We start from the raw sequence: 144,179 nt of genomic DNA on the forward strand, positions 1-144,179 counted from the left end.
ATCACAAAACTAGAGGGTGTCTGCTTTCCAAAATGGGTGTTTTCATCTCAATAGCACAAAGGGTTGGGATACAGCAACCATTTCAATTTGGAGAGGCGTTTTCAGGCTTTTTTCAGGCAAATCTGTCGGAATGCGAAGGGGTTCTCTGTGCAGCCGAGTCCTGCTTTACGACATTTGCCAGCTGCTGTATGTATTATTTTCAGGAGTGTTGGCAACAATGTTATCTGATCGAGGCACACATTCCTCTCATTGAATAACTAGGCAGAAGCAATTTTCCATGCCAACTGTTATGGTGACACTGTGGCCGTCAGACGCCCCATAGGCTACATACAATTTTTAACAACTTTTCTTACTGATGTTTAAATGGGCTACATTTGCCTTGTGCTTTAGAAATTCAGTGCCTTTGGGAAATTCCTGGGAAATCTGAAGCCATAACATATTTAAACCCAAGTCTGGCATGTCAAGCAGCTGGTTGTACAAAAAATACAAACCCTCCTATTCATATAAAAGGTCCTGAGTTATCCACAATGTTTGCTCTTTGCCTTAGGCAACGTTTTCCTGATTGCCATGGTTATGCCAACAGTGACAAACAAATAAAGAAACAAATGCCTCTGGAATATTCTTATCCATCTCAATGGTAAAATTATTTTAATTAAAATATAGGCAACTTTATTGGCAGTATTTTCAAATATTGAACTGCATTTAGCCATGAACCGCACAACGCTGGCGAGTCGAACGTTCGCCACCCCTGATAAGGATCTATGATACACTATATTGGCAAAAGTATTGGGTCACCTGCCTTGACCCCATATGAACTTCAGTCACATCCTATTCTTAATCCATTGGGCTTAATATGACATTGGTCCAATCTTTGCAGCTACAACAGCTTCAACTCTTCTGGGAAGGCTGGTATGGACCTTGCTTAGTGCACTGGTAGTCATGTTGGAACAGGAAGTGGCCATCCCCAAACTGTTCCCACAAAGTTGGGAGCATGGAATTGTCCAAAATCTCATGGTTAATGCTGCAACATTCAGAGTTCTTTTCATTGGAACTAAGAGGCCAAGGCCAGCTTGGGGGATGGCCCCTTCCTGTCCCAACATGACTGTGCACCAGTGCACAAAGCAAGGTCCATAAAGACATGGATGATAGAGTTTGGTGTGGATGAACTTGACTGGCCTGCACAGAGTCCTGACCTCAACCCAACAGAACACCTTTGAGATGAATTAGAGCACAAACTGAGTGCCAGTCACGAGTCACCTGTCCAACATCAGTGTGTGACTTCACAAATGCGCTTCTGCAAAAATGGTCAAAAATTCCCATAAACACACTCCCAAACCATGTGGAAAGCCTTCACAGAAGAGTTGAAGCTGTTATAGCTACAAAGAGTGCACCGACATCATATTAAGCCCTATGGATTACAGTTTTTGCCCGTTGCTTGAACACTATAGACCCATGCTTAGACTAAAGTAACACAACTTTAAGTTTTGTTGCCATATCTCAAACACCTATACCTATACCTTAAACAAAAGTGCTGCTTTGCACTCTAGTTGCAATTCTGCAACACACTTACTCCTTTATGCAACACACTTGGTCCTGCATACTACTCTCTATGTCATACATAGACACTTCGTTCAAAAATGAAATCTCAGAGTACCATTTGTTAAACACATGTATCCAAAATACAAAACACATCGGGTAATTGCAACCACTCAAATACACACCTGAACACACTTACTTGCAAAACTGAACACCAATCAGCCATCTACAAAAAGCCCATTCGTTTAGCCATTGGAAATGGTGATGTGAACGGTATATTTCCCAGTGTTGTGTCATTGTTTCCTTGTGTGTAGAATTTTGGCACAATGAGTGAAGTTTTTCTAAATGTATTCAAGCAAATATGTTTTATATAAAGTAGACTAGTGCATTCCTCCTGATTTGCAAGTATATGCATATGATGCAAGTGTGTTTTATTTTGTCACCAGAGTTACATTTTGACAAAGGATTGTTGGGTTTTGATTGCAGAGTTTAGGTACTGATAGAAGAGTTTCAATTTGGCATACATGTGAAAGGTTTATTTCCTAGTGTTGTGTTATGTTTACTTGTGTGTAGAGTTTTGGTATGGTGAGCGAAGTGTTGCAAAATGTGTTCAAGCAACGGGCAAAAACTGTAAGAATATGACTGAAGTTCATATGGAGGTCAAGGCAGGTGACCCAATACTTTTGGCAATATATGACTGCTATGTGGTCCAAGGTAACCATCTGACAGGACAACCTTTGCCACTTACAGTATATAATGGGTGGTGCACTATGTTTTCATAAAATCACAGGTGCTTTTCTGCCTGTAGTTTAACTTTTTTCAATTCGAGGCGCTCAGGGCACCTCTGTAAAAACACGAGGCGCAGCAGGCGCAAAAACCATAAAGCGGAATGTTAAGATTATCCTGTTAGGTTACAATGAAACGAGTGCTTGCCACCTGATTCAGCCACCACACGCCTAATCCCCTTATGGTTAAAATTCATCCCTCCCATCACTGTTTTTCAAAGTGGTAATGTCTTTCGTGCCCATATGCTTTGAACAGAATATCGTCATTAAGGACAAGTAATGTTAGGCCACTCACTCACATTCCAAGTTGGTTATGATTCTTCATGTATGCGTTTTGCTTAAAGGGATATTCCGCCATTTTTGGAAATACGCTCATTTTCCACCTCCCCTCGAGCAAAACAATCGATATTTACCTTGTTCCCGTTCATCCAGCCATTCTGTGAGTCTGGCGATACAACTTTTAGCTTCAGCCTAGCATAGATCATTGAATCGGATTAGACCATTAGCATCTCGCCTGCTAGCTTCATGTTTAAAAGTGACTAAGATTTCTGGTAATTTTCCCATTTAAAACGTGTCTCCTCTCAAGTTAGAAAGTGCAATAAGACCAACTGAAAATGAAACCTGGCGTTTTTCTAGGCTGATTTGACATGGAACTACACTCTCATCTGGCGTAATAATCAAGGCAACTTGCAGCTACTGGCACTACTACTGCTTGTTGTCTATGGGGACTATTTTCAGATGCTGCTTAAGATATCACTGCGCCTATGGTATGTTTGCAAGTTGCCTTGATTATTACGCCAGATGAGAGTGTAGTTCCCTGTCAAATCAGCCTAGAAAAACGCCAGGTTTCATTTTCAGTTGGTCTTATTGCACTTTCTAACTTGAGAGGAGACACGTTTTAAATGGGAAAATTACCAGAAATCTTAGTCACTTTTAAACATGAAGCTAGCAGGCGAGATGCTAATGGTCTAATCCGATTCAATGATCTATGCTAGGCTGAAGCTAAAAGTTGTATCGCCAGACTCACAGAATGGCTGGATGAACGGGAACAAGGTAAATATCGATTGTTTTGCTCGAGGGGAGGTGGAAAATGAGCGTATTTCCAAAAATGGCGGAATATCCCTTTAATACTTGGAGTTACTGAAGCTGAATATGGATGAAACAGGAAAGAAAATGACCAAACAAATACATTTTAGGCAAGGATACAGTTTCTATGTGTGGTCCACCATGCTGGCCAGCACAATATTTCAGACTGCCAACATGGTTTTTATTGTTATTTGGTGTGCCCTTGAGACATCTGAATGGGTGGCTTGCTTTCATCAAAAAAATCCCACGGGACTTTATTTCGGTGAAAATGCTCCCTGACTACATAGTCTACAATGGAAATCTTTCATGGAGACAGACGCGGTGTGCACGGAGGGAGAGCAGGGGAAGGAAATGCAGCTTTACGAAAACGATGCGTGTTTTAAATTGCGTTAAAAAAAAATAATGAATAACAAAACGCGTATGTGGCAGCCGTGTCGAATCTGTGGTGCACTGCCACAAATTAATCTGTGTGTGGGAAACACTGTACAGGCGGCACATGTCATTGCAACATTGCTCTGGAAATGCCCTCGGAATTCATTGAAACGTCAACTTTATTGTACTCAGGCCAGAAAATAAATAGTGACATAATCGATTATGGCATGTTGCCGCATCGATGCTGAATCGTGCGTGCCCCGCATTGCGATGCATCGCCTAATCGATTATTGTTGACACCCCTAGTAATTATGGAGGGAATATATTTCTTGGCGGAAGAAAGATTGTGTAAGGTATAATGTATAGAACGCTGGTTATTATTGGGAAAATAAGGACCGACAGGGCCAACCGGACTTGTTTCACCCTGAAGGTCCTTATTTTCCCGATAATGACCTGCATTCTATACATTATCCCGCTTATTATACGGCTACTTGCCAAAACGAGAAGAAACGTACCACAATGTGTCTTTAGCAATGACTTAGCTACCGTTTCGTGGCTTCCGCTTACAAAACTAGATGTACCGCAAAGCGATACACAATATGACTGCCGCTCAGTCCTGCACATTCAATCACGCTTTTGTTTCCATCGCCTACTCCATCCCCTACTGCAACTTTTATGTATGTAAATGAGTGTGCGCATGTGTTCGCTTGTTTTTGTGTATGAGTGCTTCTCTGTCTATGAGTGTGTGTCTGTGTGTGTGTTTTATGTGTCTCTGTGTATATGTTCACTGTGTTCTCTGCCGTCACTGTCACTCCAATATCAGATAACACACACACACACACACACACACACATACAGGGTGCATCAAACTTGAATGGGAAATTTTAATTTCAAAATATCAATTTGGCTGGCATTGCATTTTGTTCTACTCAAGAAAAAAATGACTTTTGCAAAGTTTTAAGGAATTTCATTGATATTTAGGGGTGCCTAGCCTGATTACCATCGACTTTCAAAGGCTCTGCGAGACTTTAGTCTGACCAACAGCCTGTGCTAACACGGTTTCTCCAAGCGCTGGTTGACCCGCCTCCTTTAAGTGCCTCGATTTGCTACTGGTCGATGTCAGAAAGCGGTTGGCCGAGTTTAAACCAATAACAACACTCTTTCCGCTGCCTTGAACACGCCTCTACCCAGAGCCGTTGGAGCTGCTCAAAGTTGATTGGTTCTCGACCAAAGGGGGCAGTTCCGCAGATTTCGGGAACTCAGAAATCCTTCCCGATTAGCAGTTGACCAGACAAGCGACAGAAACAGCCTGAAGGCGTTACGTCACTGGGAGGGCGTGCCAGGCTAGGGTGCCACCTAACACATGAACTTTGGCGAAATTTCGAAAAATGCGCAATTTTCGTCTAATTGGCAAGAGGTTGACCTGGAAATGTTGAATAGAGTGAACTTCTGTAATGTTCTGTAGGGTTATCAAAGTAAAAGTTGTCTGCTTTTACAACTTGATATAGCCTAATGTGGTAGCTGACACTGCCATTTAGCCTACCTCTGGGCATCAGCTCCATTCCTGGTTCCGTAATTTGCCTGTTTGTCGTCATGCATAATAAACTTATTGTTGAAATGTATGTATTTTGTATCCAATGTAACTATATAGGCCTACCACACACACAGCCTTCACAATTTGAAAAGTAAGCCATAAACATCTAGCAAATAATATAAAGGGCAACCAGTAACATCTTATACATAAAAAGTTAGATCAATGCAGTCAATCTGTTAATTAGTGTATTTTACTAACCATTTTAAGGAATAGCCTAAATATGGCCACCACACAGCCTTAATATTTTAAGACTAAGCCATAAAAAATATAAAAATGCATAAACAAAGAACAATAAATAACAGCTAAAATGTTAAAAGTGTGTATGTTCAAAATTAAGTTTGTTCAACAGTTTGTTCAGGACACCCACTGTTTCGATAACATTGTAACTCAATAAGCAATCAACTGTTTCAAGAAAGCACTTAAAACAGCATAAAAAGGATGACCGATACATTTTGAGTTTTCAATACATTTGTTTATTACATTTTCAATGTGTGGAACAAGTGTGTTTTAACAACAACAAGAACAGGAATACACAGAGAAAAGGCGGAAGGGAGATATGGTGAGACTGCAATATAAAAAGGAGGGTTAACACCCATTTATATTTTTAAAGACATTCTGAAAAACATTTCAGATTCCCAAATCTGAACAACTGTGTGTGAACAACCAAAGACACAATGTGCAAAGGATGCTGGACCTACACTATGCACACCTACAAGAAGGTTAACTGAGGAAGATGTAGCACATTTGGCTGGAGGTGTGACAGGAGGTGTTAGAGATGCTGAGGTTGGAAGGGTCCCTCTGTTTGGACCTAAACCATAAAAAATGACCTTTACTAATAATTTCAGTCAATACTACACACCCGTCTTGTCCTCTGTGTCCTTGGTCCTAGGCAAGAACAGGCACAGTGGAAAATGGAGAGCAGGTAAAAGTCAGTGTATACTTGGTACAATACATTCACAGATGCCACATCAAGGTATTAGCATAAACAAAAGCAAAAGGCCAGCAAGAGTTTTACATACCCATAAACGGCCGAGTCGCCGACCCCTTCAACTTTTATAACACCACTGATTCCCAACAATATACAGTATCTTTCATAGTTATATTGAGAATAAAAAGCTGACAGGCTATAAGAAATCACAGAACTTTAGCCATTGCATTCATCAACACAAGAAGACTTTTCTTATTGTAATAAGAAAAACTAGATGTACCGCAAAGCGATACACAATATGACCGCCGCTCAGTCCTGCACATTCTCTCCGCAAATATCAATCACGCTTGTGTTTCCATCGCCTACTCCATCCCTACTGCAACTTTTATGTATGTAAATGAGTGTGTGCATGTGTGCGCTTGCTTTTGTGTATGAGTGCTTCTCTGTCTAGTGTGAGTGTGTGTCTGCTTGTGTGTGTGTTTAATGTGTCTCTGAGTATATGTTCACTGTGTTCTCTGCCGTCACTGTCACTCCAATATCAGATAACACACACACACACACATACACACACACACACACGCACATGCGCACGTGTGCACACACACACAAACACACATACACAGGCACACACTCACACACGCACACAAACACACACTCGCGCACACACACACACACACACACACACACACACAAACACACACACACAGGCACACCCAGAGAGAGAGAGAGAGAAAGAGAGAACACACACAGAATACACACAGATAACACAGACACAGAGAGAGAGAGAGAGAGAGAGAGAGAGAGAAAGAAAGAGAACACAAACAGAACATGCACATACACACATACACACATGCAAACACACAGATGGGCACACAGAAACGCACCCACACACACAGGCTATAGTACATCACACACACATTCACTTCTCAGCTCCGGTGGTCTCACAAAATGTACTCAAAGATGTGTGTGTGCATGTGTGTGTGTGTGTGTGTGTGTGTGTGTAGGTGTGTGTGTGTAAGGGTGTATGTGTGCATGCGTGTGGGCGTGTTTGTGCATGTGTTTGTATAATGTTTTATGTACATGTGTGTATGTAGTGGTGCGTGTGTGTGTAGGTATGCGTGTGTGTGTGTGTATTTATGTGTGTGTGTGTGTGTTCCTGCATGTTTGTTGCACCCAGAGCAACCATTCTCTTTTAAAACATATTTGGAAACTAGTTGATTAAAGGTTTCTAATGGTGTCACTTATATGTTTCTAGGACAAAAACTAGCAGCGATTGAGATGTTTGGAACAGTTTTTGAAATCCCCAGGGGGGGATTTAGACTCCAGATAATACCACCATCTACTGGCCGATGGGTATACAGTCCTGAATGTACACATAAATCCATTTATTTTATAGCCCCCCATGGATGAAATTCCACAAAACTTGGCATACTCCCAGAGGGTGTCAGGTTAATCATACACATGAAATTTGGTGCAGTTCATAACATCTCATCTGAAGATAGGGGCAATTAAAGCAATATTACATTGCGTTTTCAATTTTTACGATGGGGGGGCAAATCACAAATGACTGGTTATAAGCTAAGTTGATGCAAGCTCTAGAGAACAACATACCATAAACATTTTGTCATCCTCGGTGCCACGGTTCAGGTAGTTATGTAGGAAAAACTGTCATTTTTGGGCTTCGGGCGGGGGCAGCGCGGGGGTGGAGTGACCCCCGGGGACGAAACGAAAATTTTCCATAGAACTCTACTGGGGCTACATGCCCACCAAGTTTCATGCGCTCCGGTGTTACGGTGCCCCGGGAATCGTTGACGAAAAATGACGGGAAAAAAGAAAGAAAAAAAAAAAAAAAAAAAAAAAAAACTTTGACAACAACTATATGACCGCTTCGCTAGCTACGCTAGCGGCGGTCATAATAATAATCTGTAATCAGTAACTGACTTTGTGAGGCATGCCTGCATGCTGTACAGACAATAGCAATGACTGTGCTAACAGCAAATGTAGTGTACTGCTACAACTGAAGGAATTTAAGAGGGGTACCCTTTACTGTCCATTGCAAGAGGCCTTCAATATCATCAGTAAAGTGGAGCAGTTGTTCCGGGCAAGGACGACCGAATCCCTTATGGTGTGTCAACCAGTGCAGTGGCACTGCTACAGAGAGAGATAAGCTCTAACTTTGTCTCATCTGACCAAAGCACACGGTCCCAGTTGAAGGCCCAGTACCACTCCAGATGTTTGTGCTTATGATTTTGAGTGAGAAAGGTTTTTTTCTCTGCATGCTTCTCAAACAACTTGTTGGCATGTAGATAGCGCCTGATGGTTGTTTTGGAGACTTTGTGACCCCAAGATGCAACCATTTGATGCAATTCTGTAACAGTGAGTTTTGGAGATTTTTTTATTTCTCTTACCATCCTCCTCACTATGCGTGGTGGCAAAATAAACTTGCGTCCTCTTCCAGGCTTGTTTACCACTGCTCCAGTTTTTTTAAACTTCTTAACGATTCCTCTGACCATATGGGCAGGTGTGCCGATTCTTGTAGCCATTGCCTTACTTGTGAAGGTTGACACACATCTGCCTTACTTGAACAGTGTGTTCCTTTGTCTTTCCCATGTTGAAGAGAAATGGCCTCTGTGTCACGTCATATTTATAGCCCAGGGAAACAGGATGTTAAGAATTACTAAATAACTGTAGAAATTACAGAAATTACAGAAATACTACATTTATTTCCTAGGAATTGTTAGGGGTGCCAATAATTGTGGAACAGGTGATTTTATGAAGAATAATTATTTCTCAGTCAGGGATTTTTTTTCCCACCTTAAAATTCACTTGAGTTGAAGGTTACATTTTCCTACAATTTTCAGTGTGAGAGTATGCTTCTACAATAAAAAAATTATTTATTTTAAGGCTTTTAACACTAGAAGCGCCGGTCATTTGACCGCTGACGCGTATTCCTAGAAGCGCCGTGTGGGTTTGACCTAGATATACCTAGAACTGCCGGGCTGCGGTCATTTGACCGCAGCGATTACAAAAAAAAAAAATATTTTCACTCGATTAAATTCCAGGACCCTACGTTCACGACTAAATACGCGTGTTTTGTCACCCAGAATTTTTACATGATCGAAAGCACACCGGTACAAGCTAGTTTAGAGCTATTTTGCGCTCATTATGTGACAACACTATGTTGTCTCGTGTTCGGCCATGTTTGTCCAGGCTGCTATTCTCTTTTCTCACAGCAGATGTCGCAAGGGTTTCCTGACAGTCGGGCATGAGAATAATATTTTACCATAAAACATATAGTTTATATATGTGCAATATGTATTATATGTGATTTATTTTAATAACTATTTTTCATTTACATGGCATAGTCTATGGAGGCGATTTACAGTGGTAAAATGCGAGTTTGTTTTGAAAACGTTGCGACGTTCTATTAGGCAGGCCTACATGTGTAAAACATATTTTCAGCTGAAATTCGTCCGTCGTAGCCTATTTATGTACGTAGGGCGCGTATGCCTACGTACATTCATAGTTGTATATCTTATCTTCTATTTGTATGGAGTGAGATAGCTGTCAATATATTCGTGTCATAGATTTGATGCACGTTCGTATTTGTCTGTAGTCGTGCATAAAATAAATATTTGTGAGTTCTCAAATGAGTCCAGTCGTGCATAAAATATATTGTGTGTATTTTATCCATCAGAATACGGATGGGAAAAAAATACGAATTCAAAAATTACAAGTACGAAATCAAACTTTACAGGTAGGCTTTCATTTCTGAGTAGCCTACGACTTTGCACAAGTGACTGAACAGTCAAAATCGCCACACAACCACTCTCATTGTCGTTGGTGGATGTAAAGAGCAAAACCAGCACGGCCCTCTATTCCAGAATCTGTTTCGACCTCACTCTGACCGTCACTACGGTCTAAAAAGGAATGATCACCTTCGTTCTGCCTATCACCGAGACCATATGTCAAAATAGTCATGTCCATGACCTCCGGAAGCAGAACGACTTGCGTTAATAAATAGCAGAGAATGCTCCCGGGTCAGTCTCTTTCTCCTTCTCGCCTCAGAGACCTTGTGAGTATTGAAGAGACTTCGAGACTTCTGTAAGGTAAGGCATCACTTACGTAATTCGCTACCTGCGTGGTACGGGTGCATATTATTTGCCCCCGAGGATTGGAGTGGTGTTTTTCTTTCAGCTAAGCTAGCTTTTTTGTTTAGCTTACTGTGCTGTTTTGAGCGCTAGTTTCCGGGCTATTTTGTGTTGTTTACTGTGCCTAGACGCCTGTTCGCAGCCGTGGGCTTTGTGCGAGCCCACTAGGTGCGTGCGCGCACTGGTGTGGGCCGCCGTGCTTCTGTGCTTTGTTGTCGTTGCAGCCGAACTTTTTCGTAAGTCTGCCTGTTATCTTTTGTGTGTTACTGCGTTGTGCAGCCGGATTTTGTGTTGGCCTGTCAGTTTGCTGCAGGCCACCTAGCGCTAGTGTATTGTTTATTCTTACACGGTAAGTGATTACGTTATTTTGATATTGTGTGGTACTCTAGCCTGCTTGTGCAGTGAGAGGTTTAATGTTTATATTGTTGCACGGTTAGTAATACTGTTGCTGTAATATTTTCTGTTGCTCTAGCCTGCTTGTGCAGTGAGGAGTTTATTATTTATTGTAGCACGGTAAGTAATCACGTTGCTGTAATTTTCTGTTCCTCTAGCCTGCTTGTGCAGTGAGGAGTTTATTATTTATTGTAGCACGGTAAGTAATCACGTTGCTGTGATATTTCTGTTACTGTAGCCTGCTTGTGTAGTGGTTTATTGTTTGAGTGTACCTGGATTTATTTCTGGGGTGTTCTCTGTTGTTGTATAGCCTGTTTTTTGGCTTTATTTGTGCTGTTATTGTGTGCTTCTTGTTTGATCGCTGCAGTGCTCCTCTGTGTCGCCTCCCCTGCCACGCCCTATACCCCTCTTCGCAGACGGTGGGGCTAGTGTGCGCCTGCTAGGTGCATTCGTGCGCTGGTGCGGGCCACCTCTCTGGTTCTGTGGCACCCTAGACCGCTGTTCGCAGCTGGTGGGGCTAGTGTGCGCCTGCTAGGTGCATTCGTGCGCTGGTGCGGGCCACCGGAATACCCTGGTGGACTGATCGAGGAGGGCTCCAGTCATCGACACCGCCTGGGCTTCTTGGGCCTGCGATGGCGTCACACTGCTGCAGGATCTGCAGCGCCTCCATGAGTGCCAGCGATGGGCACAGGGAGTGCCCCATGTGTCTTGGGGCCGCACACGTCCTGGAGGACGTCGACCACCCCTGCAGCGCCGCCTGCGACCTCTCCAGGGGTGAGAGACAACGCCGGGCCGCCCTGATATGCGGCCACGTGCATGAGGGCCGACAGGAGAGGCGACTTTCCCCTGTCCAGCCACTCCCTTTCAGCGGGCATGGCCGAAAGCACACTCACAAGCGGGACCGACGGCGTGGGTCCCCCCACAGGCCGTCCCAGGGAGCTGCACCCACTCCAGCTAAGCGTCCGGCTGAGCGACCGGCTGAGCGTCCGGCTGAGCGTCCTGCTGAGCGTCTGGCGACAGCTGCAGCGACCGAGGGTGGTAGCGCGGAGTCGCTCCAGATCCTCTCTGCTCTCCAGGCTCTGGCACAGAAGATGGACCGGCTGGTAGATCGCCAGGCCTCTTCTCAAGACACCCTGCCCCCTGGCCAGGAGGGCACCCTCTCGTCCAGGCCTGAGAGCCATGGTGAGGAGGAGGAACGGGACGATGCGGATGTGCTATCCCTCTATGCTCCCCGAACAGAGTCAGACCACACAGGTGACGACCTCATGGGCGATCTGCAGACGGGCTCTGCAGTGCTGGGTGACAGCTCCGTGGGCGCGGGAGAGGTCCCCGTCAGCTCCCTGATGGCGCGGGTGCTGAGCGCTGCCAACATCCTGGGCCTTGAAGCGCCCACACCTGCTCCGGCTCCCATGGGAGGTATCTGGGAGGGCATCCCTTGTGCTACCCCACCACCCCCCGTGCCGGTGCCGCCTGACTACACGGCAATGCTGTGGTCGTCATGGGGTAAGTTGACGCAGCGCCCGCAGTTCAATGCAGGCTGCCGCCAGCTAGCAACAGCCACGTACCCCGTGGAGACTGGACTCGGGGACATGCCACCGGTCGAGCCGTCAATGGCCGCATTGACATCTCTGGGCCTCACTGGGGTGTCGCCCAATCCACGCTGCCCCCGTAAAGAGTGCGCGAAGACGGACCGCCTGGCCACTCGTACGTTTAATGCAGCAGCACGAGCGGCCCGGATGGGTAACGCTCTGGCCATTACGCTGGCGTCGCTTCGCAAGACACTGAGTCGAGACGACCAGGACGCCAGGGCCCTGCTGGATGCAGCTCTGTCATCCCACGCCCAGCTGCCCCGTGATGTGGGAGACGCCATGGGTTCCGCGGTGTTGTGCCGCAGGCAGGTTTGGCTGGCACAGACCTCCCTGCCAGAGCCCATCAAGCAGGAGCTGCTGAACCTCCCAGTTGCCCCTGGGCATGTTTTCCACCCAGGATCCCAGGAGGTGCTCGACCGCGTTGAACGTGCTGCAGCGTCAAGGGAAGCTGTCCAGCGTGTGTGCCGTAAGCCTGCCTCAACGGTCAGCAGGGCGCCCGTGGGCGGATATAGGCCGCGGCTGCCGGCCGCGGCCTCCGCCGAGGGGGAACATCCCACAGTCCTCTGGTGACCGACGATTTCGTCCACCCGACCGGAGATCGGCCCCATATCCCCGTTCCAGGGGTAGAGGGGGTCCACAGCGAGGCACAGGTAGGGGTGCGGGCCGCGGTGGTGGTCCCGCATAGCATCCCAGGGGCGCCCGTCGATTGTCCTTCCCAGTTGTCACGGACCTCCTGGGAGGGGATTGTCCCAGACCCTTGGGTCGTAGCCACGGTGGCTCGTGGCTACCGATTGCAATTTCGACGACGGCCCCCTATGTTTTCAGGGGTCAAGGTAACGTCTGTACAAGACCCGGTTTTAATGTCCGCACTTGCCACAGAGGTTCAAGAGCTACTTCTGAAAGGGGCCATGTCAGAAGTACCGCCCAGCGCACAGCTCGCTGGGTTCTACAGCAAGTATTTTATCGTCCCAAAGAAGGATGGCGGTCTTCGGCCCGTTCTCGACCTCAGGCCCTTGAATCAGTATCTCAAGGTGCTGCCCTTCAAGATGGTCCACACAAGGGTGGTGATGCAGTCCATCCGGCAGGGGGAGTGGTTCACATCCTTGGACTTAAAGGACGCCTACTTCCACGTTCCGATTTGCCCGGAACACAGGCCCTTTCTGCGCTTTGCCTTCCAGGGCAGGGCATTCCAGTTCCAGGTCCTACCTTTCGGCCTTTCACTCTCCCCACGAGTTTTTACTCGCGTGGTGTCAGCCGCGCTCTCCCCCCTTCAGGCCCGCGGTCTCAAAATACTGCCGTATTTGGACGACTGGCTCGTCTGCGCCCCCTCCCGAGAACAGGTAGTGCGCGACACGGAGACTGTTCTGGCCCACATTCAATTCCTGGGCTTCAAGGTCAACCACAAAAAGAGCAACCTGCAACCCCGCCAACAGGCAGAGTTCCTCGGTGTCCTCCTCGACTCAGTCGGCATGACGGCGTCTCTCACGCCACGGAGAGCGGACAGCCTGCTCGGCATGCTGGGTCATTTCCACTTGGGTGGTCTCGTGACTGCTCACAGAGTCCAGAAGCTGCTGGGTTCGATGTCCGCAGCTGCAGCGGTAGTTCCTCTTGGCCTGCTGAGGGCACGCCCCCTGCAGTGCTGGTTCAACGCCTTCGGTCTTCACCCGAAGAGCGACAGGCAGGTGAGACTGCGTGTGTCCCGTGCTTGCATCAGATCCCTGCGCCCTTGGAGGGACCGGGAGTTCTTACTCCGAGGTGTCCCACTGGGGGGCCTTCCACACAGGAGACAGGTCCTTTCGACGGACGCGTCCCTGACAGGCTGGGGAGCTGTCTGGGAAGGACGGACGGCGAGGGGCATGTGGCAGCCCCCATGGACGTTGGAGCACATCAACGTCCTCGAACTGAAGGCCATCCATCTTGCCTTGCAGAGATTCCTGCCAGTGTTACAACACCAACACGTTCTCGTGAGGACGGACAGTACTGTGGCGGTGTACTACGTCAATCACCAAGGGAGAACGAGGTCCCAGCGGTGCCTCAAGGTGGCGGAGGCCTTACTGACTTGGGCATGGCCGCGGCTGTCTTCCCTGAGGGCAGTGCACATCCCGAGTGTGGAGAACAGAGCAGCCGACATTCTCTCCAGGACGGGGCCACTCCCGGGAGAATGGAGATTGAGCGCGGAGGTCGTAAGCCGGATCTGGATGCGGTACGGGATCGCACAAGTGGATCTCTTTGCGTCGGCGGAGACGACACACTGCCCGGAGTGGTACTCCCTCACAGGGCAGGGGGGCAGTTTGGGCCTGGATGCTCTGTCACAAGAATGGCCGACAGGCTTGTTGTATGCTTTTCCTCCACTCCCGCTCATAGCGCAGGTTCTCCGGAGGATCCAGGAGGGTCATCACTCAGTCCTGCTGGTGGCTCCACGGTGGCCGGCGAGGCCTTGGTTCCCGGACCTGCTCCAGCTGTTGCAGGGTCATCCATGGCAGTTGCCATGCAGAGCGGATCTTTTGTCACAGGCAGACGGGCGGATCTGGCATCCGAACCCAGGGACCCTCTGTCTGTGGGTCTGGCCCCTGCAGGGCCCGTCGTTGAGCAGGTAGATGTGTCTGTTCAGGACACACTAAATAACGCCAGGGCTCCATCCACTAGAGCTTGCTACGCACTCAGGTGGGGAATCTTTTCAGATTGGTGTGTTGGCATGGGCCTCGAGCCAGCGACTTGCCCCGTGCCACAGGTTTTACGTTTCTTGCAGTCCGAAATGGATCAAGGCAAGGCGGCCAGTACCGTGAAGGTATATGCTTCAGCGATTTCGGCCTTTCACCGGGGTGTGGACAATGGTCCCCTTGGTAGGCATCCCTTGGTTTGCCAGTTCTTGAAGGGAGCCCGCCGGTTGCGTCCAGGTCGCACTTTGCGGGCACCGGGCTGGGATCTGCCCACGGTTTTAACGTCACTTACTGTAGGCCCGTATGAGCCTATTTTAGACGCAGATTTGCGTTCCTTGTCGCTTAAGACTGCATTTCTTTTAGCCCTCTGTTCGGCGAAACGTGTCGGTGAGCTGTGTGCTCTCTCCGTTAGTGACGACTGCCTTAGGTGGCAGGCAGGAGGTGCTAGCGTGTCACTTTGGCCGAATCCAGCTTTCCTGCCAAAGGTTCTTAATCCGCAGTCCATTAACCAGGTTCTGGAGGTGACTCAATTCCAGCCTTCTTCCACCTCACAGGCAGAGCAGGACAAGTTGCTGACCCTGTGCCCAGTCAGGGCCTTGAGGGCCTATCTGGCCTGTACGCAGTCCTTGCGGAAGGCGCACTCTCAGCTTTTCATCTGTTACGGTGCAGCAAGGCAGGGGCTTCCACTCTCCAAGCAGAGACTCTCGCATTGGCTGGTGGAGGTTATTTCCCATGCATACAGGGTGCAGGGAATACCGGTTCCTTCTGGTATGAGGGCTCACTCTACCAGGAGTATGGCTACGTCTTGGGCTGCCCTTAGGGGTGTAGCAGCAGACGATATCTGTGCAGCGGCCTCATGGTCGACGCCATGCACTTTTACCCGTTTTTACAGGGTGGATGTCACTCGCCCGCCTCCAGTCGGCGATGCCGCCCTCATGTCCGTGACCGAGCGAGGTTTTAATAATTGATTATGGGTTCCTCGTGACCCTTTTGGTATGTGTCATCCCTTTTTAGACCGTAGTGACGGTCAGAGTGAGGTCGAAACAGATCGTAGGTTACGAATGTAACTATGAATCTGTGACACCGAGGGATGACCGTCACTATCCTTGTCGCTCGGACCATTCTGAGGCGTTCAGGGATAGGAGACTGACCCGGGAGCATTCTCTGCTATTTATTAACGCAAGTCGTTCTGCTTCCGGAGGTCATGGACACGACTATTTTGACATATGGTCTCGGTGATAGGCAGAACGAAGGTGATCATTCCTTTTTAGACCGTAGTGACGGTCATCCCTCGGTCTCACAGATCCATAGTTACATTTGTAACCTACGTTTTGCTGAGAGCATGACTGAGACATTACTTGTTTCCTGGATTGATTGAGTTACGTTGCAGTACAATGAAAACGGCAAGTGGCGCAGCGTTAACTTCCCTGACTGCGACGCTGGAGACCCGTGTTCACATCCTGGCAGGGACGTAATATTATAGTTCATTAACTGAATTCCCTGACCGTTTTTGAACGTCGACGAACAATTATTTTTTGTTAATGTTGTTTAATAACAAGCTCTCTGAAATTTGTTTACCATTAACGAAAAATAATTTCGCCAGCCAATAATTTTCTAAGCCAAATTGAGCCGCCATCTGACAAACTTTGGCTAAGCCAGTTAGACTTTTTGCATCTAAAAATAATTATATCAGAGACACACGCGAAAAATAAACGCGAGCCTATAAACGATTCCCACTGGATACACTATCAGTATTGTGCTCGTTGCTACGATAGGCTACACAGGACTCAGTTGCATGTTCTGTAGACATGAAGTGGCAACTAAAGCCATCATCAGCCATGAAAACTTCAGCCAGCCGTTATTCTCAAAGCAAATGGCTTCGGGGTCTATAGGCTACATAACACACTGTCCATTGCAAACATAGCCTATTTGAAACCGATCATTCCCCCTCCCCCATACACGTCTAACCAGTTCACTGAGGGGGTGGGGGTCGTTTTGCTACGTGTGGACATAGGCTACAGACATCACTGTGGCATTGACAAATGCCTCCCCACCCCCACTGCATGGTAGGCTGGCTGTTTGTTGTTTACATGCAACTCGTGGAAGAATGCGCAATCATGTTTCATCGCGCATTTTAGAATGTTCGAATTCGCCAGCATGCGTGTAGGCCTAGTTGTGTGAAAAGAAAAGAATAGAATATACTTTTCTTTTAGCATATGCCTGCTCAGCATTTCTGCTCTCTCTATCTCCCTCCCTCCGAGGTAGCTAGACCCTAGATGCTTCTCCCTAAATGAATGAACATTGTCTTAGAAAGTAGCCGCGGTAGCCTGTAAAATGCGGCATGAAATCCTGGCTACTGTGTAATTGAAACCAGACTAGGTTAGGCTCTTTGTTCGGTCCGGTCATTTTCGGCGGCGAACATAGCTACCTATTAAATGAATAGAAGTGTATTTGGGGAGTGAATTAGAACTAGCCACCCATTCATTTTAGAGCTTAGATTATCTGCCCAAACCCGAACTGCGGGTTACGGATCTCGAGATCCAACAACACCGGTGTTGGGTCGACATTTTTCATCCTTCCCCTCCCGTCGGGTCAGGCTCCTAATCACAGAACGCGTATGCCTCCGTTTTAAAATAGCCAAGATTTCTAAGTAGGCTAGCATACAAAATGTAAAAACGAAATATAAAAAATGAAATACTATGAAAAAGTTGAAAGTCAAGTTTGCTCAAGGTTTGTTCAAGAACTCCTCCAGAGTTTTTTCCTCAAACAACACAAATCAACACAAATAAATGAACAGATAACTCAAACGTGCTGTAGGCCTATGTCATAATGAAACAACCACAGACAACACAGTCTGACAAATGTATTCAAACGATTTGATTCGTGCACGAAGCGCCATCTAGCTGTCATTATGTGTAAGTAACAGCCTCCCAGTCTAAGGACTCAGCGGTCTTTTGACCGCCTCGCCGCGCTTTAAGTAGTTCACAACAGCACGGCGCTTCTAGTAGGTCATCAAAGCGGTCAAATGACCGGGGCGCGGCGCTTCTAGGTATAAGTGGGTCAGAGGGGCGCGGCGCTTCTAGTGTTAACACATCTTAACCAGGGGTGCCAATAATTGTGGAGGGCGCTGTAGTTTAAATGTAAAATTGTTTAGATTAATAGAACATTAATAGAACCACAACAGACAATGCGTTAGGTGGTACTATAGAGTCCCTGAGCCACACCCTAGGCCAGAGCTCTGTCAATAGGTGGTGCTACCAATTCCACACATAGCTGCCAAATTTCAAGTTTTAGAGCATGCCAAATTAGTGAAAAAAGGCAAAACGTGGCCCGGGGTAAGAACAAAATTACTATAATAAGAATAATCTGAGCAAAAACAATAGGGCCTTGCACCTTCAGTGCAGCCGCTGCTTCAGCGGCCGCACCTCGGTGCTCTGGCCCTATTCATTTTCTATATGTATGTGTGTGTATGTGTTGAATGTTGTGTTTGTATCGCTGCTGAAACACTGTAATTTCCCCTTGGGAATGAATAAAGTATCTATCTATACGTATGCCTCTTGGTATATGACGAATGCTAGTCTCAGTCCTCCTTGTTGAAACACATCCATTTTTCCTGATTGGCCTGTGTTGAAAATGGGACTCATGCATAATGGCTTTTGTGACTTGTGTGATGAATGTTAACCCCACTCCCGCCATGGACTCCATTCGCTGTTTACATCAAACAAACAGAACAAAGAAAGGTCAAACATGATTGGTAGCTTTCACATCAGCTGGTTACCATTCCGGTGGAAGGTCCCAGTAAGGGGACTGCTTTCCCCTCCGTCCCCTCCAGGGGTCTAGCTGTGGTGTATGCTTGATCTCTTTCATTCCTCCTCTTCCTCTCTACCCTTCATCTGTCACCTGCTTGGGATTTAATGAAGCGGCTAGCTCCATCCTCTGACAAGCTACCTAACCTTTAGCGTACACCACCACTCCAGCACTGCTTTATTAGCATTACACTGGAGATTTTCTGGGTTGAGGAACACTGTGCAATCAAGACAGGACACAAGAATAACAGAGGGTATTGAAGGAGGACTAGTCTTGGGCGGTATTTGACAAACCTGGCACTTACCGTGATGAGCAATCTTAACTCAATGCCCAGTGATTATCCCTCATTCCCCTTCCTCTTGCTCTCATTGGGCCTGCCTAAATGGATTTGTTCTTCATTAGTGAGCATGAATCATGTCCAGAATGTTGAATATGAGTCAGTATAAATGCATTGTGATTTGTGTCCTCAGCTGGACCGTGGCATGTTTGGTCTCGAGCAGTGGCCGGTCCTTGGCAGTCCAACAGCGTCATAAATCACTGCTGTCACTTTTACATTTGTATTCGCTTTGCTTTTGCCAACATCTCCGAGTGTCATCCTGTCATATTGGCATCATGAAATACTTTTTATGTTTTATGTTTTTTTCCTTATTCCTCCTGCTACTCTTCTTCTCCTACATGTCATTTGTTTTCATATAAAGTGGCAAGACCGAGGGAGCTGCTTCCACCTCATTTTCTCGTCTGCCTGAGGTTTGTGTTCGATGCTGTGATGTTATCAGGGTAGTTCTACAATAAGAGCATACAGTCTACCTCCTGCAACAACTAAATAAACATGTATCGGTGCATGCCTGTACATGCCTGTGTGTGCGTGTGTGTGTGTGTGCCTGTGCGTATGCGAGTGAGTGTGTGTGTGTGTGAGAGAGAGAGAGAGTGTGTGTTTATGGGTTGGATAGGAGGGATCAGGCTCTAGCTCCAGCTAGGATGATGAATCCCACAGACAAGCAGGATGGATACCAGGAGTCAGGTCACCAAAAGAGGCACCCTACACATGGTCTCTCACACACACACACACACACACACACACAGAGAGAGAGAGAGAGAGAAAGAGAGAGAGACAAAGGCATTCAAAGAGAATGAATAGATTATTCACATGATTATTCACATGAATGGATACACACAGCACTGGTGTATACTGCATAGCAAACACTGCCATGGTAATGTTCACACACATACATATACGCACCTAATCTGTGCTGCCAACACATTTTGAATATGTAATTCACCCAGCACCCAGCATCCAAGCTATGACACACACAAACACACACACACTGTATTGGGCAAGCATACACATATACACAAAGATTAAACATTGCCTCAAACACATGCATGTATTTCCAAGTCAATTAATTGTTTGTCTTCATTGTATGCAGTAAATGACAGACATTATTTGTTCAACATTTTCCACAATAGTCCAAAGACCATTTTGCGTACCACTAGTCCAATGGCATAAGTGTGTTCAATGAAGCGTCTACCGCCCCCTGCTGGTGAAAATGAACAGGACAGACATACAGATTAATGAGCTGGTGCATTCTCAGAGGTTCCTGGCCATGATGGCTAAGCCAGACTGTTTATTCAGACAGACCCCTGAAATACATATAAAGACACATCCATAAAACATATTTTCTAGGCCGAAGGATAAATTACCCAGAGAGTGATGAAAATATGGGTAGTTGCCTGCTAATGCACTCGAGGAGGGCCATCTGAAGTCCATATCTGCACAAATCATGTGTCCCTTTGGTCCAGCATCATCTGGTGGACTCTATGAGTCATGTGGAATCCCGGGCATCTGAATGGATGGATGGAAAAAGACTGTAAGGACCCCTGATATTTTTATGATCTTAGATGAATATGGGCTTTTCTCCATCAGTATGTCTCCCTGAAAGTAGTGGTGAGAAGTCAGTCTGTGAAAGCTGTAGGGTAGACCCACTGGCAACTTACTTGATGTCAGGGATATCAGAGAAGATGTGGGTAATACAAATATATTTCATGGTTTTAGATCAGATTGTGTATAGATTTGAAATGTTTTTGTTGTTGTTTTTAAAACGTGTTGGTAATGATGTGATGAGACTTCTGAAATTAGTCCAAATTTCTGAAAAGGAAAAAGTGAGAAAACGTATGCAATTGAGATTAAACGTATGCAATTCAGATTAAAGTATGCAATTGAGATTAAATTAACGTATGCAATTGAGATTAAAGGTATAATCAATTTGTTCCATACTGTTACATGATTAAATGAGTCATTACCGGTCGAACAATGTTTTTTTCGGCCGCCCTAGTGGTCTGAAGCGGCAGGACCACGCTTGCAATTTCAGGAGCCCTCGGGCACGCACCCATGGTCTACTCCAGGAAGTGTCATGTAAAGTCTCATGAAAAGGCACAGCAGACTGACCGATTGAGGAGTTTTTTAAGATTTACATGCTAAAGCTCTAGGGGAAGCTCTGCAGAGAAATATGCTAGCATAAAACAAGTGAAAAACGAAAGCGAAACTGGCGATGAAATCGCCAATCCTGCATAGTTTTCCTTTAATACACCCACAAAGGGAATTCATTTTATTGAGGTGGGGCTATTTTTTTAGATTCAATTGCCTTCTCTTAGAATGTGTTTGCATTCCCTCACAATAATTTTGCATTCTCTTACAATATAGTGCTTGCGAAGGGTCATGGAATTTCACTTTTATCAAGTTAGAGATTTATTTTTTCGAGCTTCCATTGTTTTCCTAGTGAGGGAGCATACAACTGTTGCAAACACATGAATATTACGAGTGAATGTAAAAGGAGCTGTAAAATAAATGTCCACATGAAAAGTTCCCACCATGACCCTTTGCAACTCCATACAGACTTGATTTTTTTTTTATTTGTTCGTCACATGGTATAGGTTGGAGTTGGTCTAATCTAACTTCTCAGAAATTCTGACCGTAAAATCTGAAAATACACTACCTGCGAAATGTTTTTAGATTAGGTTTAGGTCTGGATATTGTGCTAGCCAATGACACTGCAGAATACTGTGGTAGCCGTTTTGGTCCAGGGTACCTACGGTATAACACAAGTCCCTGACTGGATCCAGCAAAACAGCCCCAGACCATCATGCTTCCTCCTCCATGATTGACAGTTGATGTCACACACTGAGGAACCATCCTTTCGCATACTCTATGGCGTACAAAAATCCTGCATCAGTTTATTCATCGTAACACCTTCTACCAGTCTTCAGTCCATCGGCAGTGTTTAATGGCTCAGGCAAGCCTCTCTTACTCTGATGTTTGCTGCAACTCGACCTGTCAAACCAGCAACTTGAAGTCTTCTCTTCACTGTTGAAACTGCTACACCACTAGGCTGTACTTTAAGCTGTTGTCCTGTGAGCCGCCTATCACAAAGCTGTTGACTCTCAGAAACTTCTGATTTTGTTGTGGCAAGGGTCTACCAGACCTCTTCCTGACATAACAGAGCTCCCTCCAGTTTCTGCCTTTTTGATGGTGCGGAAAACTAGGCCTACTCATAAATTATTTTTCAGTTTTGGGTAACCTTATCCTTTTTAACGTCTGGCAGTTCAGCAATTGCATTTGCAGCATTTCAAGCAATTTATTGGACCACATCTCCTCCTTCTTGCCCACCTCATTTGATCTGCTTCAATTTGCATACCGCTCAAACCGTTCAACTGAAGATGCAATAGCCACTGCACTACATCTGAGCCTGGAACACCTGGAGAAAAGGAATGCGTGGGTCCGGATGCTGTTTGTTGATTTCAGCTCAGCGTTTAACACCATAATCCCCAGCACCTGGTTAACAAACTGGGTCCCCTGGGCATGAACACATCCCTTCAGAACTGGATTCTGGATTTCCTTACTAACAGGCCTCAGTTTGTACGAGTGGGGGCTAACTCTTCATCCACCACCTCACTGAGTACCGGCTCACCCCAGGGGTGCGTCTTGAGCCCTCTGCTCTACACTCTTATGACCCATGACTGTTGTGCCAGATTTGACACCTGTGATGTATGTCGCCTACGGGCACCCGTACAATGTCTTTATAATCACGTGACAAGCTTTCATTAAAGATCTCAGTACGTCTCAACACATGTGTTATGTTTGGTCCTTGATCTCTGGCGTTCATACTTTACATGGTGTCAGAAGTTAACCGGTGTAAGAAAAATGGCACAGTTACAGCCGCCATCTGCGCTTAGTTTTGAAGGCAACATAGCCGAAAACTGGAAGCTGTGGGAGCAGAAGTTCGACTTGTTTCTGATCGCTAGTGGAATAGCAGAAAAATCCAGCAAAGTCCAGTGTGCTACCTTCCTGCATGTCGCTGGGGAGGAAGCAGTTAAAATCTACAACACTTTCTCGTTCGAGGAGGCTGAAAAGGACAAACTGGATGTGCTGAAGAAAAAATTCAAAGACTACTGTGAACCAAGAAAAAACGTAACGTACATTCGTCACTTGTTTTTCACGAGAGCACAAGGCCCCAACGAAAGTATTGATGCATATGTTACTGACTTAAAAAACAAAGCAAAAGACTGTGAATTCCTGGATCTACATGACTCGTTGATACGAGACCGAATTGTTTGTGGCGTGCGCGAAGATCATGTGCGTGCAAGACTGCTTAGAGAAACGGGCTTAACCTTGGTAAAAGCCATTGATATCTGCCGCGCTAATGAAATGACTGTGACCCAAGTAAAAGCGCTCAATGAAGAAGTTGAGGTGAGCAAAATAAGGAGTGTCAGTCATTCCAAGACCGCAGACAGATGCAAGACGTTCGGGAATGATTACAGGGCCAGAACGAATGTGACTGGAAATGAGCAAAAAGTGAGACAATGTTTCAAGTGCGGATATGAACACAGTCCAAGCAAATGCCCGGCGTACGGTCAAACGTGCAGGGTATGCAATAAGCAGAATCATTTCGCTAAAATGTGCAGGCAAGCAAAGCAGCAAGCCAGCGGCTATAATGCAAGGAAGCTGCACGTAGTCGAAGTGGATGATGATGATGATGATGATTTCTTTGTTGGTTCTGTGGAATTGAAACGAGAAGAAAATCCGGTCAAAATAGAAACAATTGCAACTGAGACGAAAAGTGACAAAGCCAGATGGACTGAAAGGCTGAACATAAATGGCCAAAATGTTAGTTTTAAACTTGATACGGGAGCCGAGTGTAATGTTCTAGCTGAGAGAACTTTCAGATCACTCGGATGCAACACGACATTGATGAAAAAATCAGGATGCAAGTTGGTGACGTATTCTGGCCACCAGATGTCGCCACTGGGTAAAGTAACACTTACCTGCAAATACAAAGAAATTAAGCATGAGATTGATTTCCAAATTATTGATCGTGATGCACCAGCAATACTGGGCAGAGAGACATGTGAAGCATTAGGCATGATCAAAAGAGTGCATGAAATTAAATCAGAAGATGAGTTGTTGAACAAATTTGATGATCTGTTCACTGGTCTTGGCTGTCTACCAGGCCAACACCACATCCAGATAAACAAAGACATACCACCAGTCGTGCATGCACCAAGGAGAGTTCCAGTGGCCTTGAAGAGCAAAATAGTGGAGGAACTACAGCGAATGGAGAAGCTAGGTGTGATCACCAGACAGCATGAACCAACCGACTGGGTGAACAGTATGGTAACAGTGGTGAAGCCAAATAAAATAAGAATCTGCATAGACCCAAAAGACCTTAACCAAGCCATTAAGCGCGAACACTACCCACTGCTCACAGTGGAAGAGGTGGTGTCAAGCATGCCGAAAGCAAAAGTTTTTTCAGTGGTAGATGCAAACCATGGGTTTTGGCAGATACAATTAGATGAAGAGAGTTCCAAATTATGCACGTTCAACACGCCTATTGGCAGGTACAGATTTTTGCGCTTACCTTTTGGCGTATCATCAGCTTCTGAAGTGTTCCAGCGTGCTGTCGCACAAATGATTGAAGGCTTGGATGGTGTGGTCAACGTGATCGACGATCTTCTGGTCTGGGGAGAGAACGACGAGGAGCATGACAGACGGCTTGTGCAGCTGCTGAACAGAGCAAGAGAGTGGAATCTCAAGCTTAACAAAAGCAAGTGCAAGATCAGAACACCAGAAATACGGTACATAGGCCACATCCTATCAGCAGAGGGTCTCAAGCCTGATCCTGAAAAAGTGAGAGCTGTGGCGCAAATCCCTACCCCAGAGAACAAACAGGCTCTCATGAGATTCATGGGGATGATCCAGTACCTTGCCAAGTTCATTCCCAACATGGCTGAGGTCAGCGCGCCACTCCGAAAACTGCTGGAAAGTGATGTAGACTGGCACTGGGAAGATGGTCAGGTGAGAAGTTTTGAAAAACTCAAGTCATTACTGACACATGCACCAACATTGAAATTTTATGATGTACAAAAACCTGTGACACTCTCTGTAGACGCCAGTTCTGAAGGCATTGGAGCAGTTTTAATACAGGAAGGAAAACCTGTTGCCTATGGATCGCGTGCACTGTCCGATGCACAGCGCCGTTATGCACAGATAGAAAAAGAGCTGTTAGCCATTGTCTATGGATGTGAAAAATTCCATCAGTATGTATATGGCAAAGACATTCTGGTTGAGAGTGATCACAAGCCCCTGGAGGCTATTTTCAAAAAGGCTCTGTACCAAGCTCCATCAAGGCTGCAGAGGATGCTGCTTAGACTGCAGAGATACAGCCTTAACATAGTGTACAAGCCAGGCAAAGAAATGCACATCGCCGACGCCCTGAGCCGTGCATTCCTGAATGAGCAGACTGAGGACTTGCTTGGAGAGGAACTGGAAGTCAACTGGGTCACTCAACAGCTACCAGTGTCTGAGGAGAAGCTGAACATGTTCCGAGAGGCAACTGCTGCTGATCCCGAAATGCAACTGCTGCACAAAGTAGCAATGAATGGCTGGCCCAAAGACATAAATGCAGTTCCCAAAGACATTCAAGCGTACTGGACATACAGAGAAGAGATCAGCTGTTCATCAGGACTGCTGTTTAAAGCTGCAAAGCTCATCGTGCCGAACCAGCTGCGTGGAGAGATGCTGAGCAAGATCCATGAATCACATCTTGGAGTGGTCAAGTGCAAGGAGAGAGCGAGGGATGTGCTATACTGGCCAGGTATGTCAAAGCAAATTGAAAACCTTGTGCTTAAGTGTACTGTGTGCGATAAAAACAGAAATAGCAACCCCAAAGAACCTCTCATTCCACATGAACTGCCAGATAGACCATGGTCCAAAGTAGGAACTGATTTATTCCACTTTAATGGTAAAGAATACTTGCTCTGCATAGACTATTATTCAAAATTTCCTGAGATTGTAAAACTGACAGACACAACTGTCCGAGGTGTCATTACAGGAATGAAGTCCATATTTTCCAGGCATGGAATCCCAGACCGTCTGGTCTCTGACAACGGCCCGCAGTATTCCTGTGCAGAGTTCAGACGTTTCGCTGGAGACTGGGACTTCAGACACCTTACTTCAAGTCCTGGGCATGCACAGTCCAACGGGCAGGCTGAGCAAACGGTGCAAACCGTCAAAAACCTCCTCAGGAAAGCACAAGATGGGAATGGAGATCCCTACATCGCGCTGCTGGAATACCGCAACACTCCACTAGAGGGCGTCGGGTACTCTCCAGCACAACTCCTAATGGGCCGGCGCTTGAAGTCAAAACTGCCTACAACAACAGCTCTGCTGACTCCTGAAAGTAGCATCCAGGTCAGTGACAAGCTGAAAGAAAAACAACTGAAACAGAAAAGCTACTACGACAGACAGACAAGGTGTCTTCCTGATCTACACAAAGGAGAAAGCGTGAGAGTCCAGCGAAAGGATGGATGGCAGCCTGCTGTTGTCCTTCACAAACATGAGCAACCAAGGTCATTCGTTGTTCAGACTCCAGATGGCAGCACCTATAGGAGAAACAGAAAACATCTACGAAAGACCAGAGAAACAGAGGGTGCAACGCCGATGGCCGATGCAGACATTGACATCAAGCCTGAGGTGAGTCACTCCAACACACAGGTGAAAACTGAAGATGAGGAAACAGCTGACTCCAAACCGCAGCTGGAAGGTGACTACTTCACACGGTCTGGCAGACAAGTAAAGGTACCAGACAGATACAAACCTTAACTGACCTCATTTGCACACATGCACACACAAACAATGTCTCAGAATGCACATATTCTTGCACACAGCACTTATTCCAAGGCTCCTGTGGATTACTAAAAGAAGAGAAGGAAAGAAAGACTTTTAATGGGACTCAAAAAAATAAAAAAAAAATAAAAAAAAAAAATAAAAAAAAAATATTTTAATGAATTTTTCTTTACATTCTGAAGAGAAAAAAAATGCAATGCAATTTGACTACTATTTGTAATGAAATGGGTTTACTGTTTATTGTTTTATATACAGATAATGTGCGGTTTACAGTCATGTTTTCATGTGTTTTTTAAACTTAAAGAAGGGGGATGTGATGTATGTCGCCTACGGGCACCCGTACAATGTCTTTATAATCACGTGACAAGCTTTCATTAAAGATCTCAGTACGTCTCAACACATGTGTTATGTTTGGTCCTTGATCTCTGGCGTTCATACTTTACAACACCAATCACATTATTAAGTATGCTGATGACACAACGGTGGTGGGTCTCATTCAGGGCAGTGATGAGGGCAATTACAGGGAGGAGGTGAAGCTCTTCACGGAATGGTGCCATAACAACCTGCTCCTGAATGTGGAGAAAACCAAAGAGCTGGTGATCGACTTCAGGAGAATCAGCCTACTCATACACCAATCCATAACAGTGCTGCAGTGGAGACTGTGGAGCACATGACGTTTCTAGGAGTTCATACAGTATGTCTGACTGTCTGACTTGGTCCCTGCACACCTCCTCACTTGTCAAAAAAGCCAACCAACGCCTACACTTCCTAAGGAGACTGAAAAAGGCTCATTTTAACCCAACAGTTCTCACCACCTTCTACAGGGGAACCATTGAGAGTGTGCTAACAAGCAACATCTCTCTGGCATGAGAGCAGCAGCACCTTGGAGAAAAAAGGGCCCTGAGGAGGGTGGTGAGGTCAGCTGAGAGGACCATCGGAGTAACGCTGCCACCTGTTGAAAACCTGGCCAAGCAAAGCTGCCTTTCAAGGGCAAATAAAATCACCAGGACTCCACACACCCCTACCATAGCTTGTTCTCCTGCCCTCAGGAAGGCGGTAGCCTAGGGCAGTGTTTTTCAACCTTTTTGAGCCAAGGCACACTTTTTTCATTGAAAAAATCCTGAGGCACACCACCAGCCGAAAATGTTAAATAAAATGAAATTTTATCGAAAATGAAATTAAATAAAACTCTGTAGCCCGTATTAACGATATCAAGTCATTCTTGTCAAAATGTCTTGAATAGGAATCAAATGAACACAAAGAAAATTCTTTCTATTCACTCTTTTTTAGACCAATTAGGTGAAATTGGATAATTTCCCACGGCACACCTAACAATGTGTCACGGCACACTAGTGTGCCGCGGCACAGTGGTTGAAAAACACTGGCCTAGGGTGTAGGTCTGCACGGTTTTTTCACAACTGCAATTAGACTGTTGAACAGCACCACACTGTAAACTGTGAATGGATGTGGGTGTACAGTAGGCCTATGTGTATGTGTATGGATGGATGGATGGATATGTGTATGTGTGCCTATGTATATGGACATGTGAGTATGTGTGGGTCATCAATATCTCTCATCCTAAATTGCTAGCTATCTTATTTATAATATAGGCCTATATATTTTTACAACATCATAGATTATTTATTTATTTTAAAACTTTTATTCTTCTAGCTGCTGATGGTGTTTTATGGTTGTTTTTATGGTGGTCCTATGCAACGCAATTTCGTTCCAACTGCACTTCTTGAGTGGTTCTTTGGAATATAACACTAACTATAACACGTTTTACCAGTAGGCTAGTGTATTTCCCATGATTCAATACACTTATTAAAACAAAGCTGAGATGAAAACAATCCCATGCTGTCTTAACTTTCATGTTCCTTTTCTTAGTTTGTTTTGCCATGGAAACCGTATTTATCAAAGATCATAGAGCGCTCCGCTCTAGAATCTTTGGTATTTATCTATGTGCGCATTATCGATTGGTTGTGGAGAATTCGACCGGTCCTAGAATAATTCCGTGCTGAAACTAATACTCAATAGCAATAAGGTAATCTACATTGTAGGCTATACTGGTTGGTTGTACATCGAATTTTAAAATAAACAGGGCTTAAATGTAATGCATTTTAATATTAGGGAAACACATTTCCTCTATTTCCAATGTTTTGTGGTTATGATCGGAACTATTGAACGAGTGTATTTCACTTCCAATGAAGTCGGAAGAAGTACATTCAAACACAACTTCTTAAATATGGCGGCGGGTAGCAGCAAAATAACGCCCATTTACATCTACAGTACAAGAATCATCAACAGAATGGGCTGTCGGTGTTTTTTTAGGGCGTTCTGTCTGTTTTGGTTGCTTCAGTTTCCAACAGTCCACTCAGATATTACAGACGGTAATGCTGAACACCTCAAACGGGAACATTCACTCGTGAAACCTTATCAGGGTAAGTATCAGCTAGCTTGTTGGCGAACCCATGAAACACACCATTGCTAACGTTAGGCATTTTGACAGCTAGCCATCCATTGACACTAGGTCACCTGATTAAAAGTAAAACAAATATCTAACTGTTAGATGATTTAGCTGATAGCTGTGACTCGATATCAGTATTCGATTTCAGTTAGTCGATCTGACATGAATATCCTCCAGAAGCTAGCTAACGTCAGTAAACATGATCCTTAAGTTGCTGAAGAAGTTTAAAAGGAAGACACTATTAAAGATTTATACAAATAATGTATTTTTGCTGACAGAGCACGAAACTGTTTCTCAATTCTGTAGTTTGTATGGAGTAAATGTTGTACCAAAGATACTTAAATACCCAAGATGAAGCAGCTCAGGTTTTTACAATGGGATGGAATTGTACACACTTCCTGTCTCCTAAATATGCGTGTCATAATGCTTCGACAGAACATTCCATTTGTTTAAATGGGCTACTTGATGCCCTTGTGGCACAGAAAAGGTTATTGTATGGTTATGCTACATCATAATATATAGGCCTATATGCTACAGAGATACATTATATCCACCATTGTATTCAATAGAAAGAGCCTGTTAACATGGTATAGCATATAATTTATAAGGTTGAGGAGAACACATACATTTAAAAAAAAAAAAAAATGTAACCCTTAAAAACTAAACAAATACCAATTAATCAAGATTAATCTAATTTTCCTCCAATATCTGTTGTAAATACAGAACAACCTAGAGTGTATTTGAGACTCACAATGTTGTCATCTACTCAGTGAAAAAAAAAACAATCAATTCATCACCTTTGTTTCAGAAGTTATAATCAATTTACTCATAACTGAAGTTGCAGTAACAACTACATTTTTTAAAGGGTAGAATGTTTTCATTCCCCGATTTGACATTTGCCCCAAAAATACAGATAATGGTCCTGTAACAAAAAATAAGCAAGATACAACACTAAATATGGGGGCTAAATCAAATGTGTGGAAGAAAGGCAAAAGCTGATGTACAGAATAGCTGATGGTGACTGCTTCTCTGTGTGCTACATTCTACTATGAAAACAAGAACAAAGACACTGGCACAGTTGTTAGGTTTGCAAAAGGAAAACAATGTTTTTCATTTTATTTAGAAATGTCTCAAACAACTTCATATTTGCTGTCGGTTGCAGTCGGTTGCTTCCACCCAGTTGCACGTACTTGTCTCCAGCCATCTGGAGAAAAAAAAAAGTCTGAGAGTGAATAGGTTGTTTAGCTTTATTATACATCACTTCCACATACTCTTAATCGCAACCAACCATAACTCTTTTCACTAAGTATTGTAGGCTACTTGGAGGACTCACAGCTTGGAGAGGTAATATCAGCTCTCACTACCCTTGACTAAACTTCAGGTTTCAAGCAAACATTGATTCATGAACATGTAATATAAGTAAGGAGATATGAACACATCTAAACAGCATACACACACATAAATACGTGGATTTTACTGCAGTTGAGTAAAGACACTTGGAAAGAATTGTGTCAAGGAGTGGACTAGGCTAAATGTAGTCTGGCTAAGATATACCACCTCCAGACAAATAGCCGAATTCCCACCCAGCACCCTTCCACTGTCCCCATCATCCAAGAAGGCAATCTGACTGCCTCAAAGCTAAACAATACTTAAACACATTTATCACGTATCACGAATCGTGCATTCATGAAAACAGAAGTCAATAAATAAATTCATTAAGTTAGGCTACACCATCAGTGATCAAGACTGAGTCTTCAGGTAATATGTTGTTGTCAGCCAAGCTAACTTAGCTGCAAACAAACAACAGTATATTGTGCTACATCTTCCAACGGAATAACAGGTTTACTTCACAATAAAATACCTTTTACTTGTACTTGACATAAAGTTGGGTCATTCCGTGTCAAATCACCCAGTGCCGGAAAGTGACCCTCTCCGAAAAAATCTGAAATAAATCACAGGTGTTTGTAGACTAAACCTATGCACAAATCTGAAATAGTATACCTGGATCACTAATGGTTTAAAATCTACAGCCCTTTGAAGCTACAAGTCATTTTAAGCATTATGGTGAACGATCCTTTTTGGTCAACTTGCAACATTATTGACTCTTTTGGTATTTCACACACATCAGTGAAACTATGTGAATGGAAGCAGATTTTCCTGTTGAATTAAGAAATCTAATCAGATGAGACGTGTCTTGTTTAATTTCTCCTCTGCAATGCTCTGAAAATGGCTATAAATTCATTATGTGAAAAGACATCACTTTTGAAGGCTTCTCATTCGAAAGGTATGTGCCACAAATTTAATCAGGTTTTTTTCCCACTCATATATGGACTATAAGGTCATGTCCATGCATCAACTTTGGTTGTAATCGTTGTCATATTGTCAGAGCATTTTGTTTTAATTGGGCTTGATTTTGAGGCTTGATATTTTTTAGATGTTTACCATATATCATTCTGTATGCGGATCATCTGTTTAAAATTTGGGCTTGTTGCTGAGTTTCTTTGTTTGAGATATGATTTTTGGAAAATATTCTCTATAAATCCACTGAACTTGCATTGGATCTGCAGTACCACTTTGCACCACATGGGGTGCTCTTTTAATACAATGGAAGTCAATGGAAGAGTAAGAGAGTCACTTGTTTGCTGCACATATCCAATCTAAACACACATTTTATGGTTCATAGTTGAATTTCTCCAAGTAATTATTGCAACATGAACAACATACTACTCATAAATAAATCTTATTTAGAGAAAATAAGCGGATCAAGCAAATTATACACACATAAGACTGACATCATACATGCAGCAAGAGGATTTAGCATAATTGCTATCTTTGGCAGTTCCCACTGATATAGATAAAGAATGATGGGGCGGCAATGATGGTTTTGAAAATCAAGCCCAATTTAAACAAAATGCTCTGACAATACGACAACGATTACAACCAAAGTTGATGCATGGACATGGCCTTATAGTCCATATATGAGTGGGAAAAAAACCTGAAATGAAATTTGTAGCACATACTTTACGAATGAGAAACCTTCAAAAGTGATGATGTCTTTTCACATAATGAATTTATAGCCATTTTCAGAGCTTTGCAGAGGGGAAATTACACAAGATACCTCTGATCTGATTAGATTTTTTAATTCAACAGGAAAATATGCTTCCATTCACATAGTTTCACTGATGTGTGTGAAATACCAAAAGAACCAATAACGTCGCAAGTTGACCAAAAAGGATTGTTAACCAGAATGCTTAAAATGACTTGAAGCTTCAAAGGACTGTAGTTTTTAAACAATTAGTGATCCAGATATACTATTTAAGATTTATGCATAGGTTTAGTCTACAAACACCTGTGATTTATTTCAGATTTTTTTGGAGAGGGTCACTTTCCAAATGTAGCTGAAATTGGGTGATTTGACACGGAATGACCCAGTTAGGAGTCATGAAGCACGGGGGTGAATTTTATTTAGTTCCTCCAACATTTATTTACGTGACAAACATCGTTCAAAATAGAAGAAATCTTCTAAGTGCCCGTCCTAGTAGGTCTCTAATCTTGGTTGACATATTAATCCACCAAAAATTACTGAAATTAATGACTTTACTAAAGATTACGGTGTGCTAAATTACCAGCTTTCATGATCAGCTGTGTTTGTTATGGCCATACACACACACGATGTAGGCTAATTACAGGCTGTGATAATGTGTCCGTGCAGATGGAGTGACTCAGGTCGGAATGCAAAGTAGAAGAAAAACTTCCTTTTTTTATTAAGCTACCGGTAGGTTTAAGACATGAGACATAAACAAAAGAAAAACACTGATCAAACGAAAAACAAAACATGGGATAATGCCCACTAAAGCTAGGCCCTTCACGTACCCATACAATGACCGAAACAATGCATCCTCTCACGGCAGAGGCCCATCTCTCGAATGAAGCGCCCAATACTGTTATCCTATTGGCGCGGACCAAACACAGCAAACAATCAATTAGCGCAAGCACATATCCTCATAGGCTAGATACTATGCAAGCGCAATACATTACTTGACAACATTCATGTCTAATCAGAACTACTTCGCTACAGTCCCCCAAAATAACAAATAAAACAAATCAACTGAAACACCCCTGTCTCTATGAGCGCTTCCCTTATGGGAGCGCGCCCCGTCCCTTTAAATGGGTCTCACCTCCGACACTCTTGTTGCACCCCGGAAGACAGGTAGACATCAGGTAAGGTGAACAACACACAATACAAAGACAAACATTGACACAGTTGCAACGGTTTCATTTCAGATGACAATTGTGCGCACACGAAACCCGCCACAACTACCCCGACATTATGCCTTGCATCAGCCGCTAATAGCCATGTTTAGCGCACGGCCTAACCACTATTCCTTCGCATCATACAACGACACAATACATAATTATTCCATACTTTTCAACATATGCATTTCATTTCTTTATCTCCCGTATGTGTGTACTGTATGTAATGTCCGTTCAAGCGCAAACTCCATTCCCATTGTTCTTACTGGCGGGAATGCGCCAGCTTGCGTGACAGAAGCGGTGCCCTCTGTCACACAGGCAAAAATAACTTTTACAAATGATGTTGGTGTAGGCTAATATGGATAGCAAGTAATAGTAAGTAATAATAACGTAAAAATACTTTTTTACCTTAGTTGATCCAGCAGGTTCTCCTTAAGACATGAAGATGTCCCCCCTTTCTCTTTCAGCTGAAGCAAACGTTAGCCTACGTCAACTCTTTATTTTTCTTTCACGTAGTTAAAGAAATTCGTACCATACATTCCTTAACCGATTATATCTAAGCTTATACGTAAAGCTTATGGTGTGGCGTTTATGAGGCAGTTCTGATCAACAAAATCGGATGAAGTATGGCGGAGAAATTAGACTGAACGTCATGGGTGCTGGGGTACAGAAATTAGAATGGGCCGCCGTGCAAGGGCGAACCTGCATCTGATAGCGTGCCTGTGGATTACAGAAACAGCCAGACAAGTGACAAACAAAGTCGTTTTTCTCCTTAATTGCTTATTTAAAAAAATACCTAAACGGTGTCAGAATGTGAAAAACATATGTGATTTACAGAAAATGCATTAACATTATCAATATCAAACTATTTAAATTAGGGCTGGGGCAAAATCCAAGAAAAAAAAGATTTCTTCCATAGGGTTACATTGTAAAGAATCTCCCCCTAGTCTCTTAAAAAGGCGTGGCACGTTCGAACCCTACGTCATAGGGGAACAGGAAGAAGCCTCCTGTGAATCGTCTCGCTTTTTCAACCGTCTCTGGTTGTACGGTGTGGATGACGTTGCCTTGCATAGTTTATTGCCATCATGACAGTGTCGTTGCCAAAGTCAATATTTACGAATATATTATGGGGTGAATAGGGTAAAAATTTAAACTAATAGATATTCCCACAGAAATTCCTTAGATGATTACTCACTGTAACATAATACTTTTTTGTATTGCAAGTTTTCTGAAATACTTTATACATTTATGTAGATGAACCATTATCAAATGAAATATGCACGAATTTGCATACATTTATAGCCTTGGGCTTGGGGGGCTAAGTGCACCTCTATCAACCAAACAAACTTTTGGTGAAAGGTCTGGCTGTGCTGAATATAAAAATGAATGTTATGGGACAATTTTTGGTTACACTAACCTTACATGGGTGTACATTGAGAATCAATGCATTACAATACAATGCAAATACTATAGAGAGATTCATTGTCAAATGTTGTGGAAGAAGGTGAGACTTGTCTCAGCACATGTTAAATCCTATCTACAGGGTGTAAGATCCTAGAAAATATATACTGTAGGTTAGGCTCAGCCTAGGCTGTTTCTTACTGTATTTGCCCATAAGGTACAGGCCAAACTTTTGATAATTAGGCTATTGCGTACATTTAAGTGTATGATGCCTCATTTACATATTTGTACATGATATTTAAAAACAACTTGCAATACAACAAAGTATTGCCTTAATGTAAATAATCATCTGAGGATTTTTTGTGGAGATATCTTGTTAACCTTTTTACCCTATTCACCCCATAATAAATTCGTCCATAGACTTATAATGGGGCATAAAAAGGGTAATAACACACAAACAGCAGCTTATTGACCGGGTTGTCCACCCAGGTTGTGATCCTGGGACATCCTAGATTTTATTTTTGCATGACAACCTTTTACAGCAGCCCATGTCTGTAAAATCCCCTTTGCCCCCTGGGTAACTAGCAGAAAGTTAAGAGCTAGGGATGTTTACTTTTCCTGTTGAAATAATAAAGTAGGAAGTTACGAACGTGGATTTATGTGATGAGCTTGTCTGAAAGAAATGTTAAGTAAGGCAATATCTCGGTCCGTAACAGTAGCAGTAGATATCACGTCCCTCGCCTCATCGGATACCTGAGTGCAGAGTCTGATACTGCTGAAGTAGATTTGGTGGGTGTCACATGAGTCTTTGTAATTGGGTTGCACAGGAGTTGGGACGAGCCCATCCAGTCAGTGGGACTTCTCGGGAAGCACCTTGGTGACCAGTCAGTATGTTCGCCTTACTCCCGATGAGCGTAGCAAGGAGGGTTCCATCTGGAACACAGTGGTAAGGTTATGTTTATCTTTGAATGTCCTTTTACATTTCTCTGAAATGCCATACTTATTTAGGCTCACTGTACTAACATCAACAACTCACACATTTTGTACATAGCCCTGCTTCCTGAAGGATTGGGAGATGCATGTGCATTTCAAAGTCCACGGGTCGGGGAAGAAGAACCTTCATGGAGATGGCATTGCTATTTGGTATACCAAGGAGAGACTGCACCCTGGTAATCTTTGCAGTCACGTAATTTATACTTTGCACATTCAACACATGTTTTGATGTACAACTAGTGCTTTGTCTTCGCTTGCATGCGTTACATTTTGTTTGGATGCTGAAGTCCGCCATGCTGTTCAGGATTTATCTTTCTTTTATGTTTTACTTATGTTTACTCCCTTCCCCTTAACTCTGTATTTAGGGCCCATCTTTGGAAATCAGGATCATTTTGTCGGCTTGGCTATTTTTGTGGATACCTTCCGCAATGACCTCCACGGCATGGATGTAAGTCTGTGCATGTGTGTGTGTGTCTGTATGTGTGTGGACTCACTGAAGACTCTCTTTCTGCAGGGCCTGTGTACGGCAGTATAGCCAACTTCCATGGGTTGGCCATAGTTATAGATACCTACCCTAATGATGAGACTTCTGACGTGAGTCGATGAACAAATCCATGTTTATGATCACCGCCATCATTTGTTATGTCTGTTGCATTCATTTTGGGACACTTTTTTATTAGTAGTATTATCAACATTTTCGTGTTGACATGTTTAGCTTCAGATCCATTTGGCTTATAATTTATTAATTTGGCTTTTTTTTTGCTTCATACACGTGTGCTTCACATCATAATAAACTTTGATAATCAAGGTTAATTTCTATTTTGATGGAAGCCCAAGTTACACCAAAGGCATAAATATAAACGTTGTGGCCTTTATATTAAGATTTAGATACATTACAACCTCAGTTGGAGATGTATTTGCACTGCTTATGCTCGATTGGCAAAGGGCTCCATATGGTTCTGCTTCTCCTTTGTCTAGAGGTACTGTGGATATTCTTCACACATTCTCACATAGCCTACATTGTTTGGTGGAGATGTGAATCATTTTGAGTGGCTTGCTTACAGTCTGCTTCTGTGATGGGGCCATGTAGAGTATGTGCATTGTGTAGTGCCGTTCTGCTTTGTGTTCCATTTGCAGTGTTTTTTGGTTCCATTTGCTGAACTGAAGTGGGAGTGGGAGCAATTGTGATTGTGTGAGATGCTGGGTCCTGGCCAAATTACATTTTATTTTAGACACATCACTCAAGGTTGCAGTTACAGTGGGGAGAAAATGTATTTGATACCATGCTAAATTTGCCTAAAAAGAGGAATATAAAATCATCATTTGACAATTGATCTTAATAAAAAAAATGAGTAAAAATAAAACCGCGAAGTACTCCAATTTTCTTTGTGATTGAAGAATGTATCGTAAATAAATAAATGTTCCCCCTATGTAACCCTATGGGAATTTAATTGAGCTCAATGAGCATCAAACAGGCTAATGGGCCTACTGGAAAAGCACCAATCTCTAGCTATGATGAAGGGTATGTGATGATGTGGGGCTATTTTAATTCCAAAGGCCAAGGGAACTTTATCAGGATGCATAATATCCTGGATCCATGAAATAGCTGGCCTTTAAAAAATAAAAATCTGCCTGCCCCTAACCCTATACGTTAAATTCCCATAGGGTTACATAGGGGGTCAAATACTTCCTTCCCTTAGCATTTAAGGAAAACATTTATTTATTTACGATACATTCTTCAATCACATAAACATCCACCTCCATTTATAATTGATTTTATGACCCGTCATCTGAGCCACAACAAAGAATAAAGCCATACATGTATAGGTTAACACATGCAAAATTGAAATCTTTTTTTTTGTTGGTTTATTTCATGTGGATCAATAGAGTACCTAGAATGCGCTCAACTCACGAAATATTAGGCTAATGACTGGGTGCTTGTGCCCAAAAGGAATAAATCAAATCAAACGCGAGTACAGCACTTCTAGTCATGTAACTTTTTATTGCCTGTGAACAGACAAGAAAAGTTACACGACTAGGAGTACTGTTCTCGCGTTTATTTCATGTGGACAAGATTATTTTTACTTATTTATACTGAGAGGCTTGATTGATGTCTACTTTATCAATGTAACGGTTAAACTTGAAAAATTCAAGTGCAAAATATAAATAAAAGTATACACTAAATGATACAAATGTATTATTTGAACAATTTTAAAGTTTACTACATTTTCTTCCTGAAATCCACGTTGAAATCCTACCTCTTATTGGGATCAGGGTAATCCTGTTTTTTTGGATCAAAGTTATCCAAATCCTGCTGAAAAGTTTTGATCAGCACAAACTGAAGGTTTGATCTATTTCCAAACTAGGATTGGATTACATGATCTGATCTGATTTCGGAATCCTTATTTGCCTTTTGAACAACCCATTCTCCAGATTTGATCCAATCCGATAACCAAAATCTGATTAGATTAATTTTGAATAACTGGCCCATTATGTCCAACTCAGAGCGTTAGATAAAACAGAGTGGCGACACTCCCATAGACCTCCATAGGAAAAAATGGCAGCGCTTTTTCCAGGCTATTTCCTCGTTATGGGGCTTTTGGAACTGTTTACAGCCAATCTCTTGGTCAGTAGTCAATGAGTTAATTGATTACATCCCACCCTCCTGCGATTCAGCCATTCAGCACAGATTTTTTTTGAACTTTTGATCGTGGCGGCAACATCAAAGAGTGTCGCAACTCTCTCTTTCTATGGCTCTGGTCCAACTCTAATCCTCCTTGCTGGATGGTCTTAGGCTCCGTTCGAATCGGAAGGCAGTTGCCTACTGCCTCCCTCCCTAAATAGAGAGCTCTCTAACTAGACATGACTTTAGATTAAACGCGTCGTTTAAAAATGAGCGTAGCACTCTAGAATCTTTGGTTAACACTACGGTATGACGTTAGCAAAAGCCTGATGTTAAACTAAATTAGCCTACGTAAGCTAGCAGGCTAACGGTATAAAATAGTTTCACTGGCAGCTAATATATCAGACCAGGCGTTATTAGTGGGTACAACAATGGTATAACCAGGTAGTAAATCGTTTATTTTCAATCTACTTTCCACAAATCCAAACTAAATAACGTCACACAAATGACATTTCAAGAGATTCGGCAGTCATTTACCGATATCGGCAGCCATGTTTGTTTTGTTTTCACAGAGATTCAGACGTGGTCGCAAAAGATTATGGGTAGAAGGCAGCTTGAAGTCGATGCTGCCTTCAAAATTGACCGTTATTCAGGAATTCTAAGATATCTTAGAAGGCAGCTAAAATCGTTTTTTTCGGTTTCGAATGGCCTTCACTGCCTTGCTCTCTAGTTAGATATCTTAGAAGGCAGCATAAATATTACAACCCCGAAAAAGTTGTGTACGTTGTGTAAAATGCAAAGAAAAGTAGAAAAATCCTTTTTTGAAACTTGCTGTTGGTAGCAAATTAAAAATTAACATAGATTAACCATGAAATTGTCAAATGTTGTCTATTTCTCTTTTGCAGCAAAATATGAGTTTGTAGATTTTCACCATCAGTTTTTGCATTTTACTCAATGTCACATTTTTTTTTATTCGGGGTTGTAGAATAATAATGAATAACACTAAAAAAGCCTTGAAATATTTCAGTTGATGTAATGAACAGGTTATATTAAGTTTCAGTTTTTGAGATAAGTTACGGAAAAAAACTTTTCCATTATATTATTTTTTTTAGATTCACCTGTACAGTGGTGAAATGTATATCAGTTACTGTTTAGTTAGTATTGTTCAGAAAGCATATGTGTTTGTGAGAAAAAGTGGCAGGAGTCTGGTGGCCAGCACCTCTGATGTGAAGTTGGCCAGGCTTGAATCGATTGACTGGACATCCGCTGTGATCTGGGCCACCCTGCTGGTTGACTAGAGATCTTCTGTGATCTGGGCCACCTGGCTAGTCTGCCACTTCCTGCTCTGACTTCTCTCCCCTTTGTCTACTCAGCGTTCGTTTCCCTTCATCTCCGCCATGGTGAGCAATGGCACTGTGGCCTATGACCACGGCAAAGATGGCCGCCCCACTGAGCTGGGAGGATGTTCCGCTGAAATCCGCAACAAGGATCACGACACGTACCTGGCCATCCGCTACTCCAAAGGACGGCTGACGGTAGGAGAACGCTGCTGTGCTCACGTCTAGTCTGTGCGCTCATGAAATGTAATGATTGATTATTATCAGAACAGTGATACTGGTGCCCACATTAGTAATTCTAATGCACATTTGATAGATCATAGGAAATATATATATATAAAAGCTAATGCTGCATACAGGTATACAGGCCTGCACTAGAGCCCTGTTAAGGAATCGACAAAGACCTAACTTAACACTTGGAGGTCTGGGGCCTTTTCAGGCACTTTAAGGCATTCAGCTATAGAGATCGCTAAGACATGTGACCAACTTCATCAAAACACAAAGAATTATGGGTATGTTTGGCTCGCCCGATGCCAGCCCATGTAAACTAGTGTTCTGGGTCTATGATCTGGCATGATAATAATGATAAAAAATTGTGTGAAAAACAGAACATAATCTTGCGCTTCCTTACTGATGCTATCCATGCCATTCCTCGCCTTTTTGTCTCCTCTGAAACATGGCGTGTACTATTATTTTTCCACGTTGGAAAACGATAAAAGATAAGCTTCATGTTACTCTATTGAATTTTATAACACAGCAGGTAAACGGCATTTCGACAACTGCACTTCGTGGTTCCCGCACGTCAGTAAAACAACTTAAGTTTTGGGCCACCGATTCCCAAAATGCGTTGCGTTTTACGTCACATTCTCAATCTCTATACCTTGAGATTTTCAAGTTTTTCAACTAAAATCATCTATGCAAAAGTGGCACATATGGTTATATTCTAGAGGTCCTCCACAACAGTGGTTCTCAAACTTTTTCTTTCATTCCCCACTTTGATCAAGGGGGCTTTCTCGAGCCCCACCTGTCCATCATCGCTCTATAGAAAGTATAGGCCTAGGTCAAGCTCAAAATTGTCATATTTATAACGTCACTTGCTAAATATACATCAGTAGGCCTAACAAATAACAGTTAGGCTACTAAAGATAAATATCAGTTCAAAAATAGAGAAAATAAAAATCTAAATCAATGACCAATAACGTCAGTTTTGTGTCATTGACAAGGTGTCAATCCTTGCTTAAAAAAAAAGCTGATTTCCAATAATACAGCAAAAGGGCCAACTATATGCTACCATTGTGTTAGAAATGAAATTCAACACTCTCATAACCTCGTTCAAAATCTTATTCAGGTCAAGCCTTGACGCGAGCGCTTCCCTGAATGAAACAGTCCGTCTGTTGCGCATCGGGCACTACCCTTTTTATCACGACGATAGCATTTCTTTTACCTGCTATCGTCTGTGCGCCAACCGAGCAAAGTCCCTCACAGTTTTCCCATTTGATGTCCTGTTCTGCCAGGTAGACTAATTGTTGAGATCAATGTTGAATAGTTCATCTGCACTGGCCCTACTTTTGGCATACTCGCAGAATAGAATATCTTCGCCCGCTGTCAAGTTAACAAAGCGGACATAAGCAATAACTAAACCACCTTTGTAACTGTCGGTGGCCTTGTCCACTTGCAAGGCAAAACATGAGTGTTTGCGTTTGTCAAGCAGTTGTTCTTCGAGATCGCAGAATAGCAATTGTGTCGTCGGACAGATAGCCAAGACATCCTTCAATTTTACTGCGCTCGTCTCGAACATAAACGTTTTTTTTTTTTTTGTTTCCGCTGCAATTAAAATTCCGACATCAATCATTTTTTTCGGACTATGGTTCCAGGACAGACTAACATTTTCATCTGGTCAATGATAGGCCTACAAGAGTCTAGATTACCTTGTTTGTGTTTGTTTTGTGAGATGGAGGTGCATTCTTGTAATTATCAATAAAGGAAGGCACAGGCTACAGATTAAAAAGAAATCTCCGGTTTTTCACGTCAGCTCGCGCCCCACCTGGCATGTCTCTGCGCCCCACTAGTGGGGCGCGCCCCACAGTTTGAGAAACGCTGCTCCACAATAATTATATGAGAGTAAAGTGGATGTAATGAAATTACTTTTTATTATAATTCAGTGTAAACACTACTATTTAAAAAACAATTTTCAAAGGTCAAAGGTAAAAGAAACTCACTTTTAATATATCGAACCAAGACTTTTGAAGTTTGAACCTTGAAAACAACAGTGTTGGCTCCATATAAGTAAAATGAACATTCAAAAATGTTATGTAGTTTTACTACAAATTGGAAAAAGGTCAGACTAAGGCCCCGTTTACATGACAACGCTGGGCGTTTTTGTCTTCACCGCTTTCACACCTTTAACGATACCGGTCAAAAAAACATTTGCGTTTACACACAGAGGTGAAAACGCCAAGTTGCCCAGAAGAAGCACGCCAGTGGGTGTTCCCGACTGTAGCTATGCAAATGCCTTTCCTTGTCAATGAGCGCGCTCAAAATCTAAACAGCAATGTATGATATGTCAAGCACACTCTACATCGTGGATGTTTGCACAACCATTGAGAGCTAATGCACAGTATTGCTTTTCAGTTTCTGTCTTGGAATGTTATTGTATATGGCCCCCTAGAATAATATCGAATGTCTATCAGAACTGCCTGGCGCCAAACACCTGAAGTTGGCAACCCTGTATTTCGCATGCAAGGTTAATATTCAGTGGGTACGGGTTGAGAATGCACCTTTTGCCGCGGGACTCCCGAAGAGATCCCGTAGGCTGTCAAGACAATTTTTTTCGAGGCTAAGGCAATGTACCCAAACAACCACCAGGTGTCAGAAAGTTTCAACCCGCATTTCAACTGCATTTAATGATGAATACCGCATATCCGTCAATAGTCGACTCCTTTAATCTCATTTAATCATTAAAATGAAGGTGATGACTGGCGAAATTAATCAAACAACGTTTCAATAAACCAGCGTTTCTCAAACTGTGGGGCGCGCCCCACTAGTGGGGCGCAGAGACATGCCAGGTGGGGCGCGAGCTGACGTGAAAAACCGGAGATTTCTTTTTAATCTGTAGCCTGTGCCTTCCTTTATTGATAATTACAAGAATGCACCTCCATCTCACAAAACAAACACAAACAAGGTAATCTAGACTCTTGTAGGCCTATCATTGACCAGATGAAAATGTTAGTCTGTCCTGGAACCATAGTCCGAAAAAAATGATTGATGTCGGAATTTTAATTGCAGCGGAAACAAAAAAAAAAAAAAACGTTTATGTTCGAGACGAGCGCAGTAAAATTGAAGGATGTCTTGGCTATCTGTCCGACGACACAATTGCTGTTCTGCGATCTCGAAGAACAACTGCTTGACAAACGCAAACACTCATGTTTTGCCTTGCAAGTGGACAAGGCCACCGACAGTTACAAAGGTGGTTTAGTTATTGCTTATGTCCGCTTTGTTAACTTGACAGCGGGCGAAGATATTCTATTCTGCGAGTATGCCAAAAGTAGGGCCAGTGCAGATGAACTATTCAACATTGATCTCAACAATTAGTCTACCTGGCAGAACAGGACATCAAATGGGAAAACTGTGAGGGACTTTGCTCGGTTGGCGCACAGACGATAGCAGGTAAAAGAAATGCTATCGTCGTGATAAAAAGGGTAGTGCCCGATGCGCAACAGACGGACTGTTTCATTCAGGGAAGCGCTCGCGTCAAGGCTTGACCTGAATAAGATTTTGAACGAGGTTATGAGAGTGTTGAATTTCATTTCTAACACAATGGTAGCATATAGTTGGCCCTTTTGCTGTATTATTGGAAATCAGCTTTTTTTTAAAGCAAGGATTGACACCTTGTCAATGACACAAAACTGACGTTATTGGTCATTGATTTAGATTTTTATTTTCTCTATTTTTGAACTGATATTTATCTTTAGTAGCCTAACTGTTATTTGTTAGGCCTACTGATGTATATTTAGCAAGTGACGTTATAAATATGACAATTTTGAGCTTGACCTAGGCCTATACTTTCTATAGAGCGATGATGGACAGGTGGGGCTCGAGAAAGCCCCCTTGATCAAAGTGGGGAAAGAAAGAAAAAGTTTGAGAACCACTGCAATAAACCATTGTTGAAATGAATGAAAATGGTTTTAGAAAATCGCCTATTCGGTTGTTAAGTCCGACGTCACGGACCCAGCAGCTATTTTGTGAAAAGACGTTTATTAGCGCAGCCAGACGGCTTTTGCTACTTGTAAACTTTGTCATCACCACCTTCGTTTTAGCGGTTTTAAAACAAAATCGCTAAACTTTAACAAAGTAATCACCGTAGATATGCAGACAGATGATATATGAATGGGTAACGTCCAGGCTTCCCGAAAAATATGGATTTGATTAGGTTGAGGCAACAAGTCCGTATAAGATGACAATTTTTTTAAAGGCTAGTCAGAATAGCGGAAAATAGTAGTTTATTTTACTGTCTATGGAGAATAACATGTGAGTTTGAAAGCCGTTGGACCCGGAAAACTATTTATTATCCCATTATTACATCATCACTTAACAACCGAATTGAGGTTTCCTAGCTGATGTCACAGACGCGAGAATTCTAGGTTTCGCCCCCGTTTCACCATGACGGGAGTCAACAATAGCATTATTGTAATTTAACACCAAGGATAGCGTCCAAGCTTAGAGGTCTCACTCCCAATTAACTTTAGCCTAAGTCTTCAAGTCTTTATTTTTCAATCGATTTCATTTAAATATGCCGTATACCAACGTCGTGCGCACAGTGTTTTTCTTTCAGAGCCTATAATTTAGCATTAAACAAAGCTATAAAAGCAGCAATTTCGACACTAAGGTGGTGAAATGTCTTCGTGTTAGAAGGCGTAGACCCTAGGCTACTTTCAAGTTATGGGTTTTTAAATGTTCCAAATAGAAAGTCTTTCTGAAGTCCAAATAAAAGAAAATATTGCTGCAGTTGCAAGACTGTTCAAATTGCGATACCTACAGACAGCAAATGTCGGGGTGTTTCAAGCTAGGTTATTTATGCATAGGCCTAAAATATAATTATTAGTATTATATACTAATAATAAACTAGGCTATGCTAGGCTAAATGATGACAGAACTGTAAGATCAAATTCAAAAACGTTTAAAGTCTAGGCCTACCCAAAGCATGTTTGCAAATGTATGCAAAGGGATATTTGTGTTCATACCATCTTAAATCGTTTCACCATCATATCATCTTAAATCGTTTCAAAAACTAGGATTAGGCAGCCTATGCTGTTTGCATGGGTATAGTTGCAGGAATCAATCGTATGTAAATATCGTTGCTTAGCTTCGTACGGTTTCATTTGCACAGGGACCACACACACATTGCACAACTGCTCATGAATCGGTGGCACCAAACTAAAACGTATTTCCAGATTGGGGAAACGTTTAGTTTATTTTGAATAGATACGTTCACTCAATTTAAAGGCAAATGATAACCACAACTGATTAACAATATCCTGCCCTTTGCTAGCACTGGAGGGAAAAGTTCTTACCTTGCTTGAAAGCTAGCCAGCTAAGCTGACGGCCAATTCTAGCTGTTCTGTCATCTTTCTTCTCTCCTGCTTTCTAGTTGTCCATGGAGAAAAATCCTCATATATCCAGACAGTAAACGTCATTCTGTCTTTCAGAGTTAATCCAAGTGTGCTGTAAACTTAGTTAAGATAATTGTAGCCTATGCCTAATTTAGAAACACATAGTGGGCTAATTACTAATGACTCCTGCTAACTAGCGTCTAGCGACCAGCGTAGTTATGGTTATGGTTGGTTATGGTTATTTAGCAGACGCCTTTGTCCAAAGCGACACGTAGTTAACACGTCGTCATTTTGCCAAACGAAATAAATAGATGCAGTGTTTCCCACACATAGACAAATTTGTGGCGGTGCGCCACAGATTCAGCACCGGCCGCCACATATTGCGTTTCGTTATTTTTTATTTATTTATTTATTGTGCGCTATTGAAACGCTATTGAAAAACGCGCAGCATTCGTTAAGGTGAATTTCCTTTCCTTGCGCTTCCTCTCTGTCACTCACGCGTCTTTCTCTCATACACACACACAGGCACACACAGCCCATCACCTCCGCGCACACCGCGTCTATCTCCATGAAAACCAACAAGATCATCCCTGGAAGCGTGGTCGGTGGTCGCACTGATGAACCTGACGCTGCTCGGGTAGAAGCATAAAGTTCTCCCGCAGCTTTTGTAGACTATGCGTGCAACTAAGGCGTATTCACACCAGGAAGGTCCGTTAGTTCACTTATTTGGTCCGGACCATTTTTCTTTTCTTTTTTTCTTTTTTAGTGCGGTTCGCTTTCACACCGTGATTAATTGCAACCGGACCAGAATTTATAAACAAAAGCACATGTGCTGAGGTCGTTCAACCATTGGCTGGTAAACGTGTAGGTGGGGTGAAGAATAGGAAGCCAAAGTCAAAGTTGGCCCACGTAAATACTTTGTTTGCGTACTGTACTCGTTATTATCCTAGCAATATAGTTTACAGTTACAGCTTTGCAGAAGTGCTTGAGCGTCAAGACCGTTTGATGCAAGTTTAACAATATCATGCTCGTAATTTTGCAACAACGAAGACGTGCAACAAAACAGCTGAGAAGAGCTCTCATGTGTGTCCAACATGCTAACAGCAGGCCTACGGAAGACGGAACGGGTAGGAGATGCAAAATCAAATTATTGTTGGCAAAAAAGCGTTAGCCCACTGCTGCTTACAGCTGTTGTGCGTCACGGAGCTATCCTGCATTTCCCATAATGCGCAAAAACTACGGGAGCTCGTCAAATCCAAAAAAGGTAGATTTCTGTAACTGGGTCGGATCGAGGTCGGTCTGCTTTCACACCATAAACGAACCGCACCAGGGTTCGATAGGAACCGCTCCGAGACCACCTCCTCAGCTGGGTCTCGGTCCGCTTGTTTGGTCCGCACTAGAGTTCGAGTGATTGTATTCACACCAGTCAAAAAGGTCCGAACCAAGCAAGAAACGAACTTGAGTTCGTTTTAATCGAACTAAACAAGGCAGGTGTGAATACCCCCTATTACCAAACAGTAGAAGTAAACTCATTCTCCTTGGCCGGCTCTCGTGCGCGCTCAATGGACACCCGCCATCGACATGCATATTTAATCCAAATAAAACATTCACAATCGTGAACGCATTGACGCACAGAACTAGCTAAATTACTGTCAAATTCGGTTGGCATCATTAGTAGGCTATGCTGCAGGTATTTGATTAAAACTCTTGCATTCAAGTTGACTGACCATCTCAATACCAATATTTTCAACTCCAAGACTTAATGGGTCTGTCCCAAGGAGAAAAAGTATTAGCTTACCTTGAAACTTAAACACATGTGGGGAAACTGAACAGTCCAACCAGTAGAGTATGATAAGCTTAGCCTGCTACTTTGTTTACAATATTTTGAGGCTTCAACCAGACAGCTGAATTTAAGAAGTGGAGTTGTAATATGAATAGTAGGCTATAATCTGCATAAAGTTTGCTGTTATGAATACCAGAAATGTCAGTATATTATATAGAATGTAAATAATTACATAATGTGTGTGCTTCAAATAAAGACAAGCTTTACATCTTGTTAAAAACATAATTTACATTATGTGAAAGGAGAGCGATAAAAAAGTGATGCAATGAAAATATGGGTGCACCCCCCCACCCCCCCCCCCCCCCCCCCCCCGTCGGACATGGGGCGACCACCGCACATTGCCTTCCAATCTGTGGGAAACACTGAGATGTAATCTTAGCGACCGGTAGCGTAGTTAACACGTTGTAATTTGCCAAACGAAATAAATAGATGTAATCCAGATAGACCTAGGCTACTGTAGCTCCCGTTTATATGCTTATGATAGCCAGTCAAAACAGTTCGCTGAAGGATCTGGTAGGCAGCTTGGATGCACTGCTAGCACGTCCACTCTTTCAGGCAATTATAGGACCTTACAGGCACATATTTTTGTTTATTCATGTAGGCTGACTGCCTGTCACGTTCAAGACTGAGGAACAAATAGCACTGTTTAGGACCGATAATAGAAGCTGTTCCCTGCAGCGTTATCGATAGCCTACATAAATCCAGCCTGAAAATATCTTCAAACTCATAAGCTTTAATGGTCAAGCGTTTATCAAGACGTGGTGTTAACTAAATAATCAGTGTCACAGTATCTTACTTGAGGTCTAGGAAGTCGATCACCTTGCACCAGGTCATTTAAAATACTCAATGAAGCAAACTTTGATTCAATCTCAGGTGTGTCGCTATTGGACTCCGCTATTTTTTGACTCCCAAAATGGCGGCGTTAATATCTACATGCTGGTTGTTATGGGAACAGTGAGGAATAGTGACGTGCCCGGAATCCTCAATAGGCCTATCAGAAGGAAATAGCCTTCAATTCAACCTGAAGGTTAGGCAACCTTAGATTAATTCATTAATTCATTACGGTTACAAGACCGCATTTCCGTGAATAGGCTATAGTTGTCAAGGCGAAGACGAAAGAGATGGACAAGATGGACATTAGGCTACATTTATATGCTAGGAATACTTAGAAATGTTTATAGGCTATTTTAAAACGGAGGCATGCGTTCATTTTAACCGGGGATGCTGGTTACATGTACCCAGCACTTTTTGTTATCTCAGATTTTGTCCCCACCACTTTTCACAACTGAAAATAAAATGTATTCAACAGAAATCTCTTTTATACATGCCTTGTCACTTTACTTATAACCGTAGGCTACATGCACGGAGAAGATCGCAAATTATGTAACATTGTAACAATGGATGGTCAGATATGCGATAGGGCAGTGAGGGTGATTCATTGTAACCATCGACTAGTAGGCCTAGCTCCGCAAAATAAATGTCTATCAACTTATATAGATCTAGGTATGCATGTTCATGTTGATTCAGAGATAGGCATAGACTACCGTAGGCTACTGTGCGTCAAGCTATACGACAGCATTTTATCATGTGGTGAATTAATGACTAACGTCAGTTTAACATGTCAGAACTTTTGATCGGCGTTTCAAGTGCATGCCGCGAATATCAAATAAACTCGACTGACTGAATCCCTTATATTCGTTGCCAACTGTTAAAATATTCAAAGCCATGCACTGGTAAGGCATGGTAAGCTCTATTTCGTTGAGGGCCTAGGTATTAACTTTGAAAAATGTAGGAAAGTAGGCATTTAGCCTACATTTTGTAGGCTGGAAAAATATACAACAATATATATTCCTGCTTATATATATACGTGTTCTGTCTTTGCCCGGTGCGCCAATGTTGAACTAGTTTAATTTATTGACCATCTGACTCCATTATGGTATAAGCATTAGCTTCACTGCCGATGACTGAAATATCAGTCTACAATAAATACCAAGTATTTCTAAACTTATCTCTCTACAAGGCCGGTTTGTTTAATCACAATGAGATCCAACCTAATATCATTAACAATGTATCTACAGTTCATTGACTATTGGCACCTCTGTGGAGTTTTCTCTTACCAGTTCAGTGACCACTATTCGTTTGGCTAATCAGGCCGGCCGGCATTAGCACGCAGAGGCTCACAAGGCTTGGTGCAAAACTGAATTAGCGCAGTGACTCCTAATAGTATAACTGGCCCCCACAAGTTACGCAGTTTAACTGAGAATTCACTTGCTAAGATATCTGATGAAACAAATGCCTTGATTAGGACTCCAATCTCAAGAAAAGAATATTACCGATTACCAATTAACATCACATTTATTTGTAATCCTTCTAATACAATCAACCAAGGTATAAAGGTAATCAATAAAGGTATAAAAGTACAGACAATAATAAAGTAATAAAGAGTTAAAACAATCAACCTAAAGTAAAATTCAAGATATCATACCTGATGTAGAATTGACTAAAGAAGTGGAACTCAATTTAAGCAGAGAGATTCCAATCTTAACTCCAACTTGGAGTACTGCTAATCAGACTCTCCTCGCTTGGGCTACACACTGGTAGCCTGATTACCATCGACTTTCAAAGGCTCTGCGAGACTTTAGTCTGACCAACAGCCTGTGCGAAAACGGTTTCTTGCAAGCGCTGGTTGACCGCCTCCTTTCAGTGCCTCGATTTGCTACTGGTAGATGTCAGAAAGCGGTTTGCCGAGTTTAAACCAATAACAACACTCTTTCCTCTGCCTTGAACACGCCTCTACCCAGAGCCGTTGGAGCTGCTCAAAGTTGATTGGTTCTCGACCAAAGGGGGCAGTTCCGCAGATTTCGGGAACTCAGAAATCCTTCTCAATGAGCAGTTGACCAGACCAGCAGCAAAAGCCTGAAGGCGTTGCGTCACTGGGAGGGCGTGCCAGGCTAACACACTGGTGGAGTTCTTGGTAAGCAAGATCTGAAGGGTCACTCTTGTTCTTTCTTAAATATCGATCCAGAGACAGGAGGCATTATCGGCGGGGTTCCACCTTAGAAATTAACATATAGACTGTGTGGCTACAGAAAACCTTGGCCCTCCACAGGGTATATCTTTATCATTACAAAAGGTGAATGGGAGGTTTCCCATCCAAACACGGGCAATTTTCGCTTAGATCACCAGGAAACATATTTACACTTATTTTACAATTGTACCACTGAGACCCTCTTACTTCTCGCATTGAGACATTAAAAATGATACCAAACATAGATACATTATCATTTGTCATGAAACAGATACATTTCAGTTTTCAGCATTAGTTCCCCAGAAGCGTGGAGAGGGGAAAATGAAGGTGTGCATGGCATGGGGCCGGGAGCCCTGGGCCAAATGGTGGTCTCCACACAATGGAGACAGTCAAATGCAAACAGATCACCTGAACACAAAGGAGTGTCCAGCTGTGAGGTCGTCTCCCCCGTCTTACAAATGTTAACTTTAGATCAGATTCATGGATGGAAAAATACCCAGTCTTACATTTTCATGAGGATTACTCTGCAAAGTAAAGCATACCAAAGGGGCATAGGCGCGAGTAAATAATAAGACCTCAGCTGTGGCGCTACTGGTTGAGGCACCTGTGCCGCACGCCGGCGTCCCGGGTTCAATTCCCACTCCGTGATCCTCTCCGGATCCCATCACGAAAAGGCAGAAATCGCTCCAAAAAATATTAAAGAAATTAAAGATGTTCTCAGTTTTGCAAATTTTTTTATGTTTGCGATGTCTATGTGAATTTGTGGTTCAGCATTCACACACACATTTTCACATTTACATAATTAGTGTCAGGCTCAAGTGTCTGTCGAGAGAGGGGGGGGAGGGAGGCAGTCATCCTCAATGCCGCATATAGGTAATGTCTAAGTGAACTGGTTAGACGAGTGTGGGGGAGGGGGAATGATCGCACAAGACAATTGCTCTTCATGATGCTGTTACAATGGATAGTCTTACAGACGGCTGTCGATTTTTAAATGTAGCCTTGCGAAATCGGACGTGGCACATAGCCTAATTATTAGGCTACTGGATTTAATATAGCAAGTCCATAGACTTTGTTCATCCTATATTATATGCTTTTAAAAGGAAATGTGCTGCGGGAGGCATTGGGGAAGTCAGTTTGTCCTGTAACAATTTGCCTCTTATTATAATCAAGAGTATACTGCCACTACGCACATAATATAAGGTTACGGGCGGATGCGAGCAACCCCATGCAAAAGAAGGCACGGGCAGAAGGCCTGTTTACATGTCAAACATGCATTAAATCTAAGAAACGAAAAACACATATCACACTGTATTGTGTCGTAAACAGTTAATGAGTTCGTGGCCACCTAGCGCGCAACTGCATCGCGCAGTGAGCTGAAGGCCTGACACTTGCTTACTAACGCAAAGCTTTGTAAAGCACTAACAACCACCCCCCAAAGTTCATTGTCCATAAGTCCAAACAATAAGCATAAGAATCCGACAGTCCAAAACGATAACGAGATCTCCCAGAAACGAAAAACAAGTTTGTTGAGTAGCCTAGTCATTCCAACAATCTCAGCTTTCGCGTTTGTTAGATAAAAGGCATCCTGTCCTGCTGTATTCCAATGACAAAAAATCATCCACAAGGTAAGGGTCACGGTAATGCAGCATGCAGGAATCTCTAACGCACGAAACTTTGTTAAGCCAGCTCCAAATAGTGCACGTTACTTGAATTTCAAACTAGCTCTTCTCTTACCAGTAGCCTATATCCTATAGCCATACTTTAATAATCAGATGTTATGCTCATTTTTGTAGGCTACACCTCGCCGGCGGCAAGCACACACGCAAATGCTTGTTTTGCACATCTACATATAGGCTATTAATTGGCCAGGCTATATATAATAGGCTTAGGACTGTATTTTGCCTTCGTGCAACTTTAGTTGTGCTCAATCTAAATTATTGTCAGTAAGGATAGGTCATATTACCAAATGGCGAACCTCGAAAATTATTTAGGATAGAGCCGTGTCCATTACGCACTACAGTTATTTAGGCTATTGTTTTATTTTAGTGTTTTTTGTCCACCATGGCAAACATAGTTGAAACGTTCGCTCTAAACTTATCTATTTCCAATCGGCTTTCACAATCAGATACAGCTGCGCCGATGATCACCATGAAAACTTGCAATGTCTATACAGGACTGCTTTCACTTCCCCGAGTCGCGCACGCAACATGCACAACAATATACCGATATTTAGCAAACACATGTATTTCCAGCTCTCAAAACTGATGAGGTCCAGATCTCAGTGGCCTCATAGCTGCCTACAGCCATGCCTAGTAAGCCTAATGATAGCCTAATAGTTATGACATTAATAGTCTATTACAGTTTTTTTTAATCGCTAACAAGCGTTTGTCCATTCATTTGACTCTAAACTCTAAACACAGACTCTCACCTACAAAACACAATTGGCCAAACGGATCATTTTCCTCTCAAAAGCACATTCCAAGTTGTTACACCACATTTTGTTACATATACACTAACTCGTCATTTCTCTGCACACACTAACTTTACCAAAACACTGGAAACCTGACTCAAAATGAAGTTATTTTGTCAAAGAATGAAGCTTGTTTTCACTTCACAAGATACATGCAGTCAATCAGAGTACACTAGGTTTCAAAATACTGGCTACTGTTGACATTACAAAAATTGCATAGACTTTTATGTTTCAGTTTTACAGGTATTTGCATGCAAAACATGCAATCCAGCATTTTTACACTACATTTCTTGGTTGGGAACTGTATGTCCAGATGTAATGTTCACATTCAAATGCATTCCAGTAAAAAGCAAATCTTTTTTCTTTTTCTTTTTTTTTACTGTTCACTAGGCCTACAGGAGGTGCAGTATAAATACTGTTTACAGTAGACTATGATAGAACTGAGTTTTACAGCATTGCAGTGAACAAAATATCCATGAAACACAAGAGCATTCTGAACAAAAAACAACAGCAAAAAGCCCAGATAAAAAGGGAGTGAACAAAAAAAGCACAATATTACTGTGTCTAATTTCTGCACCTGCTCCTCTCAGTGCTCCTGCACCTCTCACTGCATCTCTCACTGGGCCTGCTCTTCTCCCTGGGCCCCTTACTCTTACTCTTCCTCGTCCAGACATTACAGTATTTGTCTTTTTCTGTTTCTGCTTCCAAAAACATCACCTCCTCTACTGTGTAAGTGTCAATGTAATACACTTACACAGTAGAGGAAAAAAAGTATTTTTTAGTGCGGTTCGCTTTCACACTGTGATTAATTGCAACCGGACTAGAATTTATAAACAAAAGCACATGTGCTTAGGTCGTTCAACCATTGGCTGGTAAACGTGTAGGCGGGGTGAAGAATAGGATGCCTAAGTCAAAGTTGGCCCACGTAAATACTATGTTTGCGTACTGTACTCGTTATTATCCTAGCAATATAGTTTATACAGTTACAGCTTTGCAGAAGTGCTTTAGAGTCAAGACCGTTTGATGCAACATGAGTTTAACAATATCATGCTCGTAATTTTGCAACGACGAAGACGTGCAGCAAAACAGCTGAGAAGAGCTCTCATGTGTGTCCAACATGCTAACAGCATGCCTACGGAAGACGGAACAGGTAGGAGATGCAAAATCAAATTATTGTTGCCAAAAAAGCGTTAGGCCACTGCTGCTTACAGCAGTTGTGCGTCAGGGAGCTATCCTACATTTCCCATAATGCGCAAAAACTACGGGAGCTCGTCAAATCCTAAAAAGGTAGATTTCTGCAACTGGGTCGGATCGAAGTCGGGCTGCTTTCACATCATAAACGAACCGCACCAGGGTTCGATAGGAACCGCTCCGAGACCATCTCCTCAGCTGGGTCTCGGTCCGCTTGTTTGGTCCGCACCAGAGTTCGAGTGATTGTATTCACACCAGTCAAAAAGGTCCGAACCAAGCAAGAAACGAACTTGAGTTCGTTTTAATCGAACTAAACAAGGCAGGTGTGAATACGCCTTAAGATAGACTGGAATCAGCTGTGGTTGGCCCAATTTATCCATCATAAATCATCTGTGTGTCAATTATTCGATTGTTTATTATCAGCTGAGATATATTGCTTTTGAATTGATAACATTGCAGAAGCAGAGGTTTTTATACTGTATCGAAGGTTTGGAATATTGTTTTAACTATTGTGGGATGTTTCAATTTCAATTTCAATTTAATTTCGCTTATAGAGCGCCAAAACATTACACATGTCTCATGGCGCTTTACAGAGTGTTAAACATTCAAAGAGAGCCCATGAGTAACAGGGGCAAGGAAAAACTCCCTAGAATTGGAGATACATATAGGAAGAAACCTCAGACAGATCCACGACTCAAGGGCCCAACCCATCTGCCTGGGGTCAGTTACAGTGTTATGGCCCCAACGCAAATATGGCCCTTTAGGGGTGAACAACAATCCACCACTGACCCCAAATCTGAACAAAACAAGAATGCCTTCTTAAAATGACCCAACCAGTGGGATTTATTAACATTAAGACATACAATCACAAGACACTAAATAACAACATAACTAAAGTCCAAATCAAGGTAACAAGACAAAATCCCAGATGAGAGGCAACAAGACAGTCAGCAGTCCCCACGCAAAAAGCCTCTCTTGAGGAACTGGATCCTGGAGCCTTTAACTCCCAGTCAATCACCAGGCCAGGTGCTGCCAATTAAGGTCGTTGCCCGCATGCACCTGAGCAGAGATAGGAACGGAAGAGGAACAGGGACAAACAGTACTGGGAACACACAATACAAGAAACACATAGTCGTAACAAAAGTCATTTGTAGTTTGAAAGTTACAATGACAGTGAAAGTTCAAATAGTCCAGTGTAGGGAATAAATTGTCCATTAGTAATCCATTAGTTATTTCGGAAAGTGATGGGTCGCTAGGATGCGTGGGCCAAAGATTCGGACAGGGAACCACAGCAGGCAATGGTAGGACAGTCATAGGGATGGCGAAGGCAATGGCGATGGTAGGGCAGTCAGAGGGATGTGACTTCAGGTGTGATGAGGGACAGGCACAGAGATGGTTGATGGCTGGTAATGGTTTACCTCACAGGTGAGGTATAGGGGAAAGGGAAGAGAAATAGAGTGTGTTAGTATTACTGTAAGTCATGATGGTTGGTATTAATAAGTATATCAATGGTGATATAAATGATTATACTATAGAGGGTTTACAAAACGCTTTTACACACCTCTTTTGTGGGGACAGGTGCGTCGGAATAGGTTACCCAGTTAAACCCGAAGAGAGAATCCCGCACATCGTCCACCACGCATGCAAACATCCACCCACCCACCACGCACGCAACATCCACCCACCCACAATGCCCCCCCCCCCCAGGCGAACCCACACACCACATCTGAACCGCGCGCCCAAGCAGCATGGCCGAGCACCCCGAACCAGCCAGAATCCGCCCACAGGCGGCGCCACCCATCCACAAATAACCCCCCACCACCATCCGCGAGCAGAGAGAACGGGGCCCACGCCAGCCCCACCCCATCCACAACACCGCACGAACACACACCAACGGCCCGACCAGGACACACAATCCGATCCGACCCGCCGCCCAGGCCCCCCGGAAGCAGTGCCCCCAGAGCAAAAGTCCAGAATGCTTCATGTCTTTGGACGTGTCATCCTGTCATCCTGTTAACAGGGTAGGGAGGCGTAGGGAGGCGATGTAATGTAATTAAAATCGTTAAAATCATTGGACATTGGTGTAATGTAATTAAAATCGTTAAAATTGTTGTGTGTTAACATTCGAAAATAATACAAAAACGATCCATTATTTTGTTGGGAGGTATATAGACCGTGAGCCAGGGCCTCAAATTATGGAAACCGTTACCGAAAAGGTGGCAAAGGCTACCATACCTTTTCTGAAAGCCTGGAATCTCAGCTTTTCAATGATGTATGATGGCCATCTGACAAGAGTAGCTGTTTTGAGTTATGACACATAATGTAAACTAAGGTTAAAGAAATAATGTGTATAAATCAAGCAGAACACTGGAATATTTTATTTTGTTATGTTTGGTATCATTTTAAAGGGGAGACTCTGAGCTTTCATTTAAATCCTTTTGTGAACATTTTGGATAAGTACAGCCAACCCTGGAGCTCTTCAAACCTTTAATCACACACATTTCCCTACCATTTCCCTGCCATTTTTTGTCTTTTAATCCTGTGGCACCTGGGAGCATCAGAGAAACAAAATCCAAACACTGATACTGGCATGACCCTAAGGATTCAGGAAATGTATCATTTATATTATCTGATTTGGAGGGGGTGATTTACAGTCTTGTATCAGAGATGGCGTTTTTTCAAAGACATAAACAGTAGTGTACTATTACCCTTGGCTAATTTGTTGATAAGTCGAGTTGAAAGTCTGAGGTAAATATATTTTAGATAATAATTATTGATACAGATCATTTTGAAAAAGTTGTTATTCAGCATTCTCAGCATTTTTAGATAGTTAAAAAGGTCCTTAATACATATCCACTAAATATAATTTATATCAGGTCCCCACTTTCTTTGAATTTAGCCTACATAAAAATAAGCAAGAAAATACACGTATACACAGGCTGCGATACTGTAAGTGCATTTGCAGGCCATGGTAAAGTGTCAGCCCTAAAACTTTTTCAGAAGAATGAAAACTTCTGTGAGACCTTTCAGAAGGTTGGAGCAGACTGGGCAATGTCACCTGAGTTGTATGCAGCCTTAAAGGAGTTCACATGTTAAATGTACAGCTCCAAGTCCAGAATCACCAACATCAATGAAATGAAGTATGCACTTTTTTTGTGCAAAGAAAGGCGTAGAATCCTGGCAGTTAACTCCATGCTCGGATTCTCTCAGGAAGCACGGTCTCAGAGCTAACTATCAAGGTGCTATCTTGAGAAGATGCCTCGAGAACAACCCTGAAGTTCCTTCCCCAGTTGAGCATGGGTGGTCTAGACTGGACCAAGATGGTGACTTTACAGCTCTCCATAGACTGGTTCAATGTCTCCATTGGTCCACAAGCAGTACTTGAGTTTCTGTCCTGCTCATGCAAGAGGGACTGTGTCACTCCTCATGTCAGTGTGTTGCACTGTATAACAACTCAAAATTATCTGTATCAATAATTATTATTTCAAATATATTTACCTCAGACTTTCAACTCGACATATCAACAAATTAACCTTAAGGGTAATAGTACACTACTGTTTATGTCTTTGAAAAAACGCCATGTCTGATATAAGACGGAAAATCATCCCCTCCAAATCAGATAATATGGGTAAATGATACATTTTCTGAATCCATAGGGTCATGCCAGTATTTCAGTGTTTGAATTTTGTTTCTCTGATGCTCCCAGGTGCCACAGGATTAAAAGACAAAAGATGGCAGGGAAATGGCAGGAAAATGTGTGTGATTAAAGGTTTGAAGAGCTCCAGGGTTGGCTGTACTTATCCAAAATGTTCACAAAAGGATTTAAATGAAAGCTCAGAGTCTCCCCTTTAAAATGATACCAAACATAACAAAATAAAATATTTCAGTGTTCTGCTTGATTTATACGCATTATTTCTTCAACCTTAGTTTACATTATGCATCATAACTCAAAACAGCTACTTTTGTCAGATGGCCATCATACATCATTGAAAAGCTGAGATCCCAGGCTTTCAGAAAAGGTATGGTAGCCTTTGCCACTTTTTCGGTAACGACCAACCCCTCTGGCTCACGGACTAATAGTTTGTCTGTTAAGAAAATGTAAGCATTGTGAAAATTAAAGATGCACCGATCGATCGGCCATGACCGGCGACTGGCCGGTCAGTCTGAGACTTGCCGATTTTATGCCGGTCAAATGCACTCGCACGTAGCCTACTTGTAATAACATCACACAGCTGAGTTGGCAAAGTTTGTTGAAGCTAGCAAAGGCCAACAGTCAGGGCTGGATAAAGCGCTAATACTGAGTTTTTCTATGCAGCGAACGCTGTGCTTTGCGTGGAATTTACTAAGCTGTCACATTATTACTTCAGGTTACAGCGCTCATCAAAGCCCGTCCTTGCCGCTAATTGCGTGCCCACAGCTGAACCACAAGCGCTATAAAGCAGCGACATAGCCTTTATACTCCACTTAAGGCGAGACACGGCAGGAATAAACATAGTTTTGCTTTGGTTTGCCAACTTATCATGTATTCTTTCACACTACTACAACAAGTAAGTCTGATTTACACATTTAGAGGTTTATTTCATTACCTTTTGTCTGATCACGCCTGTATAGTTCTTCTAAATTCGCCAAAAGTTAGCATTCTAACGTATCATAAACTACCGCGACCGTGATACAAAACATATCATGCGTGGTGTCGTTGGAAAGCTGTGTTTCTCCTGCATGACGTTATGACATCCAAATATGGACACTTCCTTAGTATCCGCAAGCAATCGCGAAAGTTCAGAGAAGAGTGTGGACTGAGAATGCATGTCATTTGCTGTGTTTCAAGGCTTCTCAAAAAATTTTTTATTTTTTTTGTCATTTTCCAACATCTCAGCCTATGTAGCACCTATCTACACCAAGCTTTCCAGTTATCAGTATTCTGAAGATATTTACAGTTGGATATTGGATGTGAGAAGAAAAAAAAATAGTGTTCCTACAGTGCATTTCTATTAGTATGTGTGAAATGAATGTCCCACACTGGGAATACTGCAGCTGAAGAAGAATCTGTCTATTCACATTTTTCTACCAGCCATTTATTAAGTTGATTACATTTATTAAAGAAAATATAGGCTAGAAAATAACTCTTTGTTTGTGCTGTAAAGTGGTTAGAAGAAATTAAATCGGAATCGGCTAAAATCGGTATCGGCAGGTCAAATTCTATACAAAATCTGAAATTGGAATCGGCCAAAAAATTGCAATCGGTGCATCTCTAGTGAAAATGTATTCACTGACTGCATACTGTGTGAAAACAACATGAAATGTGTGAATGGTATGGCCACAAAAGACCGATGCTGTGCTAACTGTGTTTAGAGTTTTGAAAATGTGTCAACTGAATGGACAAACGCTTGTTAACGATTGAAAAAAACTGTAATGACCTCATGTCGAAATGGCACGTTGTTTGAAAGAAAAGTTAAATACCGCCACTGCGACCATGAAAACAGAAAATGTCGGAGTGGTGGGACCTTTTCCATAAAGAGACATGCCTCCACTACGACAATTGGACGTCAATGTCAGAGTGGGGATATGTCGGAATGAACGGCGGATACCAGCTGGGTTGTAAAACATTCGAAAACTCTGCAACTGCGATCTGAGATGCTGAGCGTCATGTCTCTTTTTTCCGCTTGTCACCAGCGCGGTGTCTTCGGGTTTTATCGTGTTTTTCCGGCATGAGCCGAACCTGCATGTTATTAGGGCGGTCTTATGTTGCCCCCTTGCGGTTGCAGTTTTAATTACAAATGCTGCACCTTCGGGATTCCCGATATGCGGCAAAGAAAGGAGCATTCTCAACCCGTACCATCTGTAGGCGACGGACATTCACCTACATTATTTACTGAAATCTAAAGGAGGCCAGCGTGCCAGTAGCTATTGTGGTATCAGTTTTCAAAAACCAACGTTAACTGATGAAAAAAAAACACAGTTTTAACACTAGAAGCGCCAAGCACCGGTCATTTGACCGCTGATGCGTATTACTAGAAGCGCCGTGTAGGTTTGACCTAGATATACCTAGAACTGCCGGGCTGCGGTCTTTTGACCGCAGTGATTACAAAAAAAAATATTTTCACTCGATTAAATTCCAGGACCCTACGTTCACGACTTTTCCTAAATACGCGTGTTTTATCACCCAGATTTTTTTCATGATCAAAAGCAAGCACGGTACAAGCTAGTTTAGAGCTATTTTGCGCTCACTTATGTGACAACACTATGTTGTCTCACTTTCGGCCATGTTTGTCCAGGCTGCTATTCTCTTTTCTCACAGCAGATGTCGCAAGGGTTTCCTGTCAGTCGGGCATGAGAATAATATTTTACCATAAAACATATAGGGCCCTATCATGCCGACCGCGCAATGAGCTTTCGCGACTTGCGCAACCTATAATTACTATTCTCTGTGAGCGCATCCTTCATTTTTCCAGCGCAAATGTACGTTCTCTAAATGGGAGATGATATTGCGCCCTAACGTGCGTGTCAGTGAAGAGAAGAGGTGTGGTCCGGCGCAAAGCTCGCCAGTCGCTAATATATGGATGCAGAAAGTAAGTGCGCCTCTGACCAGGAAAAACCTAGTCGGAAATCACTCGCGCATAGCTGAAAGGCTATTTTATGAGCGCATGAGGCTTGGGGATATGGAAGAGTGCACAGTGCGCGCACACACCCTACTTCTTTCATCAGCAGGAGCGTGCAGCCCGAATATAATTAAATAATATTTGTCCGTTTCTCGGTTTTAGGTTCGTGTATTGGTCAGCAAAAAGTATCATACATAGCATAACAACATCCACATGCAATAATACAACAATAACGTCTAACAGTGACCTGCTCATTTAGACAACATTACACAGTAGTGATGCGCGGGTGGGCTTTTTTTAAAACCCGCCCCAACCCGACTTTTCAGGAGATCCAAACCGCCCCGCCCAATCCGCAAAAATATGTTCGAATTGTGACCCAAATCCGACCCGACCCGCGGAAAGGAAAAAACGCATTTAACGTCTTTCCTAGCCTAATTAGCCCACATGAGGACAACAGCGGGTTACAATGATCGGTCATTTTGACAATCTGCGCTCCTCCACACCATTCATAATCTGCAGCCTAGACATAGCTAGTGTTAAATCTCATCTTCATAACAAGTTTCCATTCATATTTCCCCTTGCAACTTCATAGGCTAGCCTACTTTTGCGTTTAACACTGCCAAGCATTTAACAAGCACAGCTGTTTATTCGTGTAGCCTATGACAGAAGCGAGGTGTTCTCGCATTGTGCACAACCTTCGATATCCCAGATCATTAGGCTCCATGTCCATAAAGTAGCGAATGCGCGATTGACTTTTTCAGTCAGTCACGCATGGCGCAATTGGGTGCTGAATTTAGGAGAAATTATGTTTTGCGCTCGACCACACCTCCTGTATTGCAGGCGCATCGCCACCTAATATGTCGGAAGTTAACAAGTGAGAAATGTGCATTTTTACTTTTTTGACCCGACCCACCCGCAATATTTAGAAAAAACTATTAGGCCTACCCAAATCCGCCCGACCCGCGGGTAAACCCGCGGATATCCGCGGGTAATGGGCTGAACCGCGCATCACTATTACACAGCCCTATGGCTAAGTTACCTTCAGTTAGTTTTGTTCTAGCATACCTTTAACGTCTGGCATTAAACAGCTGTAGCGTTCTGACAACTGTCTACCTTGTCATTGCTCATCTGGAATAACTCCTCTAGCTGCCTCCATCCTCCATCCTTTCTGTTTTGTTTGTTTAAAAGAACTTGCGATATCCATGATGAGTAGGCTATTGAGTTAGTGAATTAGCTTCACATTGTGTGCTGATAGCGGAGTAAAAGAAAACAACAAGTAGCCTAGTTGCGCGCCTGCGTGCGTAATCTCTCCTGTTCAAACGAAATGTGTGCGCGTGGATATAGCTCTATAGCGCATTAAGTTCATTTTGATAACGTGTTGACTGACTTTTTCTTAAAATATAAGATTGTAAATAGCCTGATGGCAGGCAGCTAATGGGATGCTGTGCATATTGGGTGGGTACGGTATGGCATGCCAATTTGGTGTGAATACATACACACACACAAGGGAAATGTAATAAGGATAATGATCAATAGTGAGAACTGGCTTCTGGCTACTGCTGCGTTCATTCTGAAATAATCTATTTAAGTCATAAGCCCCGAGAGACCGTAGGCAAGTGCCGAAAAACCCCCTTAGCCGTTCTAAAATCAGTGTAGCCTAAACTACGGACTCGAGTGGCTTATTGCTTTTCTAAAACGGTAACTATACGATACGTCGATGTATTCATAGATAATCATTCTTCCGCCAATAAATATTTCCTCCATATGAATGGTTGCCATGCAACATCGAGACGCAGCCACTTTAACTTTTGTGCAAGTTGTGGTAGTGCATTTAACGAAATGCGGTCAAGGTGTATGTTTGTGTTGGATTTTATAACAGCATCGAACGCGATTCAGCCAATCATCATCAAGGACCGGAACTATCCGTGTTAGAAAATAATATTCACACATCATGTACATTATTTTCACAATTTCCCAGCATAAAAGTTGGGAAGGCTTAGCCTTCCCAAGCCTCCATTACGCGCCGCCCATGCCTCACGCACGAGCAAGTCGGTCTCTTCTGGAGTAGACGCCCAGGTAACTCCACCATGATAATACCAACAGCCCATTGAACAATGCGCCAGGCTTTTAAAGGGAATGAGAGTGTGAAATCTAATTGGTTTACTGCATGCTACGCCCAAAAGACACCCACGACTAATTAACTCAATTAAGACAACCCCTTTTCACTTTGCGCCGAGCGCAATGTTCACTTTTCACGCAGTCATTATAGCCTTTTGCGCTAGGGCCGCCCCCAAAGAAACTTGCGCGAGTGACTTGCGACAATGCCCATTTGATCCTGATAATAGAGCCCATAGTTTATATATGTGCAATATGTATATATGTGAACTTATTTTCATTTACATGGCATATGGAGGCGATTTACAGTGGTAAAATGCAAGTTTTGAAAACGATGCGACGTTGTTCTATTAGGCAGGCCTACGTGTGTAAAAATATTATCAGCGGAAATTTATGTACGTAGGGCGCCTATGCCTACGTACATTCATATTTGTATATCAACGTCGACGAACAATTATTTTTTGTAAATGGTTTTTAATAACAAACTATCTGACATAAACGGATGAATCACAATACTGTTTACCATTTACAAAAAATAATTTCGCCAGCCAATAATTTTCTGAGCCAAATTGAGCCGCCATCTGACAAACTTTGGCTAAGCCAGTTAGACTTTTTGCATCTAAAAATAATTATATCATAGAGACACACGCGAAAAATAAACGATAGCCTAGAAACTAGGCATACATGAGATTTTCCCACTGGATACACCACATCAGTATTGTGCTCGTTGCTACGATACACAGGACTCACAGTGAGTTGACGACCAATTAAAATGACATGGGGGAAAGAAGCAAACAAGGTAGCCTAATCTTTATCTCGCCTTACATACTTTCCTATTTCCTACGTAGGGCTACTCAAGACTTTTGTTAAATCTTCAGGGCCCGGTTGCACAAACACCAAAACCAAAGATTGATGATATGAACCAAATATTCTGGAACAGACGGATTTACAGCATTGAACGCGATAGGCTATTACTGCGACTTCCACCGTTTCCTTTCCAGAGATTGCTGCGCTGTTCACAACGCATGCAGTCTACATTGAAGTGAAACGTGCAGAACGTTGTCCAAAACAATACAATGACATTGTGTGTTGAGATCTAGTGCAATATAGACATCTGTAGACATGAAGTGGCAACTAAAGCCATTATCAGTCATGAAAACTTTGGCGGCTGCAGCAGCATTTAGGTTTTGGCTGAGCCAGCTAGCCAGCCAACAACTTCATCAGCCAGCCGTTATTCTCAAAGCAAATGGCTTCGGGGTCTATACATAACACACTATCCATTGCAAACATAGCCTATTTGAAACCGATCATTCCCCCTCCCCCATACAGTCGTCTAGGCTACTTAGGCTACAGACATCACTGCGTCATTGAGGACAATTAACTGCCTCCCCACCCCACCCCCTCTCTCTGTCCCCTGCTGTAGGCTGGCTGTTTAGGCAACTCGTGGAAGAATGCGCAATCATGTTTCATCGCATATGCGCGTTTCAGAATGTTCGAATTCGCCAGCGTGCATGTAGTTGTGTGAATAGAAAAGAATTGAATAGAATATACTTTATTAATGCCTTGCTCAAAAGGACTTCAGCGATAAACAGATCGGGGACCGAACCAGCAACTATTGGGTTTTGAGGCCGAAGCTCTAACCAGTCGGCTACAGCTCTGCTCTATTGCTATGTTAAAATGTGTGTCTCAATGCTGAATCTCGAATTCACATAGAAGTTAGCTTAAATTGTAGAAACAATAGGCCTATAGCTTTTTTTCAGCAGACATCGCAAACATAGCCTACACATTTGCAAAACGGAGAACATCTTTCACTCATCATTTTTAATTAGGCTACTTCTCGCGCCTATGCCTGCTCAGCATATGCTCTCTCTATCTCCCTCCCTCCGAGGTAGCTATAAGATGCTTCTCCCTAAATGAATGAAAATTGTTTTAGAAAGTAGCCACGGTAGCCTGTAAAATGCTGCATGAAATCCTGGCTACTGTGTAATTGAAACCAGACTGTTAGGCTCTTGTTCCAGGTCCGATCATTTTCGGCGGCGCGAACATATATGCTACCTATTAAATGAATAGAGGAGAATTTGGGGAGTGAATTAGAACTAGCCACCCATTCATTTTAGAGTTTAGATTATCTGCCCAAACCCGAACTGCGGGCCGGTGTTAACGGATCTCGAGATCCAACAACACCGGTGTTGGGTCGACATTTTTCATCCTTCCCCTCCCGTCGGGTCAGGCTCCTAGTCACAGAACGCATGCCTCCGTTTTAAAATAGCCTATAAATAACATTTCTAAGTAGCATACAAAATGTAAAAACGAAATATAAAAAATTGAATACTATGAAAAAGTTGAAAGTCAAGTTTGCTTAAGGTTGGTTCAAGAACTCTTCCAGAGTTTTTACCTCAAACAACACAAATCAACACAAATAAATGAACAGATAACTCAAACGTGCTGTATGTCATAATGAAACAACCACAGACTATCAAAAACACGGTCTGACACGAATGACACATGGCTTAGTGCAAACTGAATTTATGACCAAACGATTTGATTCGTGCACGAAGCGCCATCTAGCTATCATCCAGCCTCCCAGTCTAAGGACTCAGTGGTCTTTTGACCGCCTCGCCGCGCTTTAAGTAGTTCACACCAGCACGGCGCTCTAGTAGGTCGTCAAAGCGGTCAAATGACCGGGGCGCAGCGCTTCTAGGTATAAGTGGGTCAGAACGGCACGGCACTTCTAGTGTTACAAAAAAATGTTGTCGTGTAAACAGAGCCTAAATGTGTCACTTAGTGTCTCTTTCTAATGCAAATTAGGTTGAATGGGCTTTTTGAATGGGCCTGCTTTGTCATAGAAGCTTGCTGTTATCATATGTTCTCAATACAGCAAAAACGTTATGATTCAAATTTAGCCTTGGATGAAATCCACAGAGGTTGAGGAAATATTAACTTTATAAAATGGTCGCTCTGAAGAGAAAACATTTCATGTTGAGTTTTGTTAAAGGATCCTCAGATGAAATGCATGTTTCTGATGGTGAGTGATGTTGTGAATAATCTGAGCTGTGCGCTGCTGTGGGGTGTCCTACGAAGCTCGATTAGTGGCTTATCGAGGTATGTTGCGCTCAAAACCAGGGTATGCTGTCATACGAAAGTGGATTTGTTTTAGCGTCGCTGTATCACCATGGTATCTTATGCTCGCAACCAAACCTGGTCGGGAGCGGGTTATGTGCTTAGTTATAGCGCAAATCGTGAAATATCACCGCCCTCTGACCAATTCTAACCAATCCATTATCTTGAAAAACGAAGTCATCTCACGTGTGCTAATCTGTCATACTTTGAACAAGTCCAGCCCCGCCTCTGCAAACATTTTGAATCTCGAAGGCGCTTTTAACTATATTGTGCGTGCAAATATGTCACTACTATGGACATGCATGCCATAAAATATCTGATGACCATCGACTTTTTGATGTTAGAGGTTAGACACTAAAAAAGACCACCCTAGATTTCGCTACCGCTGATAAATGCGGAAGTAATCGTTTTTAAACCTAGGCTGTCTTGTGCGTCTCGTTACCCGATTGGTCAAAATCACCCCAACCACGAGAACGCGCACAGATCTGAGCTGAAAGCCTAGTTTGACAAATTTATCACATACCTGCTGTCGTAGGATCACTTAACTTAATACCCGAGTTGAGGCTTTGTGCAGCCTCGATATGTCTAGATAACCTAGATTTGTCTAACTTGCTTCGTAGGACACCCCACTGGTCTCTGATTTTGTTGATTAGAGCTGAGATTGAAGAGGAATATCGGAGTCCATTCTGGCCAAGTTAAAGGGTTTGCCCTGCCGTTGTCTTGACAGGTCATGGTGGATGTCGATGACAAGAACGAGTGGAAGGAGTGCATCGATATCGGAGGAGTGAGGCTACCCACCGGATACTATTTCGGGTCCTCTGCAGCCACAGGAGATCTATCTGGTACTTACAGTGCCCTCCAAAAGTATTGGAACACATCCTAAAGTTGACAATATAAAGTCATCTTTTGGAAATTGATCTTAATGCCTGATCTTAATGTTGTGACTAACAAAGTAAAATGTATGTAAACAGTGAGAATTATTCAAATGCTAGTCAAACGTCCAGCTCATTGTGCATACCGATTTTCAGCCGTTTACACTCAATAGTTCACCAGAATGATCATTTTGAATGTACCATGAAAATTCCCTATTGTTTACACATGAGGTAGTCACCTCCCAAATCTTAGCACTTTAAACATGTTTAAGATGTAATATAAAAGCAAGAGAATGCGCGCACATCTAAGTAGTGCAGTTGCTGGACCAAAAAGACGTGAAAAGAAATGATGAAGGTCCGCACACTGATAGCAGCTCCCAGGTTGCACCCTGATGAAGGACCTTGGTCCGTTGTGCTAAATAAACCTGGGAGCTGCTATCAGTGTGCGGACCTTTATCATTTCTTTTAAAGGTATACTATGCAACGTTTTTCAGTTAATCAATTCGTCCCATACTGTTATATATGATTAAATGGGTCATTACCGGTCGAACAGTGTTTTTTTTGGCCGCTCTAGTGGTCTGTAGCGGTAAAACCACACTTGCAACTTCAGGAGACACCGGGCACGCACCCATGCTCTACTCCAGGAAGTGTCATGTAAAGTCTCATGAAAAGGCACGGCAGACTGACCGATTGAGGAGTTTTGTCAAATATACACGCTAAAGCTGTAGGGGAAGCTCTGCAGAGAAATATGCAAGCATAAAACGAGCGAAAATGAAAAGTGAAAGCGAAACTGGCGATGAAATCGCCAATCCTGCATAGTATACCTTTAAGATGTAATAAAACCTTAGATTTTGTCATGGAAAATTTGTTTACTTTCTAAACATCAGCATGACCAGTTTCAGCTTCAAGTGGATGTCTATAAATTTGATTATTTGCTTGCTCACCATGTAGAGAAAAATGGTAACCTTACACATACGTAAACACAAGCTAATGTTCTCTAAATTTCCCCGACCACATACTGCGTCTTTTCCACGTAAATTGTTCATGAATACAAAGCTTAAGATGTCCTCTACTAGATTCTGTGGTTTTTATTGGCTGTCAACCAGTTATTTGTCCTGAGTGACAGTTTTTTGGACCTATGGTATCATCATGTTGGTATTCAAATGTGCTGTGTCATCAGAGGTGGAAAGTAACTAAATACATTTACTCAAAATACTGTATTGAGTAGCTTTTTTGTGTATTTTGGATTTTTTGAGTAGTTTTAAAAATCGGTATTTAAAATTTTACTTGATTACATTTTGAGTGAAGTATTGTACTTTGATACATCACAAATCCAATCAGTTACTTGAGTAATAAAAAAAAGAGCAAAAAAGTGAATCGTCGTAACTACTAAGGTGACAATGGTCATGGTCAGCCAATAAGGCGTGAAGCTGTCCACTAGGGATGTTCAACTAAATTCAACAAAAGATAGCCTACTTTATCAATTGTTGTGCAGGTGGACTATAGGCCTACCATTTTGCTTTATATACCACTTTTTATATACAAAAAGGCAAACTTTACATTTTGTCTGACATTCATTTTGACATTTACTGTAATTTGGACATTGAAATATTCAGGTAAAATATACAGTTGAAAGCATATAAACGCAGAAATAGCACCTAATAATAATAATACATTTTATTTATATTGCGCTTTACATCAAATAAATGATCTCAAAGTGCTACAATGCATACACACATACACACACAACAGGATAAAATTAACACCATAGAGGAAGTTAAAAGTAGCATAAAATTAGCATAAAGTTAAAAGTAGCATAAAATTAGGCTAAAACCAGCATAAAACAGATAGATAAAAGCATTTAGTTACAAGCTTTTCTAAAAAGATGTGTTTTTAGGCCTTTCTTAAAAGAATCCACAGTCTGTGGTGCCCATAGTTGGTCAGGGAGAGCATTCCACAAACTGGGAGCAGCAGAGCTGAAAGCACGGTCGCCCATAGTCCTTAGCTTGGTTCTTTTTTGCTGGAGGAGATGTGATTGTCCGGACCGGAGATGACGTGAGGAGGAGTGGGGGGGGGGGTGAGTTCTTTGAGGTAAGGGGGGGCAGAGCCATGGAGACACTGATGGGACAGAAGGGAAACCTTGTATTCGATCCTGAACTGAACTGGAAGCCAATGAAGGGTTTTGAAGATGGGTGTGATATGCTGGAATTTCCGCACCCTCATCAGGATCCTGGCAGCGCAGTTTTGGATGTACTGCAGCTGCTGGATGTTCTTGCTGGGGATCCCGATGAGGAGTGCGTTGCAGTAGTCCAGCCTGGAGGAGATAAAGGCGTGGACAAGTTTCTCAGCATCGGGGAGAGTGAGTGAAGGGCGGAGTTTCGCAATGTTTTTGAGGTGAAAGAAGGAGGTTTTGCACAGATGTTTGATGTGGGCCTCAAAAGTCAGGTGAGGGTCCATTTTGACACCCAGATTTGTGACTGAGGGTGAGAGGTGGATGTTGACACCGGGGAGGGTGATGCTGGTGATAGTGGATGACCGGATCTGGTGTGGAGTGCCAACAAGAATGGCTTCTGTTTTTGAGCTGTTGAGTTGCAGGAAGTTTGCCTTCATCCACGCCTTTATCTCCTCCAGACAGGTGGAAACTGTGGTTAAAGCTGCAGAGGGTGTTGGGTTTGTTTTTATGTAGAGTTGGGTGTCATCAGCATAGCAATGGAAAGACATCGCAAAAGACCTACTTTCTCACAACAAATTAGTATTAACCCTCATGTGCCTCACAGTTCTAGTTTTTTTAAAAAATATTTGTTTGGCTTTTTTGCCTTTATTTGTATAGGACAGCGAAGGGTGAGACAGGAAGCAAGTGGGAGAGAGAGATGGGGTGGGATTGGGAAATGACCGCAGGCCGGACTCGAACCTGGGTCCCTAACTTGACCAGTTACTGTATGTCAAAAGTAATTATTAGTTACTAAGAAAAGTAACTTTTAAGTTACTTTTATGTATGTCTGCGCTTTAAATGTAAATACAAACAGTACTGAACAGTCAAACACAATAAACATATTTTTTTAGACCTAGTGTGTCACTGACTCAACAGTTGACAGAGGATGCATGTCATCGATAACATAGTCTACCTAACGGTATGGACATTTAACCCCACGGTTATAGTGACCAAAATTATCACAGATCATTCACAGCAGTGGCAATCCTAGTCTGCTCAACCCACACAGAAAATGGCTCATCTTGTTTCTATTTCATATTTTGAATTCATAATCATAAACTGTATATACATGTATATTTTGTTAACAATGTATAGTACTGTAGCATCTGCATAATGACTTATAGCTAAAAAATAATCAGTAATTTGAATAGGCTTCTTGTTGATTACACTTGTCTGTAATAACATTAGCGTACAGGGGTGGTGTGTAGGTCTCATTGAGTGCCTGTCACTTTAAGAAGTATGTGAACGTAATTAGGTTTCATTCGGTTTTAAGAGGGAAAGTCACGCATAGTTCAAGGACATGTTTTCATTAAATAAAATTAATGTTAAAAAAAAAACGAACAAGGTAAAGAGGATATTTCTGGCGTCATAGAAAAGATAAGTGTCTTGCAATGTTAACTTCTATGATTTAGGTAGGTTGAACTCTTAGATGTGGATAGGACAGGCTATTTTACAACTCACCACTACGTTTCTGTCTTTGATTTAGACGATGGATTAATGTCCATACTTCCAGGAGAGAAAGCTCATCCTAGCCGCACTCTCGACCATGATGTGGTTTAATGCTCATTGATTGATTCGATTGATGTATGTGCCACCCTGCGACGTCAGGTTAGAAGTGAGCCTCTTGTCTTCTTGTCTGCAAGTGTTCGTTTTTCACAAAAGAGAGTAACGCGAGTAACAAACTCATTTAAATTTCAGTAATTGTAATTGCGTTACCTGATTTTAAAAAGTGGAGAACACAGGACCCCTGTCCCTGATCCCAAATAAACCTGAGGAGCATAGGAGCCTGCTCTGACCTCAGTTATTCTCAGTTACCTAGTGTCAGAACGGTGTGAAATCCACTATATTGCTCAATTTAATTCATTTTACCACTGGATTAAGTAAGGTTCTAAATGCATAATAGGACACAGTCTGTAATGTGGACATACAATAGTGGACATACAATAGTGTCAGGACAGATTGTTGATCACATGAATTATTTTTGATCACATGAAGCTGTGCTTCTGATTTGTCTGGCTGGCCCCTGTGACAGAGGCCATTTAATTCAATTCAATTCAATTTAATTTCAATTTAATTTCATTTATAGAGCGCCAAAACATTACACATGTCTCATGGCGCTTTACAGAGTGTTAAACATTCAAAGAGAGCCCATGAGTAACAGGGGCAAGGAAAAACTCCCTAGAATTGGAGATACATATAGGAAGAAACCTCAGACAGATCCACGACTCAAGGGCCCAACCCATCTGCCTGGGGTCAGTTACAGTAAAGTCATTTGTAGTTTGACAGTTACAATGACAATGAAAGTTCAAATAGTCCAGTGTAGGGAATAAATTGTCCATTAGTAATCCATTAGTTATTTCGGAAAGTGATTGGTCGCTAGGATGCGTGGGCCAAGGATTCAGGCAGGGAACCACAGCAGGCGATGGTAGGGCAGTAATAGGGATGGCGATGGCGATGGTAGGGCAGTCAGAGGGGTGTGACTTCAGGTGTGATGAGGGACAGGCACAGAGATGGTTGATGGCTGGTAATGGTTTACCTCACAGGTGAGGTACTGTGTATTTACTGTGTGGGTGGGGGGGGGGGGGGGGTGCTGTTGGGAAAGGGGAAAGAGGTGGGGAATGTATTTTCTGGTAAGGTTGTTCATGTCTATTGCAAGTCTCTGCATACATTCAGCCAATTTGCCTTCAACAGGCTGACTGGCGAGTTGATTTACAACCCCCACCACATAGTGACATGCAATATAATAGTCAATGAGGACAATGATTTACTGTTTTTGAGGTATGATTGTAAAATCTGGGCAGTCAGTTAGATCTTATATGTGTAGGAAATGACTGAAAGTAAAATTAAGAAAAAGAACAGCATAGAAAATCAGCTATTACAATAGCTATGTATAATAGTGTGATACAATGGCTTCTCTATGTAAAAATCGGCACACATAGAATATAGCAGAGAATTGCAGAGGCAATGTTGAGTATTGTATTGTGATACACATTTAAATGTAAATAACAGACCTGGGACAATGTCCCCATATCATCTCTGTTTGGAATTTATTGGAAATTAGATGATTGGACAAAGAAATGTGTCAAAGAAAGAGAAAATCCCCAAAATCTGACTCTGTAGTTTCCCATCGGTCACAATTGTGACCGTCTTCATGTTCACTCATGCTATGAGAACGCTGAACAAAGTTCACATATTTCATTTGCATCCCTCCATACTAGACACTATAAAGATTATGTGTACCCAAACTCTTTGCCCTATTTTTAAACATACTTTTCTAAGCTTTAGTTTGGGAGCTTTTGGGTGGATTTTTTTTCTGGTCAGGGTGCAACCAAAACATAAGCAGCTCTGACCATGTGACAAGTTACACTACACATTTGGCACTTCACATGTTTAACAGAGACCCTTTCAGGTTTCCATTTTTGGGGAAAATGTATTGATAATTCGTACAATGACATCTTTAAAGGCACAGGAGCAAAATGTTATTTTCGGTCACAATTGTGACCGTTGGGATTAAACGGGTTAATAGCACGTTAAATGCCTGGAGAAAAATAAAGAAACATCTTGGCCAAAGTTTAGGGCTCCCAGGGAGTATACAGATCTGGAATAACCCTTCAATTAATATCCAGAAATCACAATTGCATTGGGACACATGGATAAAAGCTGGAATTAAAAAAATATCAGATATTATAAGTTGCAACTCAGTTTTGCCATTCCATGAGTTGAAAGCTAAATATAAGTTAAAAGATACTGAAGTGTTTAGGTATATACAAATTAAAAATTGGATTAATAAACTTGATCTAGAGAACACAATCTCCTCAGATATTATGAAAGTATTTAGCAGATATGTAAAGAGGAGTTTGACCGGACACATGTATAAAAATTTGATTAAAGTAGAAGACAGTGATGAATTATTAAAGAATATATACAACCAGTGGACAACGGACTTGGGGTATGAGGTAAAAGAAAGATGGAAGGAATGTGTGGGTGTTACTTGTAGGCTCACTTGTAACAAAAATTTACGTTACAAATTCAGTTTAAGATAATGACAAGAATTTATTACAGTAGAAATGTAACCAACAAGAAGATTCACTTATGCATTCCTTCTGGTATTGTACAAAAGTTAAAAAGATATGGACGGACATTGAGCAATAGTTTTCATCAAAAATAAAAATGAAAGACAATCTTACACCAAGCGATGTATTTTTCAAGATACAGAGGGCATAAGGTACCCTACTGGTTGGCAAATTCTGTTCTCTTCTTTAATTTAAAAAAAGCTAATTCTCAAATATTGGAAAAACAAAGATGCACTTTGCATTTAAACGTGTTTTTATTGCACAGACGCGTTTTGGCTTAGTGCCTTCCTCAGTGTGCTTTCCTTTTCTTAGTAAACATAAAAGTTTGGTCTAGCACTCTCAAAACCATACCTAAGAGACTGAGTGAAGCCTGCTCCTACCATACAAAAACAAAGATGCACCTTCACTTCAAGAGTGGAGGGCATTAATGAAATACTATCTAAATATTGAAAAAACACTGTCAGAGGATCGAAATAAATGTGATAACTTATGGAAATCTGTTTTTGATGCCTTTTAGTTTGGCACAGTATCTACACTTGAACCCCCCTTTTTTGTGTGTGTGTGTGTGTGTGTGTGTCTGTGCGAGTGTACGTGGGTTTGGATGACTGTATGTGAGAGGTACAGTAGGGGATGGGAGGGTAAGGGTGGGGGGTAGGGAAGGGGTGGGAATGGGAGGTTTTTAGAAGGGGGTAAGGGTGGGGGTTAGAAAGGGGCTTGGGTAGGGAAGGGGTGGGAATGGGAGGTTGTTAGAAGGAGGGAGGAGTGGGAGGACTGGGGATGGGGTATGAGGGAAGCATGAAATGTAGGAGGGATATTAACTGAACTTTTTTTTCCTTTCTCTTTTTCCTCTTCACTTCTCTCTCATGTATGTGTTTAGAGAGGAGTTTAGAGTAAAAATAAATGTACATTTATTTTCCCTTTGTAACCCTCTGTTCAGTTGTTAAGTGCTGACCCTCTTGACTTCATAAAATAAAAAATAATTATAAAAAAAAAAGAAGATCGTTGAAGACCAGTAACCACTCGGTGAGCCGCACATTTTTAAAAACGAACGTTTAGGGGTGTTTTAAGGACAGAATAGTCCATGCACAAAGCGAGCAATGTTAAAGCCATACAGAGCTCCATTCTAAAGCTGCCAAATTCCACAAACAGGCTCAATCGTCAAGATGTTGGTGTCAAACACTCGTTTTCATGCTAGGCAATACAGAAAACGGGCTTAAAGTGTAAAATACCGAAATATTCCTTTAATGCTTTTTTGCACTTCTGGTTAGACGAAAACTGCATTTTGTTGTTTTTGTACTTGTACTCTGCACAATGACAATACAGTTGAATCTGATCTAATCTAATCTAATCTAATCTAAACAAAACAAACAGTAAAATATCGTCTTCCTCCGCAGTCCAAGAACACTGAGCCTGTCTACGTAGGCATTCACATATTAACTTGGTAAATGTGTGTTGGTTTGAGGGAATATTTTGTAATTCTCCAAGACGGTACTGAGCATGTTTGTAATGCTATAACAGGGGTGGGCAATTATTTTCCCCAAGGGGCCGCATGAGAAACTGGGACTGTTGAGGAGGGCCAGACTCAAAACACCGAACTCAAGACTGAACTCAATTCTGTTCAATTATATTGTGTTCTTGTATAACATTAAGAAAATCATTTTGGTTACTACTAGTAAGAACAGATGAAAATGTGAGGGAGACGTAGTAAAAACAGCAATATTTCTGTCCAGTAGGCCTATTTAATCCTCATTCTCAAAAAATGTTTTGACATTGATATGTTTTTTTTTTTTTTTCAGTTCACAAAAACTGGTACAAAAAAATTGTATAATTAGGCCATGAAAATTTGAAGGAGTCAGTGCAAACATAGGCCTTTGCCTCCATTTGATGAACACTCAGCAATTTGTCAAAGACCATCATTAAATTAACTTTACATAATTAGACTATAAAAATGTGGAGCAGAAAATAGTAGGCTATGTCAGTAGCCTAATTAATCAACATTCACAAATAAAAACTTTTTTTGACCGCTGACGCGTATTACTAGAAGCGCTGTGTAGGTTTGACCTAGATATACCTAGAACTGCCGGGCTGCGGTCTTTTGACCGCAGTGATTAAAAAAATCCAGGACCCTGGATTCCAGGACCCTATGTTCACGACTTTTCCTAAATACGCGTGTTTTATCACCCAGAATTTTTACATGATCAAAAGCACACCGGTACAAGCTAGTTTAGAGCTTTTTTGCGCTCACTTATGTGACAACACTATGTTGTCTCACTTTCGGCCATGTTTGTCCAGGCTGCTATTCTCTTTTCTCACAGCAGATGTCGCAAGGGTTTCCTGTCAGTCGGGCATGAGAATAATATTTTACCATAAAACATATAGTTTATATGTGCAATATGTATTATATATATGTGATTTATTTTAATAACTATTTTTCATTTACATGACAGTCTATGGAGGCGATTTACAGTGGTAAAATGCAAGTTTTGAAAACGTTGCGACGTTGTTCTATTAGGCAGGCCTACGTGTGTAAAAAATATTTTCAGCTGAAATTCGAAGCCTATTTATGTACGTAGGGCGCGTATGCCGACGTACATTCATAGTTGTATATCTTATCTTCTATTTGTAGGCTATCTTTTAAAGCTCAGACTAATGTATAAGCATTTTCTTACATATTTGCTGGACAAACGTCGCTTCAAATACCTATTTCCAATGGTATGAAGTAGCCTACAAAACGTTAAGTGGCGCAACGTTAACTCGCTCGATTATTACGCAGGAGACCCGGGTTCACAACTCGGCACGAGCGAAATACTGTAGCTTATATTGACTGAATTCACTGACCGTTTTTCAACGTCGACGAACAAGTATTTTTTGTTAATGGTTTTTAATAACAAACTATCTGAAATAAACGGATGAATCACAATACTGTTTGTCACAATACCATTAACGAAAAATAATTTCGCCAGCCAATAATTTTCTGAGCCAAATTGAGCCGCCATCTGACAAACTTTGACTAAGCCAGTCAGACTTTTTGCATCTAAAAATAATAATATCATAGAGACACGCGAAAAATAAACGATAGCCTAGAAACTAGGCCTACATATGATTTTCCCACTGGACACACCACATCAGTATTGTGCTCGTTGCTACGATACACAGGACTCACAGTGAGTTGACGACCAATTAAAATGACATGGGGGAAAGAAGCAAAAAAGGTAGCCTAATTTTGATCTCGCCTTACATACTTTCCTAATTCCTACAGATGGTACGGGTTGAGAATGCTCCTTTCTTTCCCGCACATCGGGACTCCCGAAGCATCGGGACTTTAATTAAAACTGCAACCGCAAGGGGGCAACATAAGACCGCCTTAATAAAATGAAGGTTCGGCTCATACCGGAAAACACGGAAAAACCCGAAGACAACGCGCTGGTGACAAGCGGAGAAAAGAGACATCACGCTCGGCATGTCAGATTGCAGTTTCAGAGTTTTCGAATGTTTTACAGCGTACCTCACAGCTGGCTCTCTCACTCGACGTAGCCTATAACTCAGTCAGTCCAGCAGAGATTCCAGAGCAACGTTTTGGTCAATGGAGAGGGAGAGAAATGCTCCGCATATCCGTCTCATTTAATCCGTCTCATTTAATCATTAAAATGAAGGTGATGACTGGCGAAATTATAATCAAACGACGTTTCAATAAACCATTGTTGAAATTAATGAAAATGGTTTTAGAAGCCTTCAATTCAACCTGAAAGACTCGATATAGGCAACCTTAGATTAATTCATTAATTCATTACGGTTACAAGACCGCATTTCCGTGAATAGGCTATTATTGTCAAGGCGAAGACGAAAGAGATGGACAAGATGGACATTTAGGCTACAACATTTATGTTAGGAATAATTAGAAATGTGTAGGCCTATAGGCTATTTTAAAACGGAGGCATGTTCATTTTAACCGGCGACGCTGGGTAGCTTACCCAGCACTTTATCACAGATTTTGTCCCCACCACTTTTGACAACTGAAAATAAAACGTATTTAACAGAAATATCTTTAATAGGCCTACATGCCTATCATGTCACTTTACTTATAACCGTAGGCTACATGATTGGAGAAGATCGCGCATTTTGTAACATTATAACAATGGATGGTCAGATATGCGATAGGGCAGTGAGGGTGATTCATTGTAACCGACTAGTAGGCCTAGGCCTAGCTCCGCAAAAGAAGTTTCTAGCAACTTAGAATATGGATCTCGTTATGCATGTTGATTCAGAGATAGACAGACTACCGTGGGCTACTGTGCGTCAATATAACAGCATTTTATCATGTGGTGAATTAATGACTAACGTCAGTTTAACATGTCAGAACTTTTGATCGGCGTTTCAAGTGCATGCCGCGAATAAATGAACTCGACTAACTGAATCCTTTATATTTCTTGGCTAAGTGCGAAGAGATTGACACTCGAACTGTGGCGTAGCCTAACTGGTTGAGGCATCTTAATCATACGTCAGCGACCGGGGTTCAAAACTTACTCTACGAACCTCCGGAACCCATTAAGACAAGAGGCATTATTTTATTAAAACGTTTTGCGATTTTTTTATGATTGCGATGTCTGCTGAAAAGAAAAGTTAATATGTGAATTCGTGGTTCAGCGCACGCGCACACACACACACACACACACACACACACACACACACACACACACACACACACACACACACACACACACACACATTTTTACATTTACATAATAGGGCTCGGGCACACGCCTTGCATTCTAGGAATATCGCCGCCATTTGGTAGCGCACTGAACGTAATATCCATTCATTCAGATGCACAAGACAAGAAGCAGAAATATAGTAGCGATTTATTCTTTTCCTCTTGCGATCGTGGGTTGCACTGTTACACCCCACTACACAGCAACATACTACCAAGAAGGCAAAAACTAAGTAACAGGAACACACTAAAAGGCGGGAGTAAATCCATAGTAATCCATAGTAAACTAAGGAGTGAAGCTGCCAATGTGGCTGTGCCCGCGAAGTTTTGATGTCATGATCCCGAGCCCTAGTGTCAGGAAGTGTCTGTTGAGAGAGAGGGGGGAGGGAGGCAATCGTCCAATGACGCATACAGGTAGGCTATAATGTCTAGTGAACTGGTTAGACAAGTGTGGGGGAGGGGGAATGATCGCACAAGACAATTGCTCTTCATGAAATGGGTAGTCTCACAGACGTTTGTCGATGTTTCAACGTAGCCTACTACATCACCTGCGAAATCGGACGTGGCACATAGAATTATTAGGCTACTGGATTTAATATAGCATAGACTTTGTTCATCCTATATTAGCCTATATTAAAATGTAATGTGCTGCGGGGAAGCATTGGGGAAGTCAGTTTAAGTTGTCCTGTAACAATTTGCCTCTTATTATAAGAGTATGCAGCCACTACGCACATAATAGTCTAGGTTACGGGCGGATGCGAGCAACCCCATGCAAAAGAAGGCCTTAAGTTAACGGACTGAAGGCCCGTTTACATGTCAAACATGCATTAAATCTAAGAAACGAAAAACACAAATATCATGTATTGTGTCGTAAACAGTTAATGACTTCGTGGCCACTATGCGCAACTGCATCGCGCAGTGAGCTGAAGGATAGGAGGACCGACACTTATTAACACAAAGCTTTGTAAAGCACTAACAACCACCCCTCAAAGTTCATTGTCCATAAGTCCAAACAATAAGTATAAAAATCCGACAATCCAAAACGATAACGAGATCTCCCAGAAACGAAAAACAAGTTTGTTGAGTAGTCCTTCCAACAATCTCAGCTTTTGCGTTTGTTAGATAAAAGGCATTCTGTCCTGCTGTATTCCAATGAGGAAAAAATCATCCACAAGGTAGGCTAAGGGTCACGGTAATGCAGCATGCAGGAATCTATACGCACAAAACGAATGAATGGATTATATCGGCCAAAACGAATGAATGGGTTGGGAGAGTCGAGGGGTCAAATAGCGCACGTACTTGAATTTTAATCTGAAGAAGACCAAATCAAATCAAAAAAGAAGGATTTCAAGTGTGCGAACCTTTTTCCATTTTTTTTATGATTTAGCCTACTCTTGTTCTGCACCTTGACCGGGGATGTGCACAAACTTTTTTACTACACTTGAATTTTAAACCAACTCTTCTCTAGCCTATATCCTATAGCCATACTTTAATAATCAGATGTTATGCTCATTTTTGTAGGCTACACCTCACCGGCAAGCACGCACGCAAATGCTGCTTTTGCACATCTACAATATTGGCCAGGCTATATAGAATAGGCTTTTAGGACTGTATTTTGCCTTCGTGCAACTTTAGTTGTGCTCAATCTAAATTATTGTCAGTAAGGATAGGTCATATTACCAAATGGCGAACCTCGAAAATTATTTAGGATATAGAGCCGTGTCCATTACGCATGCAGTTATTTTTTAGGCTATTGTTTTATTTGAGTGTTTTTGTCTACCATGGCAAACATAGTTGAAACGTTCGCTCTAAACTAAAGTATTTCCAATCGGCTTTCACAAAACCGATGAGGTCCAGATCTCAGTGGCCTCATAGCTGCCTACAGCCATGCATAGTAAGCCTAATGATAGCCTAATAGTTATGACATTAATAGCCTATTAATGACCTCATGTCGGAATGGCACGTTGTTTGAAAAAAAAAAAAGTTAAATAGGCCTAGGCCTACCGCCGAGTGGGGATATGTCGGAATGAACAGCGGATACCAGCTGGGTTGTAAAACATTACTGTATTCGTTGACTGTGTGGCAGTGCTTGCTTGCCCTTCGATCCATCCCAGTTGGTGGTTTTGCACCTGTCCCTGAGTTATAGTCTATATGAGTAAGCGCTTATGCTCTAACCGCATAATAAAAGAAGCACCTGCAGCAGTGCTTATGGCAAGGCTATTAACACCTGTCACTGAGCTATGGACAAGCAGTTATGCTCGAAAATTATCATAATAACAGACACACCTAATTGTATGGCTCTATGTTTAAACACATCAAATTAGCAAGCATTTCCGCAGCAACGTTTGCTTTCTTTTTCTGTCGGTCCGCGGTTGCTTGGTCAATTGCGCAGCAAATTATCAGATCACCGGACCTAATTTCACCCCATGTCTCGCGGACCAGCAGCAGTCTCCACGTTTCGCGGCCCTTAGTTTGAGAAACGCTGCATTAAAGTGGCATTAGGTTGTAGGCTATATGTTTAGTGATTTCTTTGTGTGTTTTTCATAGTGTGTGTGCATTGAGTAGTTCCTTAAAATACGGAACAAAGAGCGTCCCGTAGCCTATCTGTTCAATACGGAAGAAGACTAACTATTACTTATATATTTCTTATAACGAAACGCGAAGAAAAAATACGAGGACTGACCATCTCGTTTCTCCGCGTTTCCCCCAATACCATGGCGACAAAGAGAAATAAATATGATTTGACATTTAAGCTGATTGCTGACAAATTTGCCACACAATTCGGGAGAAGCAGCGGACAGGAGCGCCACCACAAGCAAGCACTTCTAGCCCAAATTAACATGGCAACGTTGCCTATGACTAAAGTGTCTAAGTAGGCTAGTCCTACTAATATTACATTTGATTGGTAGCATGTTTGTAGCGCGCCAGTTTACCCATCCCCTACATCAAAACAGCTTAGAATCAATCAAAGAATCAGCTGTGTCGGCGTTAGGCTGTAGGCGATTTTCTATAACCATTTTCATTCATTTCAACAATGGTTCATTGAAACGTCGTTTGAATAATTTCGCCAGTCATCACCTTCATTGTAATGATTAAATGAGATTAAGGAGTCGACTATTGACGGATATGCGGTCTTCATCATTTTGAAATGCGGGATGAAACTTTCTGCCACCTGGTGGTTGTTTGGCTACATTGCCTTAGGCTCGAAAAAAATCGGCTTGACGGCCTGCGGGATCTCTTCGGGAGTCCCGCGGGAGAAGGTGCATTCTCAACCCGTACCCACTGTACGTAGGGCTACTCAGACTTTTGTTAAATCTCCAGGGCCCGGTTGCACAAACACCAAAACCAAAGATTGATGATATGAACCAAATATTCTGGAACAGACAGATTTACAGCATTGAACGTGATAGGCTATTAGGCTACTGCGACTTCCACCGTTTCCTTTCCAGAGATTGCTGCGCTGCTCACAACGCATGCAGTCTACATTGAAGTGAAACGTGCAGAATGTTGTCCAAAACAATACAATAACATTGTGCGTTGAGATCTAGTACAATATAGACATCTGTAGACATCAAGTGGCAACTAAAGCCATTATCAGTCATGAAAACTTTGGCGGCTGCAGCAGCATTTAGGTTTTGGCTGAGCCAGCTAGCCAGCCAACAACTTCATCAGCCAGCCGTTATTCTCAAAGCAAATGGCTTCGGGGTCTATACATAACACACTATCCATTGCACACTATCCTGTTGCTCATGGGCTCTCTTTGAAGGTTTAACACTCTGTAAAGCGCCATGAGACATTTGTAATGTTTTGGCGCTCTATAAATAAAATTGAATTTAATTGAATTGAATTGCAAACATAGCCTATTTTAAACCGATCATTCCCCCTCCCCCATACACTCGTCTAGGCTACTTAGGCTACAGACATCACCGCGGCATTGAGGACAATTAACTGCCTCCCCACCCCCACCCCCTCTCTCTGTCCCCTGCATAGGCTGTAGGCTGGCTAGGCAACTCGTGGAAGAATGCGCAATCATGTTTCATCGCACATGCGCGTTTCAGAATGTTCGAATTCGCCAGCGTGCGTGTAGTTGTGTGAATAGAAAAGAATAGAATAGAATATAGCCTAATTAATTGATGCCTTGCTCAAAAGAACTTCCGCCATGAACAGGTCGGGGATCGAACCAGCAACCCTTGGGTTTTGAGGCCGAAGCTCTAACCAGTGGGCTACAGCTCTCCTCTACAGATATGTTAAAATGTGTGTCTCAATGCTGAATTTCGAATTCACATAGAAGTTAGCTTAAATTGTAGAAACAATAGGCCTATAGCTTTTTTTCAGCAGACATCGCAAACATAGCCTACACATTTGCAAAACGGAGAATATCTTTCACTCATCATTTTTAATTAGGCTACTTCTCGCGCCTATGCCTGCTCAGCATAGCTCTCTCTATCTCCCTCCCTCCGAGGTAGCTAGACCCTATAAGATGCTTCTCCCTAAATGAATGAAAATTGTTTTAGAAAGTAGCCACGGTAGCCTGTAAAATGCGGCATGAAATCCTGGCTACTGTGTAATTGAAACCAGACTGTTAGGCTCTTTGTTCCAGGTCTGATCATTTTCGGCGGCGTGAACATATAGGCTACCTATTAAATGAATAGAAGTGAATTTGGGGAGTGAATTAGAACTAGCCACCCATTCACTTTTAGAGCATTTTAGTTGAAAGTCAAGTTTGCTTAAGGTTTGTTCAAGAACTCTTCCAGAGTTTTTACCTCAAACAACACAAATCAACACAAATAAATAAACAGATAACTCAAACGTGCTGTATGTCATAATGAAACAACCACAGACTATCAACAACACGGTCTGACACGAATGACACATGGCTTAGTGCAAGCTGAATTTATGACCAAACGATTTGATTCGTGCACGAAGCGCCATCTAGGGATCATTATGTGTAAGTAACAGCCTCCCAGTCTAAGGACTCAGCGGTCTTTTGACCTCGCCACGCTTTAAGTAGTTCACACCAGCACGGCGCTTCTAGTAGGTAGTCAAAGCGGTCAAATGACCGGGGCGCGGCGCTTCTAGGTATAAGTGGGTCAGAACGGCATGGCGCTTCTAGTGTTAACTTAATACACAAAAAAGACTGTGATTGGTCAACTCGCCCTGCTGTGTGTTGAGCCAGCTGCTTCAAGCAACCTGTGGGTAAAGTCATACTAGTTTGCTAACATAAGCTTTGCAAATAAACTCAGACATATTTTGGTTACACTGACGGGGTTATCCGATTGTAAACTGTCAGTAACGTTTTGAAATCAACTCTTCGTATCGCCACCAAGCAGCAGTAGGAGTTCAACATTCTGGCTAACGTTGATGATAAGCGACGCAAACAAAACTTTGACAGGTTTACGCCGCCGATGCTAGCATTGTGTCGATGCGAAACCCTACTCACCAGCACATTAGTGAGGGTGTTGTATGCATCCACGCACAAACGTATGGGTGTAAAGAAACCAGTCGCTTTTAGGGATGGGCATAATTAATCGACGATCGAGGATTGATCATTAAGAATTTCGTCGATAACATACATTTGTAATCGATTAAACTATTGTACGTTGCGTTGCGTCGTGAGAGTCTTGAAACAATGATATTAATTTCACTGCGTGGCAACAATTAAGCATTTCACCAGCCGGGGGAAATGTTTGACGCCATTCTCAGTTAACTGCGAGTTTCCGTTTTGATTTCAGTAGTAGCCAATCATGAAGGGGTCACGGTGAAGTGTGGCGTGGGACCATTTTAATTTGAAAAGTGACTTAGTTCGCTGCAAGCACTACAACAACGTGTATTGTTATGCTATTTAGCAGACACCTTTGTCCGAAGCAAACTACAACACCGCCACACTCAAACTAGCCTATCACTTGAATAAATACAGCATAGCGGTGCATCCTGTAGGCTAATGTTATTTAGCCTACCAAACGGGTAGAATCTCACTACGAAGAGAACAAGGAGGAGCTGTAGTGAGACACCAGTCTGGTGATAGTAGCCTAGGCTGTCGTGACGGAATCCGATATGCTGGTTTCAATAAATCTCCATGCTCGATTTGATGCTAGGTTGAAACTGAGCGCAATAAACTGAGAATGGCGTCAAATATTGCCCCTGCCTGGTAAAATGTTTCATTGTTGCCACACAGTGACATTGATTTCATTGCTTCAAGACTCACACTACGCAACAAACATGTGGTTTTGTATTTTCATTGCATTTTAAATTAAATAAATAATTTGTTTTAATATAAAAATATTAATGATTAATCGATAGTTGATCGTTAATTCTCCCGACGATCGACTAAGAAAATTTAATCGAATGCCCATCCCTAGTCGCTTTCAAAATAAAAGCAACGATGTTGATTTGCGTGCATTATCTCTATGCCAGGCTCTTGACTACTTTTCCACGGACCTTACGCGGGCCGGTCTGGGAAAGGCCATGAGCCGGATTTGGCCCGCGGGCCGTACTTTGCCCAGGTCTGTGCTATAATGTTGTCTTCACATGATCGGTTTGGTTGATTTACAAGCTGGATGTCGCAGAATGTTTGGAATGAATAACCACTAAGTGAACAGTCTTTGGCTCTTGGCTGTAGTGAGGTATTCCTGTTCTCTCAGTGAATCTCTCGGCCTTCTCTCTTTGGCAGATAATCATGACATCATCTCGATGAAGATGTATCAGCTGATGGTGGAACACACCCAGGAAGAGGACAACCTTGACTGGACCAAGATCGAGCCCAGCGTCAGCCTACTGAAATCCCCTAAAGGTGATCATCCACAAAAATACTCATCCACACCCCAGGAAGAGTCAAGTGTGAAGAAGTATTGAAATTATTGCTTGCATGACGTTTCATGAAATGCCCCCAGAGTGTGGCACTGTCCGGAATCTTTTGTCCTGTCTATCGTGTCGTGTCGTGTCGTATATGTGGTGCATAGGATGTTTGATGTTTGTTATAGTGCATAGGAGATATGTGAGGTTTATGATAGTGCATAGGAGATATGCCTTTCAAACTGTCAGTGACTGACAGTGAAAGTTACTGGCTTGCTCTGTGTAGAATCTTTGAACTTGAAAACATTCAAAGGAAACTATAGTTAATTCTTTGTGCATAATACATTAATTCTATGATGTTACAATATTGAAATCTCAATTAAAATCATTGTTTAAAGCTCCATTACACTGAAGAAATTAATATGTATTAATCACAGCAAAATTATTCATTAATTGATTCACAGCCTTACTTTGGTTAGATGTCAAGAACCTGAAGCCTTATAAAATAGCAGCCCAAGATCTGTGTTATATATCTGTGTTATTTTACCTTGAAGCTGTTGACTGTTATCTATTTGCCATTCTGTTCATGTGTCACTCTTCCTTGATTGCACCAGCTTCCTTGACTTTCCACTACTAGATAGATAGATAGATAGATAGATACTTTATAGATAGATAGATAGATAGATAGATACTTTATTGATCCCCAAGGGGAAATTCACTACTGTAGGTGTAGTTTTAAAGTATAAACCAGATGCATAGACAAAAATCACAATGTCACAGTATGCAAGCTGTCTTGTTTTAGAGTATATTTTTAATGGTTCATTTTTCATTATAAGTATTCTATAGTTTTAAAGTTTTAAATGTGTGAAGTCACTTGGGACAGAACGGTATGCCACATATTAAAAATGAACTCCAGCTTCAAATTATTTTGGGTGTTCAATCTTGCTAAACTGACTGATGTCTAAATTTTAATCCAACTAAAACTACCACTCCCTCATCATCCTCCTCCTCCTCTTCCTCTTCCTCATCCCCATCTTCCTCCTCCTCCTCCTCCTCCTCCTCCTCCTCTCCAGACAACGTTGATGACCCGACGGGAAATTTCCGTGGCACGCCACTGACGGGCTGGAAGGTGTTCCTGCTACTCCTGTGTGCCCTGCTGGGCATTGTGGTGTGTGCTGTGGTGGGCGCCGTCGTCTTCCAGAAACGCCAGGAGAGGAACAAGCGGTTCTACTGAGGCACTACCACACACACACACACACACACACACACACACACACACACACACACACACACACAGACTCTGGTCCCCATCCTGGGACCGCAATGTGATTTTTTTTGAGACTGCATCAAGAACACCATACAGCTGTTCATCTTTGTTTGTAACAGTGAACTGGAGGGCAATGGCAAGGAGATACTAAGAATCTTCCAGAAGATTTGCTGTGAAGGTTTGAGTGATCTTTTTCTCCCTGAAAGGTAACCTGAAGACCGTAACGTGCTGATTGGTAGGAAAAGCTTTTCTTTCTGAGGTGAAATCAGAGCATATGTATGCACAGACTGACCATTGTTGTCTGTGATTTGAGTTTAATTATGAAGTTTGTTTTGCTTTCGGTTTGTACCTCTGGCCCATGCATTCCCTCTCTGGCCTAGTTTACATATGAGCAAAAAGTGATTGATTTGATGTTTTTTTTACGCACTGCTAGATTCACACTCTTTCTCTGTGATTTCGGTGGGATGCTTGGGACTGTCTGGGGTCTAGCCACTGTAATTGATTGCCTTATCTTCCTGGCTTTCTTTAGACATTGAAAAGTGAATTTGGGTGGGTTGTTTGTGTGTGTTTTTGTTTGAGTGTGTGTTTGTGATGGCAGGGGCAGGAGATGGCTGGTGGGAGTCTTGGGTATAAGTTGCATCTATTACAGTCCATTCGATAAGTCTGCAAATGACGACTGTGCATTTAAGTGAATGCTGTGCTGTTTCGAATACTTTGCTTCTAAACAAACCCACATTCTAGTCCTGTGTAAATGTCATAATAACCTGAAGGTGTGCACACCACATAGTAATTGCAAAGGTCTGCTCTCCACACTGATGGCTAGGAAACTGTCTGATGTACGAATATTTTGTGCGGGACATACCTGAATTACACTTTTAGCTGGAAGTGCTCATTTATCGTGGAATCATCAGGAGTATTAGCCTTCTCTGTGTGTGGCCTATCACCATGGCAACATGTGCAGACCAGAGGGTGAAGGGAAGCAATGACCTCCCAGGCTTTACTCTCAGCTGTTTCCAGGGCAACAGCGCTGGACATCCACTTGTAACAGTGTTGCAGGAGTTTCTGTATGGCTCTCTTGAGCTTGTTTGGGCTTGCCGTGTTACTGATAAGTTGTTCATTATATTTCAGTCCAGCACTGTCCGACTGTCATCATAGAGAAAGGCTGCTTTATTCTGTCATCGTGGAGAAAAACATTATTCTGAAGTTGAATGACCAGTGTTCTCCTGTCTGCAGGAATAATAAAAATAACAATAAAAAAAAAACATTAAACATCCTCTGGAGTTTCAGAAACTGTCTTTTTTACTATTTATACACAGAATTCTTGGGAATGTGTAAATGTAAAATAAATAAATTGAAATATACTGTACATTAAAGGTTGGGTACGGAATTCGCAAAACGGCCGGCAGATTTTGAATACATACAACCTCAAGTCCCGCCCTCCATGCACCAACGAAAATTATGCGCGAGAGCGAGCCAAGCTAAATGAAATGCCAGCCTGGCGTCTACAGCACTATGAGCTCTAGTCTCCATACAATCGCCCACATCAACTTCCCCAATTACATTCTTTATTCACCTCCAAAGGGTTGTAGGTAATAGTTCCACAAATCAGACAAGGTAGATGATTTTATAGCCTACATTATGGTAAAAGCACCTTAGTCTACCAGCCCTTTCGTTCGGAAATTCTAAAACAACGATGCATTTTAATACACCAAAATAACATTTGATATAATAATAATAATAATAATAATCTTTATTTATAGAGCGCTTTTCTAAACATAGTTTCAAAGTGCTTTACATATGAAATAATAAACAGAACAAATAACACAAAAATGAAGTGACTAAAAACAATACAAATAATACCATAACAACATTGGCAAGAATAAAGAAAAAAGAAAAGTTTTTTTTTTTTTTTTTTTTTTGAATGAACAACAGAAAAAACTGCAATAATCAAAACACTACACAAGGCAAAACAAAACCAAACCAAGACATAAACAAAAATTAAACTTAAATAAACTCCTTAAAAGCTTTACGGTACAGGTGAGTTTTAAGGAGGGACTTAAAAGATGGAACAGTATCAGCTAACCTTATTTGCTCAGGTAGTGCATTCCAAAGCTTTGGGGCTAACACAGAAAAAGATCTGTCCCCTTTAGATGCAAGCCGTGACTCAGGAATGGTCAATAAACCTTTGCCAGCAGACCTTAATGCTCGTGTAGGGCTATAGGGCACTAGCATATCAAAAATGTAACCAGGGGAAAGGCCATGAAGAGCTTTAAATGTAACAAGCAACAATTTAAAATCAATTCTCCAGCATATTGGGAGCCAGTGAAGTGATGCTAGAACAGGAGTGATGTGTTCATACCGACTAGTTTTATTTAGGAGCCTGGCAGCAGAGTTTTGGACTATTTGAAGCCTGTGTAAGGACTTTTGAGTGAGGCATGTGAAAAGACTGTTACAATAATCCAGGCGTGAGGAGATAAAAGCATGTATGATGGTTTCTGCGTCTCTGAAAGATAAGATATGTCTTATTTTGGAGATATTCCTAAGTTGGTAAAAACAAGATTGCACAAGTTTTCTAACATGATGTTCAAAATTTAGATTGCCATCAAACCAGATGCCAAGATTTTTTGCAACAGGCTTGACTCTATCCTGTAGAGGACCTAAAAATGGCAAAATTTGATTTGCCATGTGCTGGGACCCAATGACTAGGATCTCTGTTTTGTTAGAATTTAGCTGGAGAAAGTTATTTGACATCCAGTTTTTGACATCACTAAGGCAGTCATTCAGTGAGCTAAGCCTACTAGGATCTGAGGGTCTAAGTGGAAGGTAAATCTGTGTATCGTCTGCATAGAAGTGGAAAGATACACCATGTTTCAGGAAAATTTGACCAAGGGGGAGCATGTATAAGCTAAATAAAATAGGTCCCAAGACTGACCCCTGCGGTACACCATATTTAACACAAGAATAAGAAGATTCATAGTTGTTCACAGAGACACAGAACCTTCTATTTGACAAATAGGATGTGAACCATTGTAAAGCAGTACCAGATAATCCCACCCAATGCCTCAGCCTGTCTAACAGTATGCAATGATCAATTGTGTCAAAGGCCGCACTAAGGTCCAGAAGTATTAGAACAGAGCCCAAGCCATCATCAGCTATTCTTAAAAGGTCATTGGTAACTTTCAGTAGTGCAGTCTCAGTGCTATGATGTTTTCGGAAGCCAGATTGAAACCTCTCAAAAATGTTGTTGTTATGAAGAGCAGACAGAAGTTGATTAGACACTATTTTCTCAAGGATTTTTGATATGAAAGGTAATTTGGATATAGGTCTGTAGTTTTGAGGAAGAGAGGGATCAAGCCCAGACTTTTTTAGCAAGGGGTTCACACAGGCAGTTTTAAAATAATCAGGAACACTACCATTACACAGGGAACTGTTAAAGATGGAAAGCAGGCAAGGCCCAACAGATTCCATTACCTCCAATAGGAACTTAGTTGGAATAATATCAAGAGGGCTGGAAGACACTTTCATGTGAGACACAGTTTCTAAAAGTTCAGTTAAAGTGATGGGATTGAACTTGTTTAAAATATCTTGTTGAGAATGGGGAACCTCTAAGTAACTTGGATCAGGAGTAATAGAAGCTCTAATAGTCTCTACCTTCTCAGTAAAATAGGACATAAATGTTTCACAATCAGCATCACTTTCAACTGGGGCACAAGGCGGGTTTGGGTTTACCAGATAATCTACTGTATTGAATAATAATCTAGGGTTGTTCTTATTGGCAGAAATAAGTTCTGAAAAATACTGTGATCTTGCGTTCTTAACCATGTTGTTATATTGGGATAATACATCTTTCATAATATCATAGTGTATTTGGAGACCAGACTTTTTCCACCTACGCTCTGCTTTCCTGCACTCTTGTTTACAGCTACGGATATTGTTGTTAATCCAAGGCTGTTTTTTCTCTGAGGACTTGGTTTTAACCTTAAGAGGTGCTATTGTATTCATAGAAGATCGACAGATAGAATTAAAATGCTCAGTCAGATCATTAGTACAGTGATGATATAGGCTACCTTACATCTTTCAGTAGCCATAGGTGTGTATATTTGAACAGAATCTGGTTTGGTTCTTACCAGGGCGTTTATCTTCTGAAATATCCGAGTTTAGTGCTGGCCCGCTGGTTCGCCTATTCCACTGTAGCTCCAAGCGGTTAAGTTTCGATTTCATGTTTACAACACTCTTCGAGTCACGGTAAAATGTAATTTTTGCTACATAGCTTATTTATTGCGTGGGTGATTGAGTTTCCGTAGATATCCGCTGCCTTAGTATGTATAGAAATGAAGTGACACATACAACTTGAGGGGAACATTATGGGACGTGTAGCAGGCTTAGTTTCGTTTCAGCACTGACTCGCGGTCAACAGCTTTCGTGCTATGTGCACGAACGGGTCGCACGTGCGGGGGGAGGAGGAAGAGGAAGACCGTTAGATTGACAAATGAGCTGTGAAATGATGGTATGGGGTTTAGAATACTATTGGCTGGAGTTTTTCGAGCCCTGCCCGTTCCGCAGATGATTGACATGTTTAATTTCCATTTCAGTGCTTCCAACTCAGTGGCTGTAAGTGGGTTAGGAATAGGATTTCAAGTGATTTTGCAAAAATGACCAAAAAAGCTAATTCCATACCCTACCTTTAAATATACAATGTAATCTGATATAATAGTTTCATGGTAGATGCTGCTACTGCCAGTCATTCTTTTTCCAAATCTGCTCAAATTAAAATCTAAATATAGCCGCAAGCGGCGATGGCGGGCCTGAGCACCTGCGGTGCGGACCCTCGACATTTCGAAATCTAACAAAGCAACACATACTTGTTGGTGGGCATGTGCATGAGCAACACACATGCCCACCAAATTTGGTTTCATGTATGTGTCAACCACAACAGACAACAGGCTAGGTGGTGCTATAGAGTCCCTACGCCACACCCTAGGCCACACCCAAGGCCAGAGCTCGTGGCTTGTGTGTCTCTGACTAGCGGCGTCAGTAACACACAAGCCTACCTAATTGTCGTGAATGTATGTGTCAACCATAATAGACAATGTGCTAGGTGGCACTATAGAGTCCCTAAGCCACTCCCTAGGCCAGAGCTCTATCCCTGACTAGCGGTAGCAATAACACATGCCCACCAAATGTGGTTCATTTTCGTGAATGTATCAACCTCAACAGACAATGCGCTAGGTGGCGCTATAGAGTTCCTAAGCCACACCCTAGGCCAGAGCTCTGTTTCTGACTAGCGGCAGTGATAACACAGAAGCTCACTAAATTTGGTTCATTTTCGTGAATGCATATGTCAACCACAATTATAGGTAACACACAAGGTGGCGCTATAGAGTCCCTAAGCCACATCCTAGGCCAAAGCTCTGTCTCTGACTAGCTATAGCAATAACACACAAGTCCAACAAATTTGGTTCATTTTCGTGAATGTTTGTGTCAACCACAACAGATAACGTGCTGCTAGGTGGCGCTATAGAGTCCCTAAGCCACACCCGAGGCCAGAGCTTTGTCTTTGACTAGCGGCAACAATAACACACAAGCCCACCAAATTTAGTTAATTTTCGTGAATGTTTGTGTCAACCACAACAAACAACACGCTAGGTTGCTCTATAGAGTCCCTAAGCCAAACCCTAGGCTAGAGCTCTGTCTCTGACTAGCGATAGCAATAACACACAAGCCCATCAAATTAGTTTTATTTTCGTGAATGTTTGTGTCAACCACAACAGATAACGTGCTGCTAGGTGGCGCTATAGAGTCCCGAAGCCACACCCTAGGCCAGAGCTCTGTCTCTGACTAGCAGAAGCAATTCCACATGTAGCTGCCAAATTACATCCAATTTATAACCTTTTTTTAACCAACTTCCTGTTTCTTAAAGAGACGCCATAATTCAAACCTTCGCCATTTCAATATACTTTGAAAATTAAAAAATCTGGTCGCAATTCCTCTTGAGCAACCCCTCAAGATCATTTTAGTGCTGAAATGACATGATTTCGATAAAACGTCTAGGAGAAGTGTTTCAAAATACATGATGTGCAAAATTCATAATCATAATCATAACTCAAATTCCTCTAAGATTCACTATGTAGTTGAAATGTAGAAGTTGTTCAGATTAATACAACACACATGCCTACCAAATTTGGTTCATTTCCATGCATGTATGTGTCAACCACAACAGACAACGCACTAGGTGGCGCTAAAGAGTCCCTGAGCCACGCCCTAGGCCAGAGCTCTGTCGCTGAGTAGCGTTACCAATTCCACACATCGCTGCCAAATTTCAAGAGTTTTAGAGCATGCCAAGTTGGTGAAAAAAGGCAAAAACAATAGGGCCTTGCACCTACGGTGCAGCCACTTCAGTGGCCGCACCTCGGTGCTCGGGCCCTAACTAAGGTTAGAAATCTTAAATATAGTCAAAATTTCTAGTTTTTTTTTCTGCCAAGACATTTCTTCCTACCAAGCAGTTTTTGTGTCAAAGCATTTCACTTGTTTTAAAGATGAACTGAACTGAAATAATCAACGTTGATGAAGTGTTAAGGCGAGACACTACAGGTGAATAGGGGAAAATTTTAAACTTAAAGATATCTTCATGAAACTTTACCAGTTGAATACTCACATAAATAGGAGAAAAAAATGTATTGCAAGTTTTCTTTAATTTAATGTTTAAATATGCTAATTAGGCTATATCTCATTAAATATGCGCTAATTTGCATATATTTTGATGCGAAGGATCTGACCATTGGAAAAAGCCAAGTTGAAAATTATTTTTTTGCTGTGTTAATATATCAAATAAAAAAACATTTACAGAAGGGATTATGAATATCTTCTTTTGTTTTCCAGAAAATCAGAAAATACTGCCAATTGGCTTAAAAAGTGGATTTTCGCCCTATTTTTAGGCATAAAAAGTCATGTAAATCATGCCAAGAATACTATATCAACAAATCCCTCTGTAAATATCTTCCAAATATAGTTAGGAATAAGACTGGAAAGTTTGGTGTATGTAGGTGCTGCAGAAGTGGAGATCCTTTGCATGGCGTGTGGGGAAAAACTTGTTTTGAGAAAACAGCCTTGAAACACAGCCAATGAAATGCGTTCTCAACTTAGACTCGTCTTTGAACTTTCGCGATTGGTTGCTAATACAAAGGAAATGCCCATATTTGGATTGCATAGCGTCATGCAGGAGACATAGGGCTTTCAAACGAAGTCACACACGATATGATTTGGATCACGTTCGCGGGAGTACATGACACTTTAGCATGGGAACTTCTGAGAAAATGTGGAGAAATACATAGGCGCGAGCACACAAAAGTTCGTGAAATAAACACCTAAATGTGCAAATCGGACTTTGTTGTTGTAGTAGGGTGGTAGAATACATGCTAAGGTAGCAAACTAGCACAAAATCTCGAAATTGACTGATGCTAAAAAATCCAATGTTTTCACCTGCCGTGTCTCGCCTTAAGTCACCACAATTACAAATAAATTGCACTAAAATGTTTAATAAAAAAAATCAATAGCCTTTTTTTAAGCAACACAAAAAAATGTGTTTGTTAGTATTTGAACGCTATCAATTCCAATGACGTCACTGGCATGGTAGGACCTCAGAAGCAACAGCTGCAGCATTATGATATAGACTACTCATGAAAATTAGTAATTGTAATGCCATGGGTTACACATTTGAGTATCTGATGTCCAGGCATGTGTGTCTGACTATCACCAGATGGGGGACGACAGTTTCAGGCCCCAGCACCCCTTAAGTTAAAAAAAAAAAAAACTTTGACACGAGTCAGACGCATGTTGCTGTCACTTTGCGGCGATAACCGCTATAATAGGCTACATAGAGTTAAACAGAAATCACGAGTAGAATCATTTTGTCGACAAGGCAGGGGGTAGAGAGAATAAAATACAGATGATCAATTTCGTCATCATATAGCAGTTTGATAAGGAGTAGCGTTGAAACTGGTTCTCACATTTTTCATCCAGCCTACCCGTTCAACATATGCAATCCTATATTAAAAAAAAACCCCGTTGTCCAATTATGCCCACGTATGCTTGCTTTACACATAGGATGAAAGAGAAAAAATTATTCCAGCTAGTCAATAAGGAATACTGATGTATAATATTAGCCTATAACTAATGTGCAGAGTAAGCAGAATATATATTGTTAGGCTAGGCATAGCTGCATAATCTGATCAGAATGACAGCTGTTTTGAGTTATGGTTATGGGATTTGGCAGACGCCTTTGTCGAGTTAAGGCTATGTCTATTGTTAAGTATTCAGCTATTGTATTTGTGCCACCACGTACAGTAACTGACCGACATCGCTTGCTAAGTTATCTGCACGCCACTTACCCGAGGTATAGATGCACGGAGAAGTTTTGCCGTGTATTGTAGGCTAGTGCAGAGTTGACAGATTTGTTCGTTGTGGATGCTGATGGATATTGCACTGATGGATTTTGCACGGATGGATATTCCACTGATACCTTGTACTATGGACAGCTATTTCTGCGATTTGAACTCAGAAATTTAACTTGAACTGCAACAATCTGCCCTGAGACGGTGAACATCAGCTAGCTTCAGGGTGAGTAGAAAGGGACATCGTGTAACAAACCCGCTGTGGTTGTTAGCAGCTTATAACGCATTATGATCGATATGTGATATCCCAGCCAACAATTTCTGGTTAGGAGAACGTTTTTAGAAAGTTTTTTTCTTGGTTAGGGGAACGTTGCCTGAAAGTTGCGAAAGTTGCCCCATGGTTCCCCAGGAACGTTTTTTTCTGGTTATTTATTTTGGTTAGCAGAACGTTCTCCTATCCTTTAGGGAACGTTACAATATTTGGTTGCATTAACGTTCCCCTAACCTCCCAGCAACAACGTGTAAAGGGGAAAAAAATACGTAGATTTATCGTGACATCCAGACATGGCTCCGCTTTACACTCGCCGACTGCGACGATAGGCTATCTGTGAACTGGGAGGTCGAACGTCTCTGATGATTAAGGCAATGACAATTCACTACACGTAGGCTACATTTCTTCACTTACCGTTGGCTGCTTGCTTAACTGCGACGAATACAGCCCGTTATTTCTTGTGTGTGTCAGCTAAACTTTTAAATGCGGGTTAGGTCTAATTCTTTCTTGTCTACGGTGTCTTTTTTCCCATAATAAACGATTGCGTCAGATCAAAACATCAGCAGAGCAGGCTAGCCTAACACATTGTTTCAAAATTCAAAACTGGCTGCTTTTATTGCATCGTATTCCATTAAAAGTCCTCGGTTCAGAATTATGATAGATTTTGGTTTAATTTGTTTTAAATTGGGACTGGGAATTGTGGGATAGGCTGAGTGAACAACACAGTAAACACATAGCTATAACTTGGACTACGTGTTATATAAAACTATTTCTCCCCCGGGAAATTTTGAAAATTGTGCTGTTTAAGATGCAGTCTCAACGAGAAAGAATTCGTTGGAGTCCTCATCATCATATTTTCATAACAAATAAAGCTTTAAAAACATGAATGCATGTCAGGTGCCACTCTAATCGATAATGGATTAATCCAACACTCTTCGTCAGATTTGCAGTTAGCATGAAATCGGTGTGTGCCTGCCTGGGACTATGGCTAGCTAGCTCTTCCACCCGGTTTACCCTGTAACAGTGTTTTTTAAAAGCCTGTTGACTGTTGGACTTAATGGAACAAGTGCATGGAGAACGATGTGAACGATGTGAAGAATCGATACCATACAGCCAGTAGCCTACGTGAGTAACTTTATCTCTGTGTTATCCAAATGTCTTAAAGTTAGCGAGGTTGGGTCTGCTAACACACCAACACACCAGAGCTGGCTGTTTTTTTCACGGACCCGAGATGATGGAAGTAGGCTAGCTTTTCTCAACCTCTTCTTCTCGCGCTGGCTGCCCCTTCTTAGCTAGACGGGCTGGCTCTGGTCGGCCTAATATCAATCCAACAGAGGGGGGAAGAATAGAATACTGATGTCGATTTTGCAACAAATTATTCCGACTAAGTTGCAGTGTGGCTGCTGGCCGTGTTCAATTGGAAACTCGTAGAAACTCTGGGGCGATTTTCATCAACAAAAACAACCCCACGCACATAACCAGAAAATACCGATATGGTTATACAAATAAGATACCAAAAAACAACTAAGTAGCAACGTTGTGTGAAAAGAGAAATGCAACCAGAATATAACGTTTCTTTTTTTAGTTGTAATAACGTTCGGGGAACTTTGATAACCTGGAGCTAACGTTCTCTCCAGGGTATTAGAAGGTTACTGATAAACTAACCACAGGAGAACCAACGGCTAACGTTATTTGCTTGCTGGGATTCAACCAAAATATAACGTTTCTTTTTTTAGTTGCAAAAACGTTAGGGGAACGTTATTTTTTTGACAACCTGGAGATAACGTTCTCTAAACGTTATTAGTAGGTTGCTGAAAAACTAACCATAGGGGAACAAAAAGCTAACGTTACTTAAAGTTAGCAGAACGTTATTTACTATCTGGGATATTAACCGTATTTCTTAACAAATGTATTTTCTACAACAAAATAACGTTCTCATTAATATCATTTAAATAATTCGGTAACACTTTATAATAAGGGTACATGAATTCTCATGAACTAATGCATGAATTAATGCATAAATTACACATTAGTTAATCCATTAATATATCATGAATCATTATAACTTAACATGAATTCACTGATTGTCATTAATGAATTAATACATAAATAACTCATCATCTTAAGCATTAAGTACGGTTGGCACATCATCATGTATCATGATTAATTAAGCATGATCATGATGACTTTTTGTCAGACAAAATTTTGGACATCACCGTCATGGAGAAAAAAGAAAAGTAATTACACATGAAGAGTAGAAGAGGTATAAAAATAGCGTTTTGTAGCGGCGAAAGGACTTGCCCCGGTCACTTCCAGGCTAACGAGTTTTGGCTTAAAACGGTGAACTCGAACATTCTCAAAATACATCCGAATGACATGGTTTTGGTGTCAACTCAACGTATGTACTCCCAATAGTCCGAAAAATTGATCTAAAGTGCATTTAACTCCGGATTATCCCTTTAACTTTAAGCTACTTTGCTAGCCTTTGCATCAGCAGATGGATACTTGCAAACGTTTCTAGTAAACTATCTAGCTTACAGTTGGCTATAAAGCACGTCTTCAAGCTCTGCAATGTTGATTACTACCTACCTACTCCAGTAAGACACAGGCTAATAAGAGTTTTGTTGTGCAGTAACACCAGTGACATGAATCCTTGGGACAGATGCATTTTAATAAAAATAATCATATTAATTTGATATTTTGTATTTAAATATTTGCCTATGTAATGAATGTGATAGTTATGTATGCATTATTGCAGTTAAAATATTTCAAAAACATGTTTTTAGCCTCAGAATTTGGCCCTCAATCTGTATACTTGAGGGTTGGGACGGGCACTTTAGTGGTGCCTGGAATCCTATAAAATCAATTTACAAATAAATACTCTCACTTTGATGGCTCAAACACATGTGGTTGTACAATTAACATATTGTTTTACTTATAAGAGTCATTGCATGAGAAAACCAGGCAGAGGTGGGAAGATGGGGGTCGGCCAAATCGGCTCATACTTTGTATATGATAAGTATGTGGAACTATGAACAGCCATATACTTAAAACCCTCCAGCTGTTTTTTGTTATGGAGTTCCGGGACCCCTCTCAGAGACCCTCAAAAATCCAACAATTCATGGCTGAAAATGACTGAAATTGCCATTTCTACCCTGTTGCTGGAGAAAGGAACATCTACTGATTCAAAAACAATTGTCGTCTAATTGGGCCACACATAATGTGTGCCGTGCCAGGAGGGTCTTTAGCAGGATTTTTCGTGTTTTGGCCTATGATAAACCATATTCAGATCGCCATCACATGGCCATACCATGGCATTACATCACAAACAGATGTAATGCCAGATGTTTGCGATGTAATGGCATGGTATGGCCACTCGGTGGCGATCTGAATAGTCTAGTTTCAAATGTATGACAACCAAAAACAACAATGCATGCAGAGGTCTGCACTCTTTGAGTGCTTTTCTAGTTAATTAAAGGAGTCCTAGAATTCAAAACCACATTCACCTTGTTCCTGTTGAATTTAGGCTGCGAGCAGTGTCCAAAGGACAACACCAAAGACTTTACCGCGTCCCCCGCCTGCTTTCGTATGCAAATTGGGAAATAGGAACAGCCGTGTTGAAATGCTCCAATCTGAACAGAGCTCAGATAACACGTAATAGGCGCCCATCCCCCTTTAGATACACCCCCTCTCATTTGCATACCTTCGATTAATAATTCTTGTTAAACTGCTCTTACGATGCTAGTATCTAGATATGTGGTCTATGGCAGAGACGTTGTAATGCTAGCGTTATTACAGCTAACTTTGGAGAGTTACTATACTAAGAAATGTACTGATAAAACTTACCAATCTAACACATTCAATCTGTTGGGGAATCTGCTGCACTTCATCTTCGTCAGAACCTTCTTCTGACTCGGTTTATACATGTACGGCTGTATTCCTTATTTAAATCCATTGTTGATAGCTTTATCAAAGACTTTATTTACCAGCAGTAAACGTAGTTTCACTTTGCTCTAGCTTCAGACCGGTGGATTGAGCCAATCAACTTTCAGGACATATCGGCCAATAGACCAATCAGCGCGCATCTCATTTGAATATTCATGAACTTGCTGAGTGGGCGGGAAAAACAAACTGTTTCATTGCAAGGCTTATTTATGACCTTGTATTAGGCGATCTAGCAGTGCTCCTGGGGCGTTTTCAGCCCCACAAATTTACATATGACATTATTTAGGCTCAAAGATCAATTTGTAATGGTCAAAAAATGCGTTCTATGACTCCTTTAAAGCTTTCTTTAACAATTTGTCATACAGTGACAAAAATTGACCATAAATTACCCTATAGTGAGATATTATTACCTGGTTTACTATACTCCAAAACCCGAAAAAACCCTGTAAAGACCCTCCTGGCACGGCGCACATTATGTGTGGCCCAATTAGACGACAATTGTTTTTGAATCAGAAGATGTTCCTCTGTCCAGCAACAGTAAAACCATCCACCAAAGCCACTGCGAATGTGAGATAATGCCTCCTAAAAATGACCAATTTTAGAGGGATGAAAATTCTGCTTTCAGTGGTGCAGATAACCCCCTAGTGCACCTTTTGGTCTTTAAAACTATTCTACCTAAGCTCTATGGAAACATAAAGTTCATGTTCATATCTTTATCAGGATAATCAGGGTAGAAATGGCAATTTCAGTCATTTTCAGCCATGAATTGTTGGATTTTTGAGGTTCTCTGAGAGGGGCCCCAGAACTCCACAACAAAAGTAATGTAAAAAAGTATATGGCTGTTCATAGTTCCACATACTTATCACATATACAAAGTATGAGCCGATTTGGCCGACCCCCATCTTCCTACCTCCTGCTGGTTTTGCCTGGTTTTCTCGTGCAATGACTCATAAATACAAAAAATTGGAACAAATAGGTGTTTTTCAAAGTGTAACAGATCTGCAAAGTGTCGGGACAGAAAAGTGTGCGTTTCTGTAGAATGGCCCATATGCTTTAAAAAGACTTTGACCATACTGCCTGGTGGAAAAGTAGCTTTTAAGATCCAAAGCAGAACATGTATGGGGAGGACGTGTTCACGTGTCATGTGTACAGGGCTCTAAATGAACTTTTTTCATCACCAGCCAACTTGGCTAGTAGATCTTTTTTCTTACTAGCCAATAGAGCTCCACAGTCCCGCCCACAGCCTTGTCCGGAAGTAAAAATCCAATACAATTTCTCCATTGACAATTGGAGAATAAGCCATAACATCGTAACCGTCCATGGTAGACTTAAAACCAGCTACGATGTGACTAACGGTACGGCCAGATCTTTCCGACACTTCACTTTGTCATGTCGCAACCCGCTATTTCCCTATGGGTGACGTCAAGCAACTTTAACGGACCCGCAAAGCATTCCGGGAAGGCAGCGCTGCATTTGAAAACTGTCGCGCGACAGAAAAGCTGGCCGATCCCCAGCTCTATGCAAATGAGTCCGTTGAACGCGAGCCGTCTGTCCAATGAAAGCACGAGGTAGTAGGTTCGTCGTTGTAGTACAACAGTGCCCGTGAAACTTGGTTCCGTATACAAGTCAAATTCATGTTTAAACGAACTCTTCCACGACCAGCTAGTTGTCCATAAAATAAACAAAACTTGGATTTGGAGAAATACATTGACTGTTGGTGTTTCTGGTGAGGATTTGAGATTGCATTGAGTAGTTTAAATAAAACAATATTTCAAAATGGCTTGCATAGTTTGTGTAGGCTATTAATATTTTCGTATGCTGTTAAATACACGCCTAAAATGGTGTATATTTGTGAGAAACACTTTAGACAAGTTAAAACGAACTGCTTATGAACTGCTAACTGACAATTCAAACGAAACGCCCACTCACGACAAACGAGGGGAAGACGTGCGACACCTTCCGACACATATGTAGTGCAAATGTGTCCACACCGTAAGCGATTATACCTGCTCATATTGATGTCAAAAGTTAATGGGGGCATCAACCTTGTTTTGAGAAAACAATGCTTTATTCACGATTTAACGAGAGAGTACTACACTACCCGACACCCTAACGTGTAAAACTGGTGAAAGCAGAGCCTTTGATTGGTAGAGATCGCCGTTGCCATGGCAATGCCAAACAAACTGTACTCAGCTTTTCCCGCGCCTATCGTCCAGCTTCGTCTCGCTGGAACTTCAAAACTTAAAATGGCTGCAGGGCTGATCAGGACCGATGTGTGGTCTTCCGAAAAATAACGGTTTTCTCATCTTGAAGGTTGAATTTACTCAATGGAAACGGTAGGAAGTAATCATCTTCTTTTCTCAGATTAATATGGAACCATGTTAAACTATCTTTAGGCTGCAAATGTTGGAAATGTGTGTACGTTTGCAAAGCATCCTGGGATTTGAGTTCTCTATCTCGGAATTTAAGATATGTACACAGTCTTGTACCTTTCGCTTTTTTTACATTTTCTGTTCATTTTTTCACTCGAAATTATAAGTTATATGCTTATGAGTCACATCGTAGCTGGTTAGCCTAAGGCATGGTCTAAAACTCTTTATATCCGAATTTTTCCAGAAGTCAATGGGAGAAATGAATGAGAATTTTACTTCCGGACAAGCACCTCTCTCGGAGGAGGGGCGGGACTGGGGAGCTCTATTAGAAATTCAACAAGCCATTTTTTTCTGACCAAAATTAGACATGCCCATAACATTACCACTCACACACCCCGAACCTCCCAACCACCGTCACATTCTTTTGTTTTTTTTGTTCTCCACAACCCATTAAATATTGTGGAGAAACTGACCGTGACAACGCAGGTGGCGGTGATTGGTAATTAGCAGCAATGACTGCATTCACCGTTCACCAACACTAACTTGATGAACTGATAGTTTTTAAGGGGAGGGGAAGGGTTGAAAAAAAAATAGCGTTTTGTAGCGGTGAAAGGACTTGCCCCGGTCACTTCCAGGCTAACGAGTTTTGGCTAAAAACGGTGAACTCGAACTTTCTCAAAATACATCCGAATGACATGATTTTGGTGTCAACTCAACGTATATACTCCCAATAGTCCGAAAAATTGATCTAAAGTGCATTTCACTCCGGATTATCCCTTTAAAGTGACAGACGTGGCCACTGGCTATCACGGAATGCTAACTGATGCTGATAATAGCTCTAACAACAACTTGGATTTGAAACACGCATAATAACTTATAACTTGGGTTCATGTGACCCAGTTGTGGTTTATGTTGGCCTACAATTACAAGTCATGTTTTGGTTCACTGTAGTTAAAGGGATAGTTCGGGTTTTAAGACACGAAGTTATATGGGTTCCCTGTCAGCAACGTTGTGCATCAGCACTGACTTACCCCCCGACAGCGTCCTGTGAGCCGAGATCCAGCCGGTTTTTGATAGTTTTTGATGCTGAAGAAAGTATGGCTATGGCTATGGCTATGGCTATGGTTATTTAGCAGACGCCTTTGTCCAAAGCGACATACAAATAAATAACAATACAAATTAAATTAACAGTGAACAATTACAAACTAGGGAGAATAGTAATATTATCAGTAAAACAATAATTTTAAGCACTAACCTAATGAGAAATAAAACAGTGAAATGAGAATAGCAATCAAATAAGTCACTCAGTTAATTATATATAATAATAATAATAATAACTAAAGCATGGTAAGCTAAATTTAAGGACAATAGCAAAATAAATTTCAAATTCTATCAATAGACAAATTATAACAAAACAATACTATTATACAAACCATAACACATCACAAACTCAAAGGACTAAGTGCATATTAAATAAATATGCCTTAAGACCCCTCTTAAAAGATCCAAAGCTGTTGCTGGAACGGAGAGCACTGGGCAACTCATTCCACCAACACGGAACCACTGAAGAATAGGATCTACAATTTGACCTAGCATGTATGGTTGGTCGACATAACAGACGCTCCTCAGAAGATCGCAATGGGCGGTTGGGAATGTACATCGTGATTAAGTAGTCCGGCAAGTTGCTGGGGTCACGAAAGTAAAGTGTTTTTCTTCTCAAAACCATATGCGTTCAAAAGAGTGATATATTTGCACCACAAAAACGTTGTACAGGAAAAATTCAAACCTCGTTATCACTTGGCACTATTTTTCTTGATTCCTATTACTGCGCGCTACTGACAGCTGGACAACGTTTTTGGGAACCCATATTTCGTGTCTTAAAACCCGAACTATCCCTTTAATAGTTTTGCACGTCATGGATGTGAGCACCACCAGGTAGGCTAGTTCTGTCATTTATTTGGCCATGTTGTGTTATGTGCTACGTTTTGAAAAGACAGAAACTATGGTGCTTATAATTATGTGACCAGTTTCGATGTTATTACACGTTCGTAAATAGTAAAAAAATTAATGTTTGTGTTGGAGTGTCAAGATAAGATATTGTGGCAGGGTAAGTAGCCAGTAAAGTAACGTAGCTAGCACAGGCTACCAGATGCATGACAACACGAGGACTCAACACTAAACCGCTAGTTAATCAAATAAGATTCACCAACCTGACATAAAATTAGCCGGACACTGACACGTTTCTGTCCATCATAATTTCTGTTCAATCAGTTGTAGACTACAAGCTACTAATGTCTCGGATATGGCACACTTGTTTGCGGTCTTTGCTGGCAATTTTCTTTCTGAACGATTAGGACAACTGTAATGTAACGTAATTGTAGGCTACTATTTTAAGACGGGAACATACCATTTTTTTTATCAAATAAATAATTATGAATTTACAAATTATTCTAAACCAGAAACTGACTTTCTAATAGGGTTTACATTACGTTCTCCTGCATTTTCCTAACCACTTCACCAGGTGGCGACACCTAATACCGTACCACAAACGGAAACGATTAAACAAACAAACAAACAAACAAACAAATGCTACGCTAGTAGTCGCCATCTCTTAATCTGTGTTTCGATCATAAAAAATACATTTCGGAGATATTTGTAAGCGTAGTAACTACAGTAGGCCTATGTGTAACATAATGTAACCCCGCTGGTACGGTTTTGCCTACCACTCTGCCTACCACTCCAGTTGTAAACAAACGGTCACATGACATTAAGGCACTATGACGTTCGTGGATGCAAAACCTTAATACGCAAAAACTGTATCAGACCTTTTAAGCTCTCGCGGCCACATACAGTACTGTATCAGATCCTTTAAGCTCTCGCGGGCCATATGTAATGCGGTGGCGGGCCGCATTTGACACCTATGCCATAGACCAGGGGTCTCAAACTCGCGGCCCGCGGGCCAATTGCGGCCCGCGAGATGATATTTTGCGGCCCCCGGCCTGAAGTCGAAGCTTAATGTTAGTGCGGCCCGCGCATGCATCTGGGCATTTTATAGTTTGTAACAATCGTGGGCTGGGCTCTATGGCTGCGCTACCATAGCTCAGGCTCGTGACAACAACACGAATTAGCAATTGTTTACTTGCAACATGTTCCAGCCCGCAACTTTCTGTCAAAATAATAATGCCTAAGTCGCCCCTTGAGGATATTTTTTATGCGATAAACGACACGGGTTAAAACAGACGGGAGGTACGGTGACAAGTCTCATTTGTAGCCTAGACTCCACCTGCTAGATATCAAGTGTTTCGATTCAAGCAACGTTTTCACGAACTAGCCCCCTCATTAAACTACACGCAGGAGTCGTGCGGTTTGTAATGACGCGAAAGCGATGCATGCAGGACATAGTTTTGCACAAACTGAAGCAGAAATACATCAAATGTTGAAACAAAAAATCACGTTTCATGAGGTCTTGGGTCTGTTATTCACATATCTGATTCTGAAGTATGTCTGCCTTTTGGAGATTATGATCGATCGTAATTGACAGTGATCTGGGTGCGTCTGTGAAGGTGCGTCTTTTGAGTGAACGACAGTGTTTTCTAGCGGCTACCATGCTTCGACCCTCTGCCCAACATAATGGAGGTGCCAGTGGTAATTGAGATGATAGTGTCCTGGACCCCGTACAGACAGCTGAAAAACTACAAAGTCACTTGACAGGCACTGATTTGACCAGGCTACTTCATTGTATACAAGCGTTGTGTTAGTAGCCTAGTAGGCGTAGCCATAGTTTACTGTTGTTACATTTTACTGTTTTGCTGTTCATTTCTTATGTAGGGGAAAGGACAACTGCTCAAATATGTTCAACATTCAGTATTTACTGAGAGGTGCATAATTCGAGGTGGTTGTCATCCAGACATCATATGCTGATTAGATAGGTAGGCTATACAGTATTTACACCTTCGTAAACCACAGACTTGGGGGGGGGGGGGGGCAACCTATGCGGCCCCCCAACCAGTTGATGTTGGTTACAGTGGCCCCCAGCTCATTTGAGTTTGAGACCCCTGCCATAGACTGTATGGAATGCACGGCACAGAAAATGTATCGAATGTTATCGAAAATGAATGGAGTATTTCCACTACGGTCCTGGGCCGGCCCCAGGCTTTACCCCGGTCTTAAACACCGGTGCCTAGCCCCAGTGTTGTATTTCCACTACTGAGTTAAACACCGGGGTTTTACGTGAACTTGGAATGTTTACTATACAAACGTAATAGCCTACGTTAACTCATTGGCTGCCAGCGATTTTCAGTGCAGAGCGCTCCATACTGCCAGACGTTTTACAGCATTTTGACTGTTTTTCCAAGATCCACCGAACGGTGAGCTTTATGACTATGTAAACACCGAAGGTACCAAATGAAAGAGTAGACTCTCTTCTTTCACCAGGAAAAAACGGCTTGTTTCTATCGTTTTCTGTTCTTTAGTAATCGTCAGTAGAACATGGGTTAGTTTTGCTAAAAACACTTGTTTTTGACCAAAACATGGAGAAAACGATCGTTTTGTGAAAATCAACTTTTTAACGTTAGCGTTTCAGTAGTATGTCAACCACGATTGCACTGTTATCTCGTCAGTCTCGTCAAGGTTGCTAGGGACTCTGATGGTCGCTAAAGACTCTGAACAGGATGCTAGACTTAGCAAGCTAGCACTAGCAAGGTTGTTGTTAGTCTATATCGCAATATCCAATGTAAATGGATCATACCGTTCACGTGTTTTCCATCCTTGATGTAAGAAGTAAGCATATTTATTCCCTGCATCGCGTGCAAACTAGATCCACTGTGGTCGATCTTCAGTGTGTTTGCTAGTTGTCTCTGCATGACTTGTTCACTCTAGGCAGATACTAATGATCCAAATGGCACTGTTGCCATCTAGAGGTTCGGATCGCTAGTGCAGTCTGTTTACAAGCCTGAAACTCTGCCAGATCGTTCCCAAGCCCACCCAGGAGCCCTCCCCATTGAAAACGGCAATTGACGTCTATAGACGTCAATGGCAGTCAACGTATGTGTCTAAATTGACGTTTAAAGACGTCAATGGCAGTTAATGAGTTAATTTCCCGGGAGAGATGCATATCGCGTTATCGCCGCCTATCATAGCAGAAGTAACCTCCGACATTAGTGCTGAAAACGTAGCCATACGCCTAGAACTACATTAGGCTAATATTTACGGTAGGCTAAATGGTTCTGCATAAAGGCTGACTAGCAGCCCCTCACTCAGACGTTGGAAAACTAGCTGGCAACTTATTACTACCTAAACAAATCAACAAGCACTGACTCAAAACGGGGTGACCAGGAATGCTGCAAAGTGGTATAACACTTCAAAGAATACTTTAGTTGATGTGAAAACTAGCGTCCATTTTTATTTATATTTTACTTTCTAGAAACAAATAACTGAAATAACGGTAGCAGCTAGCTGGCTAGGCTAAAAACATTGTTATGTTTGATTCCATTCCCACTAGACCCCGAAGCCGTTTTGAGAATAACGGCTGGCTGATGAAGTTATTGGCTGGCTAGCCGGCTCAGCCAAAACCTAAATGGCTGCTGCAGCCGCCAAATTTTTAATGGCTGATAATGGCTTAAGTTGCCTCTTCATGCCTACAGATGTCTATGTTGTATCTCAATACACCATGTTATTATATCATTTTTAACAAAGTTCTGCACATTTCACTTCAATGTAGACTGAAGCATGCATTGTGAACTAGCGCAGCAATTTCTGGAGATGGTGAAATGCTGCAGTCGCAGTAATATCGCGTGCTGTAAATCTGTCCGCTCCAGAATACGTTTCATATAATCAATCTTTGGTTTTGATGTTTGTGCAACCGGGCCCTGAAGATTTTCAAGTCCGAGTAGAACTTCGTAGGAATTAGGAAAGTATATGAAAAGCGAGATCAAAAATAAGGCTACCGTGGCTTCTTTCCCCCATTTCATCTCAGCGCGAGAAAGCAAAAACATTGCAGAGAACGTGGACTTTTAATTGGCCGTCAACTCACTGAGTCCTGTGTATCATAGCAACGAACACAAGACTGATGTGGTGAATCCAGTGGGAAAACCTTGTGTAGGCTATCGTTTATTTTTCGTTCTATGTGATATAATTGTTTTTAGATGCAACAAGTCCAAGTCTGGCTCAGCCAAAGTTTATCAGATGGCGGCTCAATTTGGCTTACAAAATTATTGGCTGGCGGCGGCTGAAATTCTAAATGGCGCAAATGGCGGCGCGTGGCGGCGGCTTCGGGGTCTAATTCCCACTCCCATTCGAAGTCCTCGGTCTGGCCTCGGTTCGGCCCTGCCCAACTCTGGGGCCGGACTGAGGCCGTTTGAGCTCCGGCCCTGGGCCGGCCCCGATCATGGAAAGACGTCAAGCCCAAGGCTTTACCCCAAACACCGGGGTTTTACCCAGTAGTGGAAAGGCGCCATAAGTAATCTTTGCGGTACGTCCATCACATCGCGATAACGATACATTTTAGATATATCGTGCAGCCCTAGTAATAACTCTTGCTAAGTAAAACCGGATGTTTTTGGGGGCTTTCGTACTGACCGTACTCTGTGACCTCGAAACGGAGAACTATATGAAAACTCGTCTGATTTTTCCTGTAGTAGCAAGTTAAGGCTTTTACTGTTTCTACTTTAAAGGAAAAGTTGTATTTGAAAAGCAATAAAGACATTGAAAATAATTGAGATTCATGTATTTGTTTCACAAAGCACCCACCCTGACAAATGTTTTTTTTCCAGTGTTAGGGAATTTACCCTTATTTGAAGAATTTAACATTAGCATTAGATACCAAATTTAAGTGATTGTTTTCCACATACTAGAATAAATAATTCTTACATTGTCCCATTATCTAGACAAATATACTTGATTTCAGTCTATGTTGCCAAACATAAACCCTTGTTTTGAGCTGATAGTACTAGCATATGCTAAATATAAGCATATTTTCCTATATATCAAGTAAATTATTCTTAAATTTGATTTACTTATCTAGACAAATGTACTTGTTTGAAGTTTGATTGTACTGATTTTAAGATCTATTTACTCACATGAAACCTTATTTGAAGATGATTGCACTAGCATATGCTGATTTAAGCACATTGTCCTACATATTGAGAAAATAATTCTTAAATATATCAATACAAATCTTCTTGTTTTTAGTGTAAATGCACTAGTTTTAAGAAATATCTTGGTTGTAAGGCTAGATATTCACTTGTTTTTAAAAATCTTTTCAAGTAAAATCTTCCTGTTCTGTTGGCAGATAATTTTGCTTATTTCAAGTAATATATTCCTCATTTTATGACTTTTTTTCTTATTTTTTAAAGCCAACTTTTTGCGGTGAATTAGCATTTTAGTGATAAAGGTTTCAGTGATGCAGACAACATGAGGCAAGGTATAAATCATTTGCACTAAGAAATAATGATTATGTCACAACAGCTCTCTTGTGGTTCACATAATGAAGTGCCGGACATCTTTCGTGAACAGCTGCAGACTCAAGTTGGACCTTGGATACAGACTTGAAGGCCTGAATGTGAATAGTTGACAGGTTACAGAACTAAAATTTAACATGTACGGTATGCAGTATAGTCTATGTTTACAATTGAACATGTTAAATTTAAACCAAAGTGTCGTGGCACACTCGGAACTTCAAGATAAGATTTTTTTATTGAACAATTTACAATTGAACATGTACATGTATACAGCATTGCCACTATTTGCTATTAAACATGTATAATAGTAAATAGTGACTATGCTGTTGTACATGTACATGTATGCATTGTAGTCACTATTTACTATTAAGATACAAAGCGCTATTCAGCATGGCCTGAGCCTAGTTTGCATTTCATTTAGAGAGCTATGTTTCATGACCCCTTTGTTGTCAACACTTAAGTGTTGTTCTGTAGACTATAAATCCTACTCTCACGCTTGCCTTGTTGTGTTACTGCATGCCAGTGGGTTTTCCCGACATTTGTAGGTGTGTACTATGTATACACACAGCAAAAGTTAAACATTTCTCAACTTTTTGACGGAGGCAACGGGAGCAAAGCAATGCAACCATAATACACTTAGGCAACGAATTACGAAAGCCCATGTCAAGTTAACGAGATTCATCTCCAACAGAGCATTCAGTGCAGGCATGTGTGAGCACCGTAAGAGTTCCATGGGTTTTATCTATAAGAGAGGTCCTCTTCAGAAGCAGACTAGTTATTCCGTGTATGTCTGACCGACTTGTGTGTCATGCAGGTGACGTCTGTGTCCTGTCGGACTTTGGAGTGCTTGGAGCGCTCGGAGTTGTCCGTACGTGTGATACACGCTGTGCTTTTCCATCCACAGTGGTCGTCAAGATTACTGACCATGACACAGACTGGGCACAGTCTTCAGCTCTCTTCAGCACCAAATGTTGTGAATAGTGAAGTTTGATCTGATTTATCATGAATAACGCCATTGCATCCAATACATGACTCAGAAGTCGGGCTGTCTGAAACCCAGAGAGTGTTTCTGATGAATTGCCCGTTTTGATTTTAAAATTCTTTGGCTGAGTGTCCCACAAAGATCCCTGGTGACTGAGCTGAACTTGGTCTCATCACCTGCATGGTCTGGCGACCCTGAAATGGCACCACCGAGCGCAGCACACTGATCCTCCCTAAGCTGCTGCGGACTAGAGGCTCTGCGCCAGAGTTGCTCTCCCCTTTAACCCTCTCCTCAGCCCCTCCTGTCAATCATCTGCCTGGCTGTCTCTGAGGCTGTGAACACAAGAAGACGTGCTGCTTTAAAAATACCGCCACCCAATACAAGCTTTGTTTGTTGGTGTCCCTTTTTGAATGTGCTATGTCACTGTGGGGTGTGAAAAATAGCTGCAAATGACCCGTCTGTTGTGGAGATAGTTTTGTCCCTCCGTGTGGCAGAAATCACTTCTGGGCTAACACCCTGCGCTTGAATGACCGGTGAACGCATAGCTGATGGTCAATAAACTCCTTCGTAGTGCTTTAAGTGCATCGGTCAGAAGGTGGAGGGCGCTCTTAAAATACCAGACATAACTTATTAGCATTAATACAAGCATTTGCTGGAGGAATTCAAAGTGTGCTCTTAGACAGGTGTGGTTGGAGAAGCAGCTCTTGTGTAAGTGCCTGACTTCAAGCCTCTCCTTAAGTAGCCCCCAGGGGCAAGAAATGCCAGACGGGATGTGGAGGGACAGGGCGCAACTGCCCGCCCAGGGTCATCTCACACTTTGACAACCGCCGGTCTGGGTAAACATGCCCTCGGCCAGGGCGCAAGTAAACAGCGGTCTTTCATTGCATGTTTACAACACAGGACATCTGTCAGTCTACACCTATAAATCCAACCTTCTTCATGTCTCTCTCTCTTTCCTCTCATTCACTTTCTCTCTCCCTCTCTCATTCCCTCTTTCATTCTGTCTTTATCTTGTCATTGCCTGTAGCTTAGTGCTAAATATATTTTCCAATCTTAACACTTCTTCATATACTTTCTCCCTCCCTCCCCCTGCCACCTTCTCTCCCTGCCTCGCTCTCTTCACATGCTCTCTCTCTTCACCCTCTTTCTCTCTCTCTCTCTCTCTGCCACCTTCTCTCCCTCTCTCTCGCTCCCCTGCCCTGTTAGTGTCAAATTTCCCTGACTTCTGAGTAGTGGTTTATGAGATGGCTGACTCCGGGGGTGGTGGGGGGTTCTTAGTGTTCACTTACAGCAAGCGAGTCACATTCACATTTCTTCTCAGGGCGTTTAAACTCCTGTGCTTCTGTCTATGTGTGTTCACGTGGGGCTGTTCTCATGTCTCACACCTCTAAACTTGCTCTAAGGACGCTCACGGGTCTGGAGTTTTCTCAAACAGGAGACAAGGATTTCCAACTGATTTGAATGATTTTGGACGTGAGGGAATATTCAGTTCTATCAGGCGTTGTTTAGGAACTTCAAAGTGCCCTAACAGCCACCTGAATAGCTTGGTCTTTCTTCATTTCTATTCTTTTCACTTTTTGTTCTTTTCTCTTCTCTCAATCAAACCAGTGAATCTGGTTTGATCCCCCTCTCCTATTCTCTCTCCTCTCCCTTTCCTTCTCTCTTTCTTCCCCCCATTTCTCTCTCCCTCTCTCTCCTTCCATTCTAATGGACTACCTGGCTCCTCCCTCCTCCTCTTCGGATGGTAGTGGTGGTGGCGTCGGCGGCAGCAGTGACGACTCTTCGCGCTGCACGACTCACGCGCGTAACCAAGGCGGCCTGTCCTTCTGGGTGTCGGAGGGCTGGCGCCACGTGCGGCCCTTCCTGCCGTTTGTGCTCATCTCCTGCCTTGTGGTGGCGCTGGTCTACCTGCTGCAGAGCATCGTCTATGGTGGGCCCTTCACCGACCCCAACTTCTTCACCAAGTTCGAGAAGCGCTGGCCACGGCCGGCCCCTTACCAGGCCGCCGGTCATCACGAGCACGCGTCATCTACGCAGCCCACGGGGGACGGAACTGGCGGCTTGATGTGAGGATGGACGGAACAAGTGAACACACACACACACACACACACACACACATATAGTATACAGACACAAACTGCTTCTGAGATATGGAAGTTGTCTGCACTGATGAACCTCTTTCACCACAGACATACATGCTGAAGGACAGAAACTAAACGCATCATCTATTTTCATAGATGACTTGGAATGGGAGTTAAACACTAACAGTTAAATCGTTAAACTGTTGGACCGCACACACAAGTTACAGGATCTTAGTTAGACGCTAACACTGAGATGTGCAGTTACGCCCACTCTGTACCTATTATTTTTGTTTTCAGATGAATCCAACATAATAACGCATCACAATAGGAAATTTGACCAAGCAGTGGTATAAGTTGAAATAGGCTATATTCACAGAAGGCTGTTCAGGTACCTAATTTCTGGTGGAGCTAGGAGTCTTTGAACCTGCCGCTATTGTTAATGTGATTAGTGTCTACATGCACCCACTTGGTTGCTGCACCTAGTGAATCAGCATGCTACGATGTGAAAGGATTTGTGTGTAACCATTTGTGTGTAACCACATCTTCATACCACAAACCATATCTTCAGTGTTGGAGTGAACATGTAAGGGGCAAAATACTGTATATCAGAAGATGCAGTTACAACAAAGCTAACATTCCACTGGAAACAAATGAGCTACCTGAACAGCCTTCCATGCCTGAGGGGTATTTCACAAAAGCAGAATTAAGACATCCAAGATAATTTTTTTTAATTATTATTTTATTTTCCCCTTCCTCCTCTATAATGCAATGTATATTTTCTTATTATCTTATTTGTTGTTCCTCCATGCATTGTTTCTGTAATCTCGGCTTCATTGAAAATGAGGGCTACCCTCAATGACTCTCCTAGAATAAATAAAGGTTGAATGAATGAATGAAAAATTGATAAAGCCAGGTTTGACATAGCGCTGTCTGGTCATCCTTTCTCAACTCGTCTCACTAACGCCAATTCAGGATGAATAGGAGTGACTATGTCAAGCCACGTGTAAGTTATTCAGGATAGGTGCGCGTTCTCGTTTCTCATCCAAATAACTCACGGTTGGAATAAAAAAGACGTGAAAAATAGCCTCTTGCACACTAAGTGAACAACCACTTTTCATATAGATTAACAACAAAGTAAAGTTGTACTGTTTTGGATGGGGAATCATGATTATTTCTGTTACATAGTGGGAGTAGGTGTGGCAGACAAACTGAATGTAAATTTACGTATGCACCCACGTGTGAGAGCTTCCTTGTCTCGTCATTAACGTCATTATTTGCCACCGCAACGATGCACAAAGTATGACTATATCTTTATTTTGTCTTAAAACCAAATTAGTTGAGAACACCTTTGAAAAATGTCCTCTCCACTTCCAATCAACTACAGTAAGCTATTCATCAAACGTCTGTCAAAAAAACAAGCAAACAACGAGTATGTTATTAATTATAAGGCCACCATAATTTAAATGATACCCATGTGGTATTGGGCAGACATTCTGTTGTGTTTTGCAAGTAAATGCAAGTAGCAAATAGTATATAAATGGAATACAGCTCTTTAAAAAATCGCATGGAGGTCTGATTTGAATGACAGCTAGCTGAACCAATCAGATAATGTAATTACCATTAGAATGAACTTAGCTTGGCTGCCTGGCCGGGACCAGGCTAGTTGCAGAGAATAAATTCCCATGGCAACTTATGTGCCATCTCTTTTGTGAAACCAAGTCAAGGGTAAATTCTTCAAGGATAACCAAAAAATCCTGGCTTAATCCCTAGGTTTTGTGAAATACCCCTCAGGTCACGTCACTCAAAATTCCTAAAGATTTATTTGTTAGTCTTAAAGTTTTAGATGGAAGGAACTATATCATCCCAATTTTTGTTTGTTTCATGAAGTTGACATGCTGTGCCTATTCAGTAAAGCCTTTTAGCAGAGCAAGGATAACCTCATTGCAAAATATTACTGGAATTGTTGTGCATATGTTCATAATAAAATGAACTGGTTTTAGTATTATGCTGATTATATTTCTATGCTTGTTAATAGATAGACGTTTTCCTGAAACAGATAGTATGATATATGATTAACTGTCATGCCTCAGTGAACTAAAAGTGAAAACCAGATGCTCCCATTGCACAGTTTATTTTACAGCCCAAGATCAATCTACCTGTAAGAGTCAATCCATCCCATCTCCACAGAATCATGGCCACAGTGTTCTATCTGCCCTGCTTTGTCATTCTGTTCATTCATGTTCAACTTTTATCTATGTTTATTTTTTAAAATGTATACCATCATATTTTCTGGAAAGTATTATTTTTCTTTAAATATGTGATCTACTTTAAAAAAAAAAAAAAAAAAAATGCATTACTGCAGTCATCCCCCCCACCCACTGGTGTATGCCCTTCAATAAATGCAAATCTAGTTTAATTATGCCTTTACTTTTTTCACCAAAATCAAATCAATATTTCAAAGCAAATTATTTAGCTCACTATGCTTGCATTTCTGCAGGTGATCCACCAGAGAGCGCCATTGTACTAGAGCCAGCCTAAGGGTGTCCTGCATTCACTGAAACACAACTTGGGCTCCAAAAGCAAAGTGAGCAGGAAAATAAAATATAGTAGGCCTAGACAAAGTAGTCACAGAAGTTTTCACAGGAGCTGCTGTGAGTCTATAGGCGTATTCACACCTGCCTTGTTTAGTTCGATTAAAGCGAACTCAAGTTCGTTTTTTGCTTGGTTCTGACCTTTTTGACTGGTGTGAATACAATCACTCGAATTCTGGTGTGGACCAAACAAGCGGACCGAGACCCAACTGAGGAGGTGGTCTCGGAGCGGTTCCTATCTTACCCTGGTGCGATTCGTTTATGGTGTGAAAACAGCCCGACCTCGATCCGACCCAGTTGCAGAAATCAACATTTTTGGATTTGACAAGCTCCCGTAGTTTTTGCGCATTATGGGATTATGTAGGATAGCTCAGTGACACACAACAGCTGTAGCCTACGCTGTAGGCTAACGGTTTTTTTGGCAATGATTTTGCATCTCCTACCTGTTCCGCCTTCCGTAGGCCTGCTGTTAGTTCAGCATGTTGGACAGTGGACACACATGAGAGCTGTCCTTCTCAGCTGTTTTGCTGCACGTCTTCGTCATTGCAAAATTATGAGCATGATGTTGTTAAACTCATGTTGCATCAAACGGTCTTGATGCTCGAGCACTTCTGCAAAGCTGTAACTGTATAAACTATATTGCTAGGATAAAAACGAGTACATTACGCAATGTTTCCAAATATTTACGTGGGCCAACTTTGACTTTGGCTTCCTTATTTTTTACCCCGCCTACACGTTTACCGGCCAATGGTTGAACGACCTTAGCACGTGTATTTGTTTATAAATTCTGGTCCGGTTGCAATTAATCACAGTGTGAAAGCGAACCGCGCTAAGAAAAAAAAAATTGGCCCGGACCAAAGCAAGTGAACTAACGGACCTTCCTGGTGTGAGTAAGCCCAATGTGTCCTTTAATTCTCATGGTCCAAAGTAAAACCAATTGGATCCTTTTCTTGCTTCAAAACAATGCTCCCTAAATGGGTCTTATTGGAACGGACCACCTCTGCTGTGGGCTTGTGTGACTGGTGCTTCAGTCATGCGTCCCCATGGTGGCTACTGACCACACCTGCTGGTGCTGACTACCCTCCACCATGCCTTAGTTATGCTGCACTGTCATGGACTTTTCATGTGCCATGCCGTACAACTCTTCTTCTCCCCTCTCCCTCTGTCTCTCTCAACTCTCCCTCTTTCCTTCTCTCCCTAGCCTTTTCCCTCTACAGCATAATAATTTATATCACCATTGATATGCTTATTAATACCAGCCATCATGACTTTTAGTAATACTAACCCACTTTATTTCTCTTCCCTTTTCCTATACCTCACCTGTGAGATAAACCATTACCATCATCAGCCATCTTTGTGCCTGGCCCTCATCACACCTGAAGTCCCATCCCTCTGACTGCCCTACCATCGCCATCCCTATGACTACCCTACTATCGCCTGCTGTGGTTCCCTGCCTGGATTCCTGGCCCACGCATCCTAGCGACCCATTACTTCCCGAAATTACTAATGGACAATTTATTCCCTACACTGGACTATTTGAACTTTCTGATACTACAAATGACTTAACTCTACTGTAACTGACCCTAGGCAGATGGGTTGGGCCCTTGAGTCGTGGATCTGTCTGAGGCTTCTTCCTATATGTATCCCCAATTCTAGGGAGCTTTTCCTTGCCCCTGTTACTCATGGGCTCTCTTTGAATGTTTAACACCCTGTAAAGCGCCATGAGACATGTTTTGGGGCTCTATAAGTGAAATTAAATTGAAATTGAAAATGTTCTGTCATTTCTTTCAGCAAAACCAGATTATCCGGAACCAAATTATCTTTTCTGTAAGCCTGTAACTGTAACGCTATTTTTATACCTCTTCTACAGTTCCAAACAACATTACACTTACGTGGTAGTGAGTCCTAAAGCCAAACCGAAGTATCCCGAGGTTTTTATGTGGTCAGATAGAGAGTCCAGAATGAATTTCATCAAGCCAGTACCTTTCCGGAAATGTCGCTGCTGCAGCTGCATCTTTTGGGGAACATTCAGGCAACATTTGGCTAAAAACGGTAAAATCGAACTTTCTCAAAACACATCCAAATGACATGATTTGATATCAACTCAACGTATGTACTCCCAATCATCCGTAAATTGATCTAAAGTGCATTTTACCCCGGATAATTTCTTTAAGCGCTAATCATGATTCTTTTTTCTTTTTCTTTTCTTTTTTTAAAACATATTTTTATTTCTCAAAAGAAAATCATACAGATCATATCATACAGAGATACAGGTCTTAAGGGCCGTTCACACCAAGAGCGATAACGATAACGATAACTATAAAAAAAATATCGTTCTCGTTCATGGCGACGTTCACACATAAACTATAACGATAACGACATGAAGAACGAAATCGTTGGGGATCACTTTCAGAGCGATTTTTGAGAACGATAAAAAGTTAACAGCCAATCAGAATCATATAGAATGTAGCCTAGGATGTCATAGATGCAGGCGTATGTTTTACTAACTTTAACTCACGAGCGCTCAACATGGCAGCAGCAGATCTTGTGGAGAGACTAATTGAAGAGATTAAAAAAAAAAACACCGCTGTTCGATAAATCAAATGGTCTCTACAAGGATGCCATAAAGAAGAGAGACATGTGGAACATCATTGGGAGTCGTCTCGGAATCACTGGTAATAGTCCGTGAGCCAGAGGGGTTGGTCGTTACCAAAAAAGTGGCAAAGGCTACCATACCTTTTCTGAAAGCCTGGAATCTCAGCTTTTCAATGATGTATGATGGCCATCTGACAAGAGTAGCTGTTTTGAGTTATGACGCATAATGTAAACTAAGGTTGAAGAAATAATGCGTATAAATCAAGCAGAACACTGAAATATTTTATTTTGTTATGTTTGGTATCATTTTAAAGGGGAGACTCTGAGCTTTTATTTAAATCCTTTTGTGAACATTTTGGATAAGTACAGCCAACCCTGGAGCTCTTCAAACCTTTAATCACACACATTTTCCTGCCATTTCCCTGCCATCTTTTGTCTTTTAATCCTGTGGCACCTGGGAGCATCAGAGGAACAAAATCCAAACACTGAAATACTGGCATGACCCTAAGGATTCAGAAAATGTATCATTTACCCATATTATCTGATTTGGAGGGGATGATTTTCCGTCTTATATCAGACATGGCGTTTTTTCAAAGACATAAACAGTAGTGTACTATTACCCTTAAGGTTAATTTGTTGATATGTCGAGTTGAAAGTCAGAGTGAATATATTTGAAATAATAATTATTGATGCAGATAATTTGGAAAAAGTTGTTATACAGTGCAACACACTGACATGAGGAGTGACACAGTCCCTCTTGCATGAAGAGACTCAAGTACTGCTTGTGGACCAATGGAGACATTGAACCAGTCTATGGAGAGCTGCAAGTCACCATCTTGGTCCAGTCTAGACCACCCATGCTCAACTGGGGAAGGAACTTCAGGGTTGTTCTCCAGGCATCTTCTCCAGATAGCACCTTGATAGTTAGCTCTGAGACCGTGCTTCCTGAGAGAATCCGAGCATGGAGTTAACTGCCAGGATTCTACGCCTTTCTTTGCACAAAACATTGATGTTGGTGATTCTGGACTTGGAGCTGTACATTTGACATGTGAACTCCTTTAAGGCTGCATACAACTCAGGTGTCATTGCCCAGTCTGCCCCAACCTTCTGTTTTAGGGCTGACACTTTACCATGGCCTGCAAATGCACTTACAGTATCGCAGCCTGTGTATACGTGTATTTTCTTGCCTGAGAACAAGGCATTCATTTTTTAATGTAAATAGAAAGTGGGGACCTGATATACATGATATGTGGTGGATATGTATTAAGGACCTTTTTAACTATCTAAAAATGCTGAGAATGCTGAATAACAACTTTTTCAAAATTATCAGTATCAATAATTATTATTTAAAATATATTTACCTCAGACTTTCAACTCGACATATCAACAAATTAGCCTAAGGGTAATAGTACACTACTGTTTATGTCTTTGAAAAAACGCCATCTCTGATACAAGACTGTAAATCACCCCCTCCAAATCAGATAATATGGGTAAATGATACATTTCCTGAATCCTTAGGGTCATGCCAGTATTTCAGTGTTTGGATTTTGTTTCTCTGATGCTCCCAGGTGCCACAGGATTAAAAGACAAAAAATGGCAGGGAAATGGTAGGGAAATGTGTGTGATTAAAGGTTTGAAGAGCTCCAGGGTTGGCTGTACTTATCCAAAATGTTCACAAAAGGATTTAAATAAAAGCTCAGAGTCTCCCCTTTAAAATGATACCAAACATAACAAAATAAAATATTCCAGTGTTCTGCTTGATTTATACACATTATTTCTTTAACCTTAGTTTACATTATGTGTCATAACTCGAAACAGCTACTCTTGTCAGATGGCCATCATACATCATTGAAAAGCTGAGATTCCAGGCTTTCAGAAAAGGTATGGTAGCCTTTGCCACCTTTTCGGTAACGGTTTCCATAATTTGAGGCCCTGGCTCACGGTCTATAAGTGCTCCGAAACTGATTATATTAGCCTACATCTACTGTCAGAGACGGCCATGAATAGCTAACCAACGTTAATGCTAAAATGATAGGTAGCTAAGTGATAAATACCAGACCCCGTCTATTAGACATTCTCTGTTAGTACTTCTTTTGTCGACCAAGTGGTAACATTTTGTCAGTACGATCAACCAAGTTGGCGGCTACAAAACGAAAACGATCCATGTTTGAAACAGGTGACCAGACGTCCTGGTTAACTGCAGTCCCGATTTTTACTTGGGCTACGTGTTCGAACAAAAACCGAAGTTTAGCCTACACCAGCCACTATTAAAGTGTGGTCTTGTAATAGCCCGATCATTAACTAAACCCATATAGAAAAACTACAGCATAAAGCGTCCGGTGTATGATTTCGAAAATGTGTAGGCCTAATATGAACTGCATGGACTGAGGACACCATGGAGGTGACACCTTGCCCATAACAGCCAGCTTTTCGCCAAAACCGCATAGCTGCGGGAGAAAATGCTGCTGCAGTGCCTTGGCGATTCATATACTGCCGTGCTGTGCCGGGTCTTCAGGGTCTACTGATCGAGCCATTGTGAAGCAGCGACAACGCCTGTTCATCTACCTAAGGGGCGCGGCTTACAGTCGCCCTCTGCCAAGTTAAGTGAACGAATTCGTAATTTGGTTTAGTTGTTATAATTGGCAGGACAACGCGCCGAGTCTGGACACTGTTAAAGACTCTGTATTGCGAAAGACTCTCTGGCCTCCTTATTCACCGTGTGTGTTGTGCAGTGAAGAATTGTGTGTGCGTGCTAGTTTGATGGACTTTGATATTATTCACGCTTGGACTCTAACAGACTTTCTTTGCACTCGTGTGACTGTTTGATGGACTTTGATATTCCCTTGCGTTCGTAATTGCTGTGGCATCTATTCACCTGCATGTTAATAGCCAATGAAGAGTCTTCTCTGCAGAGCCTTGTGTGACAAATTTAGCGCCCTGTACTCCCATTTGTCTCTCTCTCTCTCTCACTCACCAGCGGATCCCTGTCATTGGTCCGGCTGGTCTCCCTTGGTGTCTACCCGCCCCCTAGCTGTCAATCACGGACCTATCTGGCTCTGACGTCCTGGATTGTGCGTGCAGCTGGATGTGACTAGGCCTAGGCTATCTCTACCTCCTCTGTGGGCTACGCTACGCCCCCTCCTCTCCACGATTACGCTGGATTATGGACATTATATTCCACATGGACTGAGTATTTTTATGGACTAAAAAAGAAGGAATATTGCCTAAATAAAATAACTTTTCGAAATAAATCTTTGTGTGTTTAATGGTTACAGTGTCTCCCCAGTAAAGACTGTGTTTGACCCCTGTTACACAGTCTCAGCGGCTTGTGACCGGTGCCAGTGGAGGAGAGCAGAGCTGTCAAGGCCTGGTGGTCAGTTCTCAGCGTAAACTGGCGACCATAAAGGTAGAGGTGCCATCTTTCGCAAGCCCACATGCAAGCAAGGGCCTCCCGCTCTCCAACTGAGTATCTTTGTTCGGTTTGGTTCAGAGCTCGGGAGGCGAATGCCACAGGCCTCTCCACGCCGTTCTGTACTTGTGACAGTACAGCCCCTATCGCCATGGCTGAGGCGTCACAGGTGACCAGGGTGTGACTGGATATGTCAAAATGTGCTAACACAGGAGGTGAGGTAAGTTGAGCTTTAAGCGTTTGCACTGCCTTGGTGCATTCAAGAGACCAGACCCACGGCTCATCTCTCCAAAGCAGCTGGCGCAGTGGGGCTGTTATGGCTGAATACTGAGGCATGAACTTCATGTAGTAGCCCGTCATGCCTAGGAATGAAGCGAGCTGGGTAGCCGAGGTTGGTTCGGGAACGGAGAGGATGGCCTCGACATTAGATTGAAGGGGGGAGATGCCCACAGTGGAGAGTCGGAAACCTACATATTCAATGGCCGGCACAGCAAGAACACATTTGCTGCCATTGAGGGTTAGGCTGTGTTTGGCGAGGGCTTCGAACACACTTTGCAGGCGACTGTCATGGTTAGCAGTAGTAGCCCCATGTACCACCACATCATCAAGGTAAATAGCCACACCTGGTATACATGCCAGCACTGAGGTCATGACTTTTTGAAAGCAGGAGGGGGCGGAGCTAAGGCCAAACGGCATCCTAGTGTAGCGGAAAACACCGAGGTGTGTAACGAAGGCCGTCAGGTTTCTGCTTTCCGGGTGGAGTGGCACCTGGAGATAGCCCTCTCTGAGATCCAGTTTTGAAAAGACGGTGGAGCCGTGAAATTGGGCCGTGAGCTCCTCAGACGTGGGCAATGGGTACCTGTCTGGGATGACAGCTTTGTTCACCGCACGGAGGTCCACACAGACACGCAGTGCCCCTGTTTTCTTTCTGACCACAACCAAATTCGAAATCCATGGTGACGCATCAACCGGCTCAATGATACCAGCATCCAGCAGCCGCTGCAGCTCGATGGACACTCCATCCCTCAAGGCCAGTGGAATACGGCGCAGTGGCTGGACGACTGGAGTCACTGAGGAGTCAATGAGGGGTTTATGGGCGAAGGCAGACAGACAGCCCAGCCCTTCGAACAGTGATGACCACTTCTGATGCGGTCCGGCAGTGACAGTCATGATGGCGGCACCCCCCGTGTCAATGAGTGAAAATCCCAATGCCACAAACAGATCCAGCCCCATTAAATTCGCCCCTCGTCGGGCCACATTGAAGACAAAGGAGGGCAAGACCCTAGTGCCATAGCTAACAGCCTCTGTGATGGACCCCAACAAGTCAATTTTTGAGTCACCATAGCCGTGTAGGACAGCAGTGGGCGTGGACAGTGGATGGGCATGAAAGAACTTATGGTATGTAGTGGCATTCAGTAGGGAGACACTTGCGCCTGTATCTAGCAGCAGGGGAATACAAACTGAGTTAATATTCACTGTGCATGACTTGAACTGCATAGGCCCCGATGTTACATGGCGAATTATAGTGGGCGAACCACGGGGAGTCTGTCCATCCGACCTGGAGGGGGCAGAGCGGCACTTTTTGCGAAGTGATTTTTTCTTCCACAGTTCCGACATGTTTGGTCATTAGCTGGACAGTTCTGGGCTCTGGTGGCATGTGTGTTTGATCCACAGTTACCGCAGGAAAGCTGCCTTTGATGCTGACGTGACCCTTGTTGTCTCCTGAGGTGCATGACTGGGTCTGAGGCTGTGCCTTGCACGTCCAAACTAGCGCTAGCTGGCTGCTGCTGTTGTTGTTGCTCATGTGGCTGCTGTGCACTTATGTGTACCGCTTGGCTTAATGTTGATTCCGTCTGTGTTAATTTGGCAGCACAGTTAGCTGCACTTTCAATTTGAAATGCAATGACAATTATTTACAGAAAACACGTGACCTGGGTGTTTTTTTAAAAGATAGAAAGGTTTTTTTTATTCCCCCAAAACAGCACCGAACGTTAATTTCAATTCCCATGACAACTGCCGTTCTAGAGCACAAGTACCGTTACGTGATTGCTACTGGTTAGCTTAGCTTGTCAGGTGAGCGGATGAAAACGGAGAATTATTTTTTACAATTATGGCCCAAAATCCCACCAATCGACCTCCAGATGGTCTCCTTATGGTAAATGTTGTGGTATAACTTGTTGGTCATGTCGTATAGCTCTACATGTTCACTCACAAGAACAACTAGCTGTTCGGCTGGCATCTTTTTTCTTTGTTTTGGTCGCCATTCGTTTTTTTTCTGAAAAAAGAACTTTCAATAAAGTTTCACTGTGACACAACTCTCGTTCATTGGTCAGCTGTCAAAAAAACACTTGACGCGGGGTGTTTTTTCTTGGAGAGTAGAAATTTCTCAACTTGAAAACCACCCGGGGTAGGTGGAAAAAAACGCCGGTGGCGGTGGTTTAAAAAGCGCCCAGTACCTTTTTTAAGAAAACCTCTCTGTATCATAGGAATATAATGTAAAACATCCACCCGCAACCGGTGAAAAATCATCCTCGTGTGAACACGCCCTTAGAAGGCAGCAGTTTTACCCGATTCGAACGGAGCCCAGGGGCCTCATTTATAAAACTTTGCGCAGGATGTACGCCAGAAGATGGCGTGCGCTCAAAACTCAGAAAGTGCGTGCGCACAGAAATATTCTGATTTATAAAATCGTGCGCACGCACGTTCCACGCCAATTTCCCTTTATAAATCAAGCTCTACTCTACATTTGCGGCACCTGTGCGTACCTCAAGACACACCCATAATTGCTTATAAATATTCAGCGAAACGCCCTTAATGAATATTGATGTCTGTGGACAACATGCCAAAAACAGCGGGAAAGACAAAAAACGCAACTTCATTGACTGTTTGTGGGTTCATAAATGGCGTGAGCAGCCACCGTTTCAGCGGATATCCACTGTCACCTACAACATAACTTGAATGAGTAAAGGGTGAATGTTTAGAAATGGTCGAAAAATTGCTACATATTCTTTTACACACAGGATTTAAACACGATTCGCCCGCACCTACAGTAGAAGCATCGCGCACAGCTCCAGCATTCAGTCTGCGCCCAACGCTGCTACAGTATGTCTCAATATGAATCAGGCCAACATTTGTGAGCAACATGTCCGTGTCACATATATAACTTGGACATTGAGGGAATGAAAATGCTTCCTGTTAACAAAGGCACATTTATTTTCACTCGGTGGTCTTATAGCAATATGATAGCAGTCAATAGCACGGATCACATTTGGGAAATTAGACTGCGTTTTTATTTGCCTGTTCACCATGTAAGGAAAGTTGATGTAGTTTGGTGATGAAGCAGTTACACCTCCTAACACGTCTGGCAAAATTCGGCTGAAGGTTGGCTATTCCAGTCCGGTCAGCCAGTTCTCGATTCAGCCAGTGGCAAGAAAGCCGATGCAAGTCAGCACTTACTGTATATAGCCTACCATTTGCAAGCTAACAAGCAACATGTTTGAGCCTTGATTATTGACAAATAACAAAACATGCATGAAAGCCATAGAGAGCCGAAGTCCCGCCCCTTCCGTTTGCCTCCATGGGACCTATCTTTGGATTTTTTTTTAATGGCAGTCAATGGAGAAATATAAATTATTTTCTGGTCCCGATTGTCTTGTGCCTTGAATTACCCATATGATGTTTGTCAATTTTAATGACAATTTTTCATGTAAAGACATTTGAAAAGTATGTCGTAACTAGTGAATTACAACATTGTGAAATATCGTGTTTCCAAAGACTACAAACACATCAGTCGCGTTAGTGACGTTAGACCAACTCACAGCCACGGGCGCCAGCAACAGGTCTTATTTGAGCTTCCCCCTTGCCGATGAAAATATCATGAGTCAGAGGATTAAACACATCAGATAAGTTGTATTTCATTCATAGACTGTACAAACACTACTGTTTAGTGACTTAGCTGGCAGCAAGATGTAACCGTTAACTAGCATAATAGCTAGCTAACTAGCCAGCCTCTCGTTTGCTAGTTGGTGACGTGCATGGTTTGAGACGACAGATGTAGTCCACTGAACGGATTCGCACAAAACTTACATAACTTTTAAAGTCTAACATAAAACAGAACTTTATTAATGTGGAAAATTATCTTTTAAATTCCCACACATCATATGTGAAATGCATGGTCCAACTCGAACGGGACCAAAAAATAATTGTTATCTCTCCATTGACTCCCATGCATTAAAAATCGTAAAATAGGTCCCATAGACCGGAAGTAGAAGGGCGGGACTTCGGCTCTCTATAAGTGGATAATTAACAAAACATACATAGGCATAGCCTATCAGCATGTCTTTCTCGCATCAAATAAGATGGATTTTTTTGACGGGCGCACGAAACAACAATCAACCACGTTTTAGATTTTAAACAGGATTAGGTTAAGGCAGTTATGTCATTGATGCGCGTCATTGCGCGATGTTATGCTTGTGTTAAACTTCAATTATTGAACCAATTTCGGGTCGTTGTACCTGTTTCCTCCTGAGGTCGCAGTTTCTGCTTTTCCCTTTTTTGTGCGTACGCATGGGTCAGAGCTTGCGTGGAGGTGCGCACATTTTCCCGTCAAGTTCACGTTTTATAAATACCAAAGCTTGCGTAGAACGAGGCGTACGCATTCTTTTGTGCGTACGCATCGTTTATAAATGAGGCCCCTGGTCTTTCCTGCGCAGATGGGGCGTGCACCACCGCCTCTCATCAGTGGCCTTCCCTAACAGCAACTGCCGTGCAGAAATTAGCCCCTGTGAAGTACAGGCCACACGAGACCTGGCGTGAGACGTTGACGGCGAGGGAGGAGGCCCTCCGCAAACGCCACATCCGCACAGCTGACGCCTTGCCGTAGAACACCAAACGCCTCCCACCTCTTAGGGTGGGAGACATGGTCTGCGTACAGAACCAGACGGGACCCCACCCTAACAAGTGGGACAGGACAGGCAGTGTCGTGGAGGTGCGTCAGCATGATCAGTACGTGGTCAAGATTGACGGGTCAGGCAGGGTCACACTTCGGAACCGGAGATTCCTGCGCAAGCTCTACCCAGTTCGAAATGACCTGAAGTCACCTCCCCGGTCGATCTTCGACGATCTGGCAACTCGCACCACCGTGCCTGCACCTGTTGTAGTGCCACGGCTGCCTGACCTTGTGAGCGGCCCCATGACGCCCGTGATGGAGGCAGGGCTCACTCCACCGCAACCGACATCAGCGGGCCCTCCCCGGCGCAGCACGCAGTCCACTTCTGTCTCACCAGCAGTGCCGGGTCGGGACACGTCGAGCTGGGACGTCCCTCGTGCATCTCTGCCGGCCTCTGAGGCCCCTGTGGCTCCTCCCCCGTCGGGGCCCACTGTGGAGGTGCCGCCAGCGACGGTCCTGCGCAGTTCCACCAGGATGACCAGTGTGCCTGCCTGGCACGAGGACTTTTCTATGGGTTAACTTAGGCTGTGAGTTCTGTGGGCTGTGTATTGATGTTATGCACTTTGGTTATATGTTTATGGTGCCTACGTCCACCCATTCCATTCTGTTTTTCTTTAGACATGTTCAAGGCTCGCGGGGAGATAGGGAATATTGCACTATGGTCCTTTATGCTGTTGCACATAATGAAACAGGAAGTTGTTAACAAGTTTGAGATGTAAACATACCGGCACATTCGGCTGCTCATGACATGTTTGATTATTGTCATTTCACTGCTATTCAACATTAAAGCATGTGAACAAATGGAATGTTGTTCTTATCTAATATTAAACTATGTTATTCCCTTAATTAAGACGAGTTGATACATACCTCTCACGTTTCAATGCGTGCACTCACTGGCTCTGGTGCGTGGCGCAACTTTGATAGCATTTAGCTAGCCCAGTGCATTCATTAGGATCCAAACAGAGATGAAGTTAGACGCGACCAAACACCTCCATGTTTTCCCTATTAAAATACAGTTACACGAGTAGTCACACGACCAAGTATGGTGAGACAAAATAAAACGTGGTGCATATCTAAGCAGGCAAAAGGGATAACTATATTGTAATATCCTCACTCCAAAGTGAAACTGAAAGTGCAAGAGTGAGGATATTACTGCGCCACACAATATAGTTATCCCTTTTGCCTGCTTACAAATGCACCACGTTAGGGAAATAGGGAAAACATGGAGGTATTTGGTCGCTTGTAACTTCATCTCTGTTTGGATCCTAATGAAGGGAACAACGTACTGTAGTTTAATATGAAATAACGGTGAAGTGTTCCTTTAATGTTAAATGTATTAAGTACAGTGCAGGGGGTCTGACACGTCAGTGCAGGCTGCAGCTGGACGGTTGTGGTCAGACCAGGAGTGCCTGTGAGTGTGAATGAAACGATGTAGCCCTGTCATTAACAGCCCTGCCCTGTTAGTAGCCCTGTGTTAGCCCTCTCAATAGCCTATCTTACTGTCTATGGTCGTTAATCTGGAGCAGTCCTCCGGCTGAGAGGAGCAAACGCTCCACCCAGATATGAGCTCCAAGGCCCTGGGCTGCCAGCTCCCTCAGCTCCCCTGGCTACCTGCGTGCTGTTTTTCACGCTTCACCCTGATACACGCTCCTGGAGGGGGTGACGTACGGTCGGATCAAGGTCTCCGCACGTGCACACAAACACACACACACACGCCTGCCTCCCTCAGTAGCTGAGCAACTGTTTTTGTCCATCACCTCCAACAGTAGGCTACTGTCAGCGCCAATTTCTCTTTTGCGTTCTCTGCTCTGACTACCTGGAGACCGTCACCCGCCCTGCCCAAGACCCGCCTCAAAGAGAAGACTGACCAATGCGAGATAAACACGGACGTGACGTAGTTCCCGCCATGGGTGATGGGAGACTGACAGATTGCAATGTGTTTTGGAATCGCGTTTGCCATTGCCATTTGAATTTTGAGACACAAAGAGCGTGACAAAGTGCTATGCAATAACGGGGGCGCTATTTTTGCAAACTGGGCAAAACTTTTTGCCAAAAAATATTCAAAATGTTTTCAATATTTTTTTAAAAAACATTTTCAAAAAACAATTAAAAGAATTGCATATTGCAGAATGCATTCTCATTTGAATTATGGAACACATATGCTTCCATACCAGACTGCTCCCTTAACACACACAAGAGAGCAGGAGTGTCCCTCTCCACCTTCTCGCCAACCCTAACCCTACAGTACATCTCCCCGGCAAGACTGTAAAATTAATTCAACTTAACAGCGTGCTTATTCTCAGATACAACAACAATAAAAACAGTTATTCGGTACAATTAGTGGGTGGAAGTAAGAACGTGCGCATGGCATCCGCCCACCCAGCCCAGGCCCGGGGTGGCTATCTGGAGATGCGGGAGGATTCCCGGTGGGCCGTTAACTTTTTGGACCGGTCTGGTCTTGTGAGCTTAAATATATTGTTTCTGACGATTTGCTGCGCTCTCGCGGCACTTCAGCAGCCAGGGCTATGCGGTCGCGGCCCCTTACTCGCAGTTTCCCAAATATTAACAAAAAGTAGCACTCACAAAACTGTTCGGAAGTCGCAACCAAGTCTATATTTGCAATCTACAGGAGTAAATGAACAACCCCTTCTCCAGTTGAACGGCCCTGACGAAATGTATGCTATGCAGCAGAGACGGCTAATAATTGATTTTACTGTAGCCTAAGGTAACCCCCGATATCAAAAGCCCTCAAAAATAAAATAGGCTATCTTTAAAATGTATAGCGGGTCCTCCTTTGAAGATAACGTTCAGTTTCAGTGAAGTGGCCCTGTGAGAAACTATAGAAATTCGACAGACAGAGAAAGTGCACATTTACTTGTCACTATTATGCCTATAGCCTAAGCTATCGTGGCATGTTCGCTATATGTGCAAAATGAAATGGCTTGGATTTGGTGAGTAGCCTAGCCTATTCAAGTCTTTTTTCCCCTCCTGAAGTTGGAAGTGGGCCTATAATGAAATTATTTCCAGATTCCACTCTGATGTACAGTATCTTGGTAGCTATGCCTAGTCTGTTAAGGGTGATTAGGCTAATATACATTTATTTATTAGCTTAGGGGAGGGTATTCTATCCTATATGATAGGCCTATATCCAGTGAACGCGCTTCATTCAGCCAAATTGTAGTAACGCGACGCTTTAAATTCTCAGTAACGATAACGGCGTTGCAACGATGAGAAAAGTAATTAATTAGATTACTTCGTTACTGACAAATTAACGCCGTTAGTAATGCCATTATACTTAAACGCTGTTACTACCAACACTGGTCCCTGTAGCAACAATGGTGATTATGTAGGTCAATTTAAACCAGTCAAACATTTAGTCTCTCTGGCTATATTAGGAATGACCACATTCAGTAGCACTGTGAGCTTCCTTTACAAGACACTAAATGAGAACCAACAGCCATCTGTTCCAATCTGTTCCAACATCGCCAAAACATGAAGGCCCCATGAACCTGAAAGTAGCAGTATATAATATCTTCTTGAAAACTAAATCTATTCTATTTTACACACACACACACACAGGGGCAGCCGTGGCCTACTGGTTAGGGCTTTGTTGCCGGTTCGATCCCCGACCAGTCCACGGCTGAAGTGCCCTTGAGCAAGGCACCTTACTGCTCCCCGGGCGCCGCTGGTTGGACAGGCAGCCCACTGCTCTGGGTTGTGTGATTCACCTCACTGTGTGTTCACTGTGTGCTGTGTGTTCACTAATTCGGTTAAATTGGGTTAAATGCAGACAACTGAATTTCCCTCACGGGATCAAAAAACACACACACACACACACACACACACACACACACACACTCACTTACCGTAAGTTGAGGTAACCAAAAGAACAACAAGTCCAATAAAAGCTCTCATCTGTGGTAGCAACGCACTCATTCTGGCGAATACACTCTGTCAAACACACACACACACACACAGGCAAGTCGGTCCCTGGGGAGTTCAAATGAGCCCAGGGCTGTATATGCAGAGAGAGAGAGAGAGAGGAAGCTTGATGTGTGTGGGTGTGTATATGCACATATGCACACACAGAAGTACACACACACAGTTAAAAATACTCTCTCTTATGGAGATAGATTTGTCTCATTATTATTTGTATACACATGCATCATGATCCACACGAATGATATTATTTGCAAGCGCAAAGACAAAATTTGCGCAAATTGGGATTTGCTCAAAGGTGTATTAATTTATTCAAATGTTTGGAAACTTGCAAGTTAAATCATACCAAATTTGTAAACATATCTCACGTTTTGCATGCGCATCTGTTTGGAAATGTCACTTGCGACTCCTACGTTCCTTGTGTGAAGTGTTGAATCTGCATTTGCAGATCACTCAACACGCGCATGAATCCCTGCTTCCGCTTACGTAATTTTGAGACATTCGTTCCCCTTTTTCCAACCCGATTCGTATCCGCAAAGGTCTGGATTCGCAAAGGTCTGGATTCGCAAGAGCTACCCACCTCCCCCCATTATGATTACGTTTGTCGTAGCCTTTTGCTCACCAATAGTTAGCTGTTAGCTAATACACTGTGTTTGGAGAAATGCCACTGGCTTTTCTGTTTTAGACCGGTTTTGGCTGTCGTGACTGGCAACAAGAATGAATATCAACATGTCTTTAGTTGATGGGTCTTACTTTTCACGTTTATGTGGGACGTTATGGCGTAGTTGTTACAATACTGACGCTGGTTTTAAGGTATCAGATGGCTATCTTAGCATCGTAGGTTTGTCCAGCTACAAACGAGGCTTTTGGTGAAATGTCGCAGTAAATGATGAATTCATACCATGTATTTATTTGTTCAGAAGTATATTGTTAATGACCTCGCGTTATATAAGCTTGTGTGTCTGATTATGTCATGAAATATCGGTATGTTGTCAACGGTAGTGTGTCTAGCATAGTAGCCTATGAGCCTGCGGTCAGTTCATCAATGGCCCTGGCGATCTCTGGAAGTCCACTCTTTGTGAACGTTGGGAGACCCTAGTCTTAGAGTATTGGTTCATTTGCCGGAGGAAGACCCAAGGGCTGAAACGTTACTTTTTATAAACACAGGAGCTCAAGCAGTGTTGGCGACGTACGTCTTCTGTTACATCTCCCTAGGAATTGTTAACAGTTCAGGTCTATAAGCACTGAATCTCAGTAAATTATATCCGTTTCTTTTGGAGTGACTTTGTGTAAGCGAATATCAATGTGGTGTTGACAAAAGCGACATTTAAAGTTTTATTCCTTTATTACTTTAAAAAACAAATACATATGAAATAAATATAAAAAAGAAAGAAAGAAAGACATTAGTTCACTGTTAAACACCATTAATGCAGGTTGAAGGTCTAAACAAGGCCTTGCTTCACCACACACACACACACACACACACACACACACTTATCAGGACACACACCCACCAGATGTCTATCGAAAGCCCCTGCTCCCATCATATACACATCTACGTCACAACTCTCACCCTCCACACAAACGCCTGATGTCCACTAAAATACACTACACCATCCCTTGTGAACATACACACACTTTTTCTTTCTCCATCCATGTTACCATTCCTTTCTCGCTCCCTTTTTCATCCCTTCCTTCCCACATCAGATCAGTGCTGTGTGTGGGAAAGGTAACAGGAAGTGACATCACTAACTGAGGTGTGATGCCCTTCGTCCCTTTACGTCAGTTTGGCAAAACAACAAGAAGATGAAACCCTCACCTCATAACACACACACACACACACACCTCATAACACGCGCTCAGGGTTCAACACACACACACACATACCTCATAACACACACACAAGAAGATGAAACCCTCACCTCATAACACACGCTCAGGGTTCAACACACACACACAGACCTCAACGCAGTTTGCAGGGTTCATTACACACATACACACCTCCAAACACACTCATGGTTCAACACACACACACACACATTATGCACCAATGCAAGTACATTTACAAAGCGTGTCTGAGTATGTATGTGTGTGTGTTTACATAAAGAAATACCCACCTTCCCACACAAATAAGTAGTTCAACCACACACACACATAGTACGCATCAATGCATGTAGATTTAGAAAAAAGTGTATGTCTATGAGTGCATGTTTATATAGGGAATACCCACATCCCACAAAGTCAGGGTTTAGACACGCACACACAGCACCAACGTGTGTATGTCTACATAGATATGATGTGTGTGTATGTGTGTGCTCTATCCTCTCTAAGCTCGTATGGGACGTCTAGAAAAGGTGTGTTTTATAGTACATCATACCGTGTCGAATGTCTGTGCATGAGCTACAAAATCTCTGCAGTAAATTTAGATTTAAGAGGATACTACAGCATCTCTCACACCATGCTACGCTACACTTGTGTGTGTATGTGTGTGTGTTTGTCTCTGTGTGTGTGTGTGTGTGTGATTTGTACAAAATGCTTTATAATGCATCTGGTAGTTCCAGTGAGTTCACTGACTGGCACTCCTCTGACAATGTTCCGGTGAGCCCACTAACAAGAACTATTCCCTAAAAATGCTCTGGTGAGCCCAGACAAGAACTAGGCCTATTCCCTTAAAAAGTTCTGATGAGCTCACGAACAACTATTCCTCTAAAAACATTCTGATGAGCCAAGATCAAGGAACTCAATAGCCTCTTCTCAACGTCTCTCCTTAGTCCTCGATCCTCGTTCTCGCTGATCTATAAAGAATGATGTGGCGGCATCAATGGGATATTCTATTCAGTGTTCTTTATAGATCAGTGGGAACGAGTCCCAGGACCGAGGAGAGATGTTGAGAGTTGCCTCATGAATCAAACTTGACTCTAAATTGGGTTCTAAGCTCTAAAGCAAAACTAAAGTGGCTGATCATAAGCCCCTCCCACATGCCTGATCAGAAGCCCCTCCCATTTGCCTGATCATAAGCTCCTCCCACATGTCTGATCATAAGCTCCTCCTACAAATCTGATCATAGGCTCCTCCCTCAGGCCTGTGTGAAGGTCACTGTCGTCTGCCTATTGCGCTCTACAAGCGGGACAGACGTGCGTTACTCTAAAGTTTAAAAAGGTGTGTGCCCAATCTATGTGTGTGTGCGCTATGCACACTGCATGCTTTCCTAATACACAGTTACTGTGTGTGCGTGTGTGTGTGTGCGGTAGTGCAGAGTGGAAGCTCGCTGTAACTGTCAGTGTGTAGCTTCATGACCCACTATTTTTCAGAAGCCACACGTCACACTCCACCCTGCCATTCAGAATATTAACAAACATCTGGCCAGCACAGCAAGCACTTAACAGCTTCATACCTCCCCCTAGTGGAGCAGCACTAACGGCCCCATACCTCCCCCTGGGTAGAGCAGAAGCTGATTAGCGCCCCCTTCAGGTGGACCTGTGCTATGCTCAGAGGGAAACGCATCCACTGGAAAAGTTGGTCTGATGTCGACGCTAGTTGCTGACTGAAAGAGTGTGTGCAGGACCCGGTTGCTGACTGAAAGCGTGTGTGTTTGACGCGGTTGGATATGTGAAACTGAAAATTAAATCGGTGCCATTTTAACAGTCCTTTCCTGCTCCCACAATGCACTGCAGAAAGGGGAGGGGTTCCAGCTTAAGGCATTCCACACTCTGCTCCCATTGGGCGAAATGCAGAGCAGGGTCACTGTCTCTAACCAATAGCGTAGAGCTGAAGGCAGATGATAAACTGGATAAGGCAGTGTGTGTGTCTGTGTGTGTGTGTGTTTGTGTGTGTGTGCACGCACGTTCAGGATAGGACTAAGTGCACGTGGGTTTGTGTTTGTACACATTCAACATGGGATTGTGTGTGCGTGTGTGTTCATAACCAACCCCCCCACCCCTAATGCACAATACAAAGGTTATAGGACAGTGAGCACAGGTGTATGTGTGTGTGTGTGTGTGTGTGTGTGTGTGTGTGTGTGTGTGTGTCACTGCGATAAGTGTGGGTGTAAGTACATACTCTCTGTTCTCTATGAGTGTTAGTGCATATGCATGTATGTGCTCTCTATTGAGTGAGTGTGCTTGCTTTAATGGAAATGTGTGTGAAACCTTTATGGCAGTGAGTGTGTGTGTCCATGTGAGTGTGTGTGTGTGTGTGTGTGTCAGTAGGAAGACATCTGTGTATTGTCAATGTTAGCGTTAGCATTCTGTTCGATCAGTGAGTCCATGAAGCCACACCCACAAAATGTCTCCCAGGCAGCAGTCCCGCCCCCACTGTGTGATTGATTAGGGCGCTGGCCAATGGGAGGAGAATGTGATCCGCTGACACGCCTCCGGTCGATGGGGTTGTCCAGAGCAGACGGTTCTCCAGGGTTCCTTAGTAGAGTTCTCAAGGGTTCATCAAGGGTTCTTCAAGGGTTTGTGAGGGATCCGTGGGATGGTGCTCCATGCCCAGTTGCCTTGGTAACAGTCTGATCTTTGACCATCCACACGAACCCACCAAATAAACAAAAAAACAAACAAACAAACAAACAAACAAGCAACCAAACGAAGCGACCGAAAGAAAGGAGCAGGTAGCGTGGAGTGCCAGTGAGTTCTGGAGCGGCGGCGTCCTTCCTCTCCCCGCTGGAGGCCCCTCCTCCTCCTCACTGTGATTGGGTAGAACGTTGCATTAGAAAACGAGTGTTAGACGAGGGACGAGCAGTGAGATGTGAGCGCTCTCGGCTGCCCGGCGCACACACACACACACACACACACACACCACCCTCCGGCAGGGGCAGTGAGGCCAAATACACACTCGTCTGTGGTGAGAACCTCTGTCCCCCGGTGAAGGAGTGATTTTACTGGTCAGTACTGCAGATCTCCACTAGGTGGCGCCAGACTGGTTTAGTCTTATAAAAAGGACATCAGTGTGAAACGTCATCGTTTACTGAAGGGTGTGTGTGTGCAGCGCTCCAGTTTAAAGTGCTTCATTATGCGGTTATTCGTTTCGTTTTGTTTGTTTCCAGTCTCTTATTAAAATATCATTTTCCCTGGAGTGAAACCATAGTAAACATGTTACACGTAAAAATAATCATTTGGAATGTCTTTAAAAAGGTCTTCGGGAGACTCAAGCTGAGGACGGTCCTGGTGCCTGCAGGACAAAGACAGAAGAGGTGTCAGAACACACACACACACACTGAGACACACACACGCATGCACGCACGCATACACACACACACACACACACACACGCACAAAGAGCTAAGTTCACATGCAGAAAGCAACAGAAACACGTATAAGCACGTAACAGACTACTAAACACCAGTATTCCTACTCTACTAGCTAACTACTTCTGTTACCACCCACAGCATCACTAACTGTGTGTGAGTGTGTGTGTGCGTGTACAGTATGTGTGTGTGAGAGAGTGTGTCTGTGAAAATGTATATGTCTTTTGTGCACAGGAGCATAATCATGTGCTTGAATTTATGTGTGTGAGAGAGAGAGAGAGAGAAAAAGTTTGTGTGTGTGTGTGTGTGTGTGCGTGTGTCTGATGGCCACTAGTCTACACAAACTCACCTGATCTCTGCCAAAGACCCTCCCTAGTCTCAGAAGGCAACAATCTCCTCCTCTCCTCTCTTTTCTTCTATCTCTCCTCCTCTCCTCTCTTCTATCTCTGCTCTCCTCCTCTTGTCCCCTCCCCTCTACTCCCATCCTTTCATTTTCCTCTCTCTTTCTCTCTTTTCATCATCTCTCTTCTCCTCTCCTCTCTTTTTTTCCTCTCTCCACTCAGCTCATCTATCCTCCTTTCCTCTTCACTGGTCTCCTATTCATCTCTCTCTCTCTCTCTCTCTCTCTCTCTCTCTCTCTCTCTCTCTCTCTCTTCAGAATGTCTCACACCCCCCATTCCCCCATTCTCTGTCTAAGGTCACTGGTGCTATGTAAGGCCAAAGGTTAGAGTTCAGAGTTCAAAGTTCAAGGTTGAGCTGCGACTCAGGAGTGCGGAGGCAGACGGCGGCCGACGGAGGCATGATGGATGAGAAGAGGGGCGCTGATGATGATGATGATGACGAGGAGGATGAAGGTGAGAGGAGGGTGAGTTAGCAGGCCGGTGAGTGAGCGTGTGTTATCAGCACAAGCACCAGGTGGCGCCAGAGAGGCCATCTCGACACGCTGGGTAGCGCTGGGTAGCGCAGGTTAGTGCTGGACCCTGCTGAACCCTGCGGAGGGGTGAACTGCATGGCAGTGGTGTGTTAGTGCCCTCTACAGGTGGGTGAGGGCTTAACTGCAAGTGTTAGTGCCCTCTACAGGTGGGTGAGGGCTTAACTGCAAGTGTTAGTGCCCTCTACAGGTGGGTGAGGGCTTAACTGCGTGGCAGTAGTAAGTGTTATCGCCCTCTACTGGTAGCTGAGGGCTTTGGTGACGGTGCTGCTGGAGGTGGTGGTGGTGGAGATGGCTGTGTGCTGGCGCCCTCTGCTGACGCTGCTGGGAGCTGACACCCCACGGCGGTGTGTGTGTGTGTGGGCTGCAGCATGGAGGCGATCAGGAAGAGCGAGGAGGTGGGCAGCGACACACACATGAAGAGCAGCACGTCCTGCGTCACACACAGCACCAGAGGTTGCTCCCACACCACCCAGTCCACCAGCACACACACCAGCAGGAAGTAGAGCTGGAACTCCTGCAGCTCCTCCCACTCCGGCGCCGGCCAATCAGGAGCCTCCTCCTCCTCGCCCTCTCCTTCACTCACCATGGCTGTAAGCTCCGCCTCTTCCCGAGCGCGACTCCGCACACGTTCGGTTGCTGCTGCAGACTTCCTGCTGTTCTCCACAAACTCCTGCAGGACACACACACACACACACATATGGACCAGTTGGAGAGTGTGTGTACACGTGTGTGTGTGTGTGTGTGTGTGTGTGTGTGTGTGTGTGTGTGTGTGTGTGTGTGTGTGTGTGTGTGTGAATGTCTGACTTCCTGCTGTTCTCCACAAACTCCTGCAGGACACTCACACATATGGTGCAGTTGCAGTGTGTATATATGTGTGTGTGTGTGTGTGTGTGTGTGTGTGTGTGTGACTTCCAGCTGTACTCCACAAACCCCTGCAGGACACACACACACACACGGACCAGTTTGTGTGTATGTGTGTGTGAGACTCCTACAGGATATGCCCTGATTTGGAGTAGCTGAAGAGTCAGCTGCTTGGCTGGGCGTATCACACGTCTCATTGAGTCTGAGCCAGGGGGGGGGGGGGGGGGGATAGAGATAGAGATAAAGAGAGAGAGAAGAAAAAGAGAGAGAAAGATAAGGTAGGAAAAGCAGCATTGTTTAGGTCACATGTTCACCCACATTTATAGGATTCAACTCTCAAAGAGATTTAGGAAAGAGCAATACCAATGTATTCATACTGGAGCTGTTGCTTTGCTCCATGTCTAGAGAACACCTAGTTGACCGAGCTGGAGAAATATCAGCAGATTTGTAGTCTTAGCTACAGTATTTATCATGCTCATATTTGGGCACGTGTTTGGACAGGCTGGTCACTAGCGGACTCAGGATTGTTGGATTAACATTGGGAAAAGGAGGTGTTGCCTGTATCTATAAGGTTGTCAACAGAATCACATGACTGAACCTTCCCTGAGCAATTATTGCACCTGTCCAATTTATGCCCTTATGTAGTATTTTATTGCCTCTGCCAAGGAGGTCATGTTTTCATTGTTTTTTTTTTGTTTTTTGTTTGTCTGTCTGTTTGTTTGTCTGTTAGCAGGGTAACATAAGGATGGATTTCGATGACATTTTCAGGAAAGGTCTGAAATGACCGAAGGAACATTTTGGGAGTGATCACTGTCTGGATCCAGGCTCTTAGCGGAGGTCTGCACTCTCGGAGTGCTTTTCTAGTTGTGAATTATGGACACAAATAAAGAAGTAAACTGGGTATGTGTGTGTGTGTGTACCATAAGGGCCTTGTCCATGTAGAACTCCCGGCCTGGCGTGCCGTCATTGAATTTGGTCTGTGAGTGTGTGTGTGTGAGTGTGTGTGTGTGTGTGTGTGTGTGTGTGTGTGTGTGTGTGTGTGTGTGTGTGTGTGTACCATAAGGGCCTTGTCCACGTAGAACTCACAGCCTGGCGTGCCGTCGGTGTATTTGGTGTGTGTGTGTGTGTGTGTGTGTGTGTGCCATAGGGGCCTTGCGGCCTGGCGTGCCGTCGTTGTATTTGGGGTGTGTGTGTGTGTGTGTGTGTGTACCATAAGGGCCTTGTCCATGTAGAACTCGCGGCCTGGCGTGCCGTCGTTGTACTTGGTGTCGATGGCGAAGCAGAGGAAGAGCACGTCCACTACGGCCTCGAAGACGGACAGGAAGCAGTGGGCCACCAGGAAGGAGAAGAGCCCCACCAGCAGCAGAGGCAGCAGCCACTCACTGTAGTCCCGCTGGTAGTTCAGCGCCAGCACGCCCGCAAACGCCGTGCACGTCACGATCAGCACCTACACACACACACACACACACACACATACAGTCATACACATGAATAGTCACGCCCACACACACAGACACACACACAAAGAGTGTCATACACACACACACACACACACACAAATCCATACACACCCACATTTGCATGCAAAATTACACATACATACACACAGAAATATCGTTCTACCTGCATATGTGTGTGTGTGTGTATGTGTATGTACATGAGCCTGTTGTGTTGCATTATGCATGCATTATGGTGTTTTGGTGAATGTGTGCATTTGCCAAATAAAGAAGAGCACTGTCTGTCTCTCTGTCTGTGTGTGTGTGTGTGTGTGTGCACAATGCTAAAGAAAAGTGTGTTCACCTTGCCCAAAAAGAGCACAAAGTCTCCTATGGTGTTGATGGCCGCCACTCTGAGCGCATTCTCCACCAGGATGACGAACGCATCACGTGCCGACACACAGAAGCTGGTGCTGTTGATCGCTGTTGCTGCATACGCATTCTGTAGAGAAGTTAACACACACACGCACACACGCACACACACACACACACACACACACACACACACACACACACACACACACACACACACACACACACACACACACACACATACACAAATACAGTCAATGAAAACATTTTTCAACATAAAGACTAGGGCCGGGACTTTAGCGCGTTAATTACGATTAATTAATTACACAAACATTAATGCGTTAAAAAAAATGACGCATTTTAATCGTATGCATATTTATTTTTGCACCGCGGAACGTTTCTCACTGGATGAGTTTCAGACGGACCGATTATACTGGAGCACCAAGTAACGCGCATGAGTTCGGTTCAGACAAAACAAACCACAGTGGCACAGTGAACATGAACAAAGAAGCTGATGTGACCGCGTTGGTTGGCCCCGTGGATGGGAAATGTTGTTACAAAAAACGAACGGATGGAAGCGTAGATAAGAGCATGGTTGTGTGCAACCTATGCAACAAGGACGTATCACCGCAGGTATCACCTCAGTGCAAAACATAAAGCAGCTAGCTGCTAGCGTGGACAAAGTATTGTGATATTCCAGACACTTGAGGGAAACCTCTGAGCTTTATTTATTAAACAAATAGCAACCGAGTTGCTGTTACAGCCACAACTCACGCTTATAACAGTAATCCACCGCACCTAATTCCATGTCCAACTTTCATAGACCTAAAAGAAATTTCACACTCAGAACCGCATACAAGCACACACGCACACACGTAAACTCCGCCCCCCAGTTCCCCTTAAAGGGACACAACAATTTCATGAACTCAACTCAAGGTAACAGGTGACACAATTAACAGGATATCACAGTATTATAGTTTACAGAAGGTCTACCTATCTATAGGCTACATGAATTTCTGAAAATGTACTATTTCTAAATATGGTATTGCTACACTGTATGGCAAAAATTGCACTGGTCTGTTGGACTTATTAATAAACAATATTTTTGTTGCTTAAGCTTAGGCCTATGTATTCAGTCATTATCCAATAGTAGGCTATACTAAAAATCCATGTGAAAAAAAAATACTTCTCACTGTTCTCAGGTCATATATTTATATACAATTAAAATGCGATTAATTTCGATTAATTAATTACAAAGCCTCTAATTAATTAGATTAATTTTTTTAATCGAGTCCCAGCCCTAATAAAGACAAATTCCATATTATTTTGGCAGTGTTCAAATTTGCACTTTGTAAATGTGATACTGCTGGTTCAATATGTACAACATGAGAGTTTCAGCTGCATTTCACCAGTTATGGGCTAACCCTTACAAAAACTAATTGCAGTATTTCAAGTAGAGGTGTGAATCTCTCCCTTTTAAGACGATTCAATTTGTATCGATTCATAAAGCTACGATACGATTCACAGACGATGCGGTTTAATACAGAACGATTCAGTGCGATTCGATACGATTCGATACGGTGCAGTAATAGGCCCCAAAATGTTCTTAACTCATTAACTGCCATTGACGTCTTTAAACGTCAATTTAGACACATACGTTGACTGCCATTGACGTCTATAGACGTCAATTGCCGTTTTCAATGGGGAGGGCTCCTGGGTGGGCTTGGGAACGATCTGGCAGAGTTTCAGGCTTGTAAACAGACTGCACTAGCGATCCGAACCTCTAGATGGCAACAGTGCCATTTGGATCATTAGTATCTGCCTAGAGTGCACAAGTCATGCAGAGACAACTAGCAAACACACTGAAGATCGACCACAGTGGATCTAGTTTGCACGCGATGCAGGGAATAAATATGCTTACTTCTTACATCAAGGATGGAAAACACGTGAACGGTATGATCCATTTACATTGGATATTGCGATATAGACTAACAACAACCTTGCTAGTGCTAGCTTGCTAAGTCTAGCATCCTGTTCAGAGTCTTTAGCGACCATCAGAGTCCCTAGCAACCTTGACGAGACTGACGAGATAACAGTGCAATCGTGGTTGACATACTACTGAAACGCTAACGTTAAAAAGTTGATTTTCACAAAAAGATCGTTTTCTCCATGTTTTGGTCAAAAACAGGTGTTTTTAGCAAAACTAACCCATGTTCTACTGACGATTACTAAAGAACGGAAAACGATAGAAACAAGCCGTTTTTTCCTGGTGAAAGAAGAGAGTCTACTCTTTAATTTGGTACCTTCGGTGTTTACATAGTCATAAAGCTCACCGTTCGGTGGATCTTGGAAAAACAGTCAAAATGCTGTAAAACGTCTGGCAGTATGGAGCGCTCTGCACTGAAAATCGCTGGCAGCCAATGAGTTAATCTCGTTTTATTTTCCATACTGCAGATTTGTTTTGGGTTTTTTTTGCTACTTTAAATGGTATGAGAGTTACAATTGCATGTCATTAGTTGTATTTTTCCCAAAGAACTTGATTGACTGAATTGAAAGACTGAACAAACATTTTGATAATAAGAACGTGGCCAAATGCCTCTAAACGAAATCACTCTATAGCCTACTTAGCTGCTGAACAAATCACAATAGTTTAAAACGTGATGTAGCTGTAGCTCTTGGGAAAGAGTATCTGTCTGGATTACCTTTCATAAATAAGGAGGCTACTAACACACGTTGTGAGAAGCGCGTTCAACAAAGCAACAGGTAAGACATGACAGGTAAGCAACACCCTCCCTCCTCAGTCAACTTTCAGACGTGCACCGAACATACAATACAGTAAGGCACCGAAGCATTGGGGAGATACCCGCGGAAAGGGGAATGCAGGAGGCTGACAAGGGGTGTTTGTTGTAGACTATGAAGCTAGGTTTGAGGCTTGTGCTTACGACTGAATATGACTTTCGTTCAGGATACTGCAACACACGTTAACGTCAGCGTTATCTGTGTTTCACTAAACTCGACAACTAGCCTAGTTTGTTGCCACTGTAGCAGTGACGCTTACCCTCGTTGGAGAAGGCTAGACGCGGTGTGTTAGCAAATCAGGGTCGGTCTTATGATTTTGAAAGTAACATAATTTGTAACGTTAGTTTTCCGATTCGTCATTTTAAAATCGATTTATCTATCGATTCATAGTAACCTACATTTAAACCGATGCAGGGGTTGCCTTCCGATGGACTCACATTTTGAACGTTCCGAATGATTTCCGATACGTATTGGTTAATCTTTACACTCCTAATTTCAAGTGTCAAAACTGCAGTTTATGAGGAATTCCTTGATATTCATATGCAGTAGTGCAGTATTATGGATGTTACACTGCACTTCACTGCAGCAATATAGCATTTTGGAGATGCAACTGCATTAACTCCATTTGTCACAGTTTTATTTATTTTAACCATTCCATGACTCTGAAGATGTTCAGTTATGATAAACATTGTGCCTCTCCATTTGTCCCATCACTGTTGTTTTATTTTTTGTAAGGGAAGGTCTCTCCTCTGTGGCCCAAGATCAGACACACATGCCGGTGTGAATATCAAAATCAAAAACGTGTGAATAGACTTTGAATCTCACCTGGTTCAGATAGTTGAGGCACTTCTCCAGACACCAGAGACAGCAAATACAAGTCTTCAGCATACAGCGAGCACACGCGTTCTCCTGACAACGACACACAAATCAGTGAATATTTAGCGCTTTGTAGCGCTAGCATATGAGATTACAGTAACTGTGGTGTTTAGTAGTTTGTAGCATGAAAGGCTAAGGCTACGTTCAGACTTAGCATCTTTTTCTGACAAAAGAAGTTGTGCAGACCGTATAGCCCTCTGTAGTGTTGGTAGCGGTGTGTAGCATGTGAAGCTAGCCCTCTGTAGTGTTGGTAGCGGTGTGTAGCATGTGAAGCTAGCCCTCTGTAGTGTTGGTAGCGGTGTGTAGCATGTGAAGCTAGCGCTCTGTGGCGGCTCACCTTGCCCTTGAGCTGGTTGTGGACATACATGAGGATGAGTCGGGGGATCTTGACCAGAGTGATGATGAAGGAGCCCTTCGCCACGGTGCCCAGATGGTAGCGCGCCAAGCGCAGCACCGACGACAGGATGGGGGTGATGGGCAGCCGCCCCTTATCCCTTCAGCAGAGAGAAACGCAGCCAATCAGCTAACACGCTAATCACCTACTCATGCTAATCATCAAAACCTACATTACCTCACACTAAAGTAGAAAGGCAGCCAATCAGCTAACACACTAAGTTCAATCTACACCCACATTACCTCATACTAAACTCTAACTCTGCATCAGTCACTACAAAGCCTACAAAGCCAATGAGGTGTGTGCTTGTGTGTGTGTGTGTGTGTGTGTGTGTGTGTGTGTGTGTGTGTGTGTGTTTTTCAGAAAGTGTGTGTGTGTGTGTGTGTGTGTGTGTGTGTGTGTGTTTTTCAGAAAGTGTGTGTGTGTGTGTTTTTCAGAAAGTGTGTGTGTGTGTATGTGTGTGTGTGTGTTTTTCAGAAAGTGTGTGTGTGTGTGTGTGTGTACCTTGTAAAGTAGTATGTAACCACAGCTCCAGCGATGGTCATCTGTTGGCAGGCCAGGATGAACTCACTGACCCACACCAGGCCGAAGGTGTGGTACCACGTCAGGTACTGCTTGGCCCCCGTCAGCCGGAACTCAATAAGGCCAGTCTCATTCTGGATTGGGTCACCTAAACCCATGCACACACACACAGGAACACACACACACACACAAACAGGAATAACACAGTCAGACATATAGGAACACACCCAACTTTAAATTGAAAAAGGTTTGAGTAACAGTGCTGTATATTTGCCCTGGGTGACAAGAGTGTGTGTTTGTGTTTGTGTGTGTGTGTGTGTGTGTGTGTGTGTGTGTGTGTGTGTGTGTGTGTGTGTGCCCATGTGTGCATGTGTGTGTGTCTGTGTTTGTGATCTGTGTACGTGTGTGTGTGTGTTAACATGTGTGTGTTTGTGTGTGTGTAAGAGGGTGTGTGAGCATGTAGTATGTGTATGTGTATGTGTGTGTATTCGTGATCTGTGACTGTGAGTATGTGTGTATGTGTGTGTTCTCACCGCTGGTGCCGAGGAAGAGGAGCACCAGGAGCCAGTAGGTCCAGAAGGCGAGGAGGACGAGGAAGGTGAGGAAGGGCTGCAGGACCAGCAGCGGCAGGTGGATGAACACCTTACCGGCCACACGGAACAGAGCGATGGTCAACGCCACGCGCTTACGCATGAAGAGCATCAGCAGCAGCAGGATCACCTACACACACACACACACACACACACACACACACGGAACAGAGCCATGGTCAACGCCACGCGCTTACGCAAGAAGAGCATCAGCAGCAGAAGGATCACCTACACACACACACACACACACACACACACACACTGTATTACTCATACACTCAATACTCACTTAAGGCGAGACACGGCAGGTGAAAACATCGTTTTTGTGACCTCCGGTCAATTTCAATATTTTGTGCTAGTTTGCTACCTTAGCATGTATTCTACCACCCTACTACAACAATAAAGTCCGATTTGCACATTTAGGTGTTTATTTCATGACATTCTGTCCACTCGCGCCTATATATTTCTCCTAATTTTACCAAAAGTTCCCATTCTAAAGTGTCATGTACTACCGCGACCGTGAACCAAATCATATCGTGTGTGACACCGTTCAAAAGCCCTTTTTCTCCTGAATGACGCTATGCAATCCAAATATGGACATTTCCTTTGTATTAGCAACCAATCGCGAAAGTTTAAAGGCGAGTCTAGGCTTAGAACGTATCCCATTGGCTGTGTTTCAAGGCTGTTTTCTCAAAACGAGTTTCTTCTCCCACTCTGAGAACATAATCTCCACTTCTGAAGCACTTACATGCGCCAAACTTTCCAGTCTTATGCCAAACTATATTTACAAGACTTTTACAGAGGGGTTTGTTGAAATATGATTCCTAACCTGAGATATATGACATTTTATGCTTAAAAACATGGCAAAAAACTATTTTTCAAGGCTATTGACACTATATGCTGATTTACAAGACAACAGAAGTAGATATCCATAAATCCCTTTGTAATTTTTCTCCCATCTAATATATTAACACAATGAAAAAACAATTTTGAACCTGGCTTTATCCAAAACTCAGATTATGTATTTTAAAATATATGCAAATTAGCGCATATTTAATGAGATAATGCCTAATTTGCATATTTAAACATTAAATTACAAAAAACTTGTAATAC

General features: G+C 42.7%; 4 protein-coding genes across 7 annotated transcripts in view; 2 read left to right on the forward strand and 2 right to left on the reverse strand.

The window, feature by feature from the left end:
- The first annotated feature begins 23,099 nt into the window (after positions 1 to 23,099).
- On the forward strand, positions 23,100 to 27,754 carry LOC134096169 (uncharacterized). The gene is made up of 3 exons (XM_062549920.1): positions 23,100 to 26,049; positions 26,287 to 27,032; positions 27,581 to 27,754. The coding sequence occupies exons 1-3, from the start codon at positions 23,100 to 23,102 to the stop codon at positions 27,752 to 27,754; spliced, it is 3,870 nt and encodes a 1,289-aa protein (XP_062405904.1).
- A 1,576-nt stretch (positions 27,755 to 29,330) lies between these two features.
- On the forward strand, positions 29,331 to 87,322 carry lman2 (lectin, mannose-binding 2). Of its 2 annotated transcripts, none has more exons than XM_062548814.1 (8): positions 29,331 to 29,521; positions 36,030 to 36,148; positions 36,254 to 36,371; positions 36,561 to 36,643; positions 40,192 to 40,353; positions 66,858 to 66,972; positions 84,666 to 84,785; positions 85,861 to 87,322. In XM_062548814.1, exons 1-8 carry the CDS (start codon positions 29,389 to 29,391, stop codon positions 86,019 to 86,021), a joined length of 1,011 nt encoding a protein of 336 aa, XP_062404798.1. In that variant the 5' UTR covers positions 29,331 to 29,388; the 3' UTR covers positions 86,022 to 87,322. The 2 variants fall into 2 exon arrangements, with proteins under 2 accessions (XP_062404798.1, XP_062404799.1); XM_062548815.1 differs by lacking the exon at positions 36,561 to 36,643 and adding an exon at positions 36,710 to 36,789.
- LOC134095354 (uncharacterized) lies at positions 68,697 to 71,033 on the reverse strand. The gene is made up of 2 exons (XM_062548822.1): positions 70,676 to 71,033; positions 68,697 to 69,656 (listed from the first exon to the last, which is right to left on the reverse strand). The coding sequence occupies exon 2, from the start codon at positions 69,610 to 69,612 to the stop codon at positions 69,004 to 69,006; it is 609 nt and encodes a 202-aa protein (XP_062404806.1). The 5' UTR covers positions 69,613 to 69,656; positions 70,676 to 71,033; the 3' UTR covers positions 68,697 to 69,003.
- Positions 87,323 to 130,360: 43,038 nt separating the features above from the next.
- The window catches only part of slc44a1b (solute carrier family 44 member 1b), a 26,612-nt gene continuing 12,793 nt past the window's right edge, over positions 130,361 to 144,179 (reverse strand). For 2 of the 3 annotated variants that reach the window (XM_062548807.1, XM_062548809.1), the window contains 8 exons: positions 143,010 to 143,196; positions 142,459 to 142,624; positions 141,898 to 142,054; positions 141,510 to 141,593; positions 137,878 to 138,015; positions 137,288 to 137,524; positions 134,632 to 135,886; positions 130,361 to 134,206 (listed from right to left, as the gene is read on the reverse strand). In XM_062548807.1, the coding sequence (XP_062404791.1) occupies positions 135,440 to 135,886; positions 137,288 to 137,524; positions 137,878 to 138,015; positions 141,510 to 141,593; positions 141,898 to 142,054; positions 142,459 to 142,624; positions 143,010 to 143,196 (1,416 nt within the window). In that variant the 3' untranslated portion in view covers positions 130,361 to 134,206; positions 134,632 to 135,439. The remainder of the gene's footprint in view (positions 134,207 to 134,631; positions 135,887 to 137,287; positions 137,525 to 137,877; positions 138,016 to 141,509; positions 141,594 to 141,897; positions 142,055 to 142,458; positions 142,625 to 143,009; positions 143,197 to 144,179) is intronic. The other variant, XM_062548808.1, reaches the window with a different exon arrangement.

The sequence above is a fragment of the Sardina pilchardus genome, chromosome 11 (assembly GCF_963854185.1).
Source record: "Sardina pilchardus chromosome 11, fSarPil1.1, whole genome shotgun sequence".
Classification (NCBI taxonomy): Eukaryota; Metazoa; Chordata; class Actinopteri; order Clupeiformes; family Clupeidae; genus Sardina; species Sardina pilchardus.

Coding starts and splice junctions, on each gene's coding strand:
- LOC134096169 (XM_062549920.1), top strand. CDS start 23,100: ATGGCACAGTTACAGCCGCCATCTGCGCTTAGTTTTGAAGGCAACATA. Junction 26,050..26,286: donor GGATGTGCTATACTGGCCAG/GTATGTCAAAGC, acceptor GTGTCATTACAG/GAATGAAGTCCATATTTTCC. Junction 27,033..27,580: donor GGTCTGGCAGACAAGTAAAG/GTACCAGACAGA, acceptor GGTCTCATTCAG/GGCAGTGATGAGGGCAATTA.
- lman2 (XM_062548814.1), top strand. CDS start 29,389: ATGGGCTGTCGGTGTTTTTTTAGGGCGTTCTGTCTGTTTTGGTTGCTT. Junction 29,522..36,029: donor ACTCGTGAAACCTTATCAGG/GTAAGTATCAGC, acceptor TGGGTTGCACAG/GAGTTGGGACGAGCCCATCC. Junction 40,354..66,857: donor ACTCCAAAGGACGGCTGACG/GTAGGAGAACGC, acceptor TTGTCTTGACAG/GTCATGGTGGATGTCGATGA.
- LOC134095354 (XM_062548822.1), bottom strand. CDS start 69,612: ATGAAGGCAAACTTCCTGCAACTCAACAGCTCAAAAACAGAAGCCATT.